Source organism: Kogia breviceps, chromosome 2 (genome assembly GCF_026419965.1).
Source record: "Kogia breviceps isolate mKogBre1 chromosome 2, mKogBre1 haplotype 1, whole genome shotgun sequence".
In the NCBI taxonomy this organism is placed as follows: domain Eukaryota; kingdom Metazoa; phylum Chordata; class Mammalia; order Artiodactyla; family Physeteridae; genus Kogia; species Kogia breviceps.
In genome coordinates this window covers 183,066,891-183,208,629 of record NC_081311.1, presented here as the reverse complement: position 1 = coordinate 183,208,629, position 141,739 = coordinate 183,066,891, and the positions used below count along the sequence as shown (strand labels likewise).

Below are 141,739 nucleotides of genomic sequence, written 5' to 3'. Positions count from 1 at the left end.
AGTGCCCATGATGGCAGGGAACTGAAGCACTTATGATGTTGTGGGCATGATAATCCTTGTGACCCAGTCACAAGTTTACTTAAGGTTCTAAATCACCTAGTTCTCAAATTATGCCCCAGGCTACATAAGGATTAACTGTTCTTGGTTTCTTATAGAATATTTATTGAACTTCTTGCCACATGTAGATGACGATATTAGAATAAAGTGATATCATCAGAATAAATCTATAGTGGGGAGACACTCCACTATAGATGGAGACACTCCATCCCTTGCAATCAGAGGAGCCTAACTAGCACGAGATTTGAGAAGGATCATCTGAAGGATATGCTTGTCATTCATTCATTCAAAAAATGTCTTGGGCTTCCCTGGTGGCACAGTGGTTGAGAGTCCGCCTGCCGATGCAGGAGACACGGGTTCGTGCCCCGGTCCAGGAAGATCCCACATGCCGCGGAGCGGCTGGGCCCATGAGCCATGGCCGCTGAGCCTGTGCGTCCGGAGCCTGTGCTCCGCAACGGGAGAGGCCACAACAGTGAGAGGCCCGTGTACCACACACACAAAAAAGTCTTGTACTGTACTAAGCACTGTACTAGGTGTGGGAATCCCTAAAGTATCCTCTGTAAGTCTGGTGTAGAGAATAGATAACAGTTATAGCACAATGTGATAACTGATATAACAGAGGTTCACCCAAGATGCAAGGGCGGAGGTAGGGTCCCAGAAAACTTGTCAATATGAGCTGAGACTTAAAGGCACTCTTAGCCATAAAACCAAGGAGGATGTTAAGGATAGGCAGAAGGAACAGCATAAACAAAGGCACAGAGATCTGAAATGGCTGGTTGTGTTTAGGGAATTGTGAATACAAGATTTTTTACACTAAGCAGAAAGAGCTAGAATTGAGGGAAAGATTAAGAACCCAGGAAAGAAATTGTTTCAGGATGTGATGAAGTAGCTAGTACCAGAATAACTCTCTCACTGAAAACAGGTATTAAAGCTAGATAAAACACAAACCATAGCTGTTTGATGACACCAAAGAACAACCAAGGCAACTGGGACCTCGAGAACCAAGTTACCAGAGAGAAGGGAAATGTAGAAAGAATGAAAAGCAGAAAAAAGGGTAAATTTGTAGGTAAATTTCATTGAATAATGACTGTTCAGAACAATGTCATCTATTGTGAGGTTTATAATATATTGGAATAAACAATAGTATGAAAGCCAGGAGGGTGCTAAACAGAATTAAAGTGTTGTAAGGTCCTTGAATTGTCTAGAGAAAGGTAAAAGTACTAATTTAAAGGAGACTTTGTTAAGTCAAGGATGTATGATGTAATATCTACGATAACAAAATAATAATAATAGTAAATGTGTAACTAATAAGTTATAGAGGAAGGGAACAGAATAATAAAAAAATACTGATCAATACAAAAGAAGGCAAGAAAAAGATAAAAAGAAACAAAAAATAGTCTGTGACCCATTTTGAGTTAACTTTTGTGAAGGTGGAAGGTCTTGGTCTAGACTCATTTTTTTTTAGCACATGGATTGTCCAGTTGTTCCAGCACCATTTGCTGAAAGACTCTTTTCTCCATCGTATTGCTCTTGCTCTTTTGTCAAAGATCAGTTGACTGCACTGATGTGGGTCTGTATCAGCTCTGTCCATTCTGTTCCATTGATCTATTTGTCTGTCCTGTCACTGCTAACACATAGTCTTGATTGCTGTAGCTTTATAGTAGGTCTTGAAGCTGGGTAGTGTCAGTCCTCCAACTTCACACTCTTCTTCAAGATTGTGTTGGCTATTCTGAGATTTCTTTTTTGACCCGTGTGTTATTTAAAAGTGTGTTGTTTAATCTTCAAGTTTGGGGGGATTTTCCAACTATCTTTCTGTTATTGATTTCTAGTTTAATTCCATTGTATGATTTCTATTCTCTTAAATTCGTTAAGGTGTATTTTATGGCCCAGAATATGGTCTATCTTAGTGAATGTTCCATGTGAGCTTCAGAAGAATGTGCCTTGTGCTGTTGTTGGATGACGAAGTCCATGAGATGTCCATTATATCCAGTTATTTGATGGTGTTGTTGGGTTCAACTGTATCCTTACTGATTTTTCTGCCGGCTTGATCAATCAATTTCCAATAGAGGGATAGAAGTCTCTAACCATAATAGTGGATTCATCTTCTTTTCCTTGCAGTTCTATCGGTTTTTGCCTCATGTATTTTGACACTCCTCTGTTGTTAGGTGCATACACATTAAGGATTATTATGTCTTCTTAGAGTATTGACTCCTTTATCATTATGTAATACCCCTCTTTATCCCTGATAACCTTCTCTGCTCTGAAGTCTGCTCTATCTGAAATTATTGTAGCTATTCCTACTTTCTTTCTCTCTCTTTTTTTAAAGCAACTAGTGCTCAAGCTGTTTCATTTTGGTTTGTTTTTTTAATGAATTTATTTATTTTTTATTTATTTATTTTTGGCTGTGTTGGGTCTTTGTTGCTGCGCACGGGCTTTCTCTAGTTGTGGCGAGCGGGGGCTACTCTTCCTTGCAGTGCACAGGCTTCTCATTGCAGTGGCTTCTCGTGCTGTGGAGCATGGGCTCTAGGCTCAGGGGCTTCAGTAGCTGTGGGTCACGGGCTCTAGAACGCAGGCTCAATAGTTGTGGCGCACGACAGGCTTAGCTGCTCCGTGGCATGTGGGATCTCCCCAGACCAGGGCTTGAACCCATGTCCCCTGCAATGGCAAGCTGTAACCACTGTGCCACCAGGGAAGTCCCCCTACTTTCTTTCGGTTATTGTTAGCATGGTACATCTTCCTCCATCCATTTACTTTTAATTTATATGTGTCATTGTATTAAAGTGTGTATCTTGTAGACAACATACAGTTGGCTCTTGATTTTTTATCCACTCTGACAATCTGTTTTTTAATGGTGCATTTAGAGCTTTGATGTCCAAAATGATTACTATTGATATAGTTGGGTTAATATTTATGATATATGTTACTGTTTTCTATTTGTCAGCCTTATTCTTTGTCCCTACTTTTTGTCTTCCACTATTTTTCTGCCTTTTGTGGTTTTGAGCATTTTATGATTCCGTTTTCTCTCCTTTCTTAGTATATCAACTATACTTTTTATAAAACTTTTTTTTCAGTGGTTGCCCTAGAGTTTGTAATATACATTTACAGCTAACCCAAGACCACTATCAAATAACATTATATCACTTCACAGGTAGTGTGAATACTGTATAGTAACAAAATCATCCTAATTCCTCCCTCTGATCCCTTTATCATTGCTGACATTCATTTCACTTTTTTTATAAGCATGCATAAGAATATATATATAGTCAAGTAATTGTTGCTATTATTATTTTTAAACAAATTGTTATCTGATAGATCAATTGAGAATTTAAAAAATAAAGTTTTTATTTTACCTATCCTTATTCCTTCTCCAGTACTCTTCCTTTCTTTCTGTAGATCCAAGTTGCTGCTATGTCATTTTCCTTCTCTCTCTGCGCTCTTAGCATACTAATCATAGTCGTTTTTAATTCCCAGCCTGATAATTCCAACATCCCTGCCGTATCTGAGTCTAGTTCTGATGCTTGCTCTGTGCCTTCAAACTGTGTTTTTTCTCTTTTAATACAACTTGTGATTTTTTTCTTGGTTGTCAGGCATGATGTACTGGGTAAAAGAAACTGTTGTAAATAGCCTTTAGTAATATGGTGTAAGGTATAGGGGGAGGGAAAGCATTTTACAGTCCTATGATTAGATCTCAGTCTTTTAGTGAGTCTGTGACTCTGGACTGTGATCTTCACACATACTTCTCATTCTCCTCTACCCTCTTAGGTGGGACAGAATGGCTAGATGGGGGCTGGAGTTCAGTATTTCCTTTCTCACAATTGGAAGGCTAGAGCCAGCCTTCCCTCAGGTCAGTTAGGCTCTGATAAAACCCCAGCAGGTTAAGCTCTGAGCTCTGGTTAAATAGTTTCTCCTGAGGACAGACCTTGTTAAAAAGAACAGAATGTTGTGGTATGTTTCAAAATGGTTCCTTTTCCCCCTCCCCTGCCAGAAGCACAGGGGGGTTTTTCTCATGATTCACTTGAGAACCTGGTAGAACTACAGGAGGTAATACTCATAAAAAAGGTGGAGGCCTCTCAATGAATGAGGTCCCTTGGAGTTTTTAACTCTCAGAATTGTCCATGCTGGGTCTCCAGCAATTCATCAACTACAGGAACCCAGCACTGGTTCCTGCAGAAGTTTCAGCTTGTGGTCTTCTGCTACAGTAAGCTGTGATTCTCTGCATTGGTCCTTCCAATTTGGGCAACAGTGGTTTGCCCTGTGACCTCACTTCTCTTACAGATCTAAGAAGAGTTGTTGACTTTTCAGTTTTTTTCAGCTTTTTATTTGTTGTTAGGACAGAGTAGTAACTTCTAAGCCCAGAAACTGGAAGTCGTTATTTTTTGTTATGGACTTCTAGCCTAATTTGCAGAGATTTCAATCCTGTAAAATATGCTGAGATTTCCTTTATGGCCCAACTTAAAACAAGAATTAAAAGAACCAAATTGTTTCCAAGTAACTTAACTCTATCCCAGAACAAAGTTCAAACACAAATGAATAGAAAATAAGACAGTACCCAACAAAGTAAAATTCACAAGGTTTGGCACCCCATCAAAGATTAGTTGACTTACAAAGAAGCAGAAAAATACCACCTGTAAGGAGGAGAAATATCAATCAATCGAACCAACCTATAACTGAGACAGATGTTAGGATTAGCAGACAAGGACATCAAAACAGGTATTATAGCTATATTCCATATGTTCAAAAATAGAGTAGACACATGGAAGATAGTTTTTAAAAGAACCAAATCAATCATCTAGAGATGAAACTACAATGTGTGAGATGAATAATACACTGAAAGGGATTAGTGACAGATTAGACTGCAGAAGAAAACATTAGTGAACTTGAAGACATAGACTGTGGTAAGTTTAAGATGTATACTATAAACCTTACACAGCCACTTAAAAAACAAAGAATTATAGCTAAAAAACCAATGAAGCGAATAAAGTGGAATAATTTTAAAAGTATTCAATCCAAAAGATGGTAGAAGAGGAGGAAAAGGGAACAACGAACAGATAAGACAAATAGAAAACAATAGCAAGCAAGGTGATAACCAACCTAACCATATTAAAAATCACATTAAATGTAACTGAATTAATTAAATGACAGAGATTGTCAGTTTGGATTACAAAAGAAAAAGACCCAACTATGTGCCTCCTGAAATAAATACACTTTAAATATAAAGATGTGAATAGGTAAAAGTAAAAGTATAGAAGAAGACATACCATGCTGGTACTAAAAGAAAGCCAGAGTGGCTATAATAATATCAAAGTAGATTTCAGAGAAAAAACATAACCAAGAATAAAGAACGTAATTTATAATGATAAAAGGGTCGAGTCATCAAAAGAACATAACAATCCTAAGTGTTTATGCACCTAAAAACAGAGCTCCGAGATTCACAATGCAAAAACTGATAGAACTGTAAGGAGTAATCCACAATTATACTCAGATTTCAATATCCTTTTGCCAATAATTTACAGAACAAGTTAACAGAAATTCATAAGGATACAGAAGATATGAAGAGCACTATCAACAAACTAGACCTAATTGACATTTATAGAACACTCCACTCAACAAAAAGCATACACATTTTTTTCAGCGGGACACGCAGGTTTGCAGTTGAGGAGAACCATCTAGGTAGGAAACAGACTTGAGAGTCATTAGCTTTCAACTTGTAATTAAAGTCTTGGGAGCAGAGGCAAAGAGAGTGTGGAGGGTGAGAAGAGAGGAGGGCCTGTGACCACAGAATGGGTAAAGGAAGAGGAACCAGCAGAATAGCCCGAGGAGCAGCCAAGAAGTAGGAGAAACAGGAGAGTGGATGTTATCAAGACCACATGAAGAGTGTTTCACTCTTCATTCCATTTCAGGGAATGGTCCATAGAGTCAAGTCTACATTTTATTCATTCAACAACTCTGAGCACCCGCTACATAGCAGGCACTCTGCTGGGGTCAAAATGGGAAAAGAGAAAGCAGACTCAGACCCAACTCTCCTGGAGTTTACAGTCTAGAGGAAAAGACAATCAAATAAATCTCTCCAATAAATTTGTAATTACAAAGATGGTTATTTCTCTTGTTTTTTCTTTTTGCGGTACGCGGGCCTCTCACTGTTGTGGCCTCTTCCGTTGCGGAGCACAGGCTCCGGATGTGCAGGCTCAGCGGCCATGGCTCACGGGCCCAGCCGCTCTGCGGCATGTGGGATCTTCCCGGACCGGGGCACGAACCTGTGTCCCTTGCATCGGCAGGCGGATTCTCAACCACTGTGCCACCAGGGAAGCCCCAAAGATGGTTTTTTGAGAGCATACATCAGAGGAACGCTATCTTCCCTGTGGAAGACACATTTGAGCTAGGTCAAGATGGAAGATAAAATACAAAATCACAGCAACAAAAGAAAAAATAGATAAACTGGACTTCATCAAAATTAAAAACTTACTTTTGTGTTTCAAAGAACACCAACAAGAGGGCTTCCCTGGTGGCGCAGTGGTTGAGGGTCCGCCTGCCGATGCAGGGGACACGGGTTCGTGCCCCGGTCTGGGAAGATCCCACGTGCCGCGGAGCGGCTGGGCCCGTGAGCCATGGCCGCTGAGCCTGAGCATCCGGAGCCTGTGCTCCGCAACGGGAGAGGCCACAGCAGTGAGAGGCCCGCGTACCACAAAAAAAAAAAAAAAAAAAAAAAACAAAGAACACCAACAAGAAAGTGAAAAGACGACCTGAGCAGAGGAGAAAATGCTGGCAAAACGTATAAAGGATAAAGGACTTCTTTCTAGATATAGAACTCCAAAAACTCAATAATAAAAAGACAAATAATCCAACTGAAAAATGAACAGAGGATATGAATAGACACTTATCCAAAGAAGATATACAAATGGCTAATAAGCATGTGAAAGTAAGTTCAAAATCACTTGCATTAAGGAAATGCAAACCAAAACCATAATGCGATACCACTTCACACCTGAAAGGATGGTTATGATAGTAATTTTTAGAATGGAAAATAACAAGTGTTGGTGAGTGTATTAGTTTCCTAAAGCTGCCATAACAAAGTACCATAAATTGAGTGGCTTAAGTAACAGAAATTTACTGTCCTACAGTTTTTGAGGTGTTAACAGATAAACTGAGGCATATATAAAATGGGTGAAGGAACACGTGCAAAAGTTTTGTATCAGGAAAAGAGCATGGCTCATTGGAGAAATGAAAGATCAGTGTGTGTGACTGGGATGACACTGGAGAGGACTGGGTCTGACCATGCAGGTTGGAGATTTGGGTCTTATCCTAAAAGCAAAGGGGAGCCACCGAAAGATTTTAAGTAGAGGTGGATAGGACTTACATTTGAAAAGAGCGTTGGTAGCAAAGGAGAGTCAATTAAGATTAAGACTGAAAAGTTAGATTTAGCAACAAAGAAGTTAGTGACCTTGGACAAAACCAGTCCAGGTGAAGAGACAGGATGACTAATTTGGGGAATTGGAAGGGAAGTGGAGTTGGCAAAATTATACTACACTTGGTAAAGCCTGTCCCTATTCCAGTCTCCAGGGAAACAGACCAAAAATATACTTGGCTTGAGAAACAACAAAAGACATGTTTGCATGCATATTCACTCACAGCCGGTTCACCAGCTGATTCTGTTTCTGTTCAAGAATTCCAAACTTACCCTGACACAGAGGGAGGACCCATGGCTGCAGTTCTTCTGATGGTTCTCTCTCACCAGATCCTGGCCTTCTTTCATCGCTGGCAGGGGTGGATGAGGGCTGCCACCATCCGAGATTTGGAGACACTTCAGGAACACAACCTTTTCCCTTTTATCTTTACTGGGCCTCTCAGTAAAGATAACTCTGAACTCTGAACTCTGCACAACCCAGAACCCAAAGGCAGGCCAAGGAGACACACTCAAGCCCTACTCACGGGACGACCCTACTTAAAAATGCCCCAAGATGCCCTAGCTACTTCAGTGCTCTCAGATAGTAAAGTCCCAGTGGAAAGAGGCAGCTGTCTTAACAGATGTGGGTTAAAGTATCTTAGTTTTGCTAATTTTATAAAAACATTATCTTGCAAACACGTTGCTAAGATCCCTTCCATGGCCATAGACTGGGTCTGGGTAAGTGGGCGTCCAGAAAGTGAAGTTTAGTTAGTGTCAGAGCAAACCACCTCTGCTGCCACAAAGGTTCCTTAAAAGGCTGAGCCAAAGGGTGGGAACTTTATCCACATTTGGAGAGAGGTGCAGCGGCCCGGGCTGAGCTCTGGAGAGACAAGAAGGGGATTCGGCACAGTGGCCCACGGAGCGTGGCCGGCCCCGGGTAGCTGCCCAATGAACGAAGCTGTGGCCATTCCCGGCCTAATCCCACGCCGAGGTCTCCGCTGACTTAACGTCCCGCTCCTGCGGACAGCGACCTCCAACCCACTCTCCCCTCCCGCAGGTTTCAAAAGGAGCGCGCTCCCTCGGCCCCGCCTCCTCACTTCCGGCCTGGAAACCCGTTAGTCCCGCCAGGTCTCGCGATATTGCTTCTTCTCTCCGGCCGAGCCGACTCGGATAGCCGCCTTCGTAGGTCAGAAGGTGGTGACCCTTTTTGGGTGTCCTTTGGGATGCAGGCTCTTCGCCCGGCCCGTTTTCAACCAGCACGAACGGGTCTATAAAGGCCCACTGGCTCACTTAAGTCCACCGGGCCCTAAGGTTCAGATAACGGGCGTCAGGGATTCGCCTTCCACCCCGTGCCCATGCCTGACTGTGGCCCTGGTCGAGTTTTGCAAAAATTAATGACTGCCTGTTCTATGCGTTCACTAGAATGTGATTTTTACCCTCATTATACAGATGGGAAAACTGAGGCTTAAAAGTGAAGGAACCTGCCGAGGGTCACAGAAAAGGATGCGACCAAAATTCGAACCCAGTCTGACTCCAGCTCTAAAGCCTCGTGGCAGAACAATTTGTGAACAGATCACTCCTCCCCCTAGATTCCTAGAGGAGAGCGTAGCTCGGTGAAAAGTGTCCCAGCTTTGGGTTCACACAGACTCAGGTTCATATGACAATCTAGACACTTTCTTGCTATGTGACCTTGAGCAACTTGCTTAACCTTTCTGAGACTCTCACTGATAGATGCGGGTAATGATACTTCATGGGATTATTGTGAGTGTTCTGTATGTTCAGAGCGTACTCCAAAGCAAGCACTCAATAGGTGGAAGCTACTGCTATTAATAATTTTTTTATCCCCTTACATGTTGTACAGTGTTCAATATTTAGGAGATACTACATAAACCATAAGTGAAAGAATGAATGAATGGAGGGAGAAATGAAATAAGTCTGGCCAGGTACCAGGTGGTCCTTGCCTCCAGCTCACTAATCTCTTACCACCTTAGCTGATGTGGCTGCACTTCAAAGGGCTTGAAGTGGGAAATGACTGCTTATCTTCCACAAAGGTGTGTGTGTGTGTGTGTGTGTTAACTTGTTATTGAAGTAAGATACAGAAAAGCATACAAATCTTAAGTGCACTCAAGTTTTTATAAAATGAGCATGCTGGTGTAACCAGCCCCTTGACGAAGAAGCAAAACATTACCAGCTCTCAGAATCCCCCTCATGTTTCCTTCTAGTCACTACTTCCCCTGCAGGGGTAACCACTATTCTGCCTTCCAGCAGAAATTAGTTTTTCCTGTTTTTGCACAGGATGCGACTGGAATCATATAGTGGACCCCTGTGCCCATGACCTCCTGGTGTGCCTCTCCCTCTCTGAGGTAGAAAATGATATTCTGCTGCTGCTGCTTCTCAAAAGGGTTCCAGTGATAGAGATATGTGTGCCCCTGGTAGCCCCTGTCTTTACCATTATACCCCAGATCTTTCCTTCACAGGGAAGGCCCTGGGAGAGTGGGAGATGGGGATGCACTGAGCCACAAGATGGTCATATCCAGCCTCACACCATTCCAAATAACAGTCTTCCCTCTTCTCTGTTTGATGCACCCTTTCTCCCCCTCCACTGAAACCCCTTTCTCACTCAGGGCGATGTGCTCTCAGAGCTTCTGCTGTTCTTCCCTGTGGTATGGGGTCCACCACAGTCCCTGGCCCACTAGGCATGTCTGTTCATTCCCAAACCCAAATTGTGGGCATGGTTGCGTTCTCTTCCAAAGGATTCCTGATGTCGTATAGGTTAAGGGACCTGGCTTAAGGGTTCTGGGTGTTCTGTCTCAAGGGGGCAGTGTTGCCTAATACCATGAGACAGCCCAGTCCCTAGCCCAGGCAAGAAGCCCCATTACACAGATATTACCATCAAACCCATGTTACAAATGAGGGTAAGGCTCAAAAAAGTTTAAAGGATTTGTCCAAAACCATATAGTTTGCAAGTGACAAGAATTAGACTTTGGGAGTGCCATTGGATGCAGGTCTAGAAAGCTGGGTATCTCCTGAAGACCTCTATTCAATGAGACTGAAATGGATGAGTTGCATAGATATTTTACATATTTTCTATCTAGTACTCAGAAGAATTCCAGGAGACATGTGTTTTTATTTCCATATGGCAGATGCAGAAATTGAGATCCAGAGAAATTATTTTGTCCAAGGTCACAGGGATAGTGAGACTAAATTAAGATTCAACCCCTCTCACCCCATAGATTGGCCCCCAAAGCGAGGCTCTTTCCTCTGCCCTGAGCCACACTAAGCAGAAGGTTTTTGACAAATGCAGATATGAGTGGTACATGGGTAGGATAGGAGAGTAGGGGAACATTTCAGAGAGAGCAAAACATGTACCACAAAGGGGCTCTTTTGATTCTCTATTATTGTGGAACAAACCACCCCCAATTTTAGTGGCTTAAAATAACAATTTATTATTATCTTCACAGTCCTATGGGACACTCAGCTGGGCAGTTCTCGCTTGGGGTCTCTTAGGCAACTGCAGTCAGGTGGAGGTTGGGGCTGGAGTCATCCGAAGGCTCAACTGTGCTGGATATCCAAAGTGGCTTTTTAAAATCACATGTCTGGCATCTCATCTGAATTAGCTGAAACAGATGGGGACTAGCCAGGAATTTCTCTCGCCACACAGCCTTTGCATGTGCTTGCTTAGATTTCCTCATAGCATGGTTGTCTCAGAGTAAATGGGCCTCATACATGGTGACTGGCTTCCCCTAGAGTAAATATTCCAAGAGGCTGAGGCAGAAGCTGCAAGACTTTTTTTTTTTTTTTTTTTTTTTTTTTGCTGTGTTGGGTCTTCGTTGCTGCACGCAGACTTTCTCTAGTTGTGGCGAGCGGGGGCTATTCTTCGTTGCAGTGCACGGGCTTCTCATTGCGGTAGCTTCTCTTTTTGCAGAGCATGGGCTCTAGAGCGCACGGGCTTCAGTAATTGCAGCACGCGGTCTCAGTAGTTGTGACTCGCAGGCTCTAGAGCACAGGCCCAGGAGTTGTGGTGCACAGGCTTAGTTGCTCCGTGGCATGTGGGATCTTCCCAGACCAGGGCTCGAACCCGTGTCCCTTGCACTGGCAGGTGGATTCTTAACCACTGCACCACCAGGGAAACCTCTGCAAGACTTCTTATGCCCTGTCTTTGGGAGTCATGCAGTGTCACTTCCACAGCATGCTATCCATGAAGATGAATCACAGGCCATCCCAGATTCAAGGGCAGGAGACAATACTTAGGTGCGAATATCAGGAAGAGTGCTTCAATAGGAACCATCTTTGGAGATCAGTTGCTACAAGGGGCTGAGGCAGGAAGGATCAGCTCAGGGGACTGCATGTAATCCTGCTTCAGTGGAACATGTTGTGCAAGGGAGAAAAAACTAGAGGTGATGGTTTGTGGCAGATGGTGGAGAGCTTCAATGACATGCTCAGGAACGCGTATAGGGGTACACACTGGGTTCTTAGGCTGCCCAGCATCTGAGCCTCCTTCCTGTGTTGGAGTATCGTCCTTAGTGGATGTCTTAATGAGACATCACTTGACCCCTGGCAGGAAGGTCACAGAAGTATGACCTCAACAGTGTGCCAAATTGATGATCCCACTCAGGACTCTGAATCTTCGGCAAGTGACCCCAGGAAGCAGATGACTGTTTATGATTCAAGACAGCATCAGTCAGGTCTCAGGGTGGTGGTGGCCTTGTGAGAGACAGCCCAGAGCCCAGAGGAAGCAGCCCCCTAATCAGGCTGCTCCTGAGCAAGACCTGAATAAGGTTCTGGCTGCCTAGCTTCTCTTGATTCCTGCCTATTTCCTGAGCCTGATTCTTGAGGCTTCCTGTCAATTCTGTGAGCTGCCTGATATCATTCCAGTAAATTCCTCTTCTACCTAAGTGAACCAGAGTCCATTTCTACTGTTTGCAATTAAGAGCCCTATTTGGTACAAAGACCCATTGAAAGCTTCAGCCAGAGTAAATGACATGATCAGAGCACTTTAGGGGAGAGAAAAATTGAAAAATCTGATAGAGGTGGATTGAGAAGGCCAGTTGGGAGGCTGTTGTGACATTTGAGGTATGTGATGAACTATGATATTGACAGTGCCGATGAAGTGAGTGAATGGGCAGGTTTTGGCCACTCATGGAATATGGAAAAGAAAGGAGAGGGGAAAGTCCAAGTTGACAGGAGTTTTGAGCCTTAGTAACTAGGAAAATGGTGATGTTACAAAGAGAAGAAGCAAGCCAGGGAGAACTGGTTTGAGGGGGAAATCATTCATTCATTCATTTAACAAACACTGAGTGCCTCCTCTATGCCAGGCACTGTTCTAGGTGTTAAGAAGACAGCAGTGAACAAAACAAAATTTCATTCCTTATATTAACAAATACATACATGAGATCATGAAACTGCCTTGATAAAGCTTTAGTTTGTGGTGCCACAGACACATGGCAAAACATGTTTAGCTGGCAGCCAGAACTTCAGAAAAGATCCTACAAAGGAAGACTGGGCCTAAAGACCGATTGGTAGTCATTCTCAAAGACATTTAATTCATTCATTCACTTACATCTATTGAGTACCTACTATGTACTCAGTACCATTCTTGCCATAGAAAACGAGTGGAAGGGGGAGAGAGAGAGTCTCAGCTCTCACAGAATTTCCATTATAGAGCATAGAGGCAGACAGTAAACAAATACACAAATACATCAAATATGTGATGTATACTCTGAAGAAAAATAAAGGAAGGTAAAGGTAAGAGAAGGTCTGCTCTTTTAGATAGGATGCTCTGTAAAGGCCCCTCTTGGAAAGAAATGTTTGAGTCAAGTCCTGAATGCAGGGGGGCAACATCCATGTGGTTTTCTAGGGGAAACGTATTTTAGGCAGAGAGAATAATGAGTGCAAAGGCACTGAGGTTGGACAATTTGTTTTGTTCAAAGAACTTCTAGGAGGTCACTTTGGCTAAAGCAAAATGGATGAGGGCAGAGTAGAAGGAGGGCAGAAGTAGAGGTGAATGTCCTCAGGAGCAGATCTTGTAGGGCCCTGTCGTTATAAGTACTTTGGCTCTTGTTCTGAGTGAAATAGGAAGAGTTTGGACAATTTTGAGCAGAGGAAGTGCACTGCACGATTAATACTTCAAAAGGATCACTCTGGTTGCTGTGTATAGCGTATACTGGTAGTTTGTAAGGGCAGAAGCAGGAAGATCAACGAAGAGATCATTGCAGTCATTCAAGGCAAGAGACCATGGTCTCTTGCACCATGATGGCAATGACGGAGGAGATGACATGTGACCAAACTCTAGATATAAACTGAAGGAGAACCAGCAAGATCTGCTGATGGGTTGGATGTGAGGTGTCAGAGAAATAAAGGAGTCCAGTGCCTCCAGAGCTTTCAACAGGAAGATCCTTTGGCATTTACAATAGGAAAGATTAAGAATTATATCTAAACCTCAAGAGAGTAAAATTGTTTCCAGTCTTCCTGCCTGCCTGCCTTTCTGAACTAGTTTTTCTGGCTGAAAAGCCATGATGTGGGGCTAACAAAGGGAAGCATCCATGTGGGGGCAGAGTGGACATTGGGCTGTCATAGGTTATCAAGGCCAAGATGGGAGAAGAGGATTTCTGCAAGGGGAGTGGAGACAGCGGCAGCAGCAGTCAGGAACATTTTACTTACAAAGGGATTACTCCAACAAGAAGGGAGAAGGAAGTTACAGAAATAAAAAATTAGAATAAATCCTATAGTGTTGGATGGGAATTGAAGGCATTGTGTGAACACATGGTTTTCTCCATACTTTGATAAATGATAATGTGTGTTTAATCATACACAAACTTCCTAGCACTCTCCACAAAAGGCCCGGAAGCAGTGATATCCGAAGAACAATGAGCACACCTGGCACCCAGATCTTGATTTCTAAATACCATTCTCTACTAAAAGAAACAAAGTCCCTTGGAGAAATGGCTGATTACAGGACTTGAGCAGAGAAAGTACAAGATGAGCCCGGAACATCTTGTTGTGCCATAAAGTAAGGAAGTACTCAAAGAATTGTGGTGACAGAAGCCAACCTGGCAGCTGGCCGAGTCTGGGAAATTCTAAGCATCAAAATAAATAATGGGGCTTCCCTGGTGGCGCAGTGGTTGAGAGTCCGCCTGCCGATGTAGGGGACACGGGTTCCTGCCCCGGTCCGGGAAGATCCCACATGCCGCGGAGCAGCTAGGCCCCTGAGCCATGGCCGCTAAGCCTGTGCGCCACTAAATAAATAAATAAATAAATAAATAAATAAATAAATAAATAAATAAATAAATAATGAAGCAATGAGTGAAACACTCACATCTGTAATATTGCTGCATAAAGCTGTATAGCCTGAATCTAATCATGAGGAAACAACAGATAAACCCAAGTTGAGGGACATTCTACAATGTAATAGGTCTGTAGCCTTCTAAATCATCCTGGTCATAAAAGTAAAGGAAATCTTAGGAACTGTCTCAGACTGAAGGAGACTGGAAAGACATGACGACTAAATGCGATGAATAACTCTGGACTGGATCTTTTCATCATTAGGCCAATTGATGAAAGTTCAGTAAGGTCTGGGAGTTAGACAGTATTGATGTATCAATGTTAATTTCCTGATTATGAGCATTGTATTAGGTTATGTAGGAGAATATACACTAAAGTATATACATTAAAGTATTAGGGGTGATGAGGCATTGTGTAGGCAATTTATTCTCAAGTTCAGGGAAGGGGAAAGTTCTTTGTACTATTGTAACTTTTCTTTTTTTTTTTGTAACTTTACTGTTACACCAAATAAAAAGAAAAAAGACAAGGAAAGAGTGAATGGAATCCCTGAGGCAGTGGAGAATGAGAGGAGAACTAGGCAGTGCAACATCAAATACGTGGACTAAAGGATTGAATATGTCTAAGGGGAGGACATTTAATGAAGTATAGTGCTGCAAAGAGACCAAAGAGGATCGAGACTGAGAAAAAGGTATTAAAATTATTTTCTATATTGTTAATCATGACAGCATCTTTACACACATGCAGTACAATGGAAAATAAATCAGTGATTCCATTCGCAACAATGCTGGATATGCATGTGGATTTGAGGACCCTTCTAACAACTTCTCAGTTCCCTAGGCCCTGAAGTTCAGAGGTTGGAAGCCTGCTTTCCCTACAAAGTTTTATGATTTTAAGAAGAAAATCCCAATGACATAATCATATTACCTCTTATCAGGAGGTCGCCCTGATTCCTACTTTTAAAAGGGTTCTTTTTAAAATTTAATGTATTCTAATGATGTAATTCGATTCTCACCTTTTGGGCAAAAATATTCTGGATATGGATTTTTTATTGTGCCGAAGTATTACATGTTCATTATAGATAAATGAAAAATGTAGATAAAATAGAGACAAATTTTAAACCACCTATAATTCCATCATCCAAAAATGATTTCTGTTAGCGTTTTACTGCCTACTTTAGACTTTAAAAATGCAAATGACATCTATAATTTTTGTTGCGATAAAGGAGGGATCCTTCCCTGTGCTATTTTGTATCTTGCACACACACGCCCCTCCCCCATAAAGAGCAAACACTCAGTCTCAGTCCCTAAATATACTTCAAACCACCTCATTTTTAAGGGCACTGCGAGGAATCCCATTGAACAGATGGGCGGCGATTTATGTAATCATGTTCCTATTTGCGGACTTTCACGTTGGGCTCCGAGACATCGCACCTCATTACTTGCCATCGAAGCCTGGACGACTAGAGAAGATGGGAGGTTGGGGGACAGCTAGGTCGCCGGACAAGGTTTTGAGCACGCAAGGACGGAGGAAAGAGAGTCAGAGAGGCCGCGGCCGGCAAAGAGCAAAGGGCCTAAGAAGTCGGATTTGGGAGCGACGTGAGGTAGAGAGTGGATGGGGTGTACCCAACGGCAAGGGGCGCCAAATAGGTGGAACCCCAAATCCTTGGAACTGGAGTGATACCCCAGGCCGCCGGCGGCAGCTGGAGGTCCAGGCCGGAAAGCTGGTGCGCCGCGACTCCGCACCAACAGAGGGCGCTGGGTCCACAGCAGTTCGAAGTGGGCGTGTCCCAGCTGCCGGCCAGATGTGGGAAGCTGGACCACGGGATACTTGAGCTCTACCCTAGCCACTGCAGACCCGTAGGCGAGGGGAGAGGGAAGAAGGAATGGCAGGGGGCAAAGGTGGTGGCAGAATACCCCACGTCGCTGCCCCGCAGGCTCCCGGACTGCCTTGCATTGTGGGATAGAAGTGCGGGAGCCTCCCGCCCAGCGGGGGCGCCGTTTTCCGATTCCCAGAAAAGTGCGATACCGGCTGTCAGCCGCCCTGGGGCTAACTCAGCACGACAGAGCCGGGTCCACCGGGCGGAACATTGGGCCAGGAGAGACCCACGAGACCGTCTGCGGCGGGAAAGAATCCCGGCCTTGAGGGCTTTGACTTTGAACACACACACACACACACACACACACACACACACACACACACACACACACACATCCTCCCTTTCTGCCCTGGGTGCAGTGTGCATTCGAGGAGGGAGAAACTGAGGCAGCGCAGGACTGAGCACCGAGTAGACCCTCCTCCCCGTGTTGTCTGGAGCGGAGACGTTGGGCTAGAGGGCCGGAGCCCGAAGCTCCAGTGAAGGACCCCTGGCCGGGGACAACCCCAGGGACCCCGCCGTCTGGACCTGCGGAGGTCCCCACCCCGGCCGCTTCCTGGACTCCGGAGTAATCAGCTGCTGCGCGCATGCTGTAATTGGCGGTGCAGGCCCTGCCTGGCAGAGAACCCGCGGGCGGCGCAGGGGAGGGCGAGGGGCTTAATTGCAGGGCTTCGGGTCGCAGTCTGGGCTGCAGCTCCGCCTGCGGGGGAGGGGATGGACACTTAGCTCGGCGAACCAGACCTCGGAGGAAGCCAAAAGACCTTCGGGGTTGGTAGTTCGGATCCCTTCCCCAGAAATGGGGTTTAGGGGCTTGAACCCCAGCGAGAGTGAGGGGGGAGGACAGGGACCTCTCCGCAGATCTGGGGGTGGCGGGGGCAGACTCCAAACTCCCCATCCCAACCCCAGAAGCCCTGGAGCGTCTTGTCCAAGACTCCTCCCTCGTTCTGACCCTCTCCCCTCCCCTTTCTGCCTCTCCCATCACCCCCCTTCTCGTATCCCCAGGGCGCTCCCACCCTGGGGAAGAATGTGCCCTCCTAGCGCACCCTTGTCATGGTAACGGCACACCCCCACCCCCGCGCACCGCAGCGGCCCGGCCTGGCCCGGAGGGCTGCGAGAAAAGGCGGGTGGGGTGGGAGCCTCCCAGCCCCGCGGACACACCTCAACTGCCCTGGTTGCCAGAGCAACCGGAGGCGTTTGGAAGTGCGCAGCCGCGAAGTGGTAAAGGGCTCTCCACGATCCCGCACCCTTCTAATCCACCAGCAGAGGACCGTGGCTCCTGGGAAGGACTGCCACCCCCCAACTTCAAGGACAAAGTCCAGAGAGGGATCACGGGGAGTCTCAGCTTCCACGCAGGACAAGCCTAGGGAACAAAGGCAGCTGGAGGGCCCCAAAGAGCCTGGAACTTGAAAAGGGATCCCCTGCGCCAGCCCGTCCCCCTCCCCCAGCAGAGCCCGAGGGGGGCGCTGGCAGCAGGAAGCCAGGGAAGGGCCCGGAGGCGCGCAGGCCCCACAGCAGAGCGGTGATTACAGGGACCTGTCCCTCCCGCCCCCGGCTCCCACTCTCATTAAGTCATTTTTTCCCCTGTTGGAAAGTCCCCGTGCCTTGAGCGCAGGAGTTGGGGCGACCGCAGGCAGCTGCCGGCAACCACATGAGAAGGGGGGGGTGGGAGGGGTGGAGGGAGGCCGCGACTAGGGCCTGGCCAAGCTCCAACGTGGAAGGCCCCCCGCCGGGCGGCTAGCTGGGGGCGCATTAATTCGGAGGAAGGCGAGGGAGTGCCCCTGACCTCGCTTCTCACCCACCTGGCCCTCCTACAGCTGCCGAGGCCTCTACCTTTGCCTCTCCCTTCCTCTTTTTTCCGACACTGGGACCTTGGGCGACAAAAAAGCAGGATGCCTGGGTTCTGATCCCCACCCCAGTCTGGCTGCCTCTCCCTGACCCTTAACACACCACTGCCTGCTGATCTATGCACCACCTCATTCTCTCTTACTTCCCCCCTTCTTCCCTTTGGGACCATCCAGGCTCCATGCTATTTTTTCCTCCTGCAAGGAGTTGGCCCAATGTCCATCAAGGTGAAAGGTGTTGGGGGTGGGGATGGCTTCCTCCCCATCTGAGTGAAGTCTGGTCTACCCTCTATTCTTATTTCCAAATCTGAACCTTGGTCCTCTCCTAGCTCTTGGCAAGTTCTTGCTCCTATTTACTTCCACCGTCCCACTTTATCTCAGCCCATTTCCCCTATTTCCAACCAGCACATTGATTTCTGCCTCACTCTTAGCCAGAGTGCATAAACCCAGTGCCTCGTGGGCCCCATTTTCCCACCCCTTATCACCTCCATATCTCCCTTTAGGGTCACCTAAATCCCATACACCCCTTTTCAAATGTGGGGTTCAGCTTTGGTCCAGACTCTAGTCAGCTTCAGGCCCAGAGAAAGGATGGGGGTGGGCAACACCCTATTTGTTCCTTCTCCAACTTTTCCTCTCTCCCTTTACAGGTAAAGCTAGCATGTATCAGATCACCATGATTTGACTTGACTGGGATATGTCCCCCACAGCCTGGTGTCCAGTCCCCTGTCCCACCCCACGGCCCACCCCTCCCTCTAGAGGCAGCACGCTCTGCAGTGTTACAGCTCCTACCCCATCCCAACCCTCATCCTGTGTCTCTCATCTTCAGTCTCTCCTCCCCCAACTCTGTCCTCCTGAAGCCTGGAAGGCAGAGGAGGCTGAAGCCACAGCTAACGCTGTAGTGGACACTGCTGGGGGCTGGGCAGGGGGTGGGAGTACCCCCCTCAGGCCTTCATTGCCCCTCCCTTCCCTGCTACCCTGAATGGGAGGGAGGGAGGAGGCAGTGAACCCAGCCCCCAAAGCTTTCTCCTGGGTGAACAAGAGGAAAGGAATGAGGCAGGTGTGTCTGGCTGCTCCTGCCCACCCCTCCTCCCGGGGGACTCTCACCCGCCTGCCTGCGGTACTGACTTTAGGGGGATGGGGAGAGAAACCCTGTCCTCTACAGAGGCAGCAGAACTGAGCATGTGAAATGTCCTGCTGCCTTAGTCATGTCTGAGATCTGCTGGGATGCAGGAGTTGGAGGGAAGGGAGCTGAGGGCAAGCGAGTGAGGGCAAATCTCCCAGGTGGTGGGCCTACAGGCATGCATCACCATGAGAGCCTCCTTCCCTTCTCACCCCTACCCAGGGGTAGGGAGACATGGGTCAGGGCCAGGGAAGTATGGGGATGCAGGTAGGCTGGCAACTGGGAAAAGGAACAAGACTTCATCCTTGGCTGGTTCCTCGAGAAGGGTGCCACTCTGGCGTAAACTGAGGTAGGCAGCAGGACTCTCAGCTGTGAGCAGCAGGAGGCCTGGATGAAGTTGATGAAGTGCTCTTTCCCCAAGAACTTGACCCCACCTCCCTCTCCACTGCCTCCTCCTTGAGGTTCTGTTCCAGAGAAACATCAGACCTGAGAGCCAAGGACAGTGCAATGCTGGACCCAGGCTGCCAGCTTAGCAGCGTTCTTCTGGGGGTACGGAAGGGGGGGCTGGCTGACCTGCCAAGGGGCATCCTGAGCTGGGGATCTGGGGGCACAAGAGACCAAGAAGGATATTCCCCCACCCCCAGCCTTACTTACATACCCCGCCTCCCCTGCCTGGACTCGGAGAGACCAGAATCCAGACAACGAGTCTCCTGGCCCTCCCCTGCCACCCTTCTCCAGGCCGCACCTCCTAGCCCCACCTGCTCCCCGAGGCGCTGGGCTGGCTGGGTTGAGCTGGGTCTTGCCCAGGATTACTCCTCTCAGAGTGCCTCCTGTCTCTGCCCACCGGTGCTAGTGGCCGACACTCGTCCTGGCTTGTGGCAGAGGGCTCAGGCACAAGGTGGACAGCTAGAGCTCTGGCATCCAGGTCTCCTGATCCAGCCCCTTGCCAACTTCCCCACTTCCCCCATCTAGCCCAGGCCTCATCTCTGGTTTGGAAGATGGCTGTAGTCTCCTAACTGGCCCCCTGCTGTCAACTTGTCCCCTGCCTTTCAGTTCCCCAGACAGCAAGCAGTGTGGGAATCAGACCATGACACTTGCCTGCCTAAGACCCTCTGAAGGTTCCCATTCCTCTTACATAAAATCCCTTACCTTGGCCTGGAAGGATGCATAATGTGACCATTCCCCATCCCCCACCCCCCTCCAGCAGCTCCTCTCCTATTAATCTGTCCCTTGATTTCTTCACTCCAATCACACTGGCCTCTTTGCTGTTCCTCCTGAGATCCTTCTGTCCTCAGAGCTTTTGCATTCACATGGCCTCTGAAAAGCCCTTACCCTCAATTTGTGCATGGCTCTCCTCCTCATGCACACTGGTCTTCCCCAACCAGCAGCTTTATCTAGAGGGCCCCCACTCCCCACAAATCACTCTACATCCAGCACTTTGCTTTATTTTCTTCACGGCACATGGCATTGTCTGAAATGACCTCGTTTGTGTGTTTTCTTGTTTATTGTCCATCTTCCCCAGCCCGAATGTAAACTCCAAGAGGGCAGGTCCTGTGTCTCTTATTCACATCTGTATCCCCAGCACCTCTCGACCCCCACAGAGTGCCAGGCCACAAAGAGTGCAAAATAAATATTTGTTAAATCAATGAATGAGGGACAGAGGCCAGTGGGGGAGGGTGTCGGAGGCCTCTGCAGAATCACTGCAGCTCAGTGATGTCCATTTCTTCTTTTTAATCCTCCTCCCCCTCCCCATCAGCTTCCATTCATTCCCTCCCCCTCCAGGGGTAGGTAGGGGTGAAGAGATAAAAGGAGGCAGGCCCAGAAGATGCCTGGCTGACACTGCCCTAGAGTGTGGGGCAACCGCCAGCCCAATGGAGCTGTCTGAGCTTTGGTCAGAGAGCCGGGAGGCAAACCGGTCCCGGAGGCCACAGAAGTGAGCAGGGAGTCTGAGCGGGCCTGAACTGTCCTGTGATTGCACTCTTGACGACCTCAGAGCTCGGAGGTTCCCGTAAGATTTTGTGGTCCATCCTCCACTCCCAGGAACCAAGGCGACGCTGCCCGGCCAAGATCGCAAGCCGCAGAGGACCAGGCGCAGGGAGGCGAGCCGTCCGCTCACTTGCAGACGCTGACCCACTCGGTGATGCGGCACTCCTCGCAGACCACGAAGCAGCACCAGTGGAAACGGCAGTGACAGCGTTCGCTGCGCGTCTGCCGTAGGATGTTGTGGCCGCGGCCGCAGCACATGCTGCCGCAGCCGTCCGGGCCCGCGCTGCTCTTGTTGCACAGGCGGCCCATGGTGCCCGCCGAGTCCAGACGCGGCTCGCGCTCGCAGAAGTCGGGCGACTTCTCGAAGTATACCAGGTCGGCGGTGCCGGCGCGGCGCCGAGGCCCCGGAATGTCCGGGGCTGGCGAAGGTGGCCCCGCGGGGCCCGGCTCCAGCTGGCCGCCGTTGCGGTTGTGCGGCCGGATGAGCGTGGCGCGGTGGAAGCGGCTACGTAGCAGTGCCCCTACAGCGCGGAACTCCGGCGTCACCTGCCAGCACGTCTTGAGCTGGCAGCTGCCTGACGTGCCGTGGCACTTGCACTTCCGCCGCATGTTCTCCATCACCGCCTGCAGAGGGAGGCACGGGGAGGGGTGACGCCCGCCGCCAGCCCCACTGGCCTCCTCCCGACGCAGACACCGGCCCGCAAGACTCTCAGAGGCTCTGGAAACTAACCGCCATTGAACGGAGGCGAAAGCTGAGGCCCCAAGTGGGTGGGTGGGTGGCACAGCTCCTAAACCAGACGGTCAGGAGAAGAGTTCTGACTACTCTTCGGCTGCTCTGGCATCCGCCTCCCACCTGGCCAGACCCTGGGGGAATTCCCTCCTTCCTGCTTCCCCTCATCTTCCCCCCCCCCCCACCCGACTTTCCCAGCAGCTGCAGGGGGGCCCTCGGGGCTGGAGGCTCTTGCTTCCAGAGGGGGGAATCCCAGATCCTCGGGGAAATTCCCTCTCCTTCCAACCCTCAGGACCAGGAGCAGGGCTGTGCTGGCCCCACTACATCCCAGCCGCAAAGCCTCTGGCCTCACTCCAGGCAGTGAGAGGAGGCTGTGGGGAGTCTGAAAAAGCCCCTTAACTCCTCTGGGCCCTGCAGCACTTTTCAGGGAGCCTAAGGAGAGGGGCCGGGGGCTGGGGAGACTCCCCCTCCTCCCCCTCCCCCCTGCCCCCCTCCCATTCTCCCATTCCCCCTTTCTACTGGCTGGCACTTATTCTGCCTAGAGCTGAGTGCCACCATTCCTCCTAGGAAACAGTGAGCACCAACAGGGACCAAAGGCCCTACCTGAACACAGAACCAAAGGGACCCCAAAGAGCCAGACCCCCAGGGCAATGAAAGTGGAGAGAGTTTCCCAGGCCTCCAAGGGAGCTGGTTACAGGAATACAACCTACCCAGCCCCTGCCCAGCTCTCAGACTGCTCTCCTGAGCCTCCTCCCAAAGAGCCCCTTCACATTACCCTCACCAGAGACCGCAGAGGAAATTGGCCACATCCTCCTCCCCCCACTGCCCCCCACTCCAAAAAATGATCTGGGTCCCCCAAACCTGGGCAGTAGGGCCATAAGAGAGGGACCTCGTTCCTCCAAGTTTTAAAGGGCTCTGCAGCTTGTATGTGCAGCCTGTGGTGTCAGCACCACGTGGAAAGCAGCCCAATGCCTCCCCTGGCCAACAGCTCCAGAACATCTGCTTCCCACAGGCAGCAGCCATTAATTAACCAGTGGAACAAGGAGGAGGAGGCACTGTTGGTATGGGCTAGGATAGTATCAAAGCTTGGGAAAAGAGCTGCACGGACAGGACAGGACTGGGTGGGAGCTGGACATGACCTGAGGGTGGGTATGCCTTAGTTTACATCACCTCTCGGTCATGATGGAAGAGCTGAATCAGCTCCAGTCTTTGTGGAAGAAGAAGGTGAACTGGCCTGGGCTGAGAAGCCAGGACAAAGGGGATGAGATGGAGAAAGTGCCAGCTAGAGTGAGGGGAAGCCAGAAACAAGGCCTGAGTAGGCTGGGCAGGGCCAAGAGAAGGGACAGGGGTGGAATAGCCAGGAAAAGAGGGTGCTGAGCCACCATGAGGGCCAGGGAGGCAACTTAGGGTAGACTACACTATAGAACAAAAGGGCTCAGGGCTCAACTGCCTGGGGATGAATCCTGACTCTGCCACTTTCTCACTTGTTGCATCACCTTAGTCAAGCTTCTTAGTCTATCTGTGCCTCACGTTCCATATCTGAACATGAGGCTAATAATAGAACCCTCATGGGTAGGTGTAAGGATGAAATAGGATGTAGTAAAATGTTCCAGACAGTGCCTAACATAGAGTAAGCACTCAATAAATTAAATGCGGGGTATTATTACTTCCCCTTTCTTTCTTTCCTCCCTCTCTCCCTTCTCCCTGCCTTCCTTCCCTCCTCCCTCCCTCCCTTCCTTCCTTCCCTCCTCCCTCCCTCCCTCCCTTCCTTCCTTCCTTCCTTCCTGCCTCTCCTCCTCCTCCTCTTCTTCTTCTTCTTTCTCTCCCTCTCTTAAATAAATGACCTTTGAGGTAGTATGAACATTCGGGGGTGGGGGTGAGAAAGGAGGATGACAACATAACACAGTACCACAGTGGCCCCTAGGGATCTCCCTTTGCAGGAATCCTTCATTCTGCACAGAAAGCCTGGGAAAGGAGGGGGTTCCCAGCATAGGAAAGCACTGAATCATGAAACATTTGTTCTGGGGAGCCTTATGGATGATGCAGTTCAATCTCATTTTACAGGGGGAGAGACAGAGTGGCAAAGCTGGGCCTAGACTCTGAGGTTCTGACTGCAGCCCAGAGCTTTCCCCACTACTCACAGCAGGAAATGGGAGAAGCAGGCTGCTCAGCGGAAGGGGAGCTATTCCAGGGCAGGGGTTGTTTTATCCCCATATTCCCAGGCCTGGTCCAGTGCCTGGCACACAGTAGTTATCCAAAACACATCTGATGACTGAATTAGGAGGGGGCAATGAGAAAGTTGCTGAGTTAGGGAGAGTGCTGCGGTCCCCAGAGGAGACATAAGCCTGGGGGAGGGGAGGGGCCCTAGGCAGAGGGGTCTGGAGCAGGCCCAGAGGGATGGGGTTCTCACCTGCCTCCCCACTCGGTTGTTGTGGAGCCTCATGCGCGCATGGATGTCTCTGTGAGGCTCCCGGGAGTCCAGAAAGTCTTTAGAGAAGCGCTCTCCGAAACCCACGTCGGGGCTGCAGCCGCCCCACTCCCAGGAGTCCTGCAGGCCTGGGCTGGCAGGAGGCAGGGCAGGGTGCTCGGGAACTCCGTGGCTCAGGCCCTTACCACGCTGCAGCGCTTCCAGCTGCAAGCGGTGCAACTTCCGACGGAAGGCCTCCTCGTCCCCGCGCCGGGATGCGTCGCAGCCACACGCCCTCAGCTTGCCCAGGGCGCAGGCATTGGATACAGCATGCACCACGCCAGCTGCCGAGATGGCGTAGGCAAAGGCGCTCTCTCGGAAACCTGCGCAGAGAAACGCAGGAAACCGCCTTTGAGGAGCCTCCACATCCCATCCCTCTGCCCCCCCGCCCAACCTTCTCACCGTACTGAGAGGAAGTAGAGTTTACCCCCCAGTGTTGGGGGTAAATCTGGTACAAGGGCATAGATTCAAAGAGGGGCAGAAATCACACCGGAAGTTCTACACACAATGGAATGGGGGAGGTCTCTCCCACAGCCCTCCATTTTGAACTCCTTTCCCTTGCTTCACCCTTAGCAAGCTCAGAATTGTGACTACATCTCTCCTGTTGGACAGAAAGTATCTAGTAAACAATATTTTTTTTTTAACCATCAGGGACTTAAGCTACTACCTCTCATGTGATATCTGCAATTTTAAGACAAGCCTGCAGAAAGAAGGCAAATTTTAACCTAAAAAAAAATTACCAGTGATGGAATTCAGGGCCCCAGGAGATGTTAATGGGTAGAAGGGTAAGTAAGAGGAGAAGGTGTCCTCCTAAAGTTCCCGGCCCCAAGATTTCCTGCCTGCAGCCACCCCCTTAGGCCCATCAAAGAACACTGTCTGATGGCCAGATGCCGAGAGGCAAACAAAAGAGCCAGCAGAATTTCCCCTTTGCATGTCTGAACATCCCACAAAGTGTCCTCAGAAAAGGGCATCGCCCAGCCACCTGCTTGTGGTCGGTCAAGGTCAGCTGAAGAGGTTGTTTGAGGGATGCTGGAGGTGAGCCCACCACCTGCTCAGGGTTAAGCATATAGTGGTGGTGAACACTGAGAAGGAACGGTTAGCTAAGGTAGACGCCTTCCTGAGATGCTCAGGGCTGCAAAGACTCCCTGATGAGCCACTCTCAGGAGTCCAGGACTTGCCTACACTGCTTTCCTCCTTGGTGTTCCCAAGCCTGAGCTATCCTCTGGGCCTGTGGCAGGGGGAGGCCTACTTGTAGAGGAGGGTCAGGCTCTCGGACCTGCAAGCTGTTTCTTCCTTATTCTGCATCTGAGAAAGGACCCGCGAGGGGCAGGTTCTGGTACCGGTCACTGACCAGCCTCTGAACCTGAGAGAGTTCAAGCAGTGGGAGAAACTAAGGGTAATAAGAGCTCCCACACTAGGAGAAAAATCCACCTGTGCCATAGACCCCTGTGGGGGAAGCCCAGAACCCAGCTGGAGGCTGATGGCTTGGTAGAGACCAGAGATTCAGAAAAAACAAAACAAAACAAAATTGGGTCCTTCTACATCGGTTTCAAAGACTGGGAGGACTTGGAGGACTCCCTGATCCCAGAGAGCCAACCAGGAGAGATGCCCGAGGTCGCAGGAGTTATGGAGCTGGACACAGCCCCAGCTCTCCCAGCAGGCCTGGCCACCTTCTGCTGAAGGACATTTGGCTCTGGGGAAGACAAGCTGCTGAGTAAGAAACCCAGGTAGCCCATTTCCCAGTCCTATGGCCCTGTCTATGCATGGCACCAGGAAAGAGCAAGATGCTGGCCCAGGGGAATGTGCTGGGCCAACCCAAACACCATTTTCCAGGCTCTGTTACATTCAAGGGCAGGCCTAGAGGAATCTGGAGAAAGCCCACAGACTACAGAGAACGCCCCTACCTACCCCAGGCAGCTAAAGACACCATCCCAGCCGTCACAGCCACTGAAGGAGTGACTGGGCAGGGCTTGTGTGGTCATCCTCTGATCCAAGCATTCAGGCCTCAGAAAAGTCCAGCCCATTGGGTCTGCCCCCAGATCCTATTCAGGGCCCCAGTTTCGGTCCTGGCCCCGACTGTCTGGGGCAGATGCAGGCACTGTGCCATCTGGCCAGCTGGAGAGGGAGAGGGGAGGGGCCTTGGCCAGCTGGGCTGCCTGGAGCACTGGGGGTGGGGGGCTCCTTAAGATGCACAATTAGCCGCCCTGCCTTTGATCTGGGACAGGGACTGCCAGCATCTAAGTGGAATCAGCTGCTGCTACAGGACAAAGCCAACAGCCAGGAAGGGGCTGGGGGAGGAGGTTTGGAGGGCAGGGAAGTGTGGAAGAGAGAGGATTCAGGAGCCAGTGGGAAGTAGGAGGGGTTAGAGAAGCTTGAGCCCTGCCCATTCAAGTCAAAGAGGGAGGAGAGGGGAGAGGTCTGGTTTCCATTCCCTCCGTGCAAATAATCTGTGCACAAATAATCTGTGTGTGCTCATGTGCCTGGGCTGGGGAGAGAGAGAGGGTTGTGTGCATGTGGGAACACTTAGGGGTGACACTGAATGTAGCCACATGTTTGCACAAACACGGGTAGGTGTTTGTGTGTGTGTTGTGTGCACGTGCACACGCATATCAATTCCATTTCTTGGATTACTCCTCCATTGCACCGGTTCACCTCTGGGCACAAGGTAGGAGATCGTGGTGGCCTTGCAGCTTGGGAGGCAGTATGCAGGGGGGGTGAGGGCAATCTCTAAAGACAGCTGGACTGCATTTGAGTCTACAGCTCACATACAAGCTGTGTGACTAATGGCAAGTTACTCAAACTCTCTTAGCTTCATTTGGAAATGAAGACAATGATAGGACCTACTGCATGGGGATTGTTTGAGGATACTAAAGTACAGATAAATGCTTTAGAACAGTGCCAAGCACACAGCAAGTACTTAATATGTTTTGGCTAATTTTGGGGGGGCCACTAGAATAATAGGACCTTAGGTAATCCTGGGCTACAATTGCCTGTGCCTCAGTCTCTCCATCTGAGTACCACCACATACCCCAAGCCTGGAGACCTAGGCATAAAACAAAGACTCCCCGAGGATAAATGTAAAAGGGAAGTGGGAGATGAAAGAGCCAGGGCCTTGGAGAGCAGAGGATGGACTCTCAAATTGCTGGGTTCCCCTGGGCTGGGAGCCTGGCTTACTGCAGAGCCACAAGCCCCCTCTTTCCATCCATTCTGAATGGGCCTGGGCCTTAGAGAGGGCAGTACCCAAACTCCATGTGTGCTCCAGTACCTGCTGTGTGAATCTAGTCACTCCCCTCCACCAAACCTCTCCCTGTCCTCTCTCATCCCCTCTCACTCCATTGCCCAAGCCCAGCCCAAAGTAGCCCCTTCCTCAAATCTCCCCCTGGTCCCTGCATCCTGAGTAAGAGATGGAGGGGTTCTCGGGTCCTCACAACGAAGGGCTCCCCTGTAGCTGATGTTTGTCCAGCATCTCACCCATCTAGGCACCAACCCTGTGGATCCTCAGAACAGAAAGCTGGGGATACCACTGCCCTCGGCACTTAGGTCATAGCTGCGCCTGGGCTGGGGGTCCTCGCACAGCTTAGTTAGTACTCTTTCTAGCCCCGCTAGAGGTCCCTCTCTCAGTGCCCCAACTCCAAGGGTCCAGCACCCTCACCTCCCTCTCCTTGGTTGGGTAAAGCCCTATTGTAAGTCCTGTTTCCTAAGCACCCACTCTAGGTGCTCAAGAACCCTTCCCTCTCCCTCTTCCATCAGAACTCCATCCCTTCAGCCCAGCCCATCTCAGGGAAAGTGTCAGGACAATTAGATGACAGTAACAGCATTCCGCTGCAAGACCTGGGGGGACCACCTCCTTCTAACAGTCTCTGCATTTTAAACATGGCAGAGTGCACCTTTAAGAGAACCCCACTGGCAGCTTGGGTCAGAAGGGGAGTGGGCGTCCTGGTAGTCCACTTGGGGGAGACTGGGGTCACCTGACCCCATGATGGACAATCTGTGGCTTGAAAATCAGGGAGACTGGGGGAAGGATCCAGTCCAGGGGCTGGTTACCACCAAGACGGGCCCCATGGGATTCAAATTTAGCTAGTCCTTGAGGTGATGGGCCAAGATGGACCCAAAAAAATGATCCCACAAGTATGGAGTGAGGGAGACACGGCAATGGTGGCCCTTGGAGGTGGGAGGTGAAGGGAGCGGAAATCTCCTTCCAGAAGCCCAGAGTCCCCTCCGAGGAACGAGAGGTAGAAATGAGGTGTTGCAACGTGGGAGGTGGGGGGCAGAAACCACAGAGGTAGGACGGTGTTCCGAGGCCAAAGGAAGGAGGCCAGCCTCCCTGCGGGAGCCCAGGAAACACTGTCCCGTCCCCTCCCAGAGCTGGGTGCTGCCCCGCACCGGCTAGCCGCGGCAAGTCTCCCGCATCCACACCTCACCTCTCCCCACACCCGTCCCCCCAGCTCACCTCCCGCGTATTAAACTGCAGGTGAACCCGGGAGCACCTGACACCGCGCCAGTCCCGCAGGGTTCCACCGCTCCGAACTCGCCCTCAAGCTCCAAAGCCCCCATGTCCTCCACCAGCCCGAACAGGCCTCACCCGGGCGAAGCAATAGGGACTCCTGGGAGTCCAGAGGGGACAGGAGGACCGGAGGGAAAGAGGGGACACCGAGGCCGGGAAGAGGGATGAAGAGCTAGCTAGCCTCGCCTCACCCGAAGGGGCAGGGGTGAGAACCTCAATGGCTGCCCGAGCCCCCAGCGAGCAGAACCTGGAGCAAGCTCGGGGGCCCGGGGCCCGAGCGGAAAGAGCCGGACTTCGGGGAGCGAGTGGGCTCGGGCGCGCAGCGGCGGCGGCGGCGAGCGCTGGCCCGGCCCGGCCGGGTCAGGAGAGGCGCAGTGACCTGTCACTTCGTGTCCGCGAGCGAGAGGGCAGCGGGGGCGGCCGGGGCGGGGCGCTGGACCTGAGTTGGGCCGGCCGATCGGCGGGGGTCGCGGGGAGCCTCTCCGGGCAGACGGCTGGAGGGGCTCAGGGACTCGGGGGCTCAGGGGCGGGAGCGCCGGCCTGGGGAGGGGGGCGCCCTTTTTGAGAGGCGCGCGGCTGGGGCCGGGAGTCGTCTGCCGCTGCCCGCGGGGATTAGTTCGCGGCTGCATGCCGCCACACGCGGCGGGCTGGGCTCGGCCGGGGAGAAACAGCGCCCCGGGCGCGCGGGGAAGGGAGGAGGGAAAGCGCGCGCGGGGGCGAGGCGAGGCGGGGCTGGGGGGGGGGGCTGGCGTGGCCCCTGACTTGGGGGCTCCGGGGCTGCAAGGAGGGGTCCTGGTGGAAAGGGAATGGCCCCTGACTCTGAGTTCTTTCTGAAGTTCGGGTACATTAGAGTCTGACTCTCCCAGAAGCCTCTGGGCCCCAAGGCCACAGGGTACAGGGGTACCCTTCCTCCTCTACTGTCACCTGAGAATTGGACAAGTAGCAAGGAGCCAGGTCGCCACACTGTCCCACCCAAGCAGCTGAGGGCAGGAGAGATACCCAGCTAGGCCCATCCAGGAGGCAGGACCTCCATCTTTCCCCAAAGACCTGAGTCAAAGCCTAAGATACCAGGGCAGGAGGTGGGTGTGAGTGGAAATGAGTGAAAAAACCTCCTGTCACCTCCAGCCCAAGCCACTCAAGGGATTGTGAGGGTGGACCCCGGGTCACCCAGAAGTCCAGGGATGGGGACAGATAGTGGGCTGCAGCTTCTCTGAGCTGTGAGGGGAACAGGAATTAGCAATCAGGCCTGCTGGGCAGGAGGCAGGCACACACCCAGTGCCTCTGATTTAGAGAGGATTTTCAGGGGTGGCAAGGATGACACAGAGGCTGGTGGTGTAACCCTGCCGGGAAGAGCTTCTGCAGAAGTACAGTTTTACCTGCCCAGGCTTCCCTGAATGACACCATTTGGCATAAGTCCCTGACCCCTCTTCGTGTTGATTCTGGGTACTTTATCACAGGCTTCCATCCTACATGGTGTTTACTAGGCAGAGGGTAAATTGAGGTGGGCAACAGATACGGATATTTCCTGGGCCTGAGATATGCAGTGTCAGTCTCAGGGCAGGATAACCCAGGAGTTCAATGATCAGGCATGAAACCTGCTGCCCTCATTCCACACAGACCAATCTGGAGCCACATGTACCCATTAGTCTGACTCTCATGGACTTTCCCAGAGCAGAAAGAGGCCGGAGAGCAGCATGACTGGCCGAGGAGCACCTGGGGAGGCTGCCAGCTTGAGGGAGTGGGTTAGGGGAAGGCTGGCAGGTAGGTTCTGGAGTGGAAGTGCTGAGGGGGGTGGGCAGAAGGTCAAGGGTGAAGGGCAGCTACCTCTGCTGAAGATGGGACTCTCATAGGGGATCTTGTTTCGAGTCTCAAGACTAGAGCAGTTCCAGCGCTGGTCCCGGAACTGGTGCTGGCACTCATGGATGGCGATCTGGATGCCCTGGATGGCTGAGGCGGCCACGTCAGGGTGGCGCACACACACCTCCATCTGCCGCTTGCTTAGGCCTGGCGATGTCAGGCACACTGTGTTGGCGTTGAGCACGGGCTCCTGGGGGAGGCGGAGGCCCAGAATATCATTGGGTGAAGACCTGCAGGCATGTGGGGTGGGGGCGGGGGTGGGTGAGTGTTTTCGGGGGCTGGGAGGGCCCCATCTCACTATACACACTCTGTCCCAAAGGCCATAATTCCTCTGTTCCCACCCCTGCTTTTGAAGGTTGAGCCCATCGGTATACCCCGAAACATTCTCCTTTCCTCGACCTTCTCACCAACATCCCCTCCAACACAACCCACCCAGCTGCACACCCACACAGATTACGTGCAAATGCACACACGTCCGGTATGCCTGCGCACACAGTATTTCATAAGTACATCCCCAGGCATGGATGCTCTCATATGCAGTGTTCTCTGGGAGACCACTCCCAAACGGCATGTTTCAGACAGTCACATTCACGCAGGCACAATTCTGCACACAGTGAGGTGGACACACAGACGCAGGAACACTTACCCACATGCACACTTCATCAGACATAGTTATACACATACACACAGACACTCACAAGTACACACACACGTTCATCTTAACATACATTGATCCATGAGCCCCCGCATTCACACACACGTGCACACACAGACTGCTGTTTACAACACAGCTTGCTGGGCTCACTCGATCACAGACAGACGAACAGACACACACGTGTACACACACACACACACACTCACACACACGCTGAGAACCCTTCTAGCTGCAATCTCTCACTGACCCCACCTGGGCTACGCTTATTTGGCCCCCAACCCCTGCCCCCACTTGGGGGCGATCTGCAAGGTGGAGCAGGGCAGTTTGAGTTTTACTCCTGGGGTAGGGGGTGCATTCCCTCAGCACAGCAGGGACTCCAGGTTGGCACTTGCTTCCCCCTAAACACACACCTCCCCTTCTAGCAGCCATCACTCTCCTGGGAACTGCCCTGTCTCCCTGGACTGCCCTCATTCTGTCACCAGTTCAACCCCCTCCTGCGAGAGTACTCTTTCATTGGTCACCGGCACTTTCCCGCGACACCGTCCTCCCTTCTTCCAGGGTCCCCTGCCCCAGCAGGAGCTCAAACACCCCTGTGGCTGAGGGTCCCAGCTCTCCAGGAGGGCGGGGCATAAGGTGAGGGCTCACCTGGGCAAGGCAGCAGCCAGCAGCAGTAGGAAGAAGAGGAGCGCGCAGAGCGCGGGCCGCGGCTGGGGCCGAGGTCGGAGCCGCAGCCAGGGGCAAGGGTGGGTGTTGCCCATCGCGCACGGGCCGTGATGGGCCAGGAATGGGGGGCTCACAGCCCGGTGGGACCGGCGAGCCAGGAGCGACGGCGCATGATCCGCGGGGGTCGGGGCGGCTGCGACACACAGCTCCAACTCGGGTCACGGCTCCGGGAGCAGATGGTGCCCGCCTCCCCGCTCCATGGGGCAGCGCCCCCGGGCACCGCCCTCGGGGTGGGGGGGGCGGGCGGGCTCACCGGGCACCTCCTGGCACAGGGGTTCGGGGAATTTCCCGAGGGCCCCCTGAAACAACTCCCGGTGCCTCTCGAGGGTAAGGGGGGCCCGGAGGTGCTGCGGGCGAGGGACGAGAGGCTGGGGTGCCGGGAAGCCCCCCCCCCCCCCAGCACAGCGCGGTGAGCCTGCGCTTCCGAGGGCGTGCGAGGCGGGCGGGGGTGGGGGGGCGGCGCTGTCTGTGCCCGGCCCCACCGCCCAGTGAGTGAGTGACTGTCCCGGCTCGGGGAGCTCCGCCGCCTCCCCCGCCCCCCGCAGTGTGTCTCAGGGCTCTACCCCACGTGACGTCATGACGACGGGGCGAAGCGGGGCGGGTACAGGCGTGTACTCGTCCTGAGGCCACTGTGTCCGCTCAGGATTCGGGGCGGGAGCGGCGGTGGGGAGGGTGGGGGCGAGGAGAGGTCTTGGGGTCTGTGCGATCAGGCGCAGGGCGGTGCCAGTGAGCCGGCTCGCTGGTTTGTGTGGGAAGGTGCGTGTTACTTCGAGGTGTGTGCGCCTGGCTGAGCCGCAGCTGCTGGGGAGCCATTCCCCACCCCAATATACACACCTGCAGGGGCTGGGGGGGAGGGGCCGGCCCTCTGCTCGCCTCCCTCACCTCAGCAGGGACTTCCCAGGCTTGGCTGCCGGGGCAGGTGTGGGATCCTGCAAAGGGGTTTGCAGCCTCTGGATCTTGCTCTTGTTCGCTGTGTGACCTTCAACAGGTGCCTCCTGGACACTGAGCCACCCGCTGCCTCTGTGAAATGAGGTTAATAAGGCCCAACCTCATCTAGTCAGTGAGCCAATGAAGGTAAAATTACTGGGACACCAGTGAATGTTTGCCTGGGAGCAGAGCACCCCGGGGTGGCACCCCCTAGGAGGAGGGATTAGAGAGCCTTTTAATCCTAAAAGTGTGTTTCGAGGTCATCTTATTATGTCCCCTTTTATTTCACAAGAAAATACAGAGGGCTCAGAGAGGGTCATGACTTAACTCAAGTCCTTACAGCAAGTTAGTGGAAGAGCTGGAAACCCAACCCAGTTGAGAGCACAGCAGCAGCGGCCCCAGCATTGCGTACTGCTTGCCTGGGCCCTGCCTACCGATGCTCCAGGTCTTACCTGGGCCCTGCCGGCTGTACTTGGTCCTCTGAGAGCTCCCCAACACCAGCCTCCTGGCTCAGGCCCACTCCTCTCTGGGATCCCTTTCTGCCCTCACACCCCAGCTGAACACTGGGCTCACCTCAGTATGGGATGTGTGTACTAGACTCAGGTAAGGGCCTGAGAGCCAGAGGGTTGGGAAGAGAGGCTCCAGCTTCTGTTTCTGGTTCTAAACTGGGCCCTGATAGTGAAACCTACTCCCACCGTGGCCTTGACATCCTCCTCTGTAAAATGGGCACAAACCTCCCACTCTACACATACACCTCCCTCCCAACCTCACTGCCCCCTCTCTCTGAAGAGAGCCCCTCCTGGTTTAAGGATAAACTACCAGAGCCTCTGGGCTCTGAGACAAAAGGGGCCCATTCCCGGGACTGCTCGTCCCTGGGCAGTTGAAGGAGAGGGGTGGGGCCTTCCTTGTCCCCAGACTGTTAGGTGATGGGGGCGGCCTGAGCAACAGCAGGCTGACGGCATACTCCCCCTCCTTTCCCCCATCTCTGCTGGCAGCCACTGCAGCTGTCTGGAATTAAGGGCTTGAGGCTGCTGGGGGTGAGGGTGGGGCAGTGGGGGGGGGAGCAGTCTGGCTGGACAGCAGGAAAACAGCCGGGGGGGGGCAGGAAGCAGTCTGCGTCAGCCAGAGCCTTGTTTGACCCCAGCCGCCCCCTCTCCTCCCCACTTTCCCCCACCATACTGCAGGGAAAGGGACGGCTTCCATCTAGAGTTTGGGAAGGGTATGGGGAGGGGCAGGGCAGGACCAGTTTCAACCCTGGGAAGGAGGCATGAGCCCACAGTGGCAGAGGGCACCAGCAGGGACACGCCAGGCTTGGGAGTCGAATTCCCATTAGCTGTTGGGGAAACTGAGGCCCAGAAAGGATTAGGAACAGGCCCCATGTGATAAGGGAATGAGTTCGTAATTCAGGTTGCAGACCTCCTTAATCTGCATCGACTGCTCTGCATTTCCCACACGTGATGCATCATATGTAAATATCCCCTAGGGTAGGCCATTGTGGCAAATTCTGATTCTGGGCCCGTGCAGTTGACTCAGCCTTTCCAGGGGAAAGACCCAGGGGTCTGCATTTCTAACCAATGTCCCAAGTGGTTTTCTTGAGGACCACATCTGGGAAATGCTACTGACCTGGCTGAGTGGCTTATTTTTTCCTCTGGCCTTCATCAGCTGAGGGAGGGTCATTTTGCTCCCCTACCCTCCAATGTTCATGAAATACAGAAGTGTAAGGGAGAGCGAGAAGACCCTTTCTTTGAAAACTCCAGGAAGTTAACAATACCCAAGCCTTGCTTGCACTCAGGCATGGTACTGGCCTGATGTCATGAGGGTCCGGGAGTGCCCGTCTGGAGTGCTTCACCTCAGCCCAGAGAGGTGAGGGCATATGTAAGGCACATGGCCTTGGCATGTGTGAAGATGAAGCCCAGAAAGTGTCTGCAGCAGGATCCCCAGCGCCAGAGGACCCACGCCATGGGCAAGCCCCTATCAGCAGCCCCCAGGCCCCGCCCTGGCCCTGCCCTGGGCTCTGGCCCCAGCCCCTGCAGCCACCGCCTGAGACCACAATTACAGGGGCCACTGGTTGGGGGGAGCACCAGGGATGAGAGGCAGCCTGGAGAATGGTTCCAGCTGTGGTGGCTCTGTAGGAGGTTGCAGGGAAGGGAGGGCTAGGGAGGTGCCAGGGTGAGAACAGGTGGGACCCTCACTGCCCCAGCCGAGCCCAGCCTGGACTCAGTCCTGATGCTCTGCCAGAGAAGGTTATCTTCGTGAAGAAGAGAGGGAAGGAGCCCCAGACTGATAAGGGAGCTCTTTGTCCTATTGTCCAGGCCTCAGGGACCATGGCCCCTCAGCAAGGTAAGGGTGGCTCCAGTCTCCCAAGCTCCTATATGTTAGGTCATTGAAAGGAAGCGGAAATGTTTCCTGAGCCCTCGGCCTCAGGCTGATCCTGGGCCTTCCTCCCGGCCTCCCCACCCATCTGCCTGTGTTCCAACTGTTCCTGATGTGGTCACGCACACATCTGGAGTGCCTCTGTGCTCTTCCCCCATCTCCCCAGTTCCACATTCCCCCACCACTCAGCCAGCAGGGAACCTCGATGGCTCAGACTCTGCCTGGGGCTGAGCAGCTGGGTGAGCAAGGGGGATTGAGGTCATGGGGCATTTCTGAGCTCTGCTTCCAGCCCCGCTCCCAGGCTGCAGTGCAAAAGTGCAGAACCATTTCTGAGCTTAAAGAGGACCAGGATAATTGTTAAAATGGTGCCTCCTGGGCCATCACTCTCACCTTTCATAGAAGGCAGTTCCCAGACTCTTGGAGTTCCCAGCCTCTACTGGTCACAGAAGATGGATGCTAACACTTGAGTGCCAGTTTAAAGACTGCAAGCACTATCAGGAACCCTCATTTCATTCTGGGGAAACTGAAGCTCAGAGAGGTTAATTGACTTGACCCAGGTCAAGCTAGCAAACTAGGCCTTTTTTCACTGTATCATGCTACTTCCACTGGATTCCTTTTAACCTGCTTGGGGTGGTGTCAGTCTCTGCCACTGCCTCGGTTTCCCTCTCTAGCATCATGGAGGAAGATATCCAGCATCACAGAGCCCATATCACCACCACCACTAACCCCTCCCACCCCCTGCCACGGAACCTGGCAGTAGAGACAGAGGCAGGCATCCCAGTCCTAAATCTGGGTCAGCCCAGAGGTCTCAGACAGTCTGGAACCCTAGCAGCTTGACCCGAGCTCTTCGTGTGTCTCCTTACTTCCTTTCCATCCTACCGTCTCCTGCCCACAACTCTCTCAGTTCCCCCAGATGTTCTGCAGGTCCTATCTGTGAACCCTGTTATTAGGGAAGCTGGGCTCCGTGCGCCCTCTGGTGGCCTCTGAGAGAAGTGCAGCAGACTTTTAAAAAACAGTAAGTATTGTACACAGCCAGGGAGCGCTGGCGAAGGCAGAGCTTTGAATAAAAACCCTCTCCTTACAATGCTTCTTTTTTCCACCATGTGGCCCACAATACTGGTTCCCCCCCGCTTGGTAAGTTAGCCAAGGTTCAAGAGACTCTGAGTCCAAATTCTCCATGACACTTCCCTGAAGCCCAGGTATTTGACTAGAGGGAGCCAGGAGGAAGAAGGAAGGAAAGAAGGAAGAGAGGGAGGGAGGGAGGAAGGAAGGAAGGAAGGAAGGAAGGAAGGAAGGAAGGAAGGAAGGAAGGAAGGAAGGAAGGAAGGAAGGAAAGAAGGGAGGAAGGGAGGGAGGAAGGGAGGGAGGGAGGGAGGGAGGGGGAGGAAGGGAGGAAGGGGAAGGAAGGGAGGAAGGGAGGGAGGGAGGGAGGGGGAGGAAGGGAGGAAGGGGAAGGAAGGGAGGAAAGGAGGAAGAACGGAGGAAGGGGAAGGAAGGGAGGAAGGGAGGAGGGGGAGGAAGGGAGGAAGGAGGAGGAAGGGAAGGAGGAAGGAAGGAAGAAAACCCAGATGCCCATTCCTTCTCACTGAAGCCTTATACCCCTTCTCCACACAGGCTTCACTCTGGAGCCCCAATGTGATCTTTGAGGGCTGAACCAGGCTAAATCATACAGGTGGATCCGGGGCCATTGTCAGGGGAGGGAAGATGCACTGGAAGCCATGGTTAGGGTCTGTCACACCCAGGATGAGTTCCCCTTCCCTCTGTTTCATTTGAAGAAATGTGCCCTCCCTGTGCCCCCATTCCCTGTGGTCCTAGAGGGGCTGCCAATCCCAGTCATGGTGGTACATTTTCCTCGACATTGTTATTAGTTCAGGGATAGGCAAGTGACCCAAGCTGACCTGATCCCAGTTTCCTTAGGACTTCTGTTGGGAAAGCCATTCTTTTTGGATCAGCAGCACTAAAACTGTAGACATAAGGCTACCATAAAAAGGAAGTCTCTCTGCAGCAGGAGAGCATAAGGACAGTGTGAAAAGAGAGACAGAGACAAGCAGAAACAATAGCCATGGGGGTGGTGGGTTAGGGAAGGAGATGAGAGAGAAAGAGAGGGAAAGAGGGGGAGAGAGAGAGAGGGAGAGAGAAAGAGAGAGTGTTCAATGACATCAATCTTTTGGGCCCCTGGGTTCAGCTGTGCCTAAATTCAGACTTACTCCTGGACTTCCCAGGTGTAAGATCCATTAATTAATTCCCTTTGGACTAAGCTAGTTTGAGTTGGGTATCTTCATTTGCAATCAGGGCCTGCCCGACGCCTGTAAAAGCATCAGCTCTCTATCCCCTTTCTCACAGTAACTACCATTTATTAAACACAAATTTGTCACAAATTATTGTCAAATGCTAAGCGCTTTGCATATCTCAAAAAAATCCTTCCCACAATTCTATGAGGATGTGGATAGATTATGATGGTTGTAAATTCTTTACCTCTGTCCCATTGAGAGGTGGAGTCTGTTTCCCCTTCCGTTGACTGTTGGCTGGTTCTGTGACTTGCGTCAGCCAAAAAGGAGTGACAGTGATGCTGGGTAACTTCTAAACCTGGACTTTAAGGAGAGACTTTCAGTTTCTGCCTTCAAGTTTGGTACAGTCTATTTTGAAAGCCAGCCTTATGTAAGAAGTCTGACTACGCTGAGGCCACCATGTCATAAGGAAGCCCAAGCTAGTTACATGGAGAGGAGGCCACTGGAGGAGCTCTGGGGCACTAGACATATATGAGTGAAGCATCTTGGACTGTCCAGCCCAGCCGAACCACCAGCAGAATCAGTCAAGTGAATGACCACAGCCAATAGTTCTCTCATAAGGAGCAGAACCATGCAGCTGAGTCCTGACAAATTCCTGACCTAAAGGATCATGAGAAGTAATTACTTTGGGGTTGTTTGTTATGCAGCAAGGGATAACTGAAACAGAATGATATTCCCATTGCATAGGTAAAGAAACCGAGGCTAACATGGCCTATACTGTAAACTTCTAAGCAGCAGCACTAGTTTCCAACCCAGAGTGTCTGAATCTAATTCTCATGCTTTGCCCTGCATACCTTGATGGGAGAGTCATTCCCCACTGCAGTATTTTGACTGTGGGAAAATTGGGGGCTCTGAATCCCAGCCATTGGGCTATACCCTCTCTCATTCTCTCTGGAGTTAGATGGGGGCCTGAGGCCCAGTTCTGGCAAACCCAGAACCCCAAATCCTTCTTCTGTCCCTTTACCCTCACCATCAGCTTTCTGAGAGGAATCGGAAAGAAGGAAATGTGATTGGATGCCAAGAGAAACTTCGGGACAACTTTGCTTCATCTCCCTCTAAGTGTGATTGGAAATGCCATTCTGGGCAGTCTTTTCAATGTTAATGGGGGTGAAGTTAGTTTTGATGGTAACAAAATCTGATGTTACTAATAACATTTTCACCACATTCTACAGTTTATAAAGTGCTTTAATCCTATGAGTTTGCGTGGCCCTAAAAGTCTACCCTCGAATTCCCCAGGGGCCACAGAAACAGAAAGACAGATAAAGGTGTCCCCCCCTCCACCGCCCCAGAACTAGGACAAGGGCTGTAGTGAGAACTGAGTACACCACTGGAGGCTTCTGGTCCTCTTTCCCTAGACCCTCTCAGTCCGCTCCTTTAAAGAGGCATCCTAGTTCTCCCCCAGCCTGCAGATTCAAGCCCTAGATGTGTACTAGAGAGAACAAGAAGAATGCCAAGGGAGAGATTTGGTACTCTTCGCTGCCAGAAGGCTAGCCCGGTCCGGTAGGGGGAAGATGGGGAACCAGGGTGATGACCCCTGAGAGGTTAATTCTATCAAAACCATCTCCCTGGGCTTCCCTGGTGGCGCAGTCGTTGAGGGGCCACCTGCCGATGCAGGGGACATGGGTTGGTGCCCCGGTCCGGGAAGATCCCACATGCCGCGGAGCGGCTGGACCCGTGAGCCATGGCCGCTGAGCCTGCGCGTCCGGAGCCTGCGCTCCACAACGGGAGGGGCCACAACAGTGAGAGGCCCGCGTACCGCAAAAAAAACAACAACAACAACAAAAAAACATCTCCCTTTACTCACTGCTTTCAGAGTCTGTCCCCATGGCAGCCCCCCCTCCAAACTATGGGCCCAGTCGTATTGATTTAAATATTTTTATTGATACTAAATGCACCCACCCACCCCATGGCCAGCAGTTCTGAGAAGCCCCGCATCCCGAGGCCTAGAAACTGGCTCTTTGGTTTCTATGTGGGGGCCGAGGAGAGAGAAGGTTTGTACAGTCTCCCCCAGAAGCCTCCGGGAGAGCCCCTTGGAGGCTCCTCCGGTGCCCTGGGCCTTGATGAGCGGGCGTATATCTCAAGCCCCACCGCCTCATAGTTTCCAGAGAGGCCGGGGAGATGGACTTTCCCAGGGGAAAGCTGGCAACGCCCCCTGCTGGCGCCCAGAGGTCCCGCAGGTGCCGAGAGGCGGCTCTGAGCGCAGTCTGGGGAGCCGGGCGGCGGGTCAGAGGCAGAGGCTGAGTTCCTTGCGCACGCGGCAGCGGTGGCACTGCACTACGCAGCACCAGTGGAAGCGGCACAGACAGTTCTCCTCGAGCTGCACGCTCTCCTGGCGGTGGCCGCGGCCGCAGCACAGCAGGTCGCAGCCGCTGAGGTCCGGGGCACTGCTGTTGCAGGCGCGGCCGCGCGTGCCCGGCGAACCGGTGCGCCGGTTGGGGGCGCAGAAGTCGGGCGAGTCGGCGGCGTATAGTAGGTCAGCGCGGCCCGGCGGCTTGAGCGTGCGGACAGCAGGCAGCAGAGCCTTGCCGTCGTTGGTGCCCATGACACGCGAGGCGCCGTGGAAGCGCTCGAGCAGCCGCGCGCCCACCTCGCGGAACGGGGGCAACTTCTGCCAGCAGGTGCGCAGCGCGCATGAGCCCGACAGGCCATGGCACTTGCATTCGGTCCGCGTGTGGCTCCGCACGGCCTGCGGGGAGCAGAGGAGCGGGCGGATGGAGACAGATCCGGAAGGCGGGTCGCGGCAAGGCCCAGAAGACCGACAGAAAATAAGGTGGGGAGGGTGGTGGATGAAAGAAAGAAGAGAGCAGACCAAAACCAACCAAACAAAAGGAAATCAAGGGCCCCACAGCGCGGAGAGGAGGAGGAAGAATGATGGAGAAGTAGGAGAAGTGGGGAGTGGGGGTCAGTATGCAGCGTAGAGGTTCCAGGATCCAAAGCCAGGGAATGGGGGAGAAAGCATAATGGACAGCAGGGGAGAGATTCTCCCTGGAGGGAGGGGGTGGGGAAGGTGGCAGCTTCTCACCCTGTTCCTCCTGCCAGGCCAACCCCCTCATTCCTGCTCCTCAGGGCCCCAGGCAGAGCAGGCCGCCTGGGCTCTGTCTCCACCACCCCTCCCCAACCCTCTCCGACAGGTATGTGGGCCTGTCTGGACATTCCTCTCTGGTCCCCCTCTCACCCCCCTGCCCAATGCCTCAGGCCAGAACCCTAGAAGACATAGGATGTGTGTGTGTGTGGGGGGGGGTCCCTAGCACAACCTAGAACTGAGGCATACGGGGTAGGAGGGCCCACTGTGGATGCACTACTGAGAACTGGAACCCAGGAGTCCTGCCCTTTATTCACTATTTATGTCTGAAGCTGGGGTCGAAGACTCACAACCCCACTGGAGATTTAAGGGGTCAGATGCCCCAGGAAGGTCATTTCCGGAAGCTCAGAGTCCAGGGGCCAACCTGATCTCCAGACGTGTATATCTCCCTCCCGCTCCCAGGCCCCTTCTCTTTCCCCCCATCGCCTCCTGTAAACATCTGATTCAGACTGTTTCTAGTCCCTAAACAGGAGCTCATGGGACCCTCATCATCATAGAGGGAAGGGGAGAGGCTGCCAGGGCTCTGGACAGGGACTGGTCTGGGATTGCTGGGCAGCCCGTTAAGTGCCCAGATTCAATCACAGCTTTCCGGCCTCTGCCTGAGCCCCTTCTACCATCTGGATCTACTTCTTCACTCCTTTCCAAGCCCATTTTCCCCTTGGACCTGTTTAGTCCATTTCCAGGCCTCCCCCACCTCTCCCGGCTCCCCTACCTCCAGACCCCATACCTTTACCTCGCCTCTATCCTTTCTTTCATCCCCAGCCTTTGTCTCTCTCCTCGGCCCCTGCCCTGGCAGCCAGCTCCCTACCTACCCCAAGCTTTGCCCCACATGTCCTGTCTCAGAGGTACGTCCTCCCTACCTTAGGTCCCTAAAGGCCCTGGGTCCTCTTCCCTGGGTGTTCCCCTCCCTACCCTGCCCACTGGGCCATCAGCCCCAGGCCCTCCCAGGCCCCCCAAGTAACTCCCTCTTCTAGGCTGGCCACTTCCCCTCCCACATGCCCATCGAGGCCCCCAGCCCATCTTCCCAAGTGGTCCGCTGGCTCCCCTGCACACATTAACGAACTCCTACACTGCATACCCTCACTCACACCCTCACTTCCCCACACCCTTCCACAAACTCAGTCCTCCACACATACCACACTCTGCCACATCCTTTCAAAACTATCCACACACACGCATTTCCACACACACACACCCTTATACATCCCTGCCCAGACTCACCAGCCGGCCGGCCTCATTGTTGTGAAGTTGCACCAACGCACGGATGTCTCCGCGTCCCCGCTTGTGCTGCGCGTCCATAAAGAGCCTCGACTTCTCATCCCCGAAGTCCACGTCGTCGCCGCAGCCTCCCCACTCCCAGGCGGCACTGCCGTCGGGGGAGCCCGCGGGGCCCGGGGGCCCAGGGGTACCTGGCAGGCCGGGGGGACGGGGCGGGGCCCGGCCGCGGGGCGCCTGGCAGCCACACTGCAGCAGCTCACCCATGGAGCAGGCCTGCGTGACCGCGTGGCTGGCGCCCGCGGCCGTTATGGCAAACACGAAGGCCGTCTCCCGGATGTCTGCGGGGGCGGGGAGGGGCAGTCAGACAGCAGGACAAAAGCTGGGTCCTGGGGGAATGCGGTGGGCCAGGCAGTGTGATGAGGGGTTGGGAGACAGGATCAGGGCAGGGTGCCCTTTGACCCGTGGGAGAAGTGGGGCTCAGGCAGCCTACCCAAACCTCCACCCTCTCCTCTGATCCCCCAGCATAGAGAAAGCAGCCCCCTCCTGGTCTCCTCCCCACACTGACCCTGCTGCAGGATGCGCCCAAAGGCCTTGCTGTGGCTGGAGCAGTTCCAGCGGCGGAAGCGGAACTGGAACTGGCATTCTCGAACCCCTAGCCGGGCGCCCCGCGCTAGCTCGGCCACAACTTCCGGCTCGGCCTGGCACAACTCAGCCTGCCGCCCTGCTAGCCGCCGTGCCTTCCTGCAGATGCTGGTAGGGTCCATGACCAAGGGGCTGCCCACGGCCCTGGGAAGCAAAGAACAGCAGATCAGGGGTGTAACTCAAAGACCTTGGGTGAGGGGGAGGGAGACCAGCCCTGCCCAGCCCACAGCCAGGAGCCGTGGCACGCCTCTTCCCCCACCACCTCCCTGCAACTGAAATTGATGTTATCCTGTTTGGTTCTCTTACTATTCCATTTGTGTGTCCCCTCTTAACTAGGTTCTAGGCTGAAATTGCTATAGAGCAAGGATTCAGTCCTATCCTTCTGCGTACATCTTCATTAATAAATCCTTAACGGAATTTGACTCAAGGTGAAGGCACCTGGCACCAGGTAGGCCAAAGTTAAAATTCAACGGGCCTAGCCCAAAAGGGAGACAAGGAGGAAATTAACCGAAGAAAGATCAAGAAGGCTGTCAAAGAAAAGAAAGCATATATCATAAAGAGATACCAAAGAAAAGTAGACAGTGACAGAAAAGGATCTGGACTTAGTGGACCACAAGCTGGAAATGTGTCAGCTGATCAGCCCTGATGCTAGGAAAGTAGTGGCAATCCCAGAGATCCAGAAAGCCACAGGATGTTAGAGTGGCTGGGCAATGGAGCCTCCGAGGAAAGTCATACCTTCTCTCTAGCCCCGATTTCTCTTTCTGTCAAATGGGAAGGTGAAGCTTTGATCTCTAAAGTGGGCCCTCCCGTCCTGAGATCCCCTGTTTCCCTGAACAGGAGAGCAGGAGGCAGGAACTGGGGGCTGAGTCTCTGAAGCATTGTTGTAAAGTAAGTGACACGGACCCTTCTCCTGCTCCAGGGTCTGTGACCTTTTCAGAGCAGGATGGCAGCAAGCCAAGCCCTGTGCACGGGGGTGACTGGGGAAGGGGATGCTGTTCGGCTTGGTAGGTAAAGACCTTCTGAGAAGTTCCACACACTTTCAGAAATCCCTCCGTCCTCAGCCTTCGTTCCTTCTGAGGAGAGCGCTGCCATTTGGTTGCCATACCCCTGAAGGTTATACTGGCCAGGTACTGACACCTGGGTGGAACCACTTTCATTGGATTGCTCTTATTTGAGCACTTGGGGGCTGAGGGTAATTTGAAACCACTCAAAAATCCTTTAGTGGAGGGCAGAATAAAATTTGGGGTGGGGAGAAGCGGCACCAAGAGATAGAAAAGGTAGAGGAAAACACTGGTGGATAGGTGCCAAAGGTCAAGATGGCCTACTTTTCAGCTTAGCTTTCATGTGCATCTGCCCCACTGTCCCCATTTGCTCTGCAGGTACATGCTGACCAGGCACGTTCTGGCCCCAGAGCAAGGAGATGTAATGGGCTTACATAGCAGCAGGAGGAATTTAGGTCTTAAGCTAAAACTTCTCAACGCTGAGGAGTGAGGTGTTTGAAGATGTGGTTGCAAGAAGATGTGTAAGCTCAGTCCTTTAAGATCTCCTACCACCCCCTGGGACACACACACGCCACCACCCTATCAGGATATTGTCATCACCCCTACCCAAGTAGTCCAGGAGCCAAGGTTCTCTCCTCTTCTTCCTCTTCCTTCCTCCATGCTTAGGACCTGCCCATCGCTGCGTTCCAACTGTACCCTGGGAAGGTCCAGCCCCAACCCTGTCCTTACCTGTCTCTCTGTCTCTGTCTCTCCCTCTCTCTCTCTATCCTTCCCCCTTCCACCTACTTATCCCACTTCATGACAACAAGGATTGGGGGGCAGCTTCCAGCATGGTTGTACGAGGTCGGCAGATAAGACTCCGGAGTGAACCCCTTGAGAGTTAGGACTGTCATTTTCTTTTGTCTCCCATGGCAGATTTGTAGCTACTTAATTTGCATTCCCCCTCCCATTTTTTAATGAAACTTTGCATATTATGAACATACTATAATACTACAATGAATACCATTTAATACATGTTTTTGAATGAATGAATGAGCCATCTAAGGAGAAGGTCCTCACTTGAGCCCAGGCCCCTGTCCACACGTGGTTTCATGACTCCTAATTAGCTTCCTGAAACATTTTCTTTTTCCCCAGCTGCATGCACAGGCAGGGAAGCAGGCCTGCCCACAGCTGTCCAGCTCCTCTTCTGCCACCTGCATGTCCAGAACTCCACCTGGGAGTCGGGGGCCCTGCAAACCCATCTTCCCCAGCCCACCCCCATGCTGCTAAGCTCCCCACTCTCCCCTCCCCAATCCTGCCCCCCGCTTTCCCAAGGCTGACTGGCCTTATCTTCCCAAGGTTACTCTGCCCTATCCCTCTCCCCTCCCTCCTCCTGCACTAGGAAAGTCGGAGATGGTGTGGGTATGCAGGCAAGAAAGTGAAAAACCTCTTGACCTTGTCTTTTTCCCAGGAGCTTGAGATAGGAGAGGAATCAGGAGGAGCATGAGGGCCAGGACCCGCCAGGAGGTGGGGCTGGCTGGCCCTTCACAGCGTTGAGGGGCTGCCCCAGAGTCAGTTTCTGGTCCGGGTCTGGCTCCCCAGGCTGGCTGGCTGCCTGGGAACTAGACTTGTTTACAAGCCAGGCAGGAGGAGGGATGGGTAATAGTAGCAGCTAGAATCCCAAGGGACTGGCTTGTTCCCTGCCCTCCTGTCCTCACTCCCATCTTCAAGTCACAGGAAAGGGAACTCGGAAGGAGACTGGCAGAGGAGCGTTGGACAAAACAACAGGCCTTACTTTTGGACCCTGGTCTCTGTCAGCTCTGGGCGAGCTGAGCCACTCTGGGCAAATCGGTTCCCTCTCTGGGCTTCCGAAAAATGAGGAGTTGGCAAGCGAGGCTTGAATATCCCCTCTCACTTTAACACCATCTTTAACAGCATCAAGAAAGAACTCCCCCATCTCCCTTCTTCCTTTACCCTCCTTCCTTCCCTTTCTGCTTCCTTAGGGGATGAACTCTGCTGTCGGGGCCTCTGAGTTAGCCTTGGTCTGAGATCAGCCCAGAGAGGCATGTGCCCGTTTGGGAACATCTGCGTGTTTGGAGCGGGGGTGGTGGCTGGAGCACAGTGGTGGTAGGAAATATATAATATATAACACGTAGGATCTGAGATCCTAAACAAATAGCCACTCCTGGGCATAGAAAAAAACAAGGCTAGCCCTAAAAGAAATCAGCGTGTAGACAAGATGGGACAAGCCGGGGTCTGGCCATTCTAGCTGGCATGCGCTGTGCCAAGAGCTCCCTCCCGGGGACCTTGGCTGGCAGAATAAGTAGCCAAGGGAGGTGGCCTCAGGGGCCAGCCAGTTCCTCCTGACAACATCTGTAGATCGAGGCCTTGGAGGCCCGGGTTTCTGGCCTAACTTACCTCTCCATCTCTGGATTCAGAGGGCGGAAGAGAATGTCAGAGATACTCTAGTCCAGCTTCACCCACTTCACCCTTATTGTACAGGTGAGCAAGATGAGAAGAGAGGTGACTGACCCTGGCCACTCAGTGGAGGGATCCCCGCTGCGAGCAATTTAGGTGAATATTTTAAAAACCAAAGGGACTGGAGGAAACGGCCGCCTGAGGTCTTCGGATACCTTGCGTGGCCTCGCGTGCCGTCGTCCACATAGCCCTTCCTCTGAGCGGCGCTGGCTAACTCAGAGCCTCCCCGTCGCCACCCCTAAGTCATCAAAGTCTCACCCAACACCTCTCCAAACTCGCCTCAGATCCCACCTGCTCTAAGGAGCCTCCCCTGGGCCCCAGCCCTCACTGACCTCCCCCACTTGCATCACTCCAAGTGGGGTGCTTGTTATGCTGCGAGGGGCATAATTATTTTGTCATGTTTTCTTGTCTTCTCTCTCCAATGAGATATGAACTCATTTGAGACAAGGCCCTCAGGAAGAAGTAAGTGTCATTAGCAGAACACACTCAGGGGCTTGAAGATCCATCGGACTTGGGTTTGGATCTGGGCTCTGCCGTTTGCCGGTTCTATGATGTTAGCAAGTCCCTAGCAAGGGAAGCTGGCACTTATCATTGGTTGAACGGACGCCGAAACTTAACCTCTGAGCCTCGGTGTCCTCAACTGTAACATGGAAATAAATAATGCCTGCCTACTTCCCAGGTTCCATGTGAAAAGAGCCTGTCCGGAGAGTGGCCTTCCACAAGTGTTTTGTCTTCCCATTCACACCCTTAATCATCTCCCGGGCCTGCACAGCACACGGCGATCAGGCAGCGTTTGGGAATTCCCAAGAACATGCTTTTCTCCAACTCTCTGCCCTTACTTAGCCTGGATCCCAGTGTCTCCTCCTCCCCTGTCAGCCCAGCCGGAGGACCAGGAGCACCCTCCAGGACCCCTCCCTTCCCCATCGAGCGCTCCGTGCTCGTGGATTCTTGAGGCCAAGAGGATCACAGGTCCTTCTGACGCCTGCTCCTCTGAAGGGTCTCAGCCAGCCCCCCACTAGTTCCTCACACTGCTTAGTCTGACCTTCACTCCCAAGAGCCAGCAGAGGGAGCCCTGAGCCCTGGGGCCGTGGGCGGGGGCTGCACGGGGTGGGGGGAGGTGGGTGGTGGAGAAGGGGCAGAAAAATGTTGCCTGACGGCTGCTGAGGCAGCTGGGCCCGGGCCTGTGCCCGGCCCGCCTGTCCTGTCCTGCTCTGTCTAACTCGGTAATTACTGGTCCCCCTCCCCCCCCCCGTCCCTACCCCCTCCCCGACCACCACATCAAAGCCAGTGATGCCCCAGCTCCATTAACCCCTGCCTCCCCACGGCCCCCCACCACCCCAGCCCAATCTGGTTCTCTCTGCCCCGTCCTGGGCGCTGCCCTTCCCACCCTCCTCACACTTCTCTCCTCCTCGTTGCTCTTGGAAGAGGCAGGGGCTTTCCCTGCCCTGAATGACTTCACGGCAGAAGAGGGCTTCCCATTGGTCGGGGCTGTGGGAGGCAAAGGCATGGACACGGTGACCATCCGCTGCGGTGGGCCTCCGCCATGTGCTTTCTGCTCTCCCACGCTGAGGTGGGGAGCATTGTGTGAGGCTGGGGATGGGGAAGCAGAAGGGGCCCCTGGAAGGCCCTGTACCCCCCTTTCCTGAGCCCCACAGCACATAAGGGTGTGGTACTCAGCAGGAGGTGGGCTCCCGGTCCCAACCCTCAGCCACTTGCATTCTGGGGGGCCCTGGGCAAGTCACCTCCTGTCCCTGAGCTTTGGCTAGAGTTCTCACTGTAAGTGAGAAGATTGGACCAGATGATCTCTAAGTCCTTTCTAGATCTAATTTCTGGATTAAACCGAGGGCTCTGAGCTGGAGAAACCAGCCAAAGAGGCCAGGTGGAAAGCGGGTGAAGAACCCTCCCAGCGACCTTTCCCTCCCTGAGCTCCTCCTCAGGCAGTCCAGGGGAAGCGCCCAAGATCTCACCCACCCACCCCAACCCCCCGCACCCCCGCGCCCACCGCAGGAAGGAAGGCGCAGGCTAGAGGGCACCCTCTCCAGCCCCCAGGGGCCGGCTTCTGCGTTCCCCAGCGCCTCCTGCTCTGGCTGGCTGGGTGCCCTACTGCCAGCCTGACCAAGGCCTGGCTGCCCGCCCCACCCTCGCCTCATCCCCTCCACAGCTGGATTTCTCCATCAAAGTACACACTCTGGAATCCCCCTTACTGGGCCCTGATGATCAAGCCTCCCACTGACCTCGCCCCACCAACTCCTGGCTTCTGATGACAACGGGGCAGGAGGGGGCTGCACCCCACAGGAAATGTCACAGTGCCAGGACTCTGGTGGGTTCAGGGCATGCACTGGCCTGGACCGAGCCAGCCTCCTTTTGCCCCTGCCCTTTTCTGCTCACAGCCCCATTGTCTCCCTCCAGGGGAAGCTGCCAAGGCGGGAGGCCTGGAGGGGGGGCTGGATGGCCACCCCACCCCCGCCCCATCCTGAGCCTGTTGGGGCCAGCCACAGGAGTGCCCACGAAGGGTCAGGGGCCCCAGAGGAAGAGGGGATGGGAAAGGGTGGGGGGGGGTCACAACTGGAAAACCGGAGTATCAGGAAGAAACCTGGGTCCTTTCCATGCTTCCCCGAGGGACCAGAGGTGAGGCTGTCCTAGACATCTGTTCCTGTTTCCATAGGGAAGGGAGGCAAGATGAGATGGGGGAAGGGAGTGAGACCGAGTGGTGCTTTTCCTAGTGGAACAAGGGGAGGGTGAGTTTCTTTCATAGAAACTATAAAACAGAAAGAGGAAAGAGGAAGGGAGAAGAAGGGAGATTGATCAGGCTATTCTGTGAGAGTGAGCTATTTTCTACATCCACTGATTGGAGGTATAAATAAAGACGGGTCAGACATTGAGAAGAGCTTCCTGGGGGAGGATGGAAGGGGGGCAGGGAGCAGGATAGGAGAGGTGGGAGCTGATGACCAGAATGGGGTCTGTCAGGGCCAGAGCATAGGCTGGATGGCCTGGAGGCAGTAAGCTGGACAAGATGACCTCAAGAGAGCTTGGCCAGTGTCCTGGAATCTGGGATTCTGCAATTCACAAAGATATGGTTACAGATGGGAGAGAGACAGACAGAGGCCAGAGGCAGAGTTTAGAAAGCATGCATTGCATCGGAGAAGATGGGGGAGGGGGAAAGAAAGTGGAAGGGAAACTTCTCCGGGACCTGCAGCCAGGTCCCTGAGCCTATTCCAGGGCCTGGGCCGCTCTCCTCCAGGACCCTCCTTTCCTAACCGGGACAGTCCAGTCGCTCAGAGTTCCTGGGGTCCTGTCTCCTCCCAGCCTGGCTGCTGCTAGAATATCAGCCTGGACTTAAGTGGGCTACTGCAAGGCTAGCTGCTTTCCTGTCCACCGCTAGAGCTCTGGCCTGACTTCTCTGAGAAGCAGAGAGAAGAGGTCCAGCAAACCAATCCTAGACATCAGGAAGCAGCCTGGAATCTCCTGGCCTGAAGAAGCTCTTACTTATGGTGAAGCCTCCGGGGTGGGGGGCAAGGAATGACAGGAGCCTCTCAGAAGCATCTGAGTGAGGCATTCGCCAGACACCTTATCAACCCCTCACTCTTCACCCGGCTCGCCCTGCAGCTGTGGCCATGAAGGCCTCTGTGTTCTCCCACACCTGCCTTCCTCACCTCCTCCCCCACTCCCTGCTTTCCAGCTTCAGGGTCAGGCTCCAAGGGACCAAGTCTCTCTCCCTCTGGTGTGGCTCCCACCCAACAGCCCTTCCTAAACAAAGGAACCCCCATGGATACAAACCCCAGAAAGATGAACTCAGCAACACTCCATAAAACTGTCCCCGGCACCTTCAGTCTTCAGCAAGGCCCTAAAGACAAACGCCTGGCCTTCCAGGAGCAGGGAAAAGAGACCCAAGAGGAGATGGTTGCATGGTAAAATGCAAGATGGTAAAATGCATAACTGGCATAGTTGCCCAATGCATGGAGTGCAGTGGGAGCACAGAGAAGGCAAGGGAGGGAAGACAGAGAGACAGCTTCATGGAGGAAGTGGTATTTTTAACTGGCAGGATGAGAAAATTGGGACAAATGGGGCAGGCGGAAGGGAAGGCAACAGCCATCAGGGAGAGACCCCTGTCCCCATACCTTGAGGAAGGGCAAAGTTAGGAGAGATGTGCACGGGGAACACGAGATAGAGATCCCTTTACAAAATTTTGCTGGGGACCCTGGATTTTACATTTAAATTAATCCCCCTTTTCACCCATGGGGACTCTGACCGGAACCTGGGGTGTCGAGGAGGAGACTTACATTTAGGAGCACCTCCTAATGTCCAATTATGTTGTAGGTCCTCCCACATAATCCTATGGAGCCTGCCAGTTAGGGGGACTGACTCCCTACCCTACTGTTGAGACATCTAGGAGCAGGGAGAAGTGGCTTGCCCAAAGTCACAGGCTTAACAAATGGGGGAGATTAGATCTCAGCTCTGTCTATTTCAAAGCTGCTACTGCATTATTTTAAGTCAGGATCAAAGGACGCATGTCCCCTAGCCAGGACCTAGGTCGTCCTTGTCCCCTCAGAGACACCCTGAGGGACTTCTCTCCCACATCATGGAAGTGGGATGGTGGCCAGCAGCTCCCTGTGTGGGCATCCAGCTATCTTGCTAGAAGACAGGGATCTGCCTGCCCCACCCCTTCTTCCAAATCCCGGGGTAGGAGAGGAGTGGAGGGTAGAGAATCCAGCCAGTGACATGGTGATATGCAAATAGACAAGACCTTGCCTTCTTACGATTGGCTGATGCACCAGCGGTATTGTCCAAGTCCCTCCTCTCTAAACACAACTATTCCGGGCGGGTCTTTGCTGCTCCTGAGACTGAGAAGGAGAAAAAAGTCTACGGGATCCGGATCTCTGAGCGGTCCCGGCCGGGCACCCACCTCCCCAGCCTCTGTCCACCTCCCAAGACTCAAAGTTCCCTCAACCTTAGCTGCCTAGGCGTCTGCTCTAGCTAGGGCCAAGTCGAGAGGCGAGCTCTGGGAAGACGTCCCCAACCCTTGGCTGGCCAGGCCTCCCTCCTTTCCGCCAGGACCCTCCACGGTTCCCAGTACGTCCCGAGCTGCACAGTTTTTCATCCATGACCCCTACATACGGAAGGGCATCCGCTTGGGTCCCTTCCTGCCTTTCCTCCTCTTTGGTCGGGGAGGAGGAAGTAGAGAAAGCTAAGGTTCTGACTCAGTTTCCCCTTTACACTCCTTTTCCCGCCCCTTCCGCCCACTCTGGAGGAGCCCAGACAGAAGCTGGTGGGTTTGTGGGCAAAGCAGGGCGGGGAAGAAGCAGCTGTTTGAGTCTTCCTGCCTGCGGCTTCCCACCTTGTTCCCCTCTTTTCCCCCAGTCCAGCCCTCCTCCCCTAAATCCAAAACCCTCCTCACAGACTCTTTTATTCGGATCTCAGACTACAGATCTTGCCCGTCTCCCCGATGTCTTTCCTACCCATCCGCCAACTCCTCGGTGACCTGGATTGGGCGCACAACCTGGGGTGGGACACAGGAGAGGGAAATACAATAGAATGTAAGGGGGGCGCGGGGGGTGGTGGGCACATCTAAGTGGCGGTTCAGAAGTGCCCCTGGAGGAGGCTGGCAGGAGCGGCACGCACCTCCCCCTCACGTCTCCAGCTGCCCGGCGGCTGCGCTCTGCGCGCAGGTAGAGCCCGGAGGAGGCGGCAGCGCAATTCGGAGCCCCACTATCGGTCCCGAGGTCCCCACCTTCGAGCTCCAGGAGCCCCGCGGGGACAGTCAGACGCAGGACTCACCACCACAGCCCGCCGACGTGCGCCGGACACAGGAGCAGCAGAAGCAGCAGCCGCAGGCGGGAAGGCGCGGGTGGCTGCATCGTGACAGCTCGACCGCGGGCCGGGGCGGCCGGGGGACCAGGCTGCGGGGCCAGCCGGTGCGCGCGGGTGCCCGGGCTTCAGGGCGAGCGCGGCGGCGGCGGCGGCGGCCGGGAGGCGATGGATCCGGCGGCGGCGGCGGCGGCGGCGGCGGCGGCGGCGGCGGCGGGGGGGCCCATCCCGGGCGAGGAGGGCGCGGCGGAGGCGGAGAGCGGACGGGGCAGCCAGCGCCTGTGTCTCCTGCCGAGCTCGCTCGGGAGAAGAAATCAGAGCCGGGGGTGGGGGTGGGAGGGGAGCGGGGCCGGGGCGGAGGCGGCGGGCAGGGGGGCCGTGGGGGTGGCCGTTGCGACAGTCAGGCGGCGGGACTCTCGGGAGGGAGCCGAGCGCCCCGGGGCGGCGGGCGCGGAGCTCAGCGGAGGGCGGGAGCGAGGTCCCGGGGCGGGGCCCGAGCGCGCTCGTGGCTGGGGGACCCGCCCGCCTCGCCCCCTCACCTCGCCTCTCACCGCCTCGGAGCCCCCGGCCGCCGCCCGGAGTCGGGGGCAAGGAGGGGCGGGGAAGTAGGGTGGAGAAGGGTTAGCGGGGGAAGGAAAAGGAGCTGAGGAATGGGGGACGGGCTGGAAGGGAGACGTCTGACAGGTTTGTTGACTGTAAAGAGAGAAAACTTCCCAGGAATGAGGGAGTTTGGGTTGGGGGGCGGTGCGGAGTGGGATGCTGGAGCGGGGACCAGGAGAGGAAGTTGGCCCCGGGCGCTGGGTGCTCCGGGTAGGGGTGTCGAACTCGACGGTCCGATGGGCACACTCAGGAAGGGTCACGTCTTACCGGACCCGGCCTCCGCGCCGCACGCCCCTCTTTCAGCCTTTCCCTCAGCACGGGAGGAAGCGCTAGGCCTCCACTCTCCTCCCCAGCCCCCGCCTCATCAGGCCCGCGTTCAGGGGAGGAGGTGCGGAGGGGAGAGGAGACAGCAAGAAGAACCTCTTTATGGCCTGCGATCCAGCGCTCGCACGTGTAGGCGAGCGACAGAGTGGAGCTTGCAGACTTCCAAGAGAGTGAAGGGTCAGAACTCGCTGCAGCCGGGCCTCGTGGGCCCGTGGGTCCCTGCCTCAGGCCGCGCCCCCCAACTTGGCTGGGGCCAGAGGGGGTGGGAGGGCCAGCTGCAGGTGAGATGGCGTTTATCTGATTCTCTAATGCCACAAAAATGTCTTTGATGCCCCTGGCCCCCTCCCCACGGGGGGGAGATCAAAGGCCCCGTGGGGAGGAAGGACAGCTCCATTCATCACACCGAGTGGGCTGGCAGGGAGCTGTAGTCCCTGCTCCTCCCTCTGGCCCCGTGCGCCCCTGGGGTGCTGAGGGACAGGTGGTGCAGGACATTCCACAGCGAAGGCCAGTCTCCCTACCACCACTATCCAGAGCAGCCATCAAGCTGTAAGGGTGCTCCTGGGCGGAGAGGACAGACAGAGGACCTCAAGCCCGTGTGGCAGAAACTTCAGGCACCTGGAGGAAAGCTCCTGGTCTTCTGGAATGGGAGGGGGGGAGCACCTGAACTTGGGGAATGAGGCCACTGCCCAAAGAAATAAGAGAAACACCCTGGTGAGCAGAGAGAAGGCGAGATTCTGAGTGTGGGCACAAGTGGATCAAGATGGACTAGGGATGCAATAAAAGACCACAGATGCCTGTCCCAGGGGAGGAAGCAGATCTGGGGAAGGAAGGATGAGCAAGAGGAGAAGAGAAAGGAAATGGAGAAACATTGGTCTAGGCACATAGGGAAGCCCCTGGGTTTGCTGGGAGCCCCCCCCCCCAGGGCCCTGGTGACCAGGTTCAGTCAGTCTAATTCCTTGTACTGGGTACTGAGAGTTCCGGTCAGGGTGCTGGAGCATTCTAGAGAAGGGGGCTAGTGGCTGAGGGAGATAGCCAGGGGGGCATGGCCCAAGTGCAGCCCCTCCCATTTTAGCCTTTAAGAGCATCCAGATGCCAAACACAGCCCCTGCGCCTCTTAATTTTATACACACTTGCTGTTGCTGCAGGGCAGTGCCAACTCCAGACCCTGCACACTCAATGACATGCCCAGGTTGGGCACACACTCAGGCCAGATGGTGCTGAACAGGAGGCTGGAGGGCTCTGGGTGTCCCTGGAGGCTGCAGGTGGCCAACGACCAACCCCCTGGGGGCCCCTGCCTGGGTTCTGAGCCCCCTGCCCCCCTGGTCCCCCGCCCCCACCCTGCTACTGTTATTGCAGATTATGAAATGCTCTCCCTATCCTGCATTCTTCTCCGAGGCAAGAATTTTAATGTATTTGTCTTTGTCATCAGGGGACCAGGGCTCTGGGACCGCCCTGCCTCTGCCTGAGGAGGGATCGCCCCAAATCTAGTCCCTGCTGCCTCCAGACCCCAGCCTCTCTCCATTACCACCCCCTCATGCCCTAGCCCTGCCCCTCCCCTCCCCCTCCTAAGACACAGTCTCTCTGTGGGGTGGATAAAAATGATGTTATTGAAACAACAGAATTGGGAGCAGTGGCAGGGAGCAGGGATCAGCTCAGGAAACTGGGGCGTTTGCCAAGAAGCCTTCTCCCCCGCAGGCAGCCTTTCTGCCCCCACCCCCCACCTTTCCTACAAACACACGCAGAAGGCCCCACCCCTCCGGCAGTACTCTCTCTGGCCAGACCTTGTAGAATATTTGGCCATCTCTGGACTCCCCAAGCCCTCGTGCTCCCCCCACCAATGCACCCCAGAATCCCATTCCAGAGTCAGCCGGCCCAGTAGTGCCTGCAGAAGCACTGGGGCAGGGGAGGGGTGGGCTGCAGTCTGTGATGGGCAGACCTCCTGAAGCCCCAATTCCCAAGGCCCCTGTTCCAAGGGTAACCCTGCCTCTGCCCACTGCCTTCTGCCTTCTCTGCACCCCATCGAGGGCTTGGCTGGCCTCTGGTCAGAGCTAGAGCAATGACTTCTGCCCTTAAGCCCTCAAACCTTCAGAGAGATGAGTTCAGATGTTCCTGAGGCTTCGGTCCATCACTGTCACTTTAGAAGACCCTCCACGGAGCAGGGCTGGGAAACTACGAGATGGAGCCAGAGGCACACAAAGACAGATCAAGGTGCACGCGCACCCATACACACCCACAGCTGGGCACAGGCTTCCAGGTACCCCACAGAAACCACAGGACTCCCTCACCTCTCCTAGACAATGCTGGGTAACTTTCACCCACAGGTATGGATGGACACACAGGTGGGCTAGCTCAGCTCAGGCTGAGACACATGCCTGCTTCCCTGGAGATCACATGCACACACAAACGCGCGCACACACACACACACACCACCTCTGCAGCATGAATGGGGTGGTGCCACTCTGATCCCTCTCTCTCTGTCCTCTGGGCCCCCTCCACCTCTTCCCCCATCTCTCTGCCTTAGGTCTAGGCCTCGTTGCAAAAGAGAGGTGGAGAAGGAGAGACAGGGGTGTCTGGCTGTGGGGTTGGAGAGGAAGGAGGGGCAGAGGTGGGGACCGTGGAGAGGGAGAGAGGCAGCTGGAGACAGATAACATCAGAAGCGCTGCAGGGGAAAGCAGAGCCCTCTGTCTGTCGAATTCTCTCTCTCACTGTCTTTCTGTGTGTCTTTTCACGTCTCTCCCATCTCCATAATTCGGTCTCTATTTGTGTCTGCCTCTAAATCACTTTCTCTGTTGCTTTGTTTCTCAGAATGACTGAAGCTGCAGGAGCCCAGGAATTTGGGCCTGTGACCCTTCCCCTCCCAACCCCCTCCCTCTCTCTGTCCCTCCCTACCATCCTCCCTCCCTCCTTCCCCAGCAATGGGACCTAACTCTCATTCCTTCAGGGTGGTGACTGGACTTGAGAATTCCTCAGGGCACTAGGTCTCTGGGTCCCAGGAGAACAGAGAGAGGAAAGGCCAGCCCTCTAGAGAGACAGAGGGAAGAAAAAAAGAGAGAAAAAAGAGAGAATCACTTTCCTCACCCTTCTGAATCCCAGATGCTCTCCTCCAGCTTTTCGCAGCCCACCTGAAATCATGAGAATGTGCCTTTCCAGACCAGAGTGGGAACTCCGATGCCTGGTTCCCAGCTTTAACCAGTCTTTCCCTGTCTTGCAGGTCAGGTTTCGCTGAGACTCCCTCTGGGTCTTTATCCAAGGGAACCCCCCACCCCAGGACCTGGTTCCCCACAGAGCCCACCGGCCTCACATCTTCCACATCTCTCAACCCTATCCACGCACCCAGCCTTCCCATCACCCCATCAGTCAAAGGGAAAAAGAACCTAGGGGAGTTGGAAAGAGGGGGAGGTGGGAGCAGGGGCTGAGAAGGAGGGGCTGCTGCTCTCCCACCAGGACTGGGCTGGGGGGAAGCCAGGGAACATTTGTTTCCACTTAGCTCAGCCCCAGTGGCCCCGAGTGGGAGTGGTTGGGCCCAGGAGCCTCTCCAACCATCCCCATCCAGGCCTGGCTCCTGCATTGGAAGAACCCTGCCATGGCCTCGGGGGTTCTGGAGACAAGTCCCCATCCTCTTCTCACTGCATCGTTCTTCTCCAGGTCACACCACCTATGCCCACTGTTTCAGCCCTCACCTCTCGGGGAATCAGGCCTCCTCCATCCAGTTCTCCAGACCCAGACTCTCTCCTAATTGTGTTGGTGCCTGCTGGCTATCTCTCCCTGGACAGCAGTCAGCAATTTTTTAATCAAACACATACTATGTGCCAGGCACCCAGCTAGACAGAGGAGAGACAACGGTGAGCAAAAGCAAACATAACCCTCACCCTCGTCGAGCTGATGGTCATTAATCATATCACCTGACAGACAAGTGGAAAAATCACAACCTTGACCTGTGCTGCAGAGGAGAAGGGAGCGCACAGCGAGAGGCTCAAGCAGGAGGGTTGATGAAGTCAGGGAAGGTGGAGAAGGCCCCTCTGAGGGGGGAACCCTCCAAGTGAGATACAAAAATAAGTTGGGGTTAACTGGGAGATACAGGGAGGGAAGAGCATTTCTAGCAGAGGGAACAGCCTTGTGAAAGCCCTGCAGGGATCTGGAGAAGGCAGGAGCGTGGGGAAAGGGGGCTGTTCTCTTTTGAGGGCACATGGAGAGGGATGGCTGGCAAGGTGCTGCCTCCTTTCATTGGCAGTTGCTTTCAAGAGTGTTCAATTGTACATTTGTTCTATGTTCTTTTCTATGTTATCTTAATAAAATGGTTTTTTAGAAAGCAATAGGAAGCAGTGGAGACTTCACTGGGACAGTGAGCGACATGGTCACTTCTACATTTCGAAAAGATGACTCTGGCCACAGTGTGAAGAGGAGGTAGGAGAGGGGCCAGAGTGGAAGGAGGAAGATCAGTTAGGAGGCTCTGCAGTGGCTCTAAGTGGCCCGGAAAAGCCTCTGTAGCTTCCACCTGCGTCAACGGCAGAGGCGAGGAAAGAAGCAGACAGCACTGACCACTGTGGAGGGAGTAGGGTCAGTGGACTTGTGGCGAGGTTGGAAATGGGGTGAGGAAGAGGGAGGTGGCAAAGATGCCTCTGGGATTTTAAGTGGCCCACAGGATGAATGGTGGTGTGTCCACTCAGTCAAGGAATGCCGGAAGAGGACTAGCATTAGGCGAGGTTCAGTGGGGGAATTTGGGACGTGAATTAAAGATGCTTTCGAAACGTTCATAAGGAACTGTCGAGGAGGCAGTTGGATGTATGGGTCTGGAGCTCAGAGGGGAGGCCAGGGCTGAGTCATCCTGGGATAGGGTGTAATTAAGCCGAGAGCAGGCCAAGATCGCCCAGGGGAGAGTGCAGAGTGAGAGCAGCCTTCATGAAGTCATGTTCCATGGCTGGATGAAGAGAAGAAGCTGCAAAGGAGACTGAGGAGGAGCCACAGAGGCAGGAGGGGGAAAGGAGCGTCGTGCTTTCACAGAAGCCAAGGAAAGAGAGCATGGGCAGTGGGCGATCCCATCAACCACTTCTGAGAATGAGTCAGATGAGAGGAGGATGTGTCCACAGAACACATGAGGAAAACCACCGAATCATCTAGACCTCAGGCTACTTTTGCCAAAGCACGAGGATGACCCCGCCATTTTCTTGCTGTGACACTTCCACGAGCACACCTCTTACAAAACCAAGTCCATGCTCCTTGACGTGGCATTCAGGCCCCACCACAGTTCGGCTCTTTGGGGGTCTCTGCAGCCTCATCTTCCTGGTGGTCTCCACCAGAGCTCCAGGCTCACAGTGGCTCTCGATCAGACCCCCAATCCCTGGCCCCCGCTGCCACCCCACCACAATCTGCTCAGCTGCCTCTTGCCCCAGCTGGCCCAGCTCAGTGCCCATGTCCTCCAAGGTCCCAAATACCTGTAGTTGGAGGCAATCTTTCCAATTCCCAATCACTCAGAGCACTTTGCAGCTATTTTATAGGAAGTACAGCATTTAGAGCTGATTTTGTCCTCCACTTGCTTGTGAGTTTGGGGGAGGGTGTGATCTATGTCTGGCCTATGAAGTGGACACTTCATAACCTTGGATTCTGTTGAACTTCAAGAGACATTCTGTGGGGTGGGGCAAGGCAGACTCAGCAGGCGGGGTGTCATCTCCTCAACAAAACCAGGTCTTCAGAAACTCCGGTGGGAAACTGGGGCTCCAGGGGGGACCAGAGGATTTCTTAACATCCCCTTTCCTGGTGCATCCACACAGCCCGTCACTAACAGCACGGGCTGTCTCAAGAAGCCTAAGCACAGAGTCACAGCGCCACCTCCTGGCAAGATGGGACACTGTTCCTTAAGAAAAAAATACTTTCTGAAAGGTCTCCATAAGAGAGATGCAAATTAAAAATTAGGATTGACATATGTACACTACCATGTGTAAAATAGATAGCTAATGGGAACCTGCTGTAGAGCACAGGGAGCTCAGCTCGGTGCTCTGTGATGGCCTAGATGGGGGGGATCGGGGGAGGATTGAGAGGGAGGTCCAAGAGGGAGGGCATATATGTATATCTACAGCTGATTCACTTCGTTGTACAGCAGAAACTAACACAACATTGTGAAGCAAATATACTCCAATACAAAAAAAAATTATGAAAAAAATAAAAATTAGAACCAAGAAGAACATCAACCTGTTAAATTAACCACAAAATTTTAGAAGGTGTGAAACTCAAAACTAGCAGAGGTGTAGAGAAAACCCTCGCGTACTGCTGGCGGCACTATAAATTTGATCGTGCTTTCCAGAAGGCATGCTGACAAAACTGATCATATACCTTGCATGATTTTACCTCTGGGGTGATACCCGGTGTAAGTTACCTAAGAGGAAAAAAAGAACATACTCTATGCGTGCAAATGTAATTATACGTTTTTCTATGTCCGTGAAGATCTAGAAGCTTATGCAGTACTTAGCTAGCAATGGGGTGTAGTTAAACCAAGTACGATCTGATCATACAATAGAATATTGTGCGGGCATTAAAATGACAAATACGTTCATTGTATTGAAACAAAGAACAGTCTCTATAAAATAATGGCGTGACAAAAAGAGCACCCCAAATGTTATTTTCATAATAAAGACTATGCAGTAGAAACAGTGGGTGCAGCAGGAAGGATCAGAAGAGAATTTTAAATCTTATAAGTAGTTGGTGATAGTCAACGGTGAAGAAGCATTTTGAGTTTTTTGCTTAGTTATTTACTCTTTGGCTGAAGCTCATGCTTATGACAGAGTCTTCAGCTATTCAGGGAAAAGAAATCAAATAAGGAGAGAACTGATTAGGAAAATGTCCAGAGCTCATGGGGCTGGGGAATAGCTCTTGGGGACGGTCAGAGGCATAGAAATTCCGCAAGGCTTTTCTCCAAAACTTTTCACTTCCTAGCACAAGCTCTCACATGTGATATGGGTTCAGTATATGTCTGTGGAGCTACTAACAAGGTGATGCAGTGCCAGAAATACCGGCCATCTTCCTCAGCACGATTCTCTCTCAAGAAGCCTCCTTCAATTGCCCCTCAGCCTTTATGTCTTCAAATGATTTGCCCTGGTTCTATGAGGGCCAGATCACGCAGCGAGGCTATCACCGAACCCTGCTGCCTGACCTTCCTGCTGCCTTCAGTGCCTCCTCCAAAAATGACTCTGGGACTGGCCAGAGGGTAGGTCCTGATAAGCTGGACAAGTCTCACATCTGGATTCACAACCAGCCTCATTTCATCAAAACTGTCGGCATGCCTCCTTTGTCCTGGGTGTGTAAAACGGCTATGTCACAGATTGGATCCTCCAGAAACAGATGCTGAGATGGAGTCTGGGGTGCAGAGGGTTTATCGGGGATCCGCGCCTGTGAAAGAGAGGGGATGCAGGCAGCACTGGGCAGAGGCGGAAGTGCAACTGCGACGCAGTCTCCACAAAGCCTCCGTGGACGCTGGAGCCTTGGGCTCTGGAGGGAGTTTTGCCCACCGGAGTGTCCCTCATTGGGTTAAAATGGCTGGGCCACTCCACCCCTACTTCACTCAGTCATCAGACGTGGGGGCAGCCCCTAGAAGGGGAAATTGGGTTCTCTGCAGCTGACCCTCAAGGAGCTGACAGCTGGAGGCTGCTGAACCCACTCCCCATGGATGGGCAGCAAGTTGTTCCAGGAAGGGGAAACACGGTACATCTCTGTATTAACCATGGGACATTTGGCTGATGAGGAAACTGAGGCCAAGGTCCTAGTCACCAAGTGGTAGAACTGTGAGTCCAGCTTGTTACTCCCACCCTGATTGCCTTTCACACAGTGACCCAGCACTACACCAGGAGAAGGCCCCAGGCCGAGCCGCCCCATCAGGAAGGTCACCCATGGATAAACGTTACTGGACAAACTATAAGTGATCAGAAGGGGCCACAGAGTAGCCAGTAGTGTCAATGAGATTCGCCATGGCATCAGAAAAGCAGGGCCTGCAATGCTTCTCTTACCCGCTCCATCTCCCTGCTCTGCCGCCACCCCCGGGACTTAAGGCCCACACCTTCTCTGATCTTCCTATACTCCTACATGCCGGGCTGTGGCACTTTGCCCATGCCTCTATTACACATGACCTACTCTACTCATATGTCTGCTGTCTGTCATATGCCTTCCGCCTGCACAGTGAGTCCCTCCATAGCACGGATGCTGCCCTGGTCATTACCTCTTAACTTTGCATCATTTTACCTTTAATTTCAAAAGACAAGCAAGTGTACATCAATTGGTTTTGGAAGTAGAGTGTAATCAAATTCAGCTCAACTATTTCCCAGCTGTGAGACCTTGGGCAAATAACTAGCCTGTCGATGCCTTGATCTCTCATGAGGATAATAGATACTCCCGCAGAGCTGTAATGAGGATTACATAACATAGTGAAGACTCAGAGCAAGGTCAGTATCTGAAAGATACCAGATTCTCATTCCCTAGTAATGGTGGTTTTTTTTTTAAGTGAAGAATTCAGGGTGAGGATCAAGTCTTCTTGCTCTAAATAAAGACAACAAGGACTAAAAGACAATTCCTAGGGAACCAGGTGCATCTATGGGTCATTACCCAGGAGAAGGTGATGCATTCACTCAGACTTTTAAGTTGAAAATGAGACAGTTTAAAGAAAAGTATTAAGTAAATTATAGTCTGAGTGGTGCATGGATATGGCAAAATCTGTGAAGGAAGCTGCAAATGATGGTGTTTGGGGAAGCACAGCCCCTGCCTAGGGCATTATTAAACCCATCCACGCTCTGATGGGAGAAATGAGGCATCCCAGAAAGGGCAGTAGGGTCACAGCCCTAGAGTACCGCAGTGGGAAAGTCCAGCTCAACATTCAGTCCTTCCAATCCAGAGCTCCCCTGCCTGACAGGGAGCTCCTGAGGATATGTGTGGAAGCTGGACTTTCCCAGCCTGGGCGCCCAGTCTGCCATCTCCTACATTTCCTTCATTCCTTCCAACGATGGTGTGCTGGAAACAGTGCTGGAAGAAGGGTCAGAAGCCCCAAGTTCCGGTCCGAGGAGCTTATTTGCTTTGTGCTCTTGATCAAGTCACTTCCCCACTTGCTGCCTCAGTTTCCCCATAGGACTTTGGGGGTGGGCATGAACGAGCTCTAAATTCAGTGCAGCTCGGGCGGTGCTTTAACGATTATGGTGAATCCTCAATGCCAGCAGAGGGCCCCAAACCCTAAGGAGCAGATTCGAGGCAACCTCCAGACCACCCAGTAAAGGGCGGACAGAGTCACAGTGGGACAGGAAGAGTGACAGCTGCCAACAGAGATGGGGTCAACTGGAGGGACAGGCTGCTCAGGAGAAAGAGCACTGTGTGGGTGCAGGGCGGGCGGTGTCCCAACCTGGCTCTGGACAGGGCACTTTATCTCTCTGGGCTAATAGCAATTAGAGACCAACTGGTTGGTCTGTACTCAAAAGCAGCATTGCATTCCAGCACTGCTTTCCCTTAGGAGCCTTCATTAATGGGTGGGTGTTGACAATTAGTCTCTCTCTGCCTCTCTCTCTCTCTCCCCACCGGTCCCCCCACCCAAATATTTTTAAATACTTGAGGAAAAGAAATGATGTAGCATCATGGAAAACTATCACATTCTACAGAAGACTCAAATGCATCATTTTTACCTCATCTAAGTTCAAATTATAAAAATTAAAATTTTAAGATGTTTAAATAAGACAGCTCACTAGTATATCACTGGTAATGGTTTTTTTAAAAAAGCTATAAACAATCTAAATGTTAATGGGGAAATAATTACTTATATCACAGCAAATACTACCATAAAATATAAGATCTCTGCATGTACTGATGCGGTCAAGACATACTGCTCATGAAGAAAATAAGAACTGGGAATTCCCTGCGGGTCCCGTGGTTAGGACTCCGTGCTTCCACTGGCAGGGCTGCGGGGTGCGGCAGGGAGGGGCGGGCCGGCCCAGTCCTTGGTGGGGCAACTAAGATCCCCAGTCCTTGGTGGGGCAACTAAGATCCCCAGTCCTTGGTGGGGCAACTAAGATCCTGTAAGCCATGTGAGCAGCCAAAAACAAAAAGAAAAAGAAAAAGAAAAAGAAAGAACAATAACAGTGCACCGGGATAAATCCTATAAACGCGTAAATTTCTGGAAGGAAACACAAGAAACTCTTAACAGGCACTACCTAAGGGGCAATGGGAAATGGAGATTTACTTTTCAATTTTATACCTCTGTACACTGCTTTGCAATTTTCTAACAATGTCTGTATATTATTTTTTTTAAATGTCAACAGGGATTATCTGGTGGGGAGATTATGATTTTGTTTGTTTTTATCTTTATGCTTTACATTTTAAAAAACAAAAATGTTCTGTTCTTTTGAATGGGTAGCACATTATAAGGTTCAGAAAATCAGGGCAATACTACAAAATACGCATGGAAATCTTCCTCTCACCTAGTCTCCATCTATACCCCACTTTCTTACCTCCCTATTCCCCAGCTCATCTCCTGTCAAATCCCATGGGCAACCACTTTTATTTTTTCATGTATCCTACCAGTGTTTCTTTGTGCAGAATCAAGAAATAAAAATGTATATTCCAGTCCCCTTTCTTATATAAAAGGCAGTTAGCATACGATGTACACCATCTGCATCTTGCTTTTTCCATGTAACAATGTGTCCTGAATATCTTTCTGTATCACTAAAAATATCTTTCTTCTCTTCCTCCTCCCCACTTTTCTAATGTAAGTATTTAGCGTTATAAATTTCCCTCTCAGCACAGCTTTAGCCATCTTAGGGATGTAGAAATCAAGGCTCAAAGAATGTAAGTGATTTGCTGAAAATTACACAGGAAGTGTGACACTGTTGGCTGGGCAGAGCAGAAATTCTGTTGAGGTCCAGACTCTCCTTAAATGTCCTCTGTGCCTCTAGGTAAACTAAGACTGCTTTGGACAGGTGTCCACTGGAGTTTGCATGCTACCAGGGGGCTCTGCAGGAGAAAACTTGACCTTTTCCCTGGTGGTTCAGTGATTAAGAACCCGCCTTCCAATGCAGGGGACTAAGATCCCACATGCCACGGGGCAACTAAGCCCGTGCACCACAGCTACTGAGCCCGCGCGCTCTGGAGACCGCACACCACAACTAGAGAGAAGCCTGCGCACCGCAGCTTCTGAGTCCGCGTGCCTCAACGTAAGATCCCACATGCCACAGTGAAGATCCTGTGTGCCGCAACTAAGAGCCACCGCAGCCAAATAAATAATAAATTAATTATTTTTAATTTAAAAATAAATAAATAAACGTGCAGCTGGTGGGCTGGGACTTCCTGAAGAAGGTAGACTAGGGAAGGGGTCTAGGGGAGAGCAAGCAAGCTAATGAGCCTGGAGGCAATGTCACTGTGTGTGAAAGAAATCTGGTAGAGGAGGCTGTACTGGGCAGCAGAGCTGGGATGCTGGAGGATGCTGTGAATCCAGGTGGGAAGTGAGGCTGTACTTGACCAGAATTCAGTCCTCACTCCATACCCTGAAACTCTGGGAAGGAGATGGCTTTGATACAAGGGAATGAAGGGTATTACTAGGGACCAGAATTTCGACTATGGGAACCCATTTTGAAATAGCTGATCTGAAGTAGATGGAAAATTTCTGTTGGCCAAAGAGAGAGACAGAAGCCACAGAGGTCTGTGGTCAGAGGAGTAAGGAAAGGGCACAGGCAGTGGGGTGGACAGTGGGGGGGGGGCCTCAGCCAATGGAGAGGGGGGCAAATGCAAAGGACAGCAAGGCAGTGGGACTGTAGTCCAGCACAAAAGAGCTGTGTATGGAACAGACTCCAAGAAGGAGTTGCGGGTGGGGTGGGGTGGGGGTTAATCCCAGGGGAAACTACCAGCTCTTTTGCCAATTAAAGTGCGTCACTTTGAGCTCCAGGATTTTGGCCTGTCAGCTGCAAAGGCAGCACATTTATTATGATCAGCAGGTGAGAAATGAATACACACAACTCATATTGGTTTATTTTTGTCATTATTTAGCTTAAATCGGTATCACAGCCTTCATAGCAGCCATTATTATTCTCATTGAATACCCAAGGACGCGGAAGCTCAGAGTTTTCCAAACACACATAACAGGAAGCTATCACCTCATTCCCCCACCCGGTTTCTTTTAAATCCAGGGGCACATAACTGACTTGATGGAGAGGCCTGCACATCCCCCAGAGATGCTGGGTTTGCACCTGGATACATAATGGGATGAAGTTTGGGTGGTATCTTTCTTAGAAGGGCATGAGTGCATTTTGTTATGCATGGACATTTCTGAAGTTGTGTGTAACGTAGCGCAGAGGGTGTGTGTGAATATTGGGCAACTGTAGGGGAGGGCTGTAGCTGTGGTGGTTCTGCGATACCCACTCCATTCCTCCTTATTTTGTAGCAGCCATGCCACTGGGAGAACTGACCTCAGTCAAGGATGAACCCCGATTCGTCTTAAACGTGCTTTCCGGATGACAGGGACTGGTTCTGGAATGAGGACGTGGTTCATTTTGGGCTAATGAGATACAAGGAGAAGTTTGCCGAGGGTTTAAGAAGGTGTTTCCTTCTCTTAAAAGAAAGTACAGGCAAAGATTGTCTCTTTTCCTCTGGATGTTGCTGGGCATCGATAAGGAGTCCAGAACTGCTGCTGCCACCTCAGAACTTGAAGCTGGCACTAGAGGGGAAAGCAGAGCTAAGACAATCAAGGGAAAGTATATCAGAGCCACTGGATCAAAGTGGCTCTGGAAGACCAGCCTGCCCCGGGACGCCCTGTTAAGTCAACCAATAAATCTCCATCTTGTTTAAGCCAATTCAGATTGCGTTTTCTATTACTTGTGCCTGATACTGATACAGCCTGCCTTCTGAGGAATTTAATCTCAGTGAATTCAGGGTCTCCTCAACTCCCCTGGGGTTGTGTCTAAGTTCCTGAGTACTTGTGCAAGGCTGAGGTTGGGGCGTGAGAGTAGGTATTTGGTTCTCAGTCATCATCTGTCCAACCTGGCGTCCACGGAGGCATTCATCACACCATCTGGTCCTTAGCTGATGGGCCGTACAGGTTGCTATTGTGCTGTTCCTCATTCTCATCCTCTCTTTCTCTCTCCACTTCTGTTCCACTCTTGGGCGCACAAAACATCATGGGACTTTCAAAGGCTCGGTCTCCTCCTGCATTCTCTTGGATGCTAGGATCCAAGCGATGCTGCTCCCTTACCATGCTGGGTTTGGGGAAACTCTGTAAAGTGATCTAAGGGCCTATCTCCCAACACACCACTTTTTTTTTTTTTTTTTTTTTTTTGCGGTATGCGGCCCTCTCACTGTTGTGGCCTCTCCCGTTGCGGAGCACAGGCTCCGGACGTGCAAGCTCAGCGGCCATGGCTCACGGGCCCAGCCGCTCCACACTTTTTACTTTGGATTTTACCCAAGAATTGAGGCAGAGGCCACCTCTGCTCTCAGATACTAAACAAACCAACCAGGGGGAGGAGGCAGGGGGAGGCTCCCCCTCCTCAGGGACTCACATCTGCTCACTCTTGCTTCCCATCTAACTCTTCTCTTCCTGCCAAACCAAGAGATCTTCATATCCTCTTGGAGCTCAAGAAGTCTCATGCTGTTTCATATTTATTCGCTGAAATCTTTTGTGCTTTCTATTTGTCCCATCTGTTCTGTTGTTTCTTTCTCTCTCATTTCTTCCTTCTTTTATTTACTAACTGTGTTTCTATTCTTTTAGGGCTTTTTCTAGACACTGCAGCATGCATGATTAAAATATCAAAATCTAAAGTTAATCAAAATTTTTCCTCTTCTCACATAACACAAGGATTTTCAAATACTTTAAATACTCCATTTTCACCACCCCTGGTTTGTATGTTATGGTTGGCAGTATTTTAATTCTAACCTCATAGGACATTATAATTCTTAAGGTGTTTTGTGGGTTTTTTTTGTAGTTATGATTCATTTAGATTCATCTACATTTTTACCACTTTCCTTGCTGTTTATTCCTTTTAGTTCTCAGATCTAACTTGGAGAATCACTTTCTTTCTGAAGCATATTCTTTAGAAAATTTCCTTTACTGAGGTGAACTCTCTGTTTTTGTTTGTCATAAAATAAAATTTTTTATCTTCCTTATAAATTTTCTCTGTGTGTAAAATTATAAGTTGGAAGTTACTTTCTTTCAGCACTCTGAAGATGCTCTACTCAGTTCTGGGTTTCCATTGTCTACTGAGAAGTCAGCTATTAGACTGTCATTTCTTTGAAAGTGATCTTTTTTTCTGTTACTTTCAATTTTTTTCTCTTTGGTTTTCTGCAATTCACTATGATGTTTCTATGTATGGGTTTCTTTCATTTATCCTCCTGGGGATTCATAGGCTTTTCGAATCTAGGGATTGTTATTGTTTATCAGTTCCAGAAAATATCAACTAATCTCTTCAGATAGCACTTCTACCCCATTCTCTCTCTATTCTCCTTCTGAGACTCTATTTAAATATGTTTTAGGCTTTTCTACTTAACCTCCACATCTCTCATTCTCTTTCATATGTATTTTTGCATATTTTTAAACTTTCTGTATTACACTCTGGGTAACTTCTAACCTAACATTCAGTTTTCTCTTCAGCTGTGTTTCATCTGTTGTTAAATTCATTTATTAAGTTTTTCCTTTCACTTCTGTATTTTTCATTCATTTCTAGAAGTTCTATTTGATTTTTTTTTAAATGTGTTCTGCTGCTTTTCATAGTTTCCCATTTGCTCCATGCCTTTTCAAACTCATCTCCTATTTTATTAAACATAAGAAGCATTTGTTATAAATAAAGTGTCTGATAATTCCAGTTTCTGAAATTCTTATGGGTTTATTCCTGCTACGTGTATTTTCTGCTGGCTCTTGTTTGCAGTTCCTAGTTTCCTTGTGTATCTAATTATTTTCAACTATGTGCTGGATGTTGTTGGAATAATTTGTGGCTTTGGAAGAGATAACATTTTTCCAGGGAACATTTGTTGTTTGCTTCTGCCAGGCCCTGGGGTGATTACTGACCTGGCCACCTTAAACCAAGTTCAAACTTTGACACTCTCTGAACCATTCAGAAGAGGAAAGCATTGACTGTAAATCTATGTAAGAGCTAGTGTGCTGCTGGATTATATTTACTCCGAGGATGTGGTCCTTTGAGAAACCAGTTTTTAATAGATGGGATCTCCTATCGTACTCCCAACTTGTAGGGATCCTTGACTTCTATAACCCCATATGGCTCTTGCTAGAATTGGCAGATGGCCTAGAGCAAAGCCACTTCTTTTCTCACTAACTTCACTGTGTGCCTATTTTCCTTTCACTTGGGCATAGTCTTTACTGTCTTGTCTTTTCAGTGCTTTTAAGAAGATGCTCTGGGCTTCCCTGGTGGCGCAGTGGTTGAGAGTCTGCCTGCCGATGCAGGGGACACGAGTTCATGCCCCGGTCTGGGAAGATCCCACATGCCGCGGAGTGGCTGGGCCCGTGAGCCATGGCCGCCGAGCCTGCGCGTCCGGAGCCTGTGCTCTGCAATGGGAGAGGCCACAACAGTGAGAGGCCCACGTACCGTAAAAAAAAAAAAAAAAAAAAAAAAGAAGAAGAAGAAGATGCTCTTTATATCTTATTCACCATTTTAAATTGTTTTTAGTGGAATATGTTTTCTGAATAACCTAGCCTGCCAAAGCTCTCAAATCTTTTCTTTAAGCCAAAGGTATTACCTTTCCTCCCAAAAGACCTCACTTTTGAAACTCAAAAGCCAGAAGAGCTCTTCTTTACATTGTATCATTTCTTCCTTGAGACCATAAACAAGGAAACTCTAACTTGAATGAGAAAAGGGCTAGAGGGTAGAAAGAAGTACCCCTCAATTTGGATTATTTCAAAATATTATACGACCACATATGTAAACTGCTTAACCTGGTGCCTAGTACATAGTTAGGGTTCAGCAAGTAGTTGCTGTTGTCAAGATTATTATTTCCATATCCAAACTCACCTTCTTTAGGAGGCCTTCCTTCACTAACTTTGTCCCATTCCAATTCTTCTTTTACTGTATTTTATCAAAGTATCTTTTAATCTCCTGTCCCCCAACACCCTGTTGATTACCCTGATTGCATTTTCAAATGTGCACTTTTTCTTGGGAAGATGCAATGAATGAACATCATGCCCAGAAGCTTTTGCAAGTGTCTTGGTCTTGTTTCTTTGTTAACTCTGGTATGGGAGCTCTTTCAGCTGCAGGTGAAAATTGAGAAGACTCAATTCAAATTGCATTAAACAGGGTCTTCCCTGGTAGTCCAGTGGTTAAGACTCCACGCTCCCAATGCAGGGGGCCCGGTTTTGCCCTTGGTCAGGGAACTAAGGTCCCACATACCGCAACTAAGCCCGTGCGCTGCAACTACTGAGCCCTTGGGCTCTAGAGCCCGTGCGCCGCAATTAGAGAAGCCCATGTGCCACAGTGAAGATCCAGTGCAGCCTAAATAAACAAATAAATAAATACATTTTTTTAAAAAGGAACTATAGGGCTTCCCTGGTGGCACAGTGGTTGAGAGCCCACCTGCTGATGCGGGAGACACGGGTTCATGTCCCAGTCCGGGAGGGTCCCGCATGCCGCGGAGCAGCTGGGCCCGTGAGCCATGGCCGCTGAGCCTGCGCGTCCGGAGCCTGTGCTCCGCAACAGGAGAGGCTGCGACAGTGAGAGGCCCGCATACCGCAAAAAAAAAAAAAAAAAAAAGGAACTATAAAAAAACTGCATTAAACAAAACAGGATTCTATTGGTTAATGTAACAGAAAAAACCTAGTGTAAGGTCTTCAGGTACAGTTTGATCCAGGGGCTCAATGAATGTCAGGAGGACCTGGTCTTTCTCATCATACTGAGGTTCTTTTGCCCTCTGTTTTATCTTCATTCTCAAGCAGCTCCACTCTGCATGGTAGCAGAATCTCCACACTTACATCCTCACAGCTCCAAATCCGGTGGAAAAGAGTTCCCATTATCAGCAGCAAAAGTCCCAGGGTTCACCCCTATTGGGCTAATCCGGTCAATACCTCCCTCACTGTGGCCAGAGGAATTTGATGTGCTCATTGGCTAAGTCTGAGTCACCTGTGTACTTCCTGGAATCCATGGTTAAGCTCCTCTGAAAATCAGGTGCTCTGAGATTGGAGGAAATGTGGTTCCCTGAAAGAAGACTTGGGGGGTTGCCAAAAGAGGAGTGAAATGGATCCTGGGTAGACAAAAGCATCATCTGTCCACTTCAATCTCCAACAGCTGACAGAAAAAGGCTCAGCAATGGGGCCTGTGGGGCAGACCAAACTGCAGTAACAAGGTGCTGGTTCTGTCCAGGTCCTTAGGACACTGGCATAGATGCTGCTAGGTTTGAACCACACAGACAGGACAGGAGCTGGAGTCTGGGTGACTGGCATGAAGGCTGCTCTCACAGCCTGCCAAGCACTCTGGCACAGGGGACCCCATTTGCGATTTATCAGTAATGGTCTCATCCAGGCTACTCTCTTGGCTTCCTCAAGATGCTTAACTCCTACTGATATAAAAGTAACACTTAAACAGGATCCCGGCCCCATGTCCTAGACAAATCAGCTATCCAGAGATGGCAGCCAAATTCACCCTAGGGTCAGAGGGCAGTGTCCTTATTACACCCAGTTTTGAGAGCGAGCCGAGAAGTAGGGTTTCAAGAAATATGATACCATGATCAGAGACAAAACTCTAACACCCAAAGAGTATTTATTTCCCATCAAAAGCCAGTACCTTCTGCTGATTCACCCTGCTGAAGAGGATGGGTGGGGCTGGACTGGCCATAAGAGCAGGTGTAGGAGCTCCTTTTTTACAACTGGAAAATCACTATGATTTTAGTGTTGTGCAGCACCGGTGTCTGCCCCAGCCGAGCCCTCCTCCATCCCAACATTGATGCCGCCATGAGATGACTACTGGAGAGTCAGAGCTCCCACCCCACCCTCCAGCCTGCCTGCTTTCAGAACCTTGTAACTGGAGAGCTAGGGAGACTACGACCAGGTGGCGAGGTAATAATTATAGTAAACACTTACTGAGCATATATTACATGCCAGGCCTGTGCTTCATTTACAGTAAGCTTAGTGGCTGAGAGTGTGGTGCTAGTCTAGAAACACTGGGTTTGACCCTGGACTTCATCTCACTAGCTTTGAGATTTTGATCAAGTTACTTTAACCCTTTGTGCCTTGATCTTCTGACCTGTAGCATCATCATAATAAAATAATTTACCACATAGGGTTGTGAGGGATTACAGGGGGTCCTGCACACAATGTGTTTTGCAGTGTCTAGTATATATTCAGCACTGCATAAATGTGAAGCAGCATTACATACACTTGTAATTTCTAACCCTACCCTGATCCCACGATGTAAATGCATTAGTAAGACGGCATTAGTAGCTGCATTAGTCGATGGGTCAGTGGCTTAAACAAGATGGAAGTTTATTTCTCTTGATCACATAACAGTCCAGAGATGGGGAGTGGAGGAGATTCTATTATCTTCAACCTGCCTCTTCCACCACTGGGTTCAAATGGCTGATCCAGCTCCCACCACCATATCATAATTCCAGTCAGTAGGAGGAGGAAAATCTGCCCTTTCCTCCTAAGGGCACCCTTAAAGGTTGCATATAACATTGCTGGGCAGATCCCATCGGCCACGCTTAGTCACATGGCCATGCTATCTGCAGAGGAAACTGGGAAATATAATCCTGCACTTCGTTAAAATTGTGAGGAATTACTAGCAGAGGAAGAAGGGGAGAATAGATGTTGCTCTGCCAGAGCCCACCGCCTGGCCACCCCTCACAAAGAACACATTTAGCACCCTTCAAAGGGAGGCAAAGCAGAGTTCCATCTGGACACAGCTCCAGCTGAGAGCCCAGGATCTCTGAGGGCCTGGGTGTAGGTGGATCCTCGGAGTCTAGAGCCCTATGAACCAAAAGGCAAGTAATCTGGCCCTCCCCCTCCCTGAGATAACAGTGGGGGAGGAACAGGATAAACTTCAGAACAGGAAAGAATGGCAAACACATAGCAGTTACCTGATCTTTAACAGTCACTGAATCTCGCTGGACAGGAATTGCAATGCTGTTTCCCCACAGTGGAGTAAGTTCTGGGGCAGCTCATCCCCAGTTCTGGGAAACTGTCTACTCTCCTTCGTGGCCTCTGGCATTGCCTCCTGGGAAGTTATGTCTCACCCGTGGGACTTTACTAGTAGCAGCAAGCAGAAGCCAATACACTCTAGTTTCCGTGAGTTACAGGCTCTGTTAGCATCTGATGACATTTCAAGGCATCATAGATGACAGATATGCCAAACGTTTTGCTGTGTCATAGCGATGGTCACCAGATTACCAGTGTACAATAGTTTTCTTTGCTACCTGCAGTCCAGTTTCCAAACCAATGCCACTTGTTTTTGGCTTTTAAAGCAGTGCCACTTCTGGATGCCAACTTCTGCATTAGTTAGGATACGTGTTTGATTGCTGTGACAAAGACTCAATTTAAGAATGGCTTAAACAAGGAAGTTTATTTCTCTCATGGAACAGTCTGTAGACAATCTAAACCTGCTAGTGTGACTCTGAAAACTTTAACACACATTTTCCGTCTTGGCTCTGACACACCTCCTCTAGCTCCTGCCGTCACATTAGCAGTCCAGCCATCAGAAGGGGAAAAGGAAGAGGGGAACTCATGCCTCTTTCTTTTAAGGCATGACCTGGAAGTTGCTCACATGGCTACCACTCACATTGGCCAAATTAAGTCACAAGGCTATATTTAACTGCAAGGGTTGGGAATTTAGGCAGCTATTCCAGCTAAAATTCAAGTGATTCTACTATTAAAGGAAGAAGAGAGACATAGATATTGGGAGGCAACTGGCGGTCTCTGACACAGACTGTTTTTATCCTCATTTTAGATTCATGGAAACAGGCGCAGAAAAAACAAGCAATGCTTTCCAAGGTCAAATGGCAGAGCATGAATTTTAATCAGGTCCATCTGACCCCAAAACAGATTTTCCATCACATCCAGCCAACATAGTTTGGTCATCAAGGTGCCCACTGTTCACGAAGAGATAGAAGGCATTTACATGTGAATGTAAATGTGTCAGCCCAGTGTACAGTGAGATATGCACGCAGAACGTGGCTATAAGGAGATCAGGGCAATGAGCGTGATGCCATCAAGGGAGACATTGTTTAAAGAGGAGCCCCTGTTACTGGCCCTGTAGGTGGAACATAGCTGAGGTGGAGGGGAGAATGGGGTATTGCAGGAGAAGGCAGTGATGGGAGCTGGACCTGTTCTGTATCCGGCTTGGCTGCGAAGGTGGTCCAGAGCATAAGGGGGTGGGGCTTTTCGGGTCTGAGGCACTGCGTATCTCCAGGGATGGTCCATGTGATCTTTCCCCCATTTGAAGTGTCCCATTGGCTGTGCCTTTGATATTCCATCATCTGGGACCAGACAGTAACAGGCCACAGGGACCCTGCAGAAGGAGAGCTGCACCTGCCCCCAGTACTACCCAAGACACATGGAAGGCAAGCCCCTGCCCCGCTCTGCTCTCCTCCTCCGTCCCCATAAGCAGGACAGGGGCTTTGAGGGATGATGGGAAATACGTTCACTGAATCAGCGAGAAATCCAATAACCCATTACTGTCTGTCCACTCCACAGCGAGACTGAGATGGAAGAGGCTGGAAGGAGGAGAGGAAGGGAGGGGTAGAGAGGGGAGCTGGAGCAGCTGCGTCAGCATCCCTGACTTGGATATTGACTCAGGCCCCAGGAATGTCCAGGAAGCGGGGTGGGCAGCCACCAGAGCCAGCTGGGATCCTGTTGGCACCAGGAGATGCAGGGACAGCACACACAGCGGTATGGGGGCACTGGGGCTTCTGCACACCTGGATGTACCTCCACAGGTAGAAATAGGTGTCTCTGAAGGGATCCTTGCATTGAGGACACTGGACCTGATGATCTCTAGGGTCTCTTCCTATATTAAATCCCTCTGAACTTTAGTTCTGGGAGCTTCCCAAAAGGCAGAGCCTAGCTTCTGTGGGTACTTAATCGTTTGAAGAATAAATGGTTGGATAAAAAAGCAAAAAAAAAAAAAAAAAAAAGAAAGAAAGAAATAGGTGTCTCTCACACGGTAGACAAGCGCAAGCCCACCTCACTCCTTCGAGGAGATTCTCACAGCTCCCCACCTGCCCTAACCATCCAGTTCCAACTCCCCCACCAAAGAGAGGGACGGGCCCCTGGGACTCAAATGGAGACATCTGGACACACATTGGCCACTCTCCCGGGACCACCCACAAACCTCTTATCCCCAGCCTCCCAGCTGCAACTTGCCCTTTCTAACTCTAGCACCACCCACGACCTAAGTTGTAAAAGGAAGAGAGTTCAGCTCAACCCGCCTCTGTTTTCCCTCCTTTGGCGCCTGACAAAGATGAGAGAGGCCCTCAGAGAAGAAAGCCAGCACTCTGACAGTCCACCTCCTCCCACCCCAGTGCCCTCACAGCGGGGTCCTTCTCTCCTGTCCTCGGAAACCCAGGAGGCAGCCCAAGACCAGGCACCGAGATTCCACATGCCCGCCCCCGCCCCGCCCCGCCCCGCCGGCCCGCAGGTTGCCCGGCTGGAGCAGCTGAGCGGGGGACCCCTTCCTTCCCACTGCCCGACACCCAATCAGAGAGAACCCGATCCGGGAGGGCAGGGCCAAGGGCCGGTCCCAGAATAGTGCTGCCCAGATACAGTGTTGCGCACTCGCTGCTGGAGCCCGCCGGAGCCGGGGCACGCGCTGCGCAGGGTCCCAGGGTCCCGGGGTCCCGGGGTCCCGGGCGGGGGTGGGGTGGCGAGAGCTGGAGCCGCTGAGGCTGGAGGGCCGAGAGCGCACCACCGCGTGGACGTGTGTTCATGTGCGTGCATGTGGGTGTGTTTGGCCAGGATTTTCTCTGTATGTGAGCATGAGGGTGTCTGCATGTGTATATTCTTTGTGTGAGTCTATGTGGTTCTGTGTGTGTCTGGGAAGTGTTGAATATGTGACTTTCTGAGTGCATATAAGTGGGTAGGTTGTGTGTGTTTATGTGTGTTTGTGGGGCGGGTGTTTGTGTGTGTGTGTGGTTGTGGCGTGTGTGTGTGTGTGGTTGTGTGTGTGTGGTGGGAAGGGGAGCTCCCTTTGGTTCAGAGTATAGGGAATTTTCCCCACCCCTTCAGACATTCTTCTCCCCGCAGACCCCTGCCTGGAGCAGCCTCGCGGGACCTGAGCACCAAGGTAGGTGCGGCTGCCCCTCCTCCTGGACACAGCCTCTTCTCCCACTTCCTTTTCTCCCATGTCTCTAGGCCCCCAATCTCCCCCACTCTACTAGTCTGGCTTTTGTCTTCCTCTCCTTTTCCTTCTTTGTTCCTCTTTGTTTCTTCTTCCACCTTTTACCTCACCTCCTCCTTCCTCTTTCAGAAGAAGAAAGGGGGGATCTAGAGTCTGAAGATTTGGACCCTCCTGACTTTATCACTTACTAGCTGTGTGATATGTGGCGAACTGCTAACCTCTCTGATCTCAGGTCCCTTGTTAGTGAAATAGGATGATAATGCCTCCCTTATAAGATTGCTATGAGGTTTGAATGAGAAACATGTTGGTGGAAAAGCCCTTTGGAAGCTTGCAAATATTAAATATTATCGCTCATAACATTTTAATTGATTTTGTGTTACTCCCCAGTAACCAAACAGGCCCCATTCCCCCTTCCAGAGATGAGCTTCCTAGAGCAAGGAGATAGCACTTCATGGCCGTCACCAGCCATGAGCACCAGCTCAGAAAGAAGCCATGGGGCACAGGGGACCAAGACCTCGAGATGGACAAGGCAGGAGGATGTAGAGGAAGGGGAGCCGCCAGGCCTCGGGGAAGGTGAGGCCAAAGCCAGTTCTGGCGAGAAGGGACTGGGGGCGGTGGGAGGTCCCCGATCCTGGGGCCAGGCTCTGCCCTGGATCTCCCCATAACACAGGCACATGACATCGTGTGGCCTCAGTCTCCCCATATGGGAGAGGACAACTGCATTGCTGACCCAGGGGCCCAGCATGGCCAACTCAGGACAGAGCCACCATCCTGTGTGACTCTCTGAGACTCAGCTCTCTCACCTGCAAAATGGGGGCATCGTCATCCAGCCTTCCCAAGGCTGCTGTGAGGATGAACGGAGACAGCAGATGAGAAAGTGCTTTGGGAGATGGAGTTACTGTCCTCTCCCCCCGAACAGGTCTCCAGTCCAGGCCAGCTGCTGAGTCCACCGGGCTGGAGGCCACATTCCCCAAGGCCACACCCTGGACCCAAGCTGCTCCCTTGGCTGCGGTGGGCTCCCCCACAGCAGAGCGGGACATCCTCCCCGCTGACTGTGCAGCCTCAGCCTCCGGCTCCAGCACAGGCGATCTGGATCTGGGCATAGAGTTCTCAGCCACAGCAGCGTGGGGCGATGAGCTCGGCCTGGTGGAAGAGAGGCCGGCCCCATGCCCGTCCCCGCAGATGGAGTTACTGTCCTGTCCCCCCCCCCCCGAACAGGTCTCCAGTCCAGGCCAGCTGCTGAGTCCACCGGGCTGGAGGCCACATTCCCCAAGGCCACACCCTGGACCCAAGCTGCTCCCTTGGCTGCGGTGGGCTCCCCCAGAGAAGAGCAGGACATCCTCCCCGCCGACTGTGCAGCCTCAGCCTCCGGCTCCAGCACAGACGATCTGGATCTGGGCATAGAGTTCTCAGCCACAGCAGCCTGGGGCGATGACCTCGGCCTGGTGGAAGAGAGGCCGGCCCCATGCCCGTCCCCGCAGGCACCGTTACCCAGGCTGGGCTGGGACGATGAGCTGCGGAAGCCAGGGGCCCAGGTCTACATGCACTTCATGCAGGAGCACACCTGCTACGATGCCATGGCAACCAGCTCCAAGCTGGTCATCTTCGACACCATGCTGCAGGTGAGGCCACGGCTCTGCCCCACCTCCATCCTCACAGCCCCCAGGATGCCCTGCCAGCCCTGCCCCGCTACAAGTCCCTTCCAGAATTCCTTCTTAGCACCATGGAGACCGGCGGAGGAGGGCTTTTTCTCTCTGTGTACACCCCCTAATTGTCATCCCAGCTCTGCAACTCAGTATCTATAGGGTTTGGGGTAGGTCTTTGTGCTTCGCTTATCTCTAAAATGGGGATAGGAAGGCCTGCTTTACCCTACAGGTTTCAGAGGACTCCTGAGCCAACCCAGGATGAGAGGGAGCATTTTGCACACCCCGAATTGTATGGAAAACATTGCAGGGTGGTTTAGGACAAAGAGCGGGGAACTCTTGAAAAGAGAAAAATAGGAGGAGCTCTGGTTCCAACTCTTCCAGTAGGCTGGGCTACGAAACACCTGACCCCTTTCTTCTCGCCGCGTATAGGAGAGCAGTGTGTAGTGTAGAGAAGAAGCAGGGTATACGTATGATCCACAGTTCACTATTTGACTCTAGCAGTATATAGACAAATATATTTAATTTAGTAGTTTTGTATTTATTTTGATACGTATTAGAAAAATGCAACCAGCCTATATAGATAATATTGTTTAGGATGAAGCCAAAATGAGTCAATGTAAAATCTATTTAGAAAAAATATCTTGTACATATCATATAAATAATTACACCTCTAGTACTTAGATTAGCAACAACTATCCTGTGTGTATCTGTACACGTATGACTTTGGCGTAGAAACACTGAGTTAGTTTCCTACACCCTGGTGTGCCTGGCAAGGGGTCACCTCAGTGCCTCTGGCCACCAGCAGCCTTATTTCTGTAGCGATGTGCCGACAAGGGTCATGTCGAATAGCAGGCAGGCTCGTGTAGTGGAGGGCCCGGGAGAAGGCCCTGTGGAAGGACTCCGGTTGGGACAGGGGACTCAGGGGCAGTGAGCAACTCACCCTCGACTGTTCTCCCCGGCGCTCAGATCAAGAAGGCCTTCTTCGCCCTGGTGGCCAATGGCGTCCGGGCGGCACCTCTGTGGGACAGCAAGAAGCAGAGCTTTGTGGGTGAGAAGGGGCTGGGGAGGCAGAGGTGGCGGGGAAGGGAAAGGGGGGAACTTGTGGGGCGCTTCTGGGGCTGAGCTCTGACACACCACAGGCTCGAGCTGAGCAGGGGCCTGGCGTGGGGGAAATGTGCTCGCTGGGAGACCCCATCTGTGGGATAGCTGTGACCAGCTCACCCCTCCAGCTCTACTACCCCGTGGTCCCATGTCATAGGTGCTAAGGAGGAAAAGAGAACAGGAAGAGGAAGAAATGCGGAGAAAAGAAAAAGTGGGGAGGAAAGGAGAGAAATTACAGGGGAAACATAAAAGGGAGAACCCCATTTCTCAGGCACGGGAGGAACTGCCTTACTCTCCTCTTTCCGAAACCCCAGTTTTATCTCAGTCCGAGGACGCTGGCCGGGTGGGGCAGGGGGGCTGAGTCCTCAGCCTGCCTTCCACCACAAGGCCCAGGCTGACCCCCGTTCCCCCCTCCCACCCCGCAGGGATGCTGACCATCACAGACTTCATCTTGGTGCTGCACCACTATTACAGGTCCCCCCTGGTGAGGAGCGGGCTGGGGGTTCTGGCGGCACCCATCTGTGCTGGGCTGGAGGGAGTTCAGGGGGCCCAAGTCTGACTTCAGGAGTTCTGTTGATGTTCTAGGTCCAGATCTATGAGATTGAAGAACATAAGATTGAGACCTGGAGGGGTGAGTGGGCAAAGGGGCCTGCAAAGGGGCAGAGGGTATGAGGGTGAGGGTAGGGCTAAGGACCTCAGGCAGAGGATGGGTGGTAGGGATTTCCTGGGGGGAGCAGGGAAAAGGCAGTAGGGAGCCCAGGGGGCCCGAGGGGCTGGGGGCTGCCAGTTGAGGCAGGGTGGCCAGTTCCCTTGCCCTGACTCTAGTTTTTCCTGCAGAGATCTACCTTCAAGGCTGCTTCAAGCCTCTGGTCTCCATCTCTCCCAGTGACAGGTAAGCGTCCCCAGCCACCCACTTGGGCCTCCTTGCCCTGCACAGACCCCTTCCCCAGCTGCTCAGCTCTGAGCTCACGGGCTCACCGTCAGCAAACTGCGGACAAGGCAGCCTTGGCACCCTGTCCTCCTTTCCGGGGGCTGGGATGAAGGGCATCTCTCCCCAGGCTGCCCCAGGCTCACTGCTCGCACTTCTGCAGCCTGTTCGAAGCCGTCTATACCCTCATCAAGAACCGGATCCACCGCCTGCCGGTCGTGGACCCAGTCTCAGGCGCTGTGCTCCACATCCTCACACACAAGCGGCTGCTCAAGTTCCTGCACATCTTTGTGAGCCTGGGCACAGCCTGAGGGGGAGACCCGAGGGGCAGAGAAGTCTTCAGCCCTAGGGATTGGGGAGGGAGCAGCTGGGAGCCCTCTGGGGGCTACTCCATCCTTATCCCTACCTGGCCCCAACCCAAGCAGGGCACCCTGCTGCCCGGGCCCTCCTTCCTCTCCTGCACCATCCAAGATGTGGGCATTGGCACGTTCCGAGACTTGGCCGTGGTGCTAGAAACGGCACCCATCCTGACCGCACTGGACATCTTTGTGGACCGGCGCGTGTCTGCACTGCCTGTGGTCAATGAAGCTGGTACCTACACCCAAGATGGGGGCTCTGGCTGGGGTGGGGATGTGGGGAGCAGGGTCTATATGACACCAGCTCGCGGCCCAGGATGGAGTCAGGGCTAGAAGTCTCTGCCTGCTTTGAGCCTTGGATCAGTTACTTAGCCTCTCTGAGCCAGACCTCAATTTCTTGCTCTGAAAAAGGGTTAAAGGAACCATGGCTGTAAACTGCTTCAAAGTTAAAAATCACCATAATGAAGCTGAATATCAAGAAGTGTTTTAATCTATTTTTTGGTTATGAAAAATTTCAAATGTATGAAAATGGTAGAAAAAACTCTACAAACCCCACCTCTCCACCCAGATTAACTACCGTTAACACATTGCCATTACCAGTTCTTTTTTTTTTCACTGAAGTAATTTAAAGTAAATTATATTATAGAATCATGTCATTTCACCCCTTAACACTTCATCTGAATCTCTTAAAATAAGTATGTTTCCTATATCACCTAACAAAATTATGAATAATTTATTAGTTACCTAATATTCAATCCCAATTCCATTTCCCCATTTTCCCCAAGAATATCTTTTTTTTATAGTTGATTTGTTCAAGTCAAGATCCAATTAAGGTCTATGCTTTGAATTTGCTTCTTTTGTCCCTTAAGTCTCTTTTAATCTAGAACAGTTCCCTCCCCACTTAATTTTCATGACATTGACGATGTCTATTGTCCTGTGGAACGTCCCACTTCCAGAGATTTTTCTGTTTTCTGCAGTTGGCCTGTACATTGTTCCTCTCTTCCTGTGTTTCCTGTAAACTGGAAATTAGTTCTAAAGTCTCGATCAGATTCAGGCTATACATTTTTAAAAATTAATTTATTTTATTTTATTTATTTATTTTTGGCTGTGTTGGGTCTTCGTTGCTGCGCGCGGGCTTTCTCTAGTTGCAGTGAGCGGGGGCTACTCTTCGTTGCGGTGTGCGGGCTTCTCATTGTGGTGGCTTCTCTTGTTGTGGAGCGTGGGCTCTAGGCGCACGGGCTTCAGTAGTTGTGGCACATGGCTCAGTAGTTGTTGGGGGGCACTGGCTTAGTTGCTCCGCGGCATGTGGGATCTTCCTGGACCAGGGCTTGAACCCGTGTGCCCTGTATTGGCAGGCGGATTCTTAACCCCTGCACCACCCGGGAAGTCCCCAGGCTATACATTGAGGCTAGAATATTTCAGAGGTGATGCCACGTACTCACATTTTGTCACATCAGGAGGCATGATGTCAGGTGTCTCTCTCTGCCATGCTGTTTGATCTGTGGGTTCAGGGTGGTGGCAGCCTGATGCCTCATTATAAAGCCAGTAGCCTGGGGGTGGGGAGGATGTTGAGGAGTTCATTCCACAAGCCCGTGCCGGACCCCTACACAGCATCCTGGTTCTGACCTGAACCTCTCCCCTTTCTCTCACCTTCCTCCCGGCCCCCCAACCCCTGCAGGACAGGTCGTGGGCCTCTACTCCCGCTTTGATGTGATTGTAAGTGTCTGGGGGAATGGAGGGGAGCTGGGGGTGCCACGGGGAGGCTGAGGTGGGGGGATCGATGTGGGGGCGTATCTGTGGACCAGGGGTGCCTTTACAAGTGTATAGAGGGAGATATCTGTGAGGCTGGAGCCTGGCTGAGGGCTGATTAAGAGCGGTTCTCCCTCCTGCCCAGCACCTGGCAGCCCAACAAACATACAACCACCTGGATGTGAGTGTAGGAGAAGCACTGAGGCAGAGGACACGGTGTCTGGAGGAAGTCATTTGCTGCCAGCCCCACGAGACCTTGGGGGAAGTCATCAACCGGATTGTCCAGGAGCAGGTACCCACACCCCTTCGTACATGCTCCCAACACATGGGGCCCAGTCCTCCTCACGAGCAGCTTCAGCTAGCCCTATCCACTGGGCACCTGCCGTGTCCTCTCATCTCATGGCCAAGCTCTTGGTGTCCACACTGGCCGGCGACTGGTCCTGTCGTTGGGGCCCTCGGGCCAAGGGCCGCAGCCAGCTGACCTCCCTAGGGCAGGCAGAGCCACCGCTAACTGGTTTCTAGGAGACACTCTCTTGCCCCCCCTCCCAGTTATGTTAAATTGTTTGCCCCTAATTCTCAGTGCCAACCTGGTTGGCTGCCGTAGCCACATGGCGCTGCCCCCTCACTGAGCCTCTGTGGACCCACAGGTGCACCGGCTGGTGCTCGTGGATGAGACCCAGCACCTCCTGGGTGTGGTGTCCCTCTCCGACATCCTCCAGGCTCTGGTGCTGAGTCCTTCTGGCATCGACGCCCTCGGGGCATGAGAACATCAGAGTCTTCACCCTTAGGCCACCTTCCACACCCGGAAGCCAGCAAAGGGAGCCGAGGACTCGGCCTTCACCTCCCCCCACCCCCCATTTGCTGGTTCAGCTCCTGTTCAGGTAGGCTCTGCCCTGGGCCATTGAGCTCAGCTCCAGCCCCTCAGTCTCCCCGGGCACCCAGATCTCAGACTGGGGCCCCCCTGAGGATGGGAGTGGCCCACTTCAGAGCTGAGCAGCCTCGTGAAAACTACAAGTGACAGGACTCACTGCGGGGCCACTGCTGTGTCCCATTCTCAGCTGAGGTGATGGAGGCCCTCATAAGAGGGGTGGACAGGGGCTGGAGTAAAGGCAAGGCAGTGATGTGACTGACTTCAGGGGCTCCCAGGGGATTGACCTGCCCTTTCACGTCAATTCCCGCCTGCTTGGACTTCCAGTGGAAGGAAGCCAGTTACTAAACCTGGGCTGAATGGAATTTCCACACTCGGTAAGAACTAAGGCTGAAAGGAGAGAGCTTCTCTCTAAGTACTCATCGCAGTCAGTTTGACATGGTCTCAGGCTCTTTCCTGGTTTGCTAGGGGTTTGCAGAGGGTGGAGGTGCAGATTCCCCCTGCTTAGCAAGGATGGCAAGACTGAGGTTCCCCTGTTGGAAAGGCAACCTCCCCTCCCCACTTAATCTTCCTTTCTCTTTCCCTCACAGGCTTCTGCAGCCCTCCCCAATTGCCCTGTCCTGCCTGTGCTCCCAGAAGCCCTCAGGAATGCCTGGTCCACCGTGGAATGATGAAATTAAGAACAGCTGAGGCAAGCCTGGAGCTTTCTGAACCAGAGGCACTAGGATTATCCCAGGGCTGACCTATTTGCGCCACCCACACTGCTTTCCTCCTACCCGGCCCTGGTGGGGTGGGGAGCCCTCAGCCCATGGGTTCAGGAAGGGGTTCTGGATTCCTCGGCTTCTGGACTACCTGGCACCCGTGCCCCAGCTCCTGGAAACCGCCCTAGTGGTTCCTCTCAACTTTGCCACTGCCCTCCTGCTCCCCCCAGAACTGCATTTCAGGGCTGCCTATGGGTCCCCACAGAGCAGCAGTTTTGTAGAGCTGCCTGTTGGAGTGGGGTCCACCCTCCTTTCTCATCCTTAGCTCTCACCAGCAAGCAGTGTGTTTGGATCACTGGGGAGGAACCACGGAGCAAACGAAAAGAAAAAGAACAGCCCATGAACTTAGATTTTATAACTTTCACTCAGAAAATGCTATGGTCATTTGATCTGAACCTGCGGCAAGATCCCTGTCCTTTCTGAATTCAGCGACACCCGAAGGAAAATCTGTAATTGACAAACCCTGCAAGTGGCGTTTCTTTTGCTTGTGGAGTGTTATTCCACCGAAATTTCTCTTTCATCTTTTATTTACAGCAAAACTCTAAAGAAAATGTTAGTTACTTACATAGTGGGTACAACTCAGTCCACAAACTCTAATCTGTAAGAAACGTAACTTAATTTTTCGAACACTAAGTGTAATTTCTATTATGAACTCCATTTTACCAGGTTGTAGAAATTAGTCTCAGCCAACTTGGGGTTCCCCCCCCCCACCTATTCTTGGGGTTAGGTTCAGTGATGGGGGGAGGCTTTCAGTGGTGTAAGACTTTGTTCCTCAGCCATCATCACCCACCCGTGCCAGCACCTGCTGAAACGTCACCACTCCCACGTGCTTGTCACTTGGTTGGTCACCGGTGGGCATGGTCCCTGCTAGGTGCTCCCTCACTCCCTACCACGAAGCCCCTGTGGGCCTGCCTGCTCCTGGGGCGTAGGGACATTCTAGCTCCTGGCCCTGCACCCCTCTGGACTTTAGGAAGCTCTGTGGGGCTATCCCAAGCCCATCGGCTGAGACAGAGAGCAAGTAGTCTGGTCTACCCTGTGTTTTGCTGTTTTCCAGCCTCTACACAGGAAACACGGGGCCCAGGGCTCTTCTACACTTATCATCTCCAAACCTTTCTAGGGTATTTGTCATACTCCCCTCTCACTTCAGACACAGCTCCCTTGTCAGGGCTCTTTTCTCAGGGCCCCCCCCCCCAAGATGTCTACAGTCTCTTTGCTTCCCCGATACCCAGCAGCCTGTGGAATCTTTACGCAGTAGGGAAGGAGGGGGCCTTTTTCTCTAACCCATCATATAGTCTTCCAAATCCATTGTACGTGTCTTGAGTTCTTGCTACCTACCCCGTTGAGTCAGGCTTTTGAAATTCCAAAGCCAAGACTGGGCTTCTGCTGTGTCATCCCCTCCCCTGTGATAATGGACCCTGCAGATCTGCTGTCCAAGAGGGAGAGGGTAGGTTAATATTTCTAAAATATGACCTACCCCGTTTACCTCACAGACCAACAGAGTGGGGCCATCTGTGCTTGATGAGTCAGGCAGTAAGTGAAGGCATTTTCTCATAGACACTCAACTTCTGTCTCCAGTTGTGCTGTAACCAATAGGTCAGTGCTGGCTCTGCTCTGGCCCTACCTGGGAAGGTCCTGGATTCAAGTGGGAGGATGGGATGGGGGTGCCCTCAGGGCTGTCTCAGTGATAGTGTCCTTGAGGAGCCTGGGGTGGGCCGTCTCCACTGGCTCTAAGCAAAGTGTAGCAGGGTGTCTTCGAGGTGCTGTCCCAGGTGGCTCTTTGTGTGAACAGTAGTTCAGCTGCCACAGCACAGGCTGTGGGTGGAAAGGGCAGCCTGAGGAAAGCACTCTTTCCCCTTCTGCTCCCCTTGAAAACAGGTAAGTTTCCACCCTCCTGGACACCGCTCCCCATCCAGAGGACCCAGCAGTTTGCCCCCTCAGGCCCTTCCGTGAGGGACTGTACTACCCTCCTGCCTCAGACGCCCTGCACTGACCACAGCCCAGCCCTCAGCTCCTGTCCAGCCCTCCCGCCATGGCTGCTGGAAGAGAGGCCAAGACTTGCCATGGGAACTACAACCACTCCCACCCAAGCGCAGAATGAAAGAGTGAAACCCCGCCCTGCTGTCCTGTCTGCTCACGCGCGCGTGAACCTGCTCTGATCAAGTTCTCCCGGCATCATTTGTCCAACTCCTCCCCTGGCCTCCGAGGCCCCTCCGAGGTTCTGTGGCCTTCGGGCTAGATTCCCATGGCCTCCTTAGCATCACCCGTCTCTCCTCTCCCTACCGTCTCAGTAGTTCTCAACCCTGGATGTGCAACAGGATCACCTGGGAAGCTTTATAAAATGCAAATTCCAGGGCCTCCCTTCCTAGAAATACCAGTTTCCTGACTTGGGCACGGGACCTGGGCAACTGTATTTATTTTCTGTAGAAACTAGAGATTTACGATTACTAACACTTGATGAGCATGACAGCGTGCTGAGAAATAAGAATGCCTCCTCATGATTAGTAAAATCATTTGTCACATTATTGGGTCTATCTATAATTTGTTATGACTAAGATCTACAAGAAGCGCTGGCTGAGAGTAAAGGCACAACATAAAAGATATATGATTTGTTAGTATTCTCACTACTCTTCTTTCAAACATCCTTAAATGCGGAAGAATTCAGTACAATGTCATGTACAGTCCATTCCATGAAGACAATTGAGCAAGTTTTTATTGGACATGCATATTATAAGTGGAGTCATACAACCATCAGAATGGGACAAAATATTTGCAAATGAAGCAACTGACAAAGGATTAATCTCCAAAATATACAAGCAGCTCATGCAGCTTAAAATCAAAAAAACAAATAACCCAATCCCAAAATGGGCAGAAGACCTAAATAGACATTTCTCCAAAGAAGATATACAGATTGCCAACAAACACGTTAAAGAATGCTCAATATCACTAATCATTAGAGAAATGCAAATCAAAACCACAATGAGGTATCACCTCACACCAGTCAGAATGGCCATCATCAAAAAATCTACAAACAATAAATGCTGGAGCCAGTGTGGACAAAAGGGAACCCTCTTACACTATTGGTGGGAATGTAAACTGATACAGCCACTATGGAGAACAGTATGGAGGTTCCTTAAAAAACTACAAATAGAACTACCATATGATCCGGCAATCTCACTACTGGGCATATATCCTGAGAAAACCATAATTCAAAAAGAGACATGTACCACAATGTTCATTGCAGCACTATTTACAGTAGCCAGGATATGAAAGCAACCTGTGTCCATCGACAGATGAATGGATAAAGAAGATGTGGCACGTATATACAATGGAATATTAGCCGTAAAAGGAAATGAAATTGAGTTATTTGTAGTGAGGTGGATGGACGTAGAGTCTGTCATACAGAGTGAAGTAAGTCAGAAAGAGAAAAACAAATACCATATGCTAACACATATATATGGAATCTAAAAAAAAAAAAGGTTCTGATAAACCTAGGGGCAGGACAGGAATAAAGACTCAGATGTAGAGAATGGACTTGAGGACACGGGGAGGGGGAAGGGTAAGATAGGATGAAGTGAGAGAGTTGCATTGACATATATACACTACCAAATGTAAAATAGATAGCTGGTGGGAAGCAGCCGCATAGCACAGGGAGATCAGCTCGGTGCTTTGTGACGACCTAGAGGAGTGGGATAGGGAGTGTGGGATGGACACGCAAGAGGGAGGGGATATGAGGTTATATGTATACGTATAGGGGACTCACTTTGTTATACAGCAGAAAATAACACACCATTGTAAAGCAATTATACTCCAATAAAGGTGTTAAAAAAAAAAAAAGAAAAACCAAATGATAAAAAACATAAATAAAACTAGTGATTAAGCTTGGGAAAAAAAAGTGGAGTCATAAATAATGACCTGAAGATAAACTGATAATACCAAGCCAAAATACATTCAGGGCTAAAACTTCTATAGAACATGAGCATGTGGATAGCCAGAAAACACTGGATACTCTATTTTTATTCCCAGGAGCGCTGCATAGTGTTTAAGAAGGCAAGCTGTTTTCTCAAAGTCGTACCCAGAAACATGGATCCTAATTTGGCCAACAAATTCAAATTAGCTGGAATTAGGAGTAACAAGATGTGCACATTCTTTTCAGTCAAAGATATAGCTGCTGTGCTGAATTAATGTCTGCTCTTCAGCGATTACCCTGAATCCTATTCTTCTTTCCTTATACAGTCAGGTGGGTTATTAGGGAGCCTCACTGTGACATCCCTGCACTGTGACTTACGGGGGCAGTCCAGAGTTCCTGAGCCCCCAGACCCTGGAAATGCACCCCATCACTGGCCACTGATGGCCTTTGGGCCAACCTTCAAACCAGGGCTGATGCTTTCACTCTCCAGAGAGAAGGTTGCAAGGGAAAGAGCCCACGTATTACATCACATCCATCCTGCAGCTATCTCTGTGTGTGTTTTATAAACCTTGGGCTTTTTAAAAAAAATTAAAGCATAGTTGATTTACAATATTGTATCCTATAGCTATTATATGTATTTGAATGAATCATTGCCAAAGAAAGTAATTTTTTCCATTTACATTAAATGTCTTGTCCAGGCAATGTGATGGAAAATAAACTGACAGAGGCCATTTTCAACTCCCAAGATAAGCAGAAGAACTTCACATACACTTATGGCATATTCGTTTTTCTGTAGGTATATTTCAATAAATATCTTTAAAATTTTTTTAAAGAACCTCAGGTATAAAGAGAAAACCTCTTTGACCATGCTGTATTTTGTTCTTCTCTGGTTTTTATTTTATTTATTTATTTATTTATTTATTTTGCGTTACGCGGGCCTCTCACCGCTGTGGCCTCTCTCGTTGCGGAGCACAGGCTCCGGACGCGCAGGCCCAGCGGCCATGGCTCACGGGCCCAGCCGCTCCGCGACATGTGGGATCCTCCCGGACCGGGGCACGAACCCGTGTCCCCTGCATCGGCAGGCCAACTCTCAACCACTGCGCCACCAGGGAAGCCCTGGTTTTTATTTTTAAATTAATTTATTTTATTTTATTTTTGGCCGTGTTGACTCTTCGTTGCGGTGCGCAGGCTTCTCATTGCGGTGGCTTCTGCTGCGGAGCACAGGCTCAAGGTGCGCGGGCTTCAGTAGTTGTGGCTCGCGGGCTCTAGAGCACGGGCTCAGTAGCTGTGGTGCACGGGCTTAGTTGCTCCGCAGCATGTGGGATCCCCCCGAGCCACAGGCTCGAACCTGTGTCCCCTGCATTGGCAGGCAGATTCTTATCCAGTGTGCCACCAGGGAAGTCTCTTTTCTCTGTTTTGAGTAGGAGTCTTTGACTCTTTTCTTCCCAGAGCTGTGTCTGTGGGCTTTCCAGTAGCAACCTCTGGGCAAGGTTTCATAGCTGCGTTGATAGCTCTTCGGCTCTTATATCTTTTAGAACACAACTTGTCGCTTGTCACTTTTGGTGGGGAGCCTCTGAGGTTGTGGCTACACCTCATCAAAATGTAAGGGGATATAGCCTGCTCTTTGATTAATCCTCACAAGGACATCATTACTTCACCAGTCCTCTGAGCTCTCGTTTCGGTTCTGCATTGCTGATTTCTGATTAGAGACTGGATTTTAGGCCCTGCAGATGCACAGCAGGGCACTGCTGCCTCACAATTTCCTGTGGCGCCTCTGGAGGTATGGCTTCCATTGGCAGCTATTTCTACAATAATTCTTACCAAACTGATCTTCATAGATTTTTTTAAAATTGAGGTATAACTCACATACCATAAAATTCACTCTTTCAGTGTGTATAATTCAGTGGTATTTAGTATATTCACCAAGTTGTGCAACTGTCACCACTAATTCCAGAACACACTTGTCATTCCAAAGAAACTCCATATCCATTGAAAATCACTCCCCATTCTCCCGGCAACCACTAACTTACTTTTCCTGTCTCTATGGATTTGCCTATTCCGGACATTTCATGTCAGTGGAATCATGCAAGATGTGGTCTTTTGTATCTGGTTTCCTTCATTAACATAATGTTTTCAAGGTTCATCCATGATGTAGCATGACTCAGTACTTCATTTGTTTTTAATGGCTGAATAATATTCTAGCCTATGGATATACCAGATCTTCACAGATTTTTATGTGAGATTAGCCTATAAATCCATAAACTGAGCTGCAGACCATGGCCACTGACACTCCCGGACAGCTCTCCAAAACCTCAATCCCACGCCACATCACACAGACTTCCCGCCACCCAGCGTGCCAGCACTGAGGCGTTCACATGGCTTGGGCAGCTGACCCTTGGTGGTCTGAGGGAAAGGCAGCAGTCTGCCCTGGTTGACTTTGTGACAGAGATCCTAGCACCCTTGGTGCCCAGCCCCCATCCTCTACATTTATAAAGAGCTCTTACAGTGAACTCCCGCACAGGTGGGTTCGAGAGCCGTGGCCTTATAATCAGGCATCCTGCCCAATTCTCTCCAGGTTTCTCGTCTCAACAGGGAAAGCTCTGTATCTCCCCCCTCTCCTTCCCTTCCCTTCCTCCTATTCCAGTCTCATTCAACAAACATGTATGCATTACCTTTATTACCTCTGTGCTGGACACAGAGTTAGACACTGCGACTATGCCCTCCTTGGGGAGACAGTCGGGCCTACGACACGGTGGACGGGCTGAGCGCGCGGTTCTAGGGGGTGGACAGGGGAGAGCGCAAGAGGAAGTGTTCGTGCTCACCCCGGGAGGTCAGGGAAGGCTTTGCAGAGGCGGTGACATTTGAGCTGAGCCTTGAGGAAGAGCAAGCTCTGTGAGATGACAGGCCAGTTGGTGAAGAGGGTGTTCCAAGGACAGCAGACATTGAGTACAAAGCATTGAGGCCGGAAAGAGCATAACGTGCTCAGGGAAGTCCAAGGAATCTGGGCTCAGCTGTGGAAGGGTGGAGGGGGGATAGGGGAGTGTGGAGGGCAGGGTGCCAGAACACGAGTCTTCTAAGCCACTTAGGATCTTGCCTCAGGACTGAGGGGAGCCATGGAAGGATTTTAATCAAGGCGATGACGTGATTTTTTTTTAATAGGCTCAAACTCAAATCCCCACAGACAGAAATTCTACCTTAGTTTTCTATGACTCAGCAGAAACTTCCCACTGGGGCTGGGCCTCCTTGAGGCTGGGATTTGTTGACTTTTCAGGCTTGTGTTGTGGTACACTGGATCTCGATGCCAACCCACTTTCCTTCTTGTTGGCCTCCCGTACTGAAGAGGCTGGAAAGTTAAAAACTACAACCCCCAGACTCTCTTGAAGCTAGAGTTCCAGGTGGGACTTAGGCTCCACCTCTCAGTTGTACGTGAGAGATTTGGAAGATGGTCGTGAGACAGAGACCACCCTCTGCTGCTCCTGTTCTTTCTGTTGTCAGGGGTAGTTGGGAGGAGGGGGCACCTTTTCTTTTTTTCTTTAGTCAGCATAGACCTGGGAGACATGGAGTAGCTCTGGGGCCAATAGTTGTAGTGAGAGCTGCCCAGTTCTCATCCTCCTGAGTGGGGCCAACACGGGGCTTTCCAGACTGACCAGCCCCCCAGTGGTGTCCCCTAGAGTCATTCCTGTAGGCCTGGCCTACAGCTCTTCCGACCATTTTTATAGCATGTCACTGCCTTTATCTAAGCACTTTCTATTCAAAAGAGGGTGTCCTCTCGGTGCCTGGGGAGTGGCTCTGCAGCTTCTACTTGGGCAGGGCCTCAGCCAATGCCAGATGAAGCTAAGGCTTCTCTGTGAGGTCTGGGAAAGCATACGGCGTTCTCAGCTTCCACGAAGGAAGGCGGTTCTGCCTCCCACCAGGTTTGCTAAGTGGGGAGAGGGTGTTCCCCAAACACAGAAAGAGGTTCAGATGCTGGGTTGTCAAAAAGAATCACAAAGGCCTCCAAGTATGAATAAAAGCCCCTTTATTCTATATTTTCCCCAAGGTTAGCAATGTGCCATGGAGGTGGCTTTTTATCTGAGAGGGAGATGCTCAAAATGATGAAAGTGGCAAAAGCTCAGGGTTCTACAGGAACTACACTGAGTTTCTCCAACCTCTGGCACCTGGCAGCCCTTTCCTCTCCTTCTTCACGTGCCAGGGAGGGTGGGAAGGGGGCTCAGCTCTGTCTCTGCAGGAAACGCAGGCCCACCTTCTTATTGGGAACGAGCACGATTCGAGCCAGACTTGTCACCTCCCCTGTCTCAGGGGCCAGGGCCACCTCGTACTGCTGGATCAGCTGGGAAGTAAAAGGCACACGGGCGATTAGAGTCTGTGACCTCCATCCACCGCCCTCCTCTGCATGCTCCCACCCCGTGCCTCCCGCCTCCTTCAGCACCCCTGGCCCGCACAGCCCTCCTGTCTCTCCCCACTCACCCTTGTCAGCAGCAGCTGCATCTCCAGCTCTGCAATCCTGCGGCCCAGGCAAGCCCGAACCCCGTAACCAAAGGGCACAGAGCCAAATGGGTGTTGGGCCCTGAGGGCATCAGGCTGGCTCTTCCTCAGCCAACGTTGGGGCTGGAAGCTGTCCGGCTCAGGGAAGATGAGAGGGTCCCGGGACACCACATAGTGGCATAACACAAACAGGGTCTGCAGACAAAGAATGGGTAGCACATCAGCAGAGGGCTGCAGGGTCCCCCTGGGAACCCTGGCTCTCTAGCCCTACTCACATTCTTGGGGAAGAGGAAGCCACCAACTTCAATTTCCTTGTCCATGATGACCCGGGAGTTCACGGGGACCACAGGATAGAGGCTGCAGGTAAAAGAAAGTGCGGATCTGCCTCTGGATCCAAGGAGGGGCAGAGTGCCCACCCCCCTCGGCCACACCCCTCTGTTCCCCCAGGCCCCTCTCTCCATCTCATCCCTGGCCCTGGCCGCAGCCCACCAGCCCCCACTCCCAGTCCTGTCTCTGAGTCCTCATCCACACACAGACCCTTGCTCCCAGGGACAGCATCCTACCGCAGTGTCTCCTTAAGCACAGCTTTGAGCAGGGGCATGTGGGCCAAGTCCTTGTGCTGGGGCACCTGCCCGGCGGGCACTGTGCCCACCACTTCCTCATGCAGGGCCGCCTGGATCTCTGGGTTCTTTGAAAGATGGTACAGGGCCCACGTCAGCGTGTTGGACGTCTGGGAGGTAGAGTAAGAGATGAAGTGAGGAAAGATTTCTAAGAAAGAGGCCAGTTAAGGTGGTGGGAGGGTGTGGGAGTGCATGTGCGCAAAATGTGGGAGAAAAATTAATTTGCCACGAGTGTGGCAGGATTAGACTCAGGGGTTCATGGGGCTCTCCGTCCACGCTCCACGGGACTTCACAGCGGGCTAAGGACCAATATGATGGAGAACTGCACTGTAACAGCAGAGAAGACTGTGACAGAGAAATCCAATGTGACGAAAGGACAGGAAGGAGGTCCCACTAAGAAGGTGCTGTGGGCAAGCTCTTCAACTCTGTGCTTAGCTGACAGCGCGAAGGAGTGGGTTAGGTGTGACATGAAACTTCCCAGCTGTCTGAGAGAGGCTCCAGGGGGTGAAGGAATCCCTCTTACACAAGGACCACTCCCTGCCCACCTCCACCGGGCTGAATGACCCCCCTGTTTTCCTTCCAGCTCTACACCCACAGTACGGAAAGAGAAGTGGGTACCTGATGAAGGTCTGGCTCAGGTGGGGTAGAGTGGGGAATTGGCTCAGGATGGGAGCTGGGAGGCCCTGGTCTCCTCGCCTGCCCCTCTCACGCACCGTGTCTACTCCAGCCAGGAGCAGCTCGGGCAGGCTGCCCTCGGCGTCACGAGGACTGAGCTGTCCGCTGGTCAGCAGGAAGTGCAGGTAACCAGATATCTGGGCCTCCTCTGGGCCCCCTGTCTGAAGTAGGGTCTCTATCTCCTCTAATTTCTGATCAATCAGCTTCTTCCCTGTGGGGACAATGGAGAACAGGGGAGGATGAGGTCAAAAGTCATGTTCTCCCAAGGACCAAGAGAGAAGATCCCGGGAGAGGATCCTGAGGGGGCTGTTACCACACAGGCCCTGGGACCCACGCCCCAACTTCTTTCCCTGGACTCCTCACCAAAAGAGAAGATGGTGTTCCAGCCATCCAGATATCGCCTCCAGAAGGGCAGCAAGGAACGAGTCCACTTGGGGAGGAAGGTGGCGTACACTGAGTTATGGAACATGAGCCTGACAGATTTGACGAAGGTCTTGGTGTCCTGGGGGATGGAGCGCTCCAGGCAGCCAATACGTTTCTCAAACAGGATGTAGCAAACAGCTGGCGGTGCACAGGGACCGTCACAGGAGGCAGGGTCACGGCACACAGAGTCCAGGGGGCTTCGAGGAGGAGAGCACAACCTACCCGACTCACGCCCACCCAGCCCCTCTCCCCACAAGTGTACCTTCCAAGGCAAAGAAGTAGAAATGGTGAGCGATGTCGGGCACATGGTCCCCCGAGGCGCTCTCTGCCCGCAGCTGTTTCAGTTGAGTCATGAAGTCCTCGATCACCTCATTCAGAGCATCTGTGTAGAGCGCAGCCTCATTTGGCTTCAGCAACCGCTGGTTCAGAGCCTGGCGGAGCCGGTACCACTGCTGTCCTTCCCTGTAGAGAATGGAGGAGAGACACCAATGTAAGTATCTGGTGGGGATTGGATTAGATGGTATCTTCCTGCCCTGAGACCCCTATGGACTCGAGGAAAATCTCAGACTTCTAGACCTAGAATTAAAGAATCACAAACTTTCAAATAACAGAATCTTCGAATCACAAAACTTCAGAATCTCACTAACAGCATAAAGGAAGTAGTTAAGGTGGGCATCTGGAATCAGTCTGTCTAGGGTGAAATCACAGGTCAGATGATGACTGGCTGAGTGACCTTAGGCAGGTGACTTAACTCCTCTGTGCCTCAGTTTCCCCTTCTGTAAAATGGGAATAATAAGAGTGCCTATCTTAGCAGGATAGTTAACGTGCTTAGATCAGCGCCTGGCAAATGGGGAATGCTTAATGAATGCTTACTGTGATTATCTTAGGATGACACAACTCCAGAATCCTCTGTATGTGAAATAACCTATGGAGCTATGGTGGTTCCAGTCCCTTGGTGTGGAGGATGAGGAATAAAAGAGGAGCAAATTAGAGTTCTTGGGGTGCTCAGATTCTGGACCTTTGTGCTCTGCTTTGCTCCATAGGCCAAGGGGACAGAGAGAGCTACCAGGCTGATCTCCAGGCTCTCTTGCCATAGCCATCCAGTAGGTGGTTGGGTCCTCATCCTGGTTAGGCAGGGATGTTCATGTGGGTGGAAACATGCTTCCCATACAGGAGCTTAATATTCAGGGGCTGCTGCTACCCTCAGCTGTCCCCAAAACCTGTTACCTTTCCTAAGCAAGCTGGGTATGGGTCAATTTTTTAAAAGCCAGTTGCAGGGCTTCCCTGGTGGCACAGTGGTTGAGAGTCCACCTGCCGATGCAGGGGACACGGGTTCGTGCCCGGGTCCGGGAAGATACCACATGCCACAGAGTGGCTGGGCCTGTGAGCTATGGCCACTGAGCCTGCGCGTCCGGAGCCTGTGCTCCGCAACGGGAGAGGCTACAACAGTGAGAGGCTCGCGTACTGCAAAAAGAAAAAAAAAAAAAAAGCCAGTTGCAGAGTAATAAGTATAATATGGTACAATTTTGAGAGGAAATCCTACATATCCACATGCATATTTGCATGTTTCAACACAAAGTAGGGAAGAAGAATACACACCAAACTACTGATCAGAATTACTTAGGAGGATGGGATGGAATTTTTCCAATAAGTATTACTTTTGAATTTTAAAAACCAATAAGGTATTTTAAAAAGAAAACCATTTTAAAAGTCTGAAAGCAAAAATCAGGTTTTTTATTTTGAAGTATAAGTCAACTACACTTCAATAAATTTTTAAAATATATTTTTATTTAAATGAACCTCAAAAAACAAGCTAAATAAACCTCAAACCCCAGGAGTTTTCTTTATTATGTTGGCGAAAATCTGCAAAAAGATAAACTAGGGACTTCCCTGGTGGCGCAGTGGTTAAGAATCCACCTGCCAATGCAGGGGACATGGGTTAGATCCCTGGTCTGGGAAGATCCCACATGCTATGGAGCAACTAAGCCCGAGCGCCACAACTACTGAGGCCGCGAGCCTAGAGCCCGTGCTCCATAACAAGAGAAGCCACCATAGGGGCTTCCCTGGTGGCGCAGTGGTTGAGAGTCCGCCTGCCGATGCAGGGGGCATGGGTTCGTGCCCCGGTCCGGGAAGATCCCACATGCCGCGGAGTGGCTGGGCCCGTGAGCCATGGCCTCTGAGCCTGCGCGTCCGGAAACTGTGCTCCGCAACGGGAGAGGCCACAACAGTGAGAGGCCCGCGTACCACCAAAAAAAAAAAAAGAGAAGCCACCACAATGAGAAGCCTGCGCACCACAACAAAGCCCGCGCAGAGCAACAAAGACCCAACGCAGCCAAAAATAAATAAAATAAAATAAATTTATGAAAAAAAAAGATAAACCAAAAGTGTTGTTGGAAAGGAAATAAAAACCAGAATAGACCTATTTATTGGAACTTCAGGTTTTAGGTGCTTCTCCAAGAGTAAAACTCTCCCAACAGTAGGAATCAGATTTGCAGGACTTAAATCGGAAACTTTCTGTGGTTGTTAAAATATTTCTTGGGGAAACGATGCTCATTCAAAAAATGAGATTTTAAAAATATATATGTTAAAACAAAAAAGCTTATCACAGGTTAGCAAAATAGCTTTTAAAGACATATATGGTATAACATATTTAGGAAACTGGCTTTAGAGTAAACAGTTATAAATAGATCACAAAGGGGTATATATCATGTTTAGCTCTAGTTCTAAATCTGAACAATCAAGTCCAATGATGGCCTGACCTGTGAAAAACTGAGACCCAAGTGTTTTTTATTATTATTATTGAGGTATAATTAACATATAACATTATATTGGTTTCAGGTGTACAATATAATGATTTGATATCTGTATACATTGTGAGATGATCAACACAAAGACTAGTTACCATCCGTCACCATAAAAAATTAACTTCCAGGATTTACTCCCTTGGTAAGATTTGGGTCTCAAATATTGTACAGCATACCTGAGACACAAATCTTTCCCTCAGGGTCAGACATCAGGTTAAAGACCTCTTGAAGAACATTCTCTATTCTCTTCCCAGAACCTTGAAAAAAGGGCCCAGAAATTAAGCTCTGAAACCACCCACCTGTGAAGGAACCAGGAATAAAGAAAGACATGAAATGACAGAATGAATGTATAAGCATCAAAGACGGATAAAATGAACCTTCCAACCAGTCTGTTTCCTTTCCAAACATGTCATGGCAGTAGGTCCTTGCATTCCAGAATCAGAGAGATCTATTCCACTACTCACTAGTTGTGTCACTTCTGGCACTTCTGCAAAAACCCTTCTAGGCCTCAGTTTCTTCATCTATAAAATGGGAATAATAATACTATCTACTTCATGGGTTTGTTGTGAAGATAAAATGAAATAATAAATGTAAAGAGACTAGCCTGATGCCTGGCATATTATAAACACATACTTAGTTATCATTAGTGTTGCTGCTACTACTTCCACCACCAGGATCAACTTTAATCCCTTAAAAAATGACTTTAAAAAACATGGATGTCAAGCAACTAGGGAAAATAAAAAGCCATTCATTGTTTTTGGAGCTCTTTGAACAAACTATAGTAAAAAGAAGCCTGTAATATATCCAATTACAAGCTGTGGCACTGGGAATCACCAATGATTCTCAATTATTTACCTTAATTGATATATGCATATATAATATAATCAGCCCATCTTTCAATTTGTCACTGGCAAAATAATCTTAACTTTTCTAGGTATAACTTTAAGGCTAAAACCTACATCTATCTCTGTGAGTGGAGAGCATCCATGAAAGTTATAACCAACAACAAGCATATAATACATAACTTGGAAAATATTTTTTAAATTAAATTGAGCCCTCCCTACTAGTATGGTGATGATGTTTTTTTCAACTACAAGTAAATATGTCCCATTATGATTTGAGTTGGTATATTTTCAACCATAATATAGAATAATGGAGCTTGAAAGGTCTTAGAGAACTCTAATCCAAGCTTCCCATTTTACACATTGAGAAACATAAGCCCAAGGAAGGGGAAATTATCCATTTGTTCATAGTCATATGGTACACTTTTAAAAAGCCAATGAATGGTTCATGGGCTTCAGCCCAACCCAACCACCACTTTCTAGACGAGTTTCAGGCTCAGAGGACACAGGGAGATCCTACCCTGCCCATTATCCACTGGCTGCCCAGTGCCACTGTCCTTGGGCCCCCTGGGGGCCTGTTCCGGTCCCTCAGGCCCCAGCTCACGTGGTGAAGGGCCCATAGGTCAGGCCCTGCTGGTCCCGGTGCTCCTTCCATAGTTCCATGTCGTGCCGTACTGGGTACTTGCCCTCTTGGCGCATCACTTGCTCCAGGAGCGGGGCACTGGCCAGGTTCACATGGATCTGAGGCCCTAAGCGGTTTATCCATATTGGACCATACTTGGCCTTGTTCAGCACCTGTGGAGTTCAACCAAAGCTGAATAACCATGGCCTAGCTAGGCAGGCACTTCCTGGAGAGGAAGCAGGATAAGGGAGTGTCTTGTGGCCACACCAGAGCAAGTGAGCTGGGCAAAAGCACATTGTGTAGGAGGTAGGTGCTGGGATGGCCTGTGGTCTTGAAAGGAGAACACTGGGAAAAAAAAAAACGGTTACACAGAAGTTAGAATATTGAGAGCAATGAGTATCTGGTGGAACTGGCGGAACTGAGGTCTTGGAGGAACGAAATTTTGGAAAAATGGGATACCTGGCAAACTGGGGTATGTTGAGGTATAGATATTTGGCCCAGGGTTTTAGGGAAACTGAGCCCTTTAGTGAGGTATAGTAGTATGTCTGCGACTCCTTCATAGAAGCATTTAAATCTCCTGCAGCTTGCTGTCAAGGAGATGAAGATAAATATCTCGTGTAACCAACAAGAAAAAAGAAACACCATTAGAAACTCCAGGAAAAACAGAAGCTGAATGAGAAAGTCAAGATGTAAATATGAAGTAAACTATGTGGTACGAATTTTTTTAATAAAAAATTTTATTAGCTATGTTAAGGAATGCAATTCTCAAATATTTTATCTTAGAATTTCTACAGCACTTGACAGTTGAGACCCATAGCATCTATGAAATTGACATTGCAATGATGTTTTTATAGTTGTTGAAAATAATGTATTTTGGGTTTTGGTGGGGGTAAAACTTTAAAAGAATCCAGAAATACTAAGATTAAATTTACTGGCTAAGTTATACCTACAAACTGAAAGAAAATGAAACATAGTGGTCTCCCAAGTACTTCATCTTTTTACTGAATAAGTTTTAAGAGGGCCAGATCTGTTTCAGTATCGAAATTAGGCCAAAAGGCTTCTATAAAAGAAACATTAAAATTATGGAGAAGAGATCTATTATTCAAATTATAGAACTCATAGTCCATCAAAACAGCAATTTTACTGGGTCTTACTGTCAGCATTAAATACGGGGTCCTCCCAGGACCAGTGCAGCCTGATTGCCCTTCATGTATTACCCAATTGCCCAGAATCCACCCTGAACTAATGGTTGATTCTGCCTGTTCCCAGGAAGACAGCCCTGACAAACCCCCAACGTCCATTTAGTCTTGTTTCCCACTTCTACCTCCCAGTAATACCTACCAGTGTGGTACGATTTTGAATGGTTAATTGTCTGAAAACTACTGTGATACCTGGAGGAAAATAAGCATATTCAGACATTGCCAGTGGGAGTCTAACATGACACAACCCTACATGGAAGACAATTTGTTAACATTTATTAATAATTACAAAACATCTATAAGCAAAGTGTGGGTCATCTTCATAATGGAATACTATATCACCTTAAAAGAGGCTGAAGCAGCTCCTTGTGTGCTAACATGGAAAGATAGATTGTAATATGGAAAGATAGCTAGATAGCCAAGATAGATTGTTGAATGGAAAAACGTGGGGAGATAAATAAGAATACATAGCAATTGCATTTGCTTTCGTAGAGAAACACTGGACTGATACATCAGAAATGAATTAAAGTGGTTTCCTATGGGAGAGTGGGGAGGACAGCGGTGAGAGTGAGACTGTGTGACGTTTTCTTGGTATATTGTTTTGAGTTTTGAACTATGAGAATGTATTCAAACGTTTTAATCTAAAGGGGGGGGGGAAAGGTGTTTTCTGAAGCAATAAGTCACCTGCCATTGATCAAGTAATTCCAGAAAGCAGGAAAGACTTGCTGAACCTCTGTATTCATGTACGTATATACTCCTTAGATTTGTAAGTGGCCCCTCGCTGCACTCATTTTGTTTATTTTTCTTAAGGGTTCCCTTAGAAAAGAATACTTATATGTCTATTTTTCTCTATTAAATTCCTTAGGAGAATTAACCTAAAAGTAAGCTTAAGTTGTGTTTCTAGTTTGGTTTAAGATATTAATATAAAAATAATAATAATTCTGTGGAGCTTAGCATAAACTAGACACTGTTCCAAGCACTGTGCTTATATTAGCTCATTCAGCCCTCACTACACCTGCATGAGGTAGGTGTAACATTACCACAGTTTTGCAGATGAGGAAACTGAGGCCAAAGAGGTTGCCCGAGGTCCCTTTGCCAGTAAGTGGCAGAGTCAGGCTTCAAACTCAGACCACCTGGCTGGAGGCCATGCTCACAACTGCTTACTCCACTGATCCCCGAGAAGGCTGACTATGCCTTACTAACTGAAAACAAACTTAGGCTCTTTAAAAATATGTACTGCTTAAGGGACTTCCCTGGTGGTCCAGCGGGTAAGACTCTGTGCTCCCAATGCAGGGGGCCCAGGTTTGATCCCTAAGTCAGAGAACTAGATCCCACCTGCATGCTGCAACTAAGAGTTTCATGCCACAACTACGAAGTCTGCATGCCACAACTAAGAAGTCCGCGTGACACAACTAAGACCCGATGCAGCCAAAATAAATAAATAATAAACAAATAAGTATATATTTTTTAAATGTGCTGCTTAAACCCACCACAACTCTGCTGTAACCCAGGGTTTCTCATGGCACTGCTGACATCTGGGGCTAGATGATTCTTTGCTGTGGCAGACTGTCCTGTGTATTGTAGAAAGTTTAGCAGTACCCCTAGACTGTACCCCAGCAGCAACCCCACACCAAGCTGTGACAACCAAAAACGTCTCTAGACATTGCCAAATGTCCTAGGGGTGGGGGCAAAATGACCCCAGCTTGAGAACTTCTGTAATAACCCCAACCTCTTAAAATGTCTCTTAATTCTTTAATCTTAAAAGACTCCTTTTAAGAAATAATATCTCACTTTGAAGAAATATTTATCTGAAGTTTGGTTTCTTTTCCTTCTGTTAAGCTCAAGTAAAATTACATGCAATGTTTTTATAATGATGCAAACAACGGTTATCTCTGAGTCATGGTTTATAGATAGTTTACTTTCTTCTTTATACTGTGATTTGTTTTTCAAGTTTTCTACCTTGATCTTGGAATCAGGGGAAAAAATCATGTTTTAAAGGACTAGATCAATAATCTTTCCCTGGGCACCAGCTTCTTGCCTGGAATCCAAAGCCTCTGGCACCACTTCCTGGCTGTCAGTTTGGAAGTTTCTGGGACATTTTCCCCCATGCCTAGGCCATGCTTTCTTCCCTCTTCCTTCATACTCCTCAGTTTACTTGGTGGAACTTAACAAGGATCTATTTATGTAAGAACTTATTTTAGAAAGACACCAGAACACTTGCTGAGAGATGTGTGCTATGTCTGTGAGCCTACCACTAGGCTGTAACATGAACCAGTTAGAGAGCCCCAAGGTTTTCAGATAGGTGCTAAGTGTCCCTTGGCAGAACAGAGTTCCCTAGGGATCATCTTCCAAGATGAATGGGAGGGCTAGCCTCTGCCAGGTGAGATTCCAAAGACGGACACTGTTAAATTCATCCAACATTCATTTATTGAGCTCATATTCTATTCCTCCTATACTGATCTTGGGGCTGGGGATACTGCTGTGACCTACTCTTAGACAGTTTATTTACATCCTAGGGCATAAGCCACACAGTTGAGAACTTGATTACATATGCTTATAAACTATTCCCTAATTATTTTGTACATGTCTTGTCTCTTGAACTAGATTGAAAATCTTTAAGGGCAGGAACCTTGTCGTACTTCTTTATACTTCCCATATTGCTTAACGCACTGCTAAACACATTATAGACACTCAATAAATATTTAGCAGTTGCCAGTGAATCAAGTGGAAGAAAAACAAGTTGCAGATAATACAAAGATTATGACACAGAGACAGAAAAGAAGCAGGGAAGAGGATACATAGGAAACTGGTAACAGTGGCTCCACGGGGGTAGGCATTAATTTTTAAAGGCTGAAGGAAAATCTCAAGAGGAAATTAAGGTAATAGTTCTAATATATAATTACAATAGCATCTTTTATGGACTAAATGTTGCATGTCCCCCAAATTCATGTGTTGAAGCCCTAACCTTCAGTGTGGCTGCATTTAGAGAGGAAGCACCTAAGAAAGTAATTAAGATTAAATAAGAGTGGGGCCCTGGGGAGATTGGTTCAAGATGGCGGAATAGAAGGATGCGTGCTCACTCCCTCTTGTGAGAGCACCAGTATCACAACTAACTGCTGAACAATCATGGACAGGAAGACACTGGAACTCACCAAAAAAGATACCCCACATCCAAAGACAAAGGAGAAGCTGCAGTGAGACGGTAGGAGGCGTGCAATCACAATAAAATCAAATCCCATAACTGCTGGGTGGGTGACTCACAAACTGGAGAACACTTATACCACAGAAGTCCACGCACTGGAGTGAAGGTTCTGAGCCCCACATCAGGCTTCTCAACCTGGGGTTCCGGCAATGGGAGGAGGAATTCCTAGAGAATCAGACTTTGAAGGCTAGCGGGATTTGATTGCAGGACTTTGACAGGACTGGGGGAAACAGAGACTCCACTCTTGGAGGGCACTCACAAAGTAGTGTGCGCATTGGGACCCAGTGGAAGGAGCAGTGACCCCATAGGAGACTGAACCAGACCTACCTGCTAGTGTTGGAGGGTCTCCTGCAGAGGTGGGGGTGGTGGTGGCTGTGGCTCACCCTGAGGACAAGGACACAGGCAGCAGAAGTTCTGGGAAGGACTCCTTGGAGTGAGCCCTCCCGGAGTCCACCATTCACCCCACCAAAGAGCCTGTAGGCTCCGGTGCTGGGTCGCCTCAGGCCAAACAACCAACAGGGAAGGAACCCAGTCCCACCCCTCAGCAGGCAAGCAGATTAAAGTTTTTCTGAGCTCTGCCCACCAGAGCAACACCCAGCTCTACCCACCACCAGCCCCTCCCATCAGGAAACTTGCACAAGCCTCTTAGATAGCCTCATCCACCAGAGGGCAGACAGCAGAAGCAAGGAGAACTACAATCCTCAGCCTGTGGAACAAAAAGCACATTCACAGAGAGACAGACAAGATGAAAAGGCAGAGGGCTATGCATCAATGAAGGAACAAAATAAAACCCCAGAAAAACAACTAAATGAAGTGGAGATAGGCAACCTTCTAGAAAAAGAATTCAGAATAATGATAGTGAAGATGATACAGGACCTCGGAAAAAGAATGGAGGCAAAGATCAAGGAGATGCAAGAAATGTTTAACAAAGACATAGAAGAATTAAAGAACAAACAAACAGAGATGAACAATACAATAACTGAAATGAAAAATACACTAGAAGGAATCAATAGCAGAATAACTGAGGCAGAAGAATGGATAAGTGACCTGGAAGACAGAATGGTGGAAATCACTGCTGTGGAACAGAATAAAGAAAAAAGAATGAAAGGAAATGAAGACAGCCTATGAGACCCCTGGGACAACATTAAATGCAACAACATTTGCATTACAGGGGTCCCAGGACGAGAAGAGAGAGAGAAAGGACCCAAGAAAATATTTGAAGAGATTATAGTCGAAAACTTCCCTAACATGGGAAAGGAAAAAGCCAGGAAGTGCAGACAGTCCCAGGCAGGATAAACCCGAGGAGAAACATGCTGAGACACATATTAATCAAATTGACAAAAATTAAAGACAAAGAAAAATTATTGAAAGCAACAAGGGAAAAGCAACAAATAACATACAAGGGAACTCCCATAAGGTTAACAGCTGATTTCTCAGCGGAAACTCTACAAGCCAGAAGGGACTGGCATGATATATTTTAAGTGATGAAAGGGAAGAAGCTACAACCAAGATTACTCTACCCAGCAAGGATCTCATTCAGATTCAACGGAGAAATCAAAAGCTTTACAGACAAGCAAAAGCTAAGAGAATTCAGCACCACCAAACCAGCTCTACAACAAATGCTAAAGGAACTTCTCTAAGTGGGAAACACAAGAGAAGAAAAGGACCTACAAAAACAAACCCATGACAATTAAGAAGATGGTAATAGGAACCTACATATCGATAATTACCTTAAACTTGAAGGGATTAAATGCTCCAACCAAAAGACACAGGCTTGCTGAATGGTTACAAAAACAATACCCATATATATGCTGTCTACAGAGACCCACTTCAGACCTAGGGACACATACAGACTGAAAGTGAGGGGATGGATAAACTGATTCCATGCAAATGAAAATCAAAAGAAAGCTGGAGTAGCAATACTCATATCAGATAAAATAGACTTTATAATAAAGAATGTTATAAGAGACAAGGAAGGACACTACATAATGATCAAGGGATCAATCCATGAAGATATAACAATTATAAATATATATACACCCAACATAGGAGCACCTCAATACATAAGGTAACTGTTAACAGCTATACAAGAGGGAATCAACAGTAACACAATAATAGTGGGGGACTTTAACACCTCACATTCACCAATGGACAGATCATCCATACGGAAAATTAATAAGGAAACACAAGCTTTAAATGACACAGTAGACCAGATAGATTTAATTGATATTTATAGGACATTCCATCCAAAAACAGCAGATACCACTTTCTTCTCAAGTGCAAACAGAATATTCTGCAGGATAGGTCACATCTTGGGTCACAAATCAAGCCACAGAAAATTTAAGAAAACTGAAATCATATCAAGCATCTTTTCTGACCACAACACTATGAGATTAGAAATCAATTACAGGGAAAAAAACATAAAAAACACAAACACATGGAGGCTAAACAATATGTTACTAAATAACCAAGAGATCACTGAAGAAATCAAAGAGGAAATCAAAAAATACCTAGAGACAAATGAAAATGAAAACACGATGATCCAAAACCTATGGTATGCAACAAAAGCAGTTCTAAGAGGGAAGTTTATAGCAATACAAGTCTACCTCAAGAAACAAGAAAAATCTCACATCTAACCTTACATCTAAGGGAACTAGAGAAAGAAGAACAAACAAAACCCAAAGTTAGTAGAAGGAAAGAAATCATAAATGTCAAAGCATAAATAAATGAAAAAGAAATGAAGGGAAAAATAGCAAAGATCAATACAACTAAAAGCTGGTTCTTTGAGAAGATAAACAAAATTGATAAAGCACTAGCCAGACTCATTAAGAAAAAAAGGGAGAAGACTCAAATCAACAGAATTAGAAATGAAAAAGGAGAAGTAACAACTGACAGTGCAGAAACACAAAGAATCATGAGAGATTACTACAAGGAACTCTATGCAAATAAAATGGACAATCTGGAAGAAATGGACAAATTCTTAGAAAAGCACAACCTTCCAAGAGTGAATCAGGAAGAAATAGAAAATATGAACAGATCAATCACAAGTAATGAAATTGAAACTGTGATTAAAAATCTTGCAACAAACAAAAGTCCAGGACCAGATGCCTTCACAGGTGAATTCTATCAAACATTTAGAGAAGAGCTAACATCCATCCTTCTCAAACTCTTCCAAAAAATTGCAGAGGAAGGAACACTCCCAAACTCATTCTATGAGGCCACCATCACCCTGATACCAAAACCAGACAAAGATTCTACAAAAAAAGAAAATTATAGACCAATATCACTGATGAATATAGATGCAAAAATCCTCAACAAAATACTAGCAAACAGAATCCAACAACACATTAAAGGGATCATACATCATGATCAAGTGGGATTTATCCCAAGGATGCAAGCATTCCTCAATATATGCAAATCAATCAATGTGATACACCATATTAACAAATTGAAGAAGAAAAACCATATGATCATCTCAATAGATGCAGAAAAAGCTTTTGACAAATTCAACACCCATTTATGATAAAAACTCTCCAGAAAGTGGGCATAGAGGGAACCTACCTCAACATAATAAAGGCCATATACAACAAACCCACAGCAAACATCATTCCTAATGGTGAAAAACTGAAAGCATTTCATCTAAGATCAGGAACAAGACAAGGATGTCCACTCTCACCACTATTATTCAACATAGTTTTGGAACTCCTAGCCACGACAATCAGAGTAGAAAAAGAAATAAAAGGAATACAAATTGGAAAAGAAGAAGTAAAACTGTCACTGCTTTGCAGATGACATGATACAATACATAGAGAAACTTAAAGATGCCACCAGAAAACTACTGGAGCTAATCGATGAATTTAGTAAAGTTGCAGGATACAAAATTAATGCACAGAAATCTCTTGCATTCCTATACACTAATGATGAAAAATCTGAAGGAGAAATTAAGGAAACACTCCCAATTTCCACTGCAACAAAAAGAATAAAACATCTAGGAATAAACCTACCTAGGGAGACAAAAGACCTGTATGCAGAAAACTATAAGACACTGTTGAAAGAAACTAAAGATGATACCAACAGATGGAGAGATGTACCATGTTCTTGGATTGGAAGAATCAATTTTGTGAAAATGACTATACTACCCAAAGCAATCTACAGATTCAATGCAATCCCTATCAAATTACCAATAGCATTTTTTACAGAACTAGAACAAAAATCTTAAAATGTATAAGATTTATAAGACACAAAAGACCCCGAATAGCCAAAGCAGCCTTGAGGGAAAAAAACGGAGCTGGAGGAATCAGGCTCCCTGACTTCAGACTATACTACAAAGCTACAGTAATCAAGACAATATGGTACTGGCACAAAAACAGAAATATTGATCAGTGGAACAGGATAGAAAGTACAGAGATAAACCCACGTACCTATGGTCAACTAATCTATGACAAAGGAGGCAAGGATATACAATGGAGAAAAGACAGTCTCTTCAATAAGTGGTGCTGGGAAAACTGGATAGCTACATGTAAAAGAATGAAATTAGAACACTCTCTAACACCATACACAAAAATAAACTCAAAATGGATTAGAGGGCTTCCCTGGTGGCACAGTGGTTAAGATCCGTCTGCCAATGCAGGGGACACGGGTTCGAGCCCTGGTCCAGGAAGATCCCACATGCTGCAGAGCAACTACGTCCGTGTGCCACAACTACTAAGCCTGAGCTCTAGAGTCCTCAAGCCACAACTACTGAGCCCATGTGCCACAACTACTGAAGCCCGCGTGCCTAGAGCCCATGCTCGCAGCAAGAGAAGCCACGACAATGAGAAGCCCGCGCACCACAACGAAAAGTAGCCTCCACTCACCGCAACTAAAGAAAGCTCATGAATAGCAACGAAGACCCAACACAGCCAAAAACAAACAAATAAATAAATTTATTAAAAAGAAAAAAAATGTATTAGCGTTCTAAAGGTAAGACTGGACACTATAAAACTCTTAGACGAAAACATAAGAAGAACACTCTTTGACATAAATCACAGCAAGATCTTTTTTGATCCACCTCCTAGAGTAATGGAAATAAAAACAAAAATAAACAAATGGGACCTAATGAAATTTAAAAGCTTTTGCAAAGCAAAGGAAACTACAAACAAGATGAAAAGACAACCCTCAGAATGGGAGAAAATATTTGCAAATGAATCAATGGACAAAGGATTAATCTCCAAAATATATAAACAGCTCATGCAGCTCAATATTAAAAAACCAAACAACCCAATCCAAAAATGGGAAGAAGACCTCAATAGATATTTCTCCAAAGAAGACATACAGATGGCCAAGAAGCACATGAAAAGCTGCTCAACATCATTAATTGTTAGAGAAATGCAAATCAAAACTACAATGAGGTATCACCTCACACCAGTTAGAATGGCATCATCAGAAAATCTACAAACAACAAATGCTAGAGAGGGTGTGGAGAAAAGGGAAGCATCTTGCACTGTTGATGAGAATGTAAATTGATACAGCCACTATGGAAAACAGCATGGAGGTTCCTTAAAAACTAAAAATAGAATAACCATATGACCCAGCAATCCCACTACTGGGCATATATCCAGAGAAAACCTTAATTCAAAAAGACACATTGCTGCACTATTTACAATAGCCAGGCCATGGAAGCAACCTAAATGCCCATCGACAGATGAATGGATAAAGAAGATGTGGTACATATATACAATGGAATATTACTCAGTCATAAAAAGGAACGCATTTGGGTTATTTGTAGAGACGTGGATGGATCTAGAGACTGTCATACAGAGTGAAGTAAGTCAGAAAGAGCAAAACAAATGTCATATATTAATGCATTTATGTGGAACCTAGAAAAGTGGTACAGATGAACCAGTTTGCAGGGTAGAAATAGAGACACAGATGTAGAGAACAAGCGTATGGACACCAATGGTGGAAAGTAGTGTGGGTGGTGGTGGTGGTGGTGTGATGAATTGGGAGATTGGAATTGACATACATACACTAATATGTATAAAATGGATAACTAATAAGAACCTGCTGTATAAAAAAATAAATTAAATTAAATTTTTTTTAAAAAGAGAGGGGCCCTGATCCAATAGTATTAGTATCCTCATAAGAAGAGATATCAGAGAGTTCTGTGTGTGTGTGTGCATGTGTGTGCACACATGTGCATACACACACAACAAGGAAAGACCATTTAAGGTGGCTGTCTACAAGCCAGGAAAATTGTTACCAAACCCAAGTCTGTGTGCCCCATGCACAGTGAGGCCAAACAATACCAAAACATTGGAGTTTGGAGCAGAGAAATGTTTATTGCAGGACCACGCAAGGAGATGGGTGGCTCATGTCCTAAAAATCCCAAACTCCCTGAAAGCTTTCAGCGAAGCCCTTTTATAGGAAAGGTGAGGAAGGGGCATAGTTAGTTGTTGCAGACTTCTTGGTGTCAGATCCTCTGTTCTTGAGGTCAGGTCACAATGTTCCTGTAAACCTCCACTGAAACAAATATTATTCTCTGTTCTGACAAGAAAGTGCAAGGTCCCAAGGCTCAACTTTCACCCTCCGAGGTCCAGGCCCTGGCTAAGGGGAGGGGGCCCCTGCGCGGGCCAGTTACCCTACCTGGGAATGTTTGTCAGACACCTAGTCTGGGTCCTCCCGCTAGTGCCCAGGACCAAATAAAGAGGCAGATCTCAACTGGCAGCACCCTCAGAGCCAGGTCCCCAGACCCTGCCCAGCCATCATCACTGAGGGAGCCAGGTGCCCAGCACCCAGCCAGCCCTCAGGCTTTTCATTTAAACTCGAGAGAATCATTTGTATAGGATCAATAAGAATACATGTTGTAGCAAATATCAATTAGGTTAGTTCCCAGCTCACAACAGTTGCCCTTCTTTGAGAATAGCCCCAACCACAGAGGTGGACTGGAGATAATGATGTGCCATGTCATTGCAACTTAACCCTGACCTCTGGCCACCTCCTAGGGGTAGACAACTGATCTAAGCTGTACCAATTTTTGAAACTTGAATGGAGAGACTGAAGCTGGTTGAAGCTGTTACCTTAATGGCAGTGTCCATATACTCCAGTTGCGAGGCCTCTCTGGACTGCGACCCATGGAGACTGTCACTGCCATTAGGTGACAGAGGTGGGGGTGGGGGAGAGGTTCACTGTTGCTTCAAGGCCTGGGCCCAGCCAGTGGGTGGCTGTGGGCTCTGGGGCTCTGCAGAACACAGTCCTCAGCCTGTCCCCAGGCCCCTCAGCTCACCCACCAGCCCTGAAGCTGGAGGGCCTGGAGGGCCCTAGGGAGAAGGTCACAATGTGCCTCTCACTGCACTCATTGCTACGAGGGCCACTGCAAGGCTTCCTGTTGGTAGAGCTGGACCTCTAACCCCCATGCTAAGGGTCTCACACTAATGAGCATGTGCTCACTCTACCCCTATTACAAAAGGGCTCTCACCAGAAACCAACCATGCTGACACCCTTATCTTGAACTTCCAGCCTCCAGAACTGTGAGAAAGTAAATTTTTACTGTTTAAGACACCCAGTTTATGGTATTTTGTTATGGCAGCCAGAGTAAACTAATACATAGCATCCAAAAGAATAAAATACTTAGGAATAAATTTAACCAAGAAGATGAAACACTTGTACACTGAAAACTACAAAACATTGCTGAAAGAAATTAAAGACGTAAATAAATGGAAAGATATGCTGTGTTCATGTATTGGGAGGCTTAATATTGTTAAGATGGCACTACTCCCCAAAGTGACCTACAGATTCAATGCAATCTCCATCAAAATTCTGACGGCCTTTTCTGCAGAAACCAATCCTCAAATTCATATGGAATCGCAAGCGGCCCTGAATAGCCAAAACAATATTTAAAAAGAAAAACAAAGATGAAAGACTCATACTTCCTGATTTTAAAACTTACTACAAAGTTGCCATAATCAAAACAATGTGGCAGTAGCGTAAGGATACATATACGGACCCATGGACTAGAATCGAGTAATAAACCCAAATATCTATGGTCAACTGATTCTTGACAGAGTGCCAAAATCACTCAGTGGGAAAAGAACAGTCTCATCAACAAATGGTGTCAGGACAACTGGATAACCACGTGCAAAAGAGTGAAGTTGAACCCCTACCTCACTTCCTATACAAAAATTAACTCAAGGGAATACCCTGGCAGTTCAGAGGTTAGGACTCAGCACTTTCACTGCCTTGGCCCAGGTTCAATCCCTGATGGGGGAACCAAGATCCTACAAGCCGCCAGCATGGACAAACAAACAAACAAAAGAAAAATTAACTCAAAATGGACAAACAACCTAAATATAAGAGCTAAAACTATAAAACTCTTAGAATGAAACATAGGGGTAGGGTTTCCCTGGTGGTGTAGTGGTTGAGAGTCCGCCTGCCGATGGAGGAGACACGGGTTCGTGCCCCGGTCCGGGAAGATCCCACATGCTGCAGAGCAGCTGGGCCCGTGAGCCATGGCCGCTGAGCCTGCGCATCCGGAGCCTGTGCTCCGCAACGGGAGAGGCCACGACAGTGAGAGGCCCGCATACCACAAAAATACAGAAAAATTAAAAAAAAAAAAAAAAAAAGAATACGCCTGCCATTGCAGGGGACATGGGTTCAAGCCCTGGTCCGGGAAGATCCCACATGCTGTGGAGCAACTAAGCCTGTGCACTACAACTATTGAGACTGTGCTCTAGAGCCTGCAAGCCACAACTACTGAGCCCACATGCCACAACTACTGAAGCCTGTGTGCCTAGAGCCCGTGCTCTGCAACAAGAGAAGCCACTGCAAAGAGAAGCCCGTGCACCACTCACGGCAACTAGAGAAAGCCTGCACGCAGCAAAAAAGACCCAATGCAGCTAAAAATAAATAAATTAAATAAATAAATATATTTAAAAAATAAAAAATAATTTTTAAAAAACATAGGGGTAAATCTTCATGACCTTGGATTTGGCAATGGGATTCTTAGATTTGAACAGTAATGTGTGAGCAACAAAAGAAAAAAAGAAAACTTGGACTTCATAAAAATTTAAAACTTTTGCACATCAAAGGACATTATCAAGAATGTGAATAAAGACCTAAATAGACATTTCTCCAAAGAAGATTTACAGATTGCCAACAAACACATGAAAGAATGCTCAACATCATTAATCATTAGAGAAATGCAAATCAAAACTACAATGAGATATCATCTCACACAGGTCAGAATGGCCATCATCAAAAAATCTAGAAACAGGGCTTCCCTGGTGGCGCAGTGGTTGAGAGTCCGCCTGCCAATGCAGGGGATACGGGTTCGTGCCCCGGTCTGGGAAGATCCCACATGCCGTGGAGCGGCTGGGCCCGTGAGCCACGGCCGCTGAGCCTGTGCGTCCAGAGCCTGTGCTCCGCAACGGGAGAGGCCACAAAAGTGAGAGGCCCGTGTACTGCACTGAAACCATTTCCACTAAGATCAGGAACAAGACAAGGTTGCCCACTCTCACCACTCTTATTCAACCTAGTTTTGGAAGTTCTAGCCACAGCAATTAGAGAAAATAAAGAAATAAAAGGAATCCAAATAGGAAAAGAAGAAGTAAAGCTGTCACTGTTTGCAGATGACATGATACTATACATAGAGAATACTAAGGATGCTACCAGAAAACTACTAGAACTAATCAATGAATTTGGTAAAGTAGCAGGATACAAAGTTAATGCACAGAAATCTCTGGCATTCTTATACACTAATGATGAAAAATCTGAGAGGGAAATTAAGAAAACATTCCCATTTACCATTGCAACAAAAAGAATAAAATATCTAGGAATAAACCTACCTAAGGAGACACTGTAGGGGGCACAGGTTCGATCCCTGGTCAGGGAACTAAGATCCTGCATGCCACGACGTGTGGCCAAATAAATAAATAAATAAATAAAATGGTTCATTGTATTATAGTTTGTGAATTTCCCCTATAAAAAGGCCTAGAAGAAGTTTGTGATATTTAAAGCCTCCACAGCCTCAGCAAGAACCCTGCTGTGGACAAAAGATGGGCCCCCTCAGAAAAGAGAGAACAGAAAGGGAATGAGGGAGGTTCCCCTGAGCTGGTTCTTCTGTGGTTCCATGCTTCTTCTCTTGTAGATCAAGAAGAGGACCAGACCAACCTTTCCTTCGCCTTGCCAGCTCCTAACCCAGGATTAAAGATCAAGCTTTAAGAGGTGTTTACTCATTTGTTCATTTGCTCTGGGAAGACACACTGGCAGAGTCTCTCTCTTTTTTTAGAAATGGGAATGCTCTCCATTGCAGAAAACTGTTGCCCTTGTAACTTTTCTGGAGGACAGTTTGGCAGCCGATACATATCAAAGGCCTGAGCGAAATCATTTTCGGCAACAATTCCGTTTTAAGAGATTTATTTTAAGCAACTAATTCAGGATGCGCATGATATTTAGTGATAGATGTATTTATCAAATCTTTATACATAAAAAATCTAAATATATAACAATAAGCTTGAGTATATTCTAGTGTAGCCATACAATGGAACACTATTCAGACATTAAAAATTGTTACTGAAGTGACTATTTTTTTCTTTTTTTGTGCTAGGCGGGCCTCTCACTGTTGTGGCCTCTCCCGTTGCGGAGCACAGGTTCCGGACGCGCAGGCTCAGTGGCCATGGCTCACGGGCCCAGCCGCTCCGCGGCATGTGGGATCTTCCCGGACCGGGGCACGAACCCATGTCCCCTGCGTCAGCAGGCGGATTCTCAACCACTGCGCCACCAGGGAAGCCCTGAAGTGACTATTGATGTAGAAAGATGTTCATATTTATCTTTTAGTAAAAGGCAGGTTATAAAAGAGGGTATATGATATGGTTTCATTTAAAAAAATATATATGTGGATGACACATGGGGGAAGTATGGAAGCCTATTCACCAAGGACAAGCAAGCGGGGATAATGCTTACTTACCCCCAAGAGCATGTGTGTATTTATGTATTCATTTCACAAATGTTTATTAACAGCTATGTGTGAGAGGCACTGTAACATGTACAGAGTGTTGGGATTGTGGAAGATTTGGATTTTCTTCTTTTTGTGTCTTTCTGATTTCTCCCCAGTAAACATGTATTACTTCCACAAATTATTTCAACTAAGTTGAAATGATTCTCTTAAATGTGTTATGTAATCACAAATAATTAGCATGCAACTCATATTCATGTGATTTTTTTTTTAGAACAAGGGTCATTTTTATAGGAAAAAAAGTGCCTGTCTCATTGTCATGGGTTTTTATCTCAAATCAGTCATCCACATCTGGTGGTTTCACTTGAGGGCTCAGGGACTGCCTGGCAGGAGATTTTGTCCCAGTTCCAGACCCAGCACAAGGGGCTCTGTCACTTTGTTGGGTAATAGCTTGGCGGTGGCACGCTCCCGACCTTGCATGTATCCACAGACACAAAGGCTTGAACCCAACATCAACTGAAAAAAAAAATGCACAACCTAAAAGTTGAGAATTATGCTTTATTCGGCAAACTTTCTGAGGACTTAAGCCCAGGAGGCAGCCTCTCAGCTACCTCTGAGGGACAGCTCCAAAGAGGTGAGGGAGGAGCCAGGATACATAGCAGTCTGCAACAAAAACCAGGTAGTCGGAACATCAAAAGTTTACTGTTATTAAAGGGAACCGGACATCTCAAGTTAATGAATTTAGTGCTTTTCTATGTAGGCAAGAGTCTGGGCTCAGTGAAATCATTCCTTTGATATGCACCTTAGCTATCTAGGGCCAGTATCCTGTTCTTTTCCATCCTGAATTCCCTCACAGCAGATCATTGGAGGCAGCCCCATTGGCCGGTGGCTTGATGACCACAACATCCTGTGTCAACTAATATGGCAGGAGACATTTTTCGTCCACACCAGCCTTTCCTGAGTCTTCAGGGCTGAATGCCCTTTGATCCTCTCGGCACAGGACTGGAGGTCTACACAGAGCTGCCACTGGGCTCCCTCCCTCCCTATGTTTCCTATGTCCCCTGATAGGCATAAGTCCCTGTGTCCTGAGACAGTTTCCCATCGCCTCTGGGTTATGACCCATGTGGCCGTTCTGTCCACCCTCCTTAGAAAAGAGCTGAGGAATATAAAACCTCCTCACTGCAACCTAGAAGGGGCTCCTCAACAAACCGGTACCTTGCAACTCAGTCATCCGGCCTCTTTTATTTCAGGTTGTCCTTTCACGAGTGAGGGGAGGAGGAGGGTGGCAGGGGAGGGGCCTCCCACTAGGGGCCTGTGCGGCCAGGTTAGGAGAGAGTAGACTGGCCCTGCAGAAGAGTAGGGGGTCTTCCCACAGTCCTATCTATTCTGTCAATAACTGGCCACGGAAAACTGAAGTAAGTGCAAAACTGTGCTTTCTGGCAGGGGTGGAGTTGCCTGCCTGTGTTGCCCCTCCCCCCTCCCCACCCCTGGATCCCCTGAGCTTCCAGCTACTGCGGAATTCCTGAAGGGCCTGTGTTAAACCCCTTGGTCTGAGTTTCTGTAAAAAGCAACTAAGGGTTTGGAGCAAGAACTGCAGTGAAGAGAGAACAAAAGGGGGACTTCCCTGGTGGCGGTTAAGAATCCACCTGCCAATGCAGGGGACATGGGTTCCATCCCTGGTCCGGGAAGATCCCGCTTACCACGGAGGAACTAAGCCCATACGCCACAACTACTGAGCCTGCGCTCTAGAGCCCACGAGCCACAACTACTGAGTTCACGTGCCACAGCTACTGAAGCCCAGGCGCCTAGAGCCCGTGCTCTGCGACAAGAGAAGCCGCTGCAATGAGAAGCCTCAACGAAGAGTAGCCCCCGCTCGCCGCAACTAGAGAAAGCCCGCGTGCAGCAATGAAGACCCAACGCAGCCAAAAATAAATAAATAAATAAATTTATTTATTTTAAAAAAAGAGAGAGAGAGAGAACAAAAGGGAAAGCGATTCATCGAGTGAGAAGCCTGAGGACATTCCTCCTACTGACTATGGCAAAAATGTGAAACCAGTAATGAAATGTTTAATTATGTGGGTTCCCAAAATGTTAGGAAACTTCCTCTGACGTCCAAAGTTTTAAGTGTGTAATGAAGTCTCGATTAGCAAGTTAAAGGTCTCAGCAGGAGTGACTGCTAAGCCCCAACAAGGTTTGGAGTCAGAGGAGTGGTTTCTGGAAACAATGTTGGTGGATTGACAACACAGAATACCTCTGGCAGTCAAAGAAAAACTTCTGTCTTTTACCAACTAAATAGCAGTATGTTCCTGCTTAAGCACTGCACCTGCAAAAGGACCCACACTCCCGGGGTGTTGCCCCACTGCTCCTGACAGATTGACTACATGGGGTTTTGAACCCCCTCCTCCCCAAAGCTGATATAGTCACAACATCCTTTTAGAAAAAAGACAGTGAGACCCCAGCAGGCCAACTCACGGTATGGAATAAGATCCCAGCGGGCAGTGGCAGGACCTGGTTGCTGGTGTGTTTAGTGACAAGGGGACAAGGGTCCTTGACCGTTGTCCCTGACATCCCTAATGAGTTGTGTTGGTGTTTACAGTAAAAGGGGAAAGGGCCCCATACAATTTTTAAAAAGTGTTCCGTGGTTGCTCCTTTTCCTTCTGTATCATCAGGAAAGCGAAACTGCTTGTCTAGGACAGGTGGGTGTGACCACAGATAAAATACTCCCTAGTCATCAAGGGCAATCAGCTCCTCAGAGACAGATGGAGGTCCCTTCTTACAAGGAGCAGGAAAGGAGAAACTAGAGATAGATTTGGCTAAAAGTCTAATGAGTTGGTTGCAGTAGCAGATGCAAAAGCCACACCAGTTCTGCCGGTTGAGAAGGAATGGAAATCAATTCATCACCTAATGACTGACTCCAAGCTCCTAGCCACCCTGGTCATGAACACCTTACTGATGACATAAGCATAGAGGAAAAACAAGACTAACCAGGGCTTGTTGCAGTGGGTTTTTATAACCATAATGAAGCCATCATCTCATAAGCACCCATGGATGACAAGAGGGGAAACTATAACTTCCTGTAGGGCCACTGTAACTCAGGCCTGGATTTATAGTGGAAATCACGAGTGCCCAGAGGATGAGATAGTCACTCAGGGTTAGGTGGAGCAGTTTGTTTAATGGGTATCATCAATCTTTGAGAGACAGTTCAATCTTCTCTTGCGCCCCAAAGACAGATGCTGGAAAACTATTTAGCTCTGGGTAACCAATTTTCCAGAATGGAAGCCTAGACACAGACCAAGATAAATGCCCTTCAGACTAAGAAGGGGTGTTATGGGTTGAATTGGGTCTCATCCACAAATTTATCTGTTGAAGTCCTAACGCCTAGTACCTCAGCATGTGACTTTATTTTAAGATGCGGTCTTTACAGAAGTAATCCAGTTAAAATGAGGTCATTAGGGTGGGCCTGAATCCAATATGACTGGGGTCCCCCAAAAAAGAGGAAATTTGGACACAGAGGCACATGCATACAGGGAGAATGCCATGTGAACATGACGACAGTCATCTACAAGGCCTGTGTCAGTGACTAACAATCAGGCAGACTGGAGCCTGTGGCAAAATTATGTGGCCACTAGGCAATGGCCCTCTACTGGACATGGCGCTTGCCTGACATCACCACCCAGAACACCCCATTTGAGAGCTACTTCCCGGTTTGTTTTTAAGTTCTGGTGGACATTGAGAGACTGACAAAGCAAACTGTTGCTGAACCTGATGCCTCTCTCATGAGATGGGTCAGAAATGAGAACATCAGGGGAATTCCCTGGCGGTCCAGTGGTTAGGACTCAGCACTTTCATTACTGTGGCCTGGGTTCAATCCCTGGTCGAGGAATTAAGCTGTGCAGTACGGCCAAAGAAAGAAAGAAAGAAAAAAGAAATGAGGACAATGTCCAGGAAAGAAGCAAACCTAGCATTAAGTGGTTAGTCATCCTCCAGATGTATTGATTCAGATGCAGGGTATACACTAAAACCTTGGCTTTCTTGGGGGCTTCAGTACACTGAGGTTCTTGACAATGCCTAAGCCTGGTTCATGGATGGATCAGCTAAGTTGAAGGCCATGAGGTGTACTGGGCTGCTGCTGCTGCTATGCAGCCTGAAGAAAAATGTTTAAAACTATGCATGGAAAAGAGAACTCTGCTTACTGGGCAGAGTTGTGAGCTATGGTTCTTGCCCTGGAAAAGACCTCCCAAAATACACCCTGTTACATTTCCACCAATTCACGGCCGTTTGGGCTGGTACCTGGCAGCAGGATGCCTGGATGGTCAGTCTCAGCCTTTTTGGTGATAACATTATGGCAGCAGATCACACAAGATCTACACTCCCTGTTTGTGACCCAGGTGATGTCTGTGGAAAAGATCTTCTTGGATGAACGTCAATGGAATCAGCGAACTGATAAGATCTGTGATGCCCAGGTAAGGACCATAGCCACATGAAAAGACCATCGCGTGAGGCATGGTAAAGCCATCTACAATTCAAGACTGGGCCCCATAACAAGTGACTGGAGCACACGAAGCCAAGAAAGCCTGGCAGATATGCCCAGACTGCCAGCTACACAGTCCAGGGGTAAAGGAAACTTTGGGGCACATAGCAGAAGGGGACCTGGGGGTGGGTATCCTGGCAGATAAACTATATAGGACTCCTACCATCCTCTTAAGGGTAGCATTAGATATTGACTGCAGTAGACTCCTTTTCAGGGTATGGCACTGCCATCTCCAACCACACAGCAGATGGGGGTGGAATAGGCGCACTGTTCAAAGACCCTTAGATGGACTGTACTACATATTTGGATTCCCAAGAGCGTCCAATCAGACAGCGGCACCACCTTTGTAGTAAAAAGTGTCTAGCAGTGGGAAGCTACTGGTGTATTCACTGGACCTTTCATGCCTCATATCATCCCCAGGCAGCAGGTGCCATTGAAAGAGGGAATGGACGCTTAAAGGAGAAACTGAAAAAGACAACTGAACAAGCAAAGCTCAGCTCCCACTGGATCACACACTTAAGAAAGTCAGTTTGGACTATAAATGTGGCAATGCACCAGAAGGGTACCTCCCATTTAAGCAATTTTTCATAAGAGAGGGGGAAGGTGGAAAGAGGCTCAGATAGGCTGTAAGATGCCCAAACCACGTAATTCCTTCTTCTCATTCTACCATTTTTCTTCCCACACCTACTCCTTGGGAAACCAGGCCACTGGAATTTGCAAGTAGCAGGAAGAGTCAGGGAGTGAACTACTCTAACTTGCCGCTCTTGCACAGCCATGGATAGCGATGTTAATGACCATGATATGAGGTGACAACTCCTAAGGTGGTCTTGATGTGGCCCATATATCAGGAGGTGGGAGATGATCTAGGATGGTACAAGGTATACAAGAAAGAAACAACTGAGGCAGCTCAGGAGAAACCAGGGATCATGTGAGGGTAAGACACAAGGAAGATTGGGACACAGAACGGAGTGATTGCTGGAGAGACTGGTCACACTGGTCACGTGGCTACAGAAAAAAGAGGAACACTCCTGGCTGGTGGGACATCAGAGATCAACCCTGGGGGGTTGGGGGTGATGGGAGGGACTATTAATCTCTCTCTTTCAATTCTTGTCTACAGACATCTCACAGTTTAACTCAGACTGCTGCCACCACCCTCAACACTGGCCAAAGAGAATCTGAATCTAAAAGCTCTCAGAAATGTCCCAGGATCACTTGACCTCAGAAAGGACCAGTCTCCACTAAAGATGATAGAGCAAGATTAAACTTCTGGACACTGATTTGGTCTCTTTAGCCTCATCCTGTCACTGTTGGCCTCTTTTATTTGTTCATTAGTCTCAGGTTGTTCTAAACTCTTCACCGTGGGTGGTAATAGACAATCATACTGCCCAAGACTTCCGCGGGCCGGCTGAGGTGGGGTAGACGTGGTTGCTGACACCTTTAGTTGTCCTCCAGATGGGGAGCCTGGATGCAGTCTACACTCCAGATAGGCCTAGTTAAACTGCAGAGAATCATGGTTGTGGTGACTCCCATCTGATGTTGCCTAAGACAAACAGAACAGATTTGGTATGAGCTCCTATCAGTAAAATTACAAGGTCCATCTGATGGGGTGATCTCTGCCCCTGAGAATTCTTATTTGGATAAGTGAAAGGTCGGGGTTACAGCTGTGGGGCAAGCTTGCACACATATCCACACACTCAAAGACTTGAGCCATAGCTCAAGAGCTCAAAACTTGTGAGTTTTGGCATTAGACTTTGTGATCCTCCTGGAACATGAGAGACTGGAGGGCCTGCACGCCTCCTTACAAGGAGCTGCTCTGAGGCCACCTCCCACTCACCTCCCTAGCTCATCTGGGAGGCTGTCAGGAGACAGTTTCTTATCACTGCCCGGGTTCTACAGAGGGGTGGGCAGAAAGCCCACACAGAAAAGAGCTGCAGAATGTAAAACTCCTTAGCTACAGTCTAGAAGGGTCTCCTCAGCAACAGTGTACCCTGCAACTCGCAGTGCAGTCATCTGACTGGAAGAGTTTCAGGGTTGTCCTTCGAAGGTGTGGCACAGCATCACAGCGAGCGGGTGCCTTTGCCTCTCTCATCCTTTCACTATGTGAGCAATAAAATGTCTAAATCTAAAAGTGGCTGTTATAGCTTTACTGATTGAATCAGTCAGGCCTCAGCCTTGCCTTTTCTTGTATGTGTGAGCTTGACATCTTCTCATCAGTTAAACAAGGGAATTATACCACTAATTGATTCCAAAGGTACTCTGTGGCTCGCCTATATGTTAAGGTAGATAACACAAAGCAGCTCCTGGCAACCATTACCCAAATTCTAGGTATAGTGCCTAGAACACACTAATCCACCTCCAGGGCGAGAGGTGGTAGCCTGGGTGTGCAGACAGGCTGGGGGGTGGAGGGGATGGAGAGCTGAAATCCTATGCAATATGCTGTGCATATACACAAATTTCTGCTGCAGAGAAGTACCATAGCTTTCAGATTTTCAAAGGGTTGGGGACCTAAACAAATTTAGGAAACACAGCTGTAGGTTATGATAAAGATTCTCCTTTACCAAATTCTAGTCAGGCTCCTCAGCCCTCTTGTCAACGAAGCCCCAACATTGGCCGTTTGTTTGCTGTTGTTTGTTTTTTTATAGTTTGTACATGTTTCAGAATATATTTTTTAACATCTTTATTGGAGTATAATTGCTTTACAATCGTGTGTTAGTTTCTGCTTTATAACAAAGTGAATAAGCTATACATATACATATATCCCCATATGTCCTCCCTCTTGCATCTCCCTCCCACCCTCCCTATCCCACCCCTCTAGGTGGTCACAAAGCACCCAGCTGATCTCCCTTTGCTATGCGGCTGCTTCCCACTAGCTATCTATTTTACATTTGGTAGTGTATATATGTCCATGCCACTCTCTCACTTCGTCCCAGCTTACCCCCCCTCCCATGTCCTCAAGTCCATTCTCTACGTCTGTGTCTTTATTCCTGTCCTGCCTTGAGGTTCTTCAGAACCATATATATATATATATATATATATATATATATATATATATATATATATATATATATTTTTTTTTTTTTTTTTTTTTTTTTTTTTAGATTCCATATATGTGTGTTAGCATATGGTATTTGTTTTTCTCTTTCTGACTTACTTCACTCTGTATGACAGACTCTAGGTCCATCCACCTCACTACAAATAACTCAGTTTCGTTTCTTTTTATGGCTGGGTAATATTCCATTGTATATGTGTGCTACATCTTTTTCATCAATTCATCTGTCGATGGACACTTAGGTTGCTTCCATGTCCTGGTTATTGTAAATAGAGCTGCAATGAACATTGTGGTACATGACTCTTTTTGAATAATGGTTTTCTCAGGGTATATGCACAGTAGTGAGATTGCTGGGTCGTATGGTAGTTTTCCTTTTAGTTTTTTAAGGAACCTCCATACTGTGCTCCATAGTGGCTGTATCAATTTACATTCCCACCAACAGTGCAAGATGCTTCCCTTTTCTCCACACCCTCTCCAGCATTCATGGTTTGTAGATTTTTTGATGATGGTCACTCCGACTGGTGTGAGGTGATACATCATTGTAGTTTTGATTTGCATTTCTCTAATGATTAGTGATATTGAGCATCCTTTCATGTATTTGTTGGCAATCTGTATATCTTCTTTGGAGAAATGTCTATTTAGGTTTTCTGCCCATTTTTGGATTGGGTTGTTTGTTTTTTGGATATTGAGCTGCATGGGCTGCTTGTAAATTTTGGATATTAATCCTTTGTCAGTTGCTTCATTTGCAAATATTTTCTCCCATTCTGAGGGTTGTCTTTTCATCTTGTTTATGGCTTCCTTTGCCATGCAAAAGCTTTTAAGTTTCATTAGGTCCCATTTGTTTATTTTTATTTTTATTTCCATTTCTCTGGGAGGTGGGTCAAAAAGGATCTTGCTGTGATTTATGTCATAGAGCATTCTGCCTATGTTTTCCTCCAAGAGTTTTATAGTGTCTGGCCTTACATTTAGGTCTTTAATCCATTTTGAGTTTATTTTTGTGTATGATGTTTGGGAGTATTCTAATTTCATTCTTTTACATGTAGCTGTCCAATTTTCCCAGCACCACTTATTGAAGAGGCTGTCTTTTCTCCACTGTATATCCTTCCCTCCTTTATCAAAGATAAGGTGACCATATGTGCATGGGTTTATCTCTGGGCTTTCTATTCTGTTCCATTGATCTGTTTTTCTGGTTTTGTGCCAGTACCATACTGTCTTGATTACTGTAGCTTTGTAATATAGTCTGAATTCCAGGAGCCTGATTCCTCCAGCTCCGTTTTTCTTTCTCAAGATTGCTTTGGCTATTTGGGGTCTTTTGTGTTTCCATATAAATTGTTAAATTTTTTGTTCTAGTTCTGTGAAAAATGCCATTGATAGTTTGATAGGGATTGCATTGAATGTGTAGATTGCTTAGGGTAGTATAGTCATTTTCACAATGTTGATTCTTCCAATCCAAGAACATGGTATATCTCTCCATCTGTTTGTATCATCTTTAATTTCTTTCATCAGTGTCTTATAGTTTTCCGCATACAGGTCTTTTGTCTCCTTAGGTAGGTTTATTCCTAGGTATTTTATTCTTTTTGTTGCACCAACATTGGCCTTTAAAGACTTGAACACACTAACATAGTTTCTAACAGCTCAAAGTCACATCCCTAGAGTGACCTTCATCCCTAGGATGAAACCCTCCTTAAAGTGCCTACTTGAGAAAACTCAAGGCTGCCAAGGAATGTCCTGTTTGTTCCAGCCATCATCTGAAGATATGGCCCCTGTCTCCCAGTCTCCGTGGAAGGGTGCTTATCAATAAGATAAGCACCAGTTAGCAAACCCAAATGAGTTTCACATGGACCAACCCCCACTCCAATTCCTGCTTTTTGTCATTTTTCACTTCCCTGACTCTTTTCAAGCCCCTGCCATCCCACACCCAACTCCCTCACTCTCCCTTTAAAACGCCAGTCATGGGCTTCCCTGGTGGCACAGTGGTTGAGAATCAGCCTGCCGATGCAGGGGACACGGGTTCGTGCCCCAGTCTGGGAAGATCCCACATGCTGTGGAGCGGCTGGGCCAGTGAGCCATGGCCACTGAGCCTGCGCGTCCGGAGCCTGTGCTCCGCAATGGGAGAGGCCACAACAGTGAGAGGCCCGCGTACCACAAAAAAATAAAAAATAAAAAAAAAATAAATAAAACGCCAGTCACCTCTGCACAAATTGGAAAGGGGTTAATCTCTTTCCCCTACTGTCAGTAGTTCCTGCATAAAATCTGTTTTCACCATTTTAACTAATGCCCAACTGTGCTTATCTTTGACAGTTGTGTGGACCTTAAGAACTCAAAATATAACACTAAGCCAAAAAGTGGAAACAATGCAAGTATCATCAGCAGATGGATGGATGAAGAAAGTGGGGTATATCCTTATGATGAAATATTATTCATCCATTAAAAAGGAATAAAGTACTGACACATGTCAGTATGGATGTGTCATACTGTTGTATGTATGTTCATCCATACAACATGGATGAACCTTGAAAGCATCATGCTAAGTAAAAGAAGGCTTTCACAGTAGATTGCATATTGAATGGGTCCATTTATATGAAATGTCCATGACAGGCAAATCCATGGAGACAGAAAGTAGATTAGTGGTTGCCAGGGACTGATGAGGGAATGGGGAACGGGGAGTTCCTGCTAAAGAGTATGAGGTTTCTTTCTGGGGTGATTAAAATATTCTAAAATTGATGTGGTGGTGGTTGCACAACTCTGTGAATATACTAAAAACCACTTAATTGTTCAATGGGTGAGTTGTATGGTATGTGATTATATCTCAATAAAGTTGTTACAAGAAAAAAAAAACATTAAAATCATCTAAAATCTCCCCTCAAAAAAATTGATACTGCATTGCGATGTTCTATTCTCCTACTTAGAGCTCTGTTTGGTTTACTGATAGTGGGTTCCTTAAGGAGCCTCTCAGAACAGAAAAACAACACTAAAACAGCAAGGAAATAGTCCTGAGGACAAAAGTGAACTCACAAATACCAAGTACTGTTTTGCCAGTGTCAACAAACCTGGCACAAAAAGCTGGCAGCCATCAGGTGGATAAACAGAAGGAGAGATGTAACTTCAAGCACAGGCCTCTCTTGCCTACACTGACCAATGCCAGAAAGAAGGCATCATTCAGGGTCAAAGGTGAAGAGGAATCCAGCTGACACAGCCATGACTCAGTGCTGTCCAAGTGTCAACAGGAGTGTAGCCCCAACCCCCTCAACAAGAGGAATTCATATTTCCAAGTGACAGAGGGTGCTAAATAACTAACAGCATTCCCAAGTTCTCCTTGCTCTGAACCTTGTCTTGAATGCTCTTCTCTAAGATCAGACCAAGCCAGAGGCACCATTTGAACTCATGATGAGCAGAATTACTTATATTTTTTAATGAAGATTTTAATGTGGATAATTAAAGAAAATAACATTATAAACACCCATGTACCCTCCCTCCAGAATTAAGAACTGTTAATATTTGTCATATTTGCTTCAAATCTTTTTAAAAAATGAAAACATTTCATAAAATAGATAGTTAGTGGGAAGTAGCCGCATAGCAGAGGGAGATCAACTCAGTGCTTTGTGACCACCTAGAGGGGTGGGTTAAGGAGGGTGGGAGGGAGACGCAAGAGGGAGGGGATATGGAGATATAGGTATATGTATAGCTGATTCACCATGTTATAAAGTAGAAACTAACATCATTGTAAATCAATTATACTCCAATAAAGATGTTAAAAAAATACGTCAACAAAAAAAAAAAAAAGAAAAGAAAACATTTCAGATTCAAAGTCCTCTTCTTATCTTTCCCTTTGCCCTCCCTCCCCAGAGCAACCACTATCTTGAATTTGAAATGTGCTCTTTCTTTCAATATTTATATAATTTTACTACATCACAATGATAACCCATATTATTTTCATGTGGTTGTTAATTTATAGAAATAGTATTCTGCAGTACATATCATTCTATACTCAACTTTGGTTCTGAGTTCTAATTTTTTTATTGAAGTATAGTTGATTTACACTGTTCTGTTAGTTTCTGGTGTACAGCAAAGTGATTCAGTTATATATAATAACTCAGATTCTTTTCTCATAGAGGTTATCACAAGATATTGAATACAGTTCCCTGTGCTATACAGTAGGTCCTTGCTGTTTACCCATTTTATATATAGTAGTGTATATCTGTTAATTCCAAGCTTCTACTTTATCCCTCCCCCTGCCAAGTTCTATACTGAGATATAAAAAGTTTGTGCATTCATTATGACTATTGCATAGTGTTCCATTGTAAGAATATGTCACAATCTATTTATCCTGCTGATGGGCATTTAACATGTTACTGAATTTTTGATTTTACAAACAAAGCTGCAAAAAAATTTTTTTGTGCATGTGTGCAGCCATTACTTCAATATTTATAAAAATGTCTGCTTTTATGCAAGACAGAAGCACTGTCACAAAGTTACAAAGATATGTACCAGATAGGTGGACAGTAAGAATTTTCCTCTGATTTTGTACCAGAGAGAAACAATGGGCTGAGAGTAGAGGCAGCTCTAAGGGTAATCCAAGAAAAGGCCTTGCCTGGGACGCCCTCAGAGAGGCTGTTAGGAAAACAGAAGCAGCACCCCCAAACTGCACCCCTCACACACCCAGAGGCAAACCTCAGTAAGCTGTGCACCTTTGCCTGCAAGCTGGGATGGTCTGGACTGGAACAATGAGGGTATTCAAGAACAAGGAGGAGATGACCAGCAATGGATGCAGAGCTAAAAAGAGGATGCAGATTCAGAAGTGGACATCAAAAGTAAGGACCCAGAGCCAAACAGGGGTACAAGAGGAAAGGCCATCAGAAGATCTCAAAATATTATGCTGGACCAGGAAGCACTAGGTCAGCCATGCTTTATCTCTTGCTCACCATTCTTTTGTTGTTGTTTTTAAAATTGTAAAAGGCAATATATATGTACACTGTTAAAATGCAAAGGGTACAAAAAGACCAAAAAGATGGTGAACTATGCATAGGCAGGATGAAGCCAGAGGAAACTCTGGTGGAGGTCCATAGGAGTCTTGCAATATAAAGTAAGTCTTGGGACTTCCCTGGTGGTGCAGTGGTTAAGAATCCACCTGCCAATGCAGGGGACATGGGTTCGAGCTCTGGTCCAGGAAGATCCCACATGCCGCAGAGCAACTAAGCCCATGTGCCACAACTACTGAGACCGCGTGTCACAACTGCTGAAGCCCACGTGGCTAGAGCCCGTGCTCTGCAACAAGAGAAGCCACCGCAATGAGAAGCCTGCTCACCGCAACGAAGAGTAGACCCAGCTCACCACAACTAGAGAAAGCCTGCGTGCAGAATGAAGACCCAAAGCAGCCAAAAATAAATAAATAAATAAATGTTTTTTTTTTTTTAAAGTAAGTCTTCCTCCTAACTCTCATCTCCAGACTCCAAGACCTCTACAGAGAGGCAATCATCATTACCAATTTCTTGTGTGTCCTCCCAGGGATATTTTATGCACATACAAATCTATCTATCTATCTATCTATCTATCTATCTATCTATCTATCTATCTATCTATCTATCTATGAATATACCCCTCATACTTTTTATCCACAAATGATGGCATATTATATAGTTTTGCACCTTACTTTCTTCCCATCTCTTACCAAGCAATTCATATTAATACACATAGATCTGCCCCATTTATTTTATTTTATTTTTTATTTTATTTTTTTTGCGGGATGCGGGCCTCTCACTGTTGTGGCCTCTCCCATTGAGGAGCACAGGCTCTGGACGCGCAGGCTCAGCAGCCATGGCTCACAGGCCCAGCCACTCCACGGCATGTGGGATCTTCCTGGACCAGGGCACAAACCCGTGTCCCCTGCATCGGCAGGCGGACTCTCAACCACTGCGCCACCAGGGAAGCCCTGCCCCTTTTATTTTTAATGGCTCTGTAAAATTCCATTGTATGAATGTACTGTAATTTATTTAATTAGTTCCCTACTGGGATATGTAAGTCATTCTAACGTTTCCCAATCAGAAATATTGCTATCTTGAAAAGTGTGTAATATTTCTTTGACCACAAATTTTATCTGTAAGATAAAAATTCTGGCAGTGCATTTGCTAAGTTGGTATGACTCACACTTTATACCCTAATACCTAGTTTCAAATTTCCCATCCCTGAGGCTTTAAAGCACTACATTATATTCCACCTGAGTCTCAAGGACAATCTGTAAACATGTGCCAAATGAGACTGAAAAACACTCAAGCCAAGTCAAGGTAACTGGAGGATAATCTCTGGAAGGCTTGATGGTAACATTAGTACTGGGAAAGAAAATCCATCTAATCAATGGTATTAGCCAAACTGATGGAAGAATGTGTTAACAGGATGGGAGTGGCCATTACAAAACCCAGAAGAAGGAGCCAAAGAGCAAAAATAGGCATTATTTATCTCTCAAGAGAGAGAGATACTTAATCTAATGGACAGGCACCAGAGAAGCACCTTCAACCAGGTTTCTCCAAGGCCTAGATGAAATTTTTTTCCATACAATTTTACTGCTTTAGTTCTGGGGTCCCTGCACATCAAGCAGTCCACTAATGTAGTTACTAATTTCTCTCCCTAGGTACATGGATTCTAGGAAGAGGTTAGGTGTATTAAAGAAGGCCACATATTTTTTGACATCTCTCCCATTAATAGGTCAGGTCTACATCTTCTTCTCTAGAATCTGGGTGGGCCTTGTAACTGCTTTGATGTGTAGAATACAGCAGGAATGATGCTATGCCAGTTTCCAGAACCAGAATTTAAGAAACTGGCAACTTCCACTTTCTATCTCTTGGAATATTCACTCTGGGGGAAACCAGCACCTGTAAGAAGTCTGACTATGCAGAGACCCCCATGCTGTGAGGAAGCCCAGGTTAGCCATGTGGTGAAAGAAATAGCCATTCTGGCCAAACCAGCCCAGGCATCCAACATGCAATTGAAGAAGCCATCTTGGAAATTCCAGCCCCAGCAGATATGACATGGAGAAAAGCTAAGGAAGCCAGCCAAAAACCAGACCTGAGACCTAAACATATGGCCCCACTTGAGCCATCCCATCCATCTTCAGCCATTCAAACTAAAGCCCCACTCCACTGTGAAGCAGAGATAAGCCATTTTTGATGTGCACTGCCCAAATTCCTGACTCACAAAATCATGAGTATAACAAAATGTTGTTTTAAGCCACTATGTTTTGGTATAGTTTGTTAGGTAGGAATAACTAGAATAGGGGGCTTCTATGTGATGGGGTATAAGGTCCCTGGGAGGGCTAACTTTTGTAAATAAATACTCCAATCCGCAATTTGTTTCTGTGTGTTTGGCCAATATGGGTCAGTCCCCAATAGTCTACCCATGCTGAATGAACTGACAAAATTTAGTTTCTGAACCTAGAAAGCTAAGACCTGATGGCCAGCTTGATCAATCTGCCCACCTCCCTCACTGTCTCTTTTTCACTCTATCTTATGTCAAACAACTCAGATCAGGGAGCTGAGAAGAATCTCACAAAGAAGTTTACCACTAGATGTAGCTACTGCTCAGTACCACCCATAGCCCTTTGACTGGTACATGAAATGTATTCATTCATCAAACATTATCAAGAACCTCCCCTGTACCCAGAACTGTGCCTGGTGCTGGGGGACACAGAGCTGGGAAAGACATAGGCCCTCAGAGGTTCACAGCCCAATCTCTAAGCTACATAAACAGGTAATGGTAAGAAACACGTGCCCTTAAATATGTGACAGACTTAAAGGGAGAAATAGATAACAATATAATAATAGGAGGAGACTTTAATACCCCACTTCATCATCCACACAGAAAATCAATACAGAAACATTGGCCTTAAATGACACATTACACCAGATGAACTTAACAGACATATACAGAATATTCTACCCCAAAGCAACAGAATACATTCTTTTCAAGCACACATGGAACATTCTCCAGGATACAGCAAATGTTAGGCCACAAAACAAAACTTAATAAATTTAAGAAGACTGAAATCCAATCAGGCATCTTTTCCCACACAATTGTACAAAACTAGAAATCAACTGCAAAGACTTCCCTGGTGGCGCAGTGGGTAAGAATCCACCTGCCAATGCAGGGGACACACCAGGTTTGAGCCCTGGTCCGGGAAGATCCAACATGCCATGGAGCAACTAATCCCATGCACCACAACTACTGAGCCTGTGCTCTAGAGCCCACGAGCCACAACTACTGAGCCTGCGTGCCACAACTACTGAAGCCTGTGCACCTAGAGCCCGTGTTCTGCAACAAGAAAAGCCACCATAATGAGAAGCCTGCACACTGCAATGAAGAGTAGCCCCCACTTGCTGCAACCAGAGAAAGCCCATGCACAGCAACAAAGACCCAATGCAGCCAGAAATAATTTAATTAATTAATTAATTAATTTTTAAAAAGAGACATCAACTGCAAAAAGAAATCTGGAAAATTCACAGATATATGGATATTAAACAACATGCTACTGAACAACCACTAGGTCAAAGAAGAAATCAAAAGAGAAATTTAAAAAAATACTAAAGATGAATGAAAATGGAAAACACAACATAGCAAAACTTAAAGTGAGGGGTGCCTGGGAAAAGGAGGCTGGGGCCTCGAACATCTGCTTGAGGAATTTAAAGCTGATTCCCCAGGACCTGTAGGGATTCCTGAGCAGGGAAGCAATTACGCAAACAGGCTTTTAGGGGCACTGACATGGCAGTGTGCATGGATAGATTGTCAGGGCAGATCAAGCAGCAAGGGAGACCAAGCAGGAGGGAGCACCCTGACACCACCCCTTCCCAGAGTCTCTATGGGGCTGCTCGTGCTGCCAGCTGAGCTGCAGACAAGCAAGGAGGCTGACCTGGTGGTGGAGCTGCTGGAGCTGCTAGAGCTGGAAGCGATATCCTCTGCGCTGGGCAAAAAAAGCCTGCCAGGTTCAGAAGGTCACGGATCATCTGGCCTTTGATGCTGATGTCCATTGGAGGGTGGGAATGGAGGCTTCACGGAAAGGATGCAAAGAATGGCAAAAGCCAAAACTTATGGGAAGCATCAAAAGTAGTTCCAAGAAGGAAGTTCACAGCAATAAATGCCTACATTAAGAAATAAGAAAGATTAAAAAAAATAAGAAAGAAAGAGAGAGAGAGAAAGATCTTGAATAACCTAACTTTACACCTCAAGGAACTAGAAAAAGGAGGACATATTAACCTCAAAGTTCATAGAAGGAACCATAAACAAGATGAAAAGACAACCCTCAGAATGGGAGAAAAATATTTGCAAATGAAGCAACTGACAAAGGATTAATCTCCAAAATATACAAGCAGCTCATGCAGCTCAATATCAAAAAAACAAACACCCCTATCAAAAAATGGCTGGAAGACCTAAATAGACATTTCTCCAAAGAAGACATACAGATGGGCAACAAACACATGAAAAGATGCTCAACATCACATCACTAATTATTAGAGAAATGCAAATCAAAACTACAATGAGGGGGCTTCCCTGGTGGCGCAGTGGTTGAGAGTCCGCCTGCCAATGAAGGGGACACGGGTTCATGCCCTGGTCCGGGAAGATCCCACATGCCGTGGAACGGCTGGGCCTGTAAGCCATGGCTGCTGAGCCTGAGCATCCGGAGCCTGTGCTCTGCTACAGGAGAGGCCACAACAGTGAGAGGCCCGCGTAACGCAAAAAAAAAAAAAAAAAAAAATACAGTGAGGTATCGCCTCACGCTGGTCAGAATGACCATCATCAAAAAATCTACAAGCAACAAATGCTGGAGAGGGTGTGGAGAAAAGGGAACCCTCTTACACTGTTGGTGGGAATGTAAATTCATATGGTCACTATGGAGAACAGTATGGAGTTTCCTTAAAAATCTAAAAATAGAACTACCATATGACCCAGCAATTCTACTACTGGGTATATATCCAGAGAAAACCATAATTCAAAAAGACACATGCACCCCAATGTTCATTGCAGCACTATTTACAATAGCCAGGACATGGAAGCAACCTAAATGCCCATCAAACAGAGGAATGGATAAAGAAGGTATGGTACATATATACAATGGAATATTACTCAGCCACAAAAAGGCATGAAATTAGGTCATTTGCAGAGACGTGGATGGACCTAGAGTCTGTCATACAGAGTGGAGTAAGTCAGAAAGAGAAAAACAAATACCATATATTAATGCATATATGTGGACTCTAGAAAAATAGTATAGATAATTTTATTTGCAAAGCAGAAAGAAGTAGACAGACGTAGAGAACAAAAGTATGGATATCAAGGGGGAAAGGGCTGGGGGATGAATTGGGAGATTGGGATTGACAAATATACACTATTGATACCATGTATAAAATAGATAACTAATGAGAACATACTGTTTAGCACAGGGAACTCTACTCAATGCTCTGTGGTGACCTAAATGGGAAGGAAATCCAAAAAAGAGGGGATATATGTACATGTATAGCTAATTCACTTTGCTGTACAGCAGAAACTAACACAGCATTGTAAAACAACTATACTCCAATAAAAATTAATTTTAAAAAGTTAGTAGAAGGAAGGAAATAACAAAGATCTGAGCAGAAATAAATCAGAGGCTAAAAAGACAATAGAAAAGATCACTGAAACTAAGAGATGGCTTTTTAAAAAGTTAAACAAAATAAACAAACCTTTAGCTAGACTCACCAAGAAAAAAAGAGGACTCAGATAAATAAAATCGGAAATGAAAGAAGAGACGTTACAACTGATACCACAGAAACACAAAGGATCACAAGAGACTATTGTGAACAATTATATGCCAACAAATTGAACAACCTAGAAGAAATGGATCAATTCCTAGAAACATACATTATACCAAGACTGAAGCATGAAGAAACAGAAAATCTGAGCAGATCAATTATTAGTATAAAGACTGAATCAGTCACCAAAACCTCCTAACAAATAAAAGTCAAATACCAAATGGCTTCACTGGTGAATTCTACCAAATATTTTAAAGAAGAATTAATACTAAACTTTCTCAAACTCTTCCAAAAAAAACAAAGAAAAATAAGGGGAGGGGACAATTCCAAACCCATTTTATGAGGCTGGAATTTCCCTAATACTAAAACCAGACAAGGACAGTACAAGAAAAGAAAATACAGGCCAATATCCCTGATGAACATAAATGAAAAAAATCTTCAATAAAATATAAGCAAACCAAATTCAACAATACATAAAAAACAACAAACAAACATACAAACAACAAAAACATTCATCATGATCAAGAGGGATTCATTCCAGGTATGAAAGGATGGTTCAACAACTGCAAATCAATCAATGTAATACAACATATAATAAAATGAAGGATAAAAATCATAAGATCATCTCAATAGATGCAGAGAAAGCATTTGACAAAATTCCACAACCATTTATGATAAAAACTCTCATAAAACTGGGTATGGGGCTTCCCTGGTGGTGCATTTGTTAAGAATCCACCTGCTAATGCAGGGGTCATGGGTTTGAGCCCTGGTCCGGGAAGGTCCACATGCTGCGGAGCAACTAAGCCCGTGTGCCACAACTGCTGAGCTTGCGCTCTAGAGCCCACAAGCCACAACTACTGAAGCCCATGCGCCTAGAGCCTGTGCTCTGCAACAAGAGAAGCCACCACAATGAGAAGTCCCCACACTGCAACAAACAGTAGCTGCTGCTCACTGCAACTAGAGAAAGCCCATGTGCAGCAACAAAGACCCAATGCAGCCATAAATAAATAAATAAATAAATAAATAAATAAATAAATAAATAAATAAGCTAGGAAAAAAAACTGGGTATAGAGAGAATGAACCTTAACATAATAAAGGCATATGACAAGCTCATAGCTAACATCATAGTCAATGTTAAAAAGCTGAAGGCTTTTCCTGTAAGATCAGGAAAAAGACAAGGATGGCCACTCTTGCCACTTTTATTCAACATAGTATCAGAAGTCCTAGAGAGAGCAATTAGGCCAGGGGGAAAAAAAAGCATCCAAATCAGAAAAGAAGAGGTAAAACCATCACTATCTGCAGATGACATGATACTATATATCGAAAACCCTAAAGACTCCACCAAAACAACTGTTAGAACTAATAAATGAATTCAGTAAACTTGCAGGATACAAAATCAAAATACAAAAATCAGTTTATTTCTTTTCACTAATAACAAACTATCAGAAAGAGAAATTAAGAAAACTCTCCCATTTATGACTGTATCAAAAAGAATAAAATGCCCAGGAATAAATTTAACCAAAGAGGTAAAAGACCTGTACACTGAAAACCACGACATTGAAGAAAGAAATTAAAGAAGACACAAATAAATGGGAAGATACTCCATGCTCATGGATGGGAAGAATTACTACTGTTAAAATGTCCATACTACCCAAAGCAATCTACAGATTCAATGCAATTCCTACTAAAATTCCAATGGCATTTTTCACAGAAATAAATAAACAATCCTAAAATTTGTATGGAACTGAAAATGACTCCGAATAGCCAAAGCAATCTTGAGAAAGGAGAACAAAGCTGGAGGCATCATGTTTCCTGATTTCAATCTATATTACAAAGCTATAGTAATCAAAACAGTGTGGTATTGGCATAAACACACATATAGATCAGTGGAACAGAATAGAAAGCTCAGAAATAAACCCACACATATATGGTAAATTAATTTATGACAAGGGAGCAAAGAATATATAATGGAGAAAGGACAGCCTCTTCAATAAATGGTGTTGGGAAAACTGGATAGCCACATGCAAAAGAATGAAATTGGATTACTATCTTACACCATACACAAAAATTAACTCAAAATGGATTAAAGACTTGAACTTAAGACCTGAAACCATAAAAACCCCAGAAGAAAACATAGGTGGTAAGCTCCTTGACAGCAGTCTCGATGATGATTTTTTGAATTTGACACCAAAAGCAAAGATAACAAAAGCAAAAATAAATAAGCAGGACTACATTAAACTAAATAGCTTCTGCACAGCAAAGGAGACCATCAACAAAATGAAAAGACAACCTACCAAATGGGAGTAAATATTTGTAAATCATATATCTGATAAGGGTTAATATCCAAAATATATGAAGAACTCATATAACTCAATAGTAAAACAAACAAAATCCAACTAAAATACGGGCAGAGGATCTGATTTGACATTTTTCCAGAGAAGACATACAGATGGCCAACAGGTAAATGAAAAGGTACTCAACATCACTAGTCACCAGGGAAATGCAAATCAAAACTACAATGAGATATCACCTTGCACCGTTAGAAGGGCTAAAAGACAAAAAAATAAGAGTTGGCAAGGATGTAGAGAAAAGAGAACCCTCGTGCACTGTTGGTGGGAATGTAAATTGGTGCAGCTACTATGAAAAACAGTATGGTGGTTTCTCAAAAAATTAAAAATAGAACTACCATATGATCCCTCAGTCCCACTTCTGAGCATTTATCCAAAGAAAATGAAAACACTAAACTCAGAAAGATAAATGGACCCCCATGTTCACTGCAGCAGTATTTACAATAGCCAAGACATGGAAGCATGGAAGCAACCTAAGTGTCCATCAATGGATGAACGTATAAAGAAAATGCGACGTGCGCGCGCACACACCCAGAAATATTATTCAGCTATAAAAAAGAAGGAAATTCTGCCATTTACAACAACATGGATGGACCCTGAGGGAATTATGCTAAGTGAAATAAGTCAGACAGAGAAAAACAAATACTGAATGATCTCATGTGTATGTGGAATCTAAAAATTAAACAAACCAAAACAAAACTCATACATATGGAGAACCGATTGGTGGTTGCCAGAGGTGGGCATGGAAGGAGGGCAAAATGCATGAAGGTGGTCAAAAAGTACAACTTCCAGTTATAAAATAAATAAGTGGGCGTTACAAGATTACATCCTGGAATGTAATGCACAGCATGGTGACTATAACAATACTGTATTGTATATTTGGAAGTTACTAAAAGAGTAAATCTTAAAAGTTCTCATCACAAGAAAAAAATTTCTGTAACTATATATAAAAAAAAAGAAACATGATACATGAAATGACAAATATGTACAGGAAGCATTAGGGATACACAGGAGGGGTCACCAACCCACGTAGTCCACAATGAGAGCTACAGAATAGACAGCTGATCTCATCATTCTCAGGGTCAACATCTTTGAAAGATATCAATTTGTTACATAAATTTACATATAAATTTAACATATGTTCACATTTCACTTTTTCAGCACTCTTGTCATTATTTTAGTTAGAAAAGAGAAAGGAACTGGCATTTATGGACTAGCAAGGCTTTCACATGTCCTAATTCCCACTCCAACCCCTTAAAGTCCTTCAATGCTTCCCTAAGCTGATGTTATTAATTTTATGTGTGATACACAATATTTGACAACTGAGGGTGCAGGAGACATTATGGTCAGCTGTCCTTATATCATTTCCTGTCCTCTTCCTTGTGCAGCAGCCGCCTGTTTATGTGGCAGGGCTCCCAACCCCAGCTTTAGGAGTAAGCCTGCATGAGCCTAAGCTAGAGTACACCTATGGCCACTATGATGGATTCAGGAATGGGTAATTAACCCAAGCCAGTCAACTAAGTGCTGTGAGACAGCAGAGCCAAGAGAACTGCAGAAGAACAGAACTGTGGCTTTGATGGTCTCATGAATCACTAGAGCAAACTATACCGGAAGGGCACACAACTATTAGACTTTTCCATTATAGGAACTAATAAAGCTGCTTTATAGTTTAAGCCGGTGAGAGTGGCAACCAAATGGATTTGAACTGATACAAAATGGGTCACTGGAAGCATCCTCTTTCTCAATAGGGGTATTAACTGGCTTTTATAGATGTGCAGCACTCCGCTGTTTACTAACTCACACCAGCCACATGTAGTGGGAAGGGCTAAAATATTTCCCATGGAGCAGCCCAGGTTCATGTGATTCCAGATCTTTGGGATACAAAGACTGGAGCCAGGAGGCTCTGCAGAATTCTAGTCCGGCCTCTCCTTTAAAAGTCCACACAGGGGGACTTCCCTGGAGGCGAAGTGGTTAAAAATCCTCCTGCCAGTGCAGGAGACACAGGTTCAAGCCCTGGTTTGGGAAGATTCCATGTGCCACAGAGCAACTAAGCCCATGTGCCACAACTACTGAGCCCACATGCTACAACTACTGAAGCCCACAGGCCTAGAGCCCGTGCTCCACAACAAGAGAAGCCACCGCAATGAGAAGCCTGCGTGCCGCAACGAAGAGTAGCCCCCGCTCGCCACAACTAGAGAAAGCCCAAGCACGGCAACGAAGACCCAATGCAGCCAAAAGTAAATTAATTTAAAAAAATAAAATAAAAGGCCAAACAGGGACTTCCCTGGTAGTCCAATGGTTAGGACTCCATGCTCCCAGTGCAGGGGGCCCGGGTTCCATCCCTGGTCAGGGAACTAGATCCCACATGCCACAACTAAAAGACCCCACATGCCGCAACTAAAAAGATCCCGTACGCCGCAATGAAGATCCCAACGAAGATCCCGTGATCCTGTGTGCTGCAGCTAAGACCCGGCACAGCCAAATAAATAAATAAATAAATATCTTTTTAAAAATGAAAAATAAATAAATGGCCACACACTGCTGGCTTTCTCCTGCTTCCTCCTCCACTTCCTAGGGCAGTTGAGAATTTCTTGGTAGTTACCACTGCAGAGATAGTCCTGAGCAAAACCTCCCAATAAACTTTCGCTGAAAAATGGTGAGAAATCCTTAGTCCCCACCCTTGGGGCATTCACTGGGCTGCTCACATTTCTAGAGGTTAAATCAAGCAGGGGAAGCTGTCAGGACTCTGGTTTCTTGGCTTACTTGGTTTCTTGGAGCTGAGCACACACGGAATAATTTTTTTTAACCATCTCCAAGTGCCTTGTGACCTGCCCACCATGCCTCAGAAACATGAACCCAACAGAGAAGACCCCAGGGGAGATGGCAGCAGCCCACGCAGGTGCAGAGAAACTGTGTTCGGGCTGGACCTTCAAACTCTCACAGTCATTTTCTTCCTCATCATTAACTCCCAATCCAACTTGCCCTGGAGGATGGCTCAGATAATGCCATACCCTTTGTCACCCGAGGCCCTCTCTGCCTCTCCTGTCCAAACCATCCTACTGTACACACCATAACCTGGACAGTGTCCCTTGGAGGCCATCTTCACCCCATGCCTGCTCAATAGCTCACCATGGCTCCTCAGAAGAACCAGAGCCCTTAGTCTGGCCTTCAATATCCTCCTCAAAGGCTGTCGTATCCCAAGTCCCCACAGCTCCTCCTCATTTTTTTTTTTTTTTTCCGGTATGCGGGCCTCTCACTGTTGTGGCCTCTCCCGTTGCGGAGCGCAGGCTCGGCGGCCATGGCTCACGGGCCCAGCCGCTCCGCGGCATGTGGGATCCTCCCGGACCGGGGCACGAACCCGTGTCCCCTGCATTGGCAGGCGGACTCTCAACCACTGCGCCACCAGAGAAGCCCCCTCCTCCTCATTTTTTACTACTGCCCAGCACAGCCACCTGGTGACCAGTCTGTTCATCAGCCCAGCCCAAGGCCTGTCTACTGCTGTCAATCACTGTGACAACCACACATGTGCCTGGATGGCATGCTCGAATCAAAGGTCCCACTCCTCCCCCAGGCCTAGACTGGCTTCTCCTCCCAAGGCACTCAAGTTTTCTTTCTGAAATTAGCTGTTTGCTGATTTGGTTACTCCCTTGTTCCCCCTCTTCCCCAAAGAAGCATTTAACCCCCATGTGGGTATTGGCCACATCTCACTGAAGCTCAGCTCTTGGAAAAATGCCTGGGGTAGAGTGGGTGCGTTAATATTTGTTAATAGTCATTAGAAAGACAAATCCCACAGGAATCTCTTCGGTTCACTTCCTAAAACCTCTCCAGCTTAACCAACATTGGATTTTCCAGTCTCTGTCCATTGACAGTGGGCGATCCATCCATTCCTGCCTCATATCAGTGTTCCACTGGATAAAACCTTCTTACTGGACATTGATTTCTTAATAACAAAAATGTACCTTTTCCTTAATGTCTATGATTTTGCTTTCACTCTCTGAGCAATGACATTTTTTCTCCATTAGGGGGAAATTTACCCTGCAAATCGCCAAACCTCTGTAATCCTCCAGAAGCCATTTCCTCTGGAAGAAGTCTGTGGTAGCCGATATCACCATAGATATCAACACCGATAAATAGTGGTTCTATAACATCTGGCAGCTTATACACTTGCATGTGCTATTCTATTACCAAGACAGCTCCCTTCTCTCCCAATCTCTGTCCACTTTATTTTTTTTAATGTTTGAAATATTAATTTTATTAAGAAAGCATTTGATAGTTGTATTAGATCATATAATCAATCACTTCATTTTTAAATGATGTGGCCTGAGGATACAATTAAAATATGGACTTTTCATTGATTCAACAAATATTTGAGCATCTACAAGTGCCAGGCTTGGAGATACAGGCCAAACAGGAGGATCCCTGCTCTCACAGGGCTTACATTCTTGCAGGAAGGCAATATTAAAGAAATATTTATATTACTTATAAACATATAACACAGGGACTTCCCTGGCGGCACAGTGGTTGAGAATCTGCCTGCCAATGCAGGGGACAGGGGTTCGAGCCCTTCGGGAAGATCCCACATGCCGCCGAACAACTAAGCCCGTGCGCCACAACTACTGAGCCTGCTCTCTAGAGCCCCCGAGCCACAACTACTGAAGCCTGCGCGCCTAGAGCCCGTGCTCCGCAACAAGAGAAGCCACCGCAATGAGAAGCCCGCCCACCGCAAAGAGTAGCCCCCACTCGCCGCAACTAGAGAAAGCCTCCGTACAGCAACAAAGACCCAGCGCAGCCAAAACTAAATAAATTTTAAAATAAATAAATTTTAAAAAACATATAACACAGAGGAAGTGACAGAGAAAGAAGATGGTGCTTTACAGGAGCACAATAACAGGTGTCTAACCCAGCCCAGGGAAATCACAGAGACAAAAATAAGTGTTTAAGTAGAAGGGTGAAGACTACAGTTCAGGCAGAGGGAACCTCCTAGACCCTAAGGGGGGGGGAAGGACTTTCTAGGCTTAAGGAATTGGAAGAAGTCTAGAATGGGTGGAGTACCCAGTGTGAAAAGAGGAGCCAAGGAGATGAGACTGAATCTCAACCTCTGTCCACTTTAAACCTAGCCTCCCAAATCACCTCTAGCCCAGTGCCCTCCTGCTTCATACAACCCCTTGACCTGTTCATTTCAGTTCATAGCCCCTACAGATTCCCAGTGTATGACCACAGCCCCACTCGGTCATGAGCTAAACGTGTCCTTCACTTTTTGTCCAACGTCTCCCCATCCCCAACTTCTCTGTCCGGGTGCGCACCACATCCCCTGGTCGCGAGGCCCCCCCGCTCGGTTACCTGGAGGTGGTGCAAGTGCAGAACGTAGCCTTGCACGAACAGCTGGAATAAGAGACGCAGCTGCCCTGGGCCTGAAAGCTCCTCCAGGCTCCGCAGCCGCCGATCGCCAGGCCCGGTTCCAGGAGCCTTGGCTGCCTGGGCCGCAGGGAGGGCGCTGGGGGTCGCGGCCTTGGCTCTGGCCCCGTGGGAGACGACGCCAGGGAGAGCCATCCGCGTCCCCAGCAGCGCCCACCGCAGCCTTGCGCAGCCCAGCACACCCATACGATTCATGACTCGCGCCGCCACGCCTTTGGATGGCGAGTGCAGAGCGCCTGGAACTTGCACAGAGACAAAACAGTAGGGGCGGGTTCAAGGGTGCCGGTAGCCTAGGGCGGGCCGGACTAAGGTTGATCAGGCCCCTTACTGCTCACTTTTCCTCGCGGTCTTCAGTCCCTCCAAATAGGACCTAAAGGACTCGCAGAAGTCACCCTTTCCAACTGTAAGCCTCCTGGCTCGGGGAGGGGCCGGACAACGCCAAGCCAGAAGTTGCACGGGGGACTTAGGGGAGACCCACAGAGCGCTGACGATGGCCGCCTCTTCCGCGACTCCCCCACCTCGCACTTCCGCGAACTCTCGAGGATAACTTTAAGTTCGCTTGGTCTCAATTCCCGGCAGGAGTGCAGCAAAGTTCTGGGCAGCCCGGGAGCCTTCCAAGACGGGGAGGCCGGTTCGCCACCCGAGGGGGCCAGCGTCTTAACTGTCCTCACTTCCCGGAAGGACCAGGAACAGGCTGTTGAGATTAAACCGGCCGCTGGCTTTTCCTGATAGCTTCCTGGGTTGATCCCGGAGTCTGAGGGCTGAGCGAGGAAAGAGCAAAAAATCCCCCTGAGCAAAAAAGCAAAGAGCAAAAAAACCGACCCTGTCTCCAGGGTCATCTGATTCCTGGAGGGAGGAAGCCAAACAAACAAATTTAAATATGAGGGTTATTAAAAAATGCAGTTCTACCCCTCTCCCTCCCCACCACCCACATACTCCCTGGGTCTGCTGAGGCAGGATTTCTCAAACTGCAGGTTGAGACCAGATTTAGTGAATGTGACAAAAATTATCTTTTAATAGATGGAAAAGAACAAAATAGTACAGAAAATATTGCAAGAAGGAAAAGTATTATTTCATGAATTCTTTGTTTCATATATATATTTTCAAAGTACACGTTTCAAAAAGTTAAGAACATGACTCATAATAAACACGAGCTCAAAGCTTATTTAACCCATTAGAGGTAGAACCAGCAGGATGATAAAGCTTTTTGTAAGACCATTTGAAAAATTGGTTATTTACAGGCAGCCAGAGGCAGAAAAGGCATGTTAAGTTCAAGGGGCAACAATTCGACTGACAGCTGATGTAGCTCGGTGTGGATTTCTTTTTATTTATCCCCTTAGGGGTCATAGAGTTTCTTGACTCTGTGACTGAATATCTTTCATTAGTTTTGGAAGTTTTCAGATATTCAAACATCCCTTTTACCCCATTTATTCTTCTTCTCTCCTAGGACTTCAAATTATATATATGTTAGACTTTCTGACTGTATCCTCCCTGTCTCTTACCCTCTCCTCTGTATTGTTCTATCATTTTGTCTCTTCTAGCTCATTCTCTATTCGGCTGTGTCTGATGTTAAATCTATCCATTGAATTTTAAATTTCTATTATTGTATTTCTCAGTTTTTCAACTTTAGGTTTTTTCAAATCTATGTCCTTTTAAAAATATTTCTAGTTTTATGCCAAAATTCTTAATGTTATATTTTAAATTTAAAAAAATTATTTATTTATTTATTTATTCTTTGGCTGCGTTGGGTCTTTGTTGCTATGCACAGGCTTTCTCTAGTTGTGGCGAGTGGGGGCTACTCTTCGTCGCGGAGCACGGGCTTCTCATCGCAGTGGCTCCTCTTGTTGCAGAGCATGAGTTCTAGGTACATGGGCTTCGGTAGTTGCAGCATGCAGGCTCAGTAGTTGTGGCTCATGGGCCCTAGAGCACAGGCTCAGTAGTTGTGGCGCACAGGCTTAGTTGCTCCACTGGCATGTGGCATCTTCCCAGGCCAGGGCTTGAACCTGTGTCCCCTGCATTGGCAGGCGGATTCTTAACCAATGCTCCGCCAGGGAAGCCCAATGTTATTTTTTATTATACCCTTTAATTTTGTAAGCATAGTTGTTTTAAGGATTATGACCAATAACTCCAATACATGGAATCTATGTGGGACGATTTCTATTGTCCATTATTTCCGGTGGTTTTGTGCATATTGCCATGTTTCTTCCTGGGCCTTGTTTCTTTTGATTGTGTGCCAGAAAATGTATTCATTAAGTTTCTAGTGGAACTAATTTGAAGTTTAGGATGATTTCATTTTCCCCATGGAAGATTTACTTTCATTTCTGACAGTTGCCTAAAGGCACCCACAATCCAAAATCACCATAATTCAGTTTCAGGGAATGAGATGCTTTGAAGCTGAACTGCAGTCCTTTAGAAGGCTAGTCTATTTCCAGTCCTTAATCTTTCTGGGTCCCAACCCAGAGTTTGGGTATAAGAGATTATGGACTCCAGCTATTCTTCACACAGCCTTGTGAGGCTAAACCATTCAACTTCTCAGCTTCCTCTTCTGAAAATAGGAAATGCTACTAATAGGAAAGTGGTACCTAATGCCTAACTTACCTCTGGAGTTCTGTCTTCTCTTGGTTCTTGTCTGATAGTTCTTTATTACCTTGTTTGTTCTCTGATGCTGATTCCTTCAAGTAAATGCTGGTCATATTTTATTCAGCTTTTCAAGTTATCCTTTGAGAGAGGACTGAGTCAGGTATTAACAGAAGCGGAAATCCAATTTATGCTTTTACCTGTATTAATTCTTTTTTCCCCCTCTGGGTTCATTTTCTTGACATATTATATTGTTAACTTTTTTTTTTAATGACTGCTCAGTGAAATTGTATTTCCTAATGAATGGACTTAATGCTACACATTTTGACATCTTACTATTTTGGCCATATCCAATAAGATTAAATACGCAATTTCTTTCACTGTCACTCATTTCCCAATAGTTTGTAATTTTCATTTTGATTTTCTTTTTAATCTAAGTCATGCAGGAAAGTGTTTTTATTTACTTTTAA

At 48.7% G+C, this 141,739-nt stretch overlaps 4 protein-coding genes across 8 annotated transcripts; 1 reads left to right on the top strand and 3 right to left on the bottom strand.

Annotated features, from left to right (window-relative positions):
* Window positions 1–20,978: 20,978 nt before the first annotated feature.
* WNT10A (Wnt family member 10A) lies at window positions 20,979–33,059 on the bottom strand. 2 transcript variants are annotated; one of them, XM_067027555.1, is made up of 4 exons: window positions 32,398–33,059; window positions 31,065–31,287; window positions 24,680–25,059; window positions 20,979–22,163 (listed from the first exon to the last, which is right to left on the bottom strand). In XM_067027555.1, the coding sequence occupies exons 2-4, from the start codon at window positions 31,225–31,227 to the stop codon at window positions 21,666–21,668; spliced, it is 1,041 nt and encodes a 346-aa protein (XP_066883656.1). In that variant the 5' UTR covers window positions 31,228–31,287; window positions 32,398–33,059; the 3' UTR covers window positions 20,979–21,665. The 2 variants fall into 2 exon arrangements, with proteins under 2 accessions (XP_066883656.1, XP_058908119.1); XM_059052136.2 differs by having other exon boundaries at window positions 31,065–31,327; window positions 32,398–33,008.
* A 6,865-nt stretch (window positions 33,060–39,924) lies between these two features.
* Window positions 39,925–52,366, bottom strand: WNT6 (Wnt family member 6). 2 transcript variants are annotated; one of them, XM_067027553.1, is made up of 4 exons: window positions 52,239–52,366; window positions 42,929–43,149; window positions 42,367–42,701; window positions 39,925–40,749 (listed from the first exon to the last, which is right to left on the bottom strand). In XM_067027553.1, exons 1-4 carry the CDS (start codon window positions 52,316–52,318, stop codon window positions 40,288–40,290), a joined length of 1,098 nt encoding a protein of 365 aa, XP_066883654.1. In that variant the 5' UTR covers window positions 52,319–52,366; the 3' UTR covers window positions 39,925–40,287. The 2 variants fall into 2 exon arrangements, with proteins under 2 accessions (XP_066883654.1, XP_066883655.1); XM_067027554.1 differs by lacking the exon at window positions 52,239–52,366 and adding an exon at window positions 50,241–50,324.
* Window positions 52,367–74,825: 22,459 nt separating this feature from the next.
* On the top strand, window positions 74,826–85,393 carry PRKAG3 (protein kinase AMP-activated non-catalytic subunit gamma 3). Of its 3 annotated transcripts, none has more exons than XM_067026888.1 (14): window positions 74,826–75,052; window positions 75,369–75,408; window positions 75,850–76,035; window positions 76,681–77,084; window positions 78,075–78,156; window positions 78,635–78,693; window positions 78,795–78,840; window positions 79,047–79,101; window positions 79,301–79,427; window positions 79,560–79,728; window positions 81,172–81,209; window positions 81,388–81,534; window positions 81,890–82,123; window positions 82,701–85,393. In XM_067026888.1, the coding sequence occupies exons 3-13, from the start codon at window positions 75,882–75,884 to the stop codon at window positions 82,004–82,006; spliced, it is 1,398 nt and encodes a 465-aa protein (XP_066882989.1). In that variant the 5' UTR covers window positions 74,826–75,052; window positions 75,369–75,408; window positions 75,850–75,881; the 3' UTR covers window positions 82,007–82,123; window positions 82,701–85,393. The 3 variants fall into 3 exon arrangements, with proteins under 3 accessions (XP_066882989.1, XP_058908146.2, XP_066882988.1); XM_059052163.2 differs by having other exon boundaries at window positions 74,828–75,052; window positions 75,880–76,035; window positions 79,563–79,728; XM_067026887.1 differs by having other exon boundaries at window positions 74,903–75,052; window positions 79,563–79,728.
* A 5,386-nt stretch (window positions 85,394–90,779) lies between these two features.
* Window positions 90,780–139,538, bottom strand: CYP27A1 (cytochrome P450 family 27 subfamily A member 1). The gene is made up of 9 exons (XM_059052127.2): window positions 138,618–139,538; window positions 97,232–97,422; window positions 93,244–93,443; window positions 92,922–93,119; window positions 92,597–92,769; window positions 91,827–91,993; window positions 91,539–91,620; window positions 91,246–91,458; window positions 90,780–91,108 (listed from the first exon to the last, which is right to left on the bottom strand). Exons 1-9 carry the CDS (start codon window positions 138,885–138,887, stop codon window positions 90,989–90,991), a joined length of 1,614 nt encoding a protein of 537 aa, XP_058908110.1. The 5' UTR covers window positions 138,888–139,538; the 3' UTR covers window positions 90,780–90,988.
* Window positions 139,539–141,739: the final 2,201 nt, after the last annotated feature.

Bases quoted from the DNA above. Each gene is read 5' to 3' on its own strand.
- WNT10A (XM_059052136.2), bottom strand. From the start codon at position 32,510: ATGGGCAACACCCACCCTTGCCCCTGGCTGCGGCTCCGACCTCGGCCC. The intron at 31,328-32,397 runs GTGAGCCCTCAC...ACATGCCTGCAG, and splicing joins CTGGCTGCTGCCTTGCCCAG to GTCTTCACCCAATGATATTC. The intron at 22,164-24,679 runs GTGAGAACCCCA...CTCCCTCTGCAG, and splicing joins ACAACCGAGTGGGGAGGCAG to GCGGTGATGGAGAACATGCG.
- WNT6 (XM_067027553.1), bottom strand. From the start codon at position 52,318: ATGCAGCCACCCGCGCCTTCCCGCCTGCGGCTGCTGCTTCTGCTGCTC. The intron at 43,150-52,238 runs GTGAGTCCTGCG...TTTGCTTCCCAG, and splicing joins CACGTCGGCGGGCTGTGGTG to GGCCGTGGGCAGCCCCTTGG. The intron at 40,750-42,366 runs GTGAGTCTGGGC...TGCTCCCCGCAG, and splicing joins ACAATGAGGCCGGCCGGCTG to GCCGTGCGGAGCCACACGCG.
- PRKAG3 (XM_067026888.1), top strand. From the start codon at position 75,882: ATGAGCTTCCTAGAGCAAGGAGATAGCACTTCATGGCCGTCACCAGCC. The intron at 77,085-78,074 runs GTGAGGCCACGG...CCCGGCGCTCAG, and splicing joins TCTTCGACACCATGCTGCAG to ATCAAGAAGGCCTTCTTCGC. The intron at 81,535-81,889 runs GTACCCACACCC...GTGGACCCACAG, and splicing joins ACCGGATTGTCCAGGAGCAG to GTGCACCGGCTGGTGCTCGT.
- CYP27A1 (XM_059052127.2), bottom strand. From the start codon at position 138,887: ATGAATCGTATGGGTGTGCTGGGCTGCGCAAGGCTGCGGTGGGCGCTG. The intron at 93,120-93,243 runs GTACACTTGTGG...GTGCACCGCCAG, and splicing joins CTACTTCTTTGCCTTGGAAG to CTGTTTGCTACATCCTGTTT. The intron at 91,459-91,538 runs GTGAGTAGGGCT...CTTTGTCTGCAG, and splicing joins GCTTCCTCTTCCCCAAGAAT to ACCCTGTTTGTGTTATGCCA.